This window comes from Excalfactoria chinensis, chromosome 2 (genome assembly GCF_039878825.1).
Source record: "Excalfactoria chinensis isolate bCotChi1 chromosome 2, bCotChi1.hap2, whole genome shotgun sequence".
Classification (NCBI taxonomy): Eukaryota; Metazoa; Chordata; class Aves; order Galliformes; family Phasianidae; genus Excalfactoria; species Excalfactoria chinensis.
This window is the reverse complement of record NC_092826.1, coordinates 85999838-86144016: the sequence shown is the minus strand read 5'-3', so window position 1 is coordinate 86144016 and position 144179 is coordinate 85999838. Positions and strand designations below refer to the sequence as shown.

At 42.1% G+C, this 144179-nt stretch overlaps 1 protein-coding gene and 2 long non-coding RNA genes across 5 annotated transcripts; 1 reads left to right on the top strand and 2 right to left on the bottom strand.

Annotated features, from left to right (window-relative positions):
• Positions 1 to 17939: 17939 nt before the first annotated feature.
• SOX4 (SRY-box transcription factor 4) lies at positions 17940 to 19490 on the bottom strand. Its single transcript, XM_072330385.1, has one exon. It carries the CDS (start codon positions 19352 to 19354, stop codon positions 18071 to 18073), a length of 1284 nt encoding a protein of 427 aa, XP_072186486.1. The 5' UTR covers positions 19355 to 19490; the 3' UTR covers positions 17940 to 18070.
• A 24992-nt stretch (positions 19491 to 44482) lies between these two features.
• On the top strand, positions 44483 to 94512 carry LOC140247628 (uncharacterized). Of its 3 annotated transcripts, none has more exons than XR_011902731.1 (5): positions 44483 to 47019; positions 54212 to 54259; positions 57572 to 57623; positions 71620 to 74989; positions 91581 to 94512. It is a non-coding gene; the product is annotated as an uncharacterized lncRNA (long non-coding RNA). The 3 variants fall into 3 exon arrangements; XR_011902732.1 differs by lacking the exon at positions 91581 to 94512 and having other exon boundaries at positions 71620 to 72541; positions 74803 to 75362; XR_011902730.1 differs by lacking the exon at positions 91581 to 94512 and having other exon boundaries at positions 71620 to 75362.
• Positions 94513 to 94645: 133 nt separating this feature from the next.
• Positions 94646 to 114387, bottom strand: LOC140247627 (uncharacterized). Its single transcript, XR_011902729.1, has 3 exons — positions 114325 to 114387; positions 102165 to 102316; positions 94646 to 95651 (listed from the first exon to the last, which is right to left on the bottom strand). It is a non-coding gene; the product is annotated as an uncharacterized lncRNA (long non-coding RNA).
• Positions 114388 to 144179: the final 29792 nt, after the last annotated feature.

Genomic DNA, 144179 nt, shown 5'->3' with positions numbered 1-144179 from the left:
GCAAGTGGGAAGAACCTTCCCCTAGCCCCAGGCTGCCAGAGCTATCACAGGAATGCTTTGCAAATTCAGCACATACAAACACAATGGGGATTTTCCTCTGTGTGATGAGACATCCTCTAGATCAGAGCCCTTGCAAGCCAGTTGTTGGGGGTTGGACTCGAAGATCTCTAGAGGTCCCTTCCAACCCCTACAATTCTGTGATTCTGTGTGATTTTAGTTCCATTATGCTGCTTTCATTCCGGCCACCTGGTATCACCCTCCTGCATCTCCAAGTCTGAGTTTGACTATTTTCCTGTGGAAATAGGTATGACAAAAATACCCCTCATTGTGAAGGACAACAGAATATTATTAGTTTTTGCAAGAAACAGTAGGGTCACCCTAAGCTCAGAAATCTGTGGCAGATCCAGTAAAACCAGCAAAGTAAATATAGACACAAGATAAACTATCTGGTCTTCCATTTGCCTGTGACCTCTATTACTTTCCCTGTTTCTCTGCCTATAACCTCAATAAGTGTCTTTTTGATCCTTCAGTTAATATGATTATCAGGCTTCATACTGCCGCTGCACTCAAGTTTTGCAGATGGCATTTCATCTGGAAAGTTACAACCCTGATCTGTTTGTTATTTATTTACCAATTGTGCTTTTGACTAATACAGAACACTCTCAGTAACAGATCTATATTCATCAAAGTTTAGCTATTCAGTTTTAGCAATTTATTTTGATTTTGTCACCATTTACACCAAGTTATTTACCTACCCCTCTTTGCATTTTTCTAACTATGTGTTTTCTTTAATACTCACTAAAATACAGACTGTGTACTGAAAGCCATCCTCTGGAGGAGTCCCAGTCCTGAGTGAGGTTCTGTGCTAAGGCTGAACTACACAAAATGACAGTGGCAGTCTCCTAAGGGTGAATTTATCTCTGTGCTAATGAATGAATAGAATAGACATACAGAGTCTCAATGAGATAGTGCTTACGCTCCCTCGGGAAAGCTGAAGTACTATGTTGATCATTGAACACTGGTAAAACAGAGTTAGATTATTTTTCTTAACCCCACAATTTTGCCATAGGGATTCTATTCCATCTTCTAGTGAAATGGGGGGGTTGGACTCAATGATCTCTAGAGGTCCCTTCCAACCCCTACAATTCTGTGATTCTGTGATTCTGAAATGTCTGAAAAAGTTCGTAGACACCAGAACTGATATTGCCTATCATCATGCAAACCCCAAACCTCTTCATCACTGTATGGATAAAAGCTCCAACCACACTACTGCAAGCACAAATGCAAGCAGATTTATGCACAAATGTAACTACCATATTAAAGCTATATTTTGAGAGACTGATCAAGAAGGGTGCAAGCTCCAAAGGCAACAGCTTGAAACTGTAACTTAACTCTAACCCCTTTCTCCACCATCTTTTCTCTGCATAGTGTCATTTTAAACAAAATGTGCCTAATCACAAATAAAAGCTCAAGTTAGTAAGCTGCAAATTTGATGCTTTCTATAAGGCCAGAAGTGTCATGAAAGAAAAACAGCATCCATAACATGGGACTGTTTGATATCAGGTTAGAGAGACCTAGAATCCATCAGCAACTTTTGCCAGTAAGGTCAAATTATGAGATCTATACTTACTACATATAAACACAGTCCATTTCCAGATTCTGTCCCCCACAGACACTGAGTAATCTATGAAGTCCATCAGTCATCAGCTAGTTTATATCAGACTCCAACTATACATACATAAATATGTTGAATATTTGGAACAATACATTCACAGAGCAATGATCATATATATTTATATTTTGCAAAGAGAAAGAAAAAAAGTGTGAGAGAGTAAAGATAGGCTGCCTCCACAGCCATGACAGAAAAAGTGTGGAGAGATCAGCAGAAACCCCCACCAGGGGAAAGATGTGGAGCTTTTGGAGAGCATCCAGAGGAGGGCCACAAAGATGATCCAAGGGCTGGAGCATGAACATTTATGAAGATAGGTTGAAGGGACTGGTCTTGTTCAGCTTGATAAAGAGAAGGCTGCAGGAAAACCTCATTGCAGCTTTTCAGTATTTCAAAGGGAGATTAGAACAAAAGGGAAAACAACTTTTTACACAAGTAGGTAGCTATAGAACAAGGGGGAATGGTTTTAAACTAAAGAAAGAGAGATTTACAGTGGATGTCAGGGGCAAGTTCTTTACTGAGAGAGTGGTGAGGTTCTGGAACAAGTTGCTCAGAGAGCCTGTGGATGCCCTGTCCCTGGAAGAGTTTAAGGCTAGTTTAGATGGGGCCCTGGAAAATCTGATCTAGTGCTTGTTTTAGCAGATGGCAACCCTGCCTGTAGCAGTGTGGTTGGAACTTGACGGTCCCTGAGGTCCCTTCCAGCACAAGCCATTATATGATTCTGTGATTCTAAACGTGAAGAGTGGTAAAAAGTTCTCTAAATAAAAGCCAGGCAGAGGAGAAATGAATATCTGAAGGGCAGCCCCATGGGCAGAAGCTGGGCATGGATACTAACAGGGCACAGGCATGAGGTCACCAATCAGAAGGCTGATGACTTACGGACTTACGGACTTATGTCAGGACTTACGTGGGCAGCTGGGTGATGCATTGCAGGAGGTTCCTTTGCTTCCTTTCTTTGGTCACCAACCTGCCATGAAGTTTGAATGTATTCTGTCTATCTCTAATGGGGACCTGGAGGAAAGACATTCATCCTATCACAAGCCTCTTGAGCCATCTCAACTCCAATGAAGTTGTTTAAAAATTCTTAAGCTTGCTTCACACAGATATAAATGATCATTCAGACAAGTCAAAGAAGTCAGGCACTAAGTATTGATAGCAAGCCTTATTTTTCCTTTTTTCAATGAAAGCTCTAGATCTCTGTTCTGCATTATTCTTTCAGTAATCCACCCCTGTGATACACATGTAAGAGCTGTTTCAGCAATTCACAAGCTTTAGCGATGGCCAAAAAATCAGATTTTATAGTCTGATACAGATATCAGAAACACCTGGATACAGATACAAAAAAGACTGTGGTAGATTATTTCACAAAAGGCTAATGCATCAAAAAGTCCAGTTGAAAGGCATTGGAAGGACTTAAGGGAAATTCTATTCTTACACTATCTATCATTACATCAGTAACACAGTGCAGGAGATTTGCAATTCCACAGCTCCAGACACTTTATAAAGAAATACATAAAATCAGTGTAACTCCTTTTCTCCCACCTTCATTTAAAAATAAAAATTGAAATCTCTGTTCCAGAAAATAACTAACTAAATAAATTAAAAACTTGCTAATGCAGAATATGAACTGCAGAAAAACTTCTAAATAACTGAGACATGAAAAGTCAAGGTCATTTTGTATAATCACATGAGTGAAGAAATAGCTGTGGTAAACTGAAATTCCTGGAAATCATGTAAATAACCAGCCATAATCAGAGGCTGCAGAGCAATTATTAATCTACTGATGCCAACTTTCGAGACACCGTTAAGTTCACCGGACTATTTTTAACCTATTTTAGTTACAAAATTTATTTAGATCTATCCTTTACTTCCTACATTTCTTTCTGTAAATTGCTTAGGCAACATCTACTGTATACCCTATAGTATAAATCAAATCATTATCCTAAGAAGCTCTTCTGGGGAACATAAAAATTCTGAAGTTAAAAACCTGCATGAAAGTAGATACTTCCATTGCTTTATCATTAATTAAAATATATACTAATGTTCTAATGTCACAACTATTTAAACATTCAAAAGTACAAAAACGTACTTGCTTAAAATATATGATGAGAAAACATCCTTAGAAGTGATCACACCTAAAATTGCTTTTCTAGATACAAACAGAATACACTTCACATCAGGCTAAACACGCAGTTAGAAAACAGGTAGTGAATTGGAGACTATGTAGATGCTTAGCCGGGCCTGTGTTGATCTCCATACGTACACCAGAGTCATGAAACACAGAAATAAATTTAAATAACTAGATACTAGAATTTAGAAGGCAGAGAAGCACAGGCTGCCCAGAGAAGCTGTGGATGCCCCATCTCTGGAGATGTTCAAGGCCAGATTGGATGGGGCCTTGGGCAGCCTGAGCTGGTAGCTGGCAGCCCTGCATGTGGAAGGGAGATTGGAACTGAATGTGCTTTTAGGTCTGTTCCAACTCAAACCATTCTATGTCAACTGCAACCCAAACCTCTTCAATTATCTCCAAATGCAGAAGCAGCCTAATGACAGAGGGCAAAATTAACTTGAGGAGATGTTGTAATTAATTTGCCTTTGCCAGCTTTTTGCATTGCAGATAACTGCTGCTACCTTTATGTGTCCAGAGGAGAGACCCTGCTGGAAGAGGCACTCTGAAGGCAACAAATGAAAGAAATGTTTTGGTAGGGTAGCACATGACTGCCTCCACTCCCCCCCATCACACAGTGCATCTTGTGTGGTCTGCCTGGAGCTCTCCAGAAGCAAACTGCTAGCATTGCAGTGCTGCTGGGTAAGCACTGGGCTGCTCACACAGTGTGCAAGCAGCCAGGATCCACAGGATACCTTTATTTGTGGGAGAAATGATAGCAACTGGTCTCAGCCTTCAGCCAATGCTCCAGGATTCACACAGCCCGCAGGGTGGCCTCAGCACCTGGGATGCCCACACGTATCAGTGGACGTTCAGAACAGGTCAGCTGGCAGAAAATGAACGTCACTACAAGCTGCTGTAACGCTCCACTGTATTTGATTTAAAAAGGGAAATTCTAGGAAAGACTTGGAGTCATGGGACAGGGATCTTGCTCCTGTTTGGCAGAGGTACCATGTACAGCTACAGCCTCAATTATGTAATAAGTTCTAATAAAAAGAAAAACAGTAGTCAACTTTTCTCTTTCTGAGCACCACTTTTCTCCAGCAAGAAAGTTACTCCTCCCTGACTGACCTGCACAGCCCTAGCTTGAGCTGTCAGCTGCCGTGTATTGCACTCAACAACTCCTCCAGAAGGCTCTTTTCATTCCTCAGGTGTATAATTATCTATAATGACAATTATCTCTGGTTTTACTAATGAAAAATTTACCTTTAAATTCCAAGTGTGCATGTGTCAGAGTAGTCAAACTTGGAAATGAAAGGAAATTATGTCACAAGAGGAATACCTGAGCAGAAGTTGTTACTCAAACTGCTGCTGAGGGAACAGTCCAAAGCCAGGTTAAATCACTGCTGTCTTTTCTACTTGGTTTCAGTGCGCTTTTTGCATGAAATCTTCATGAAATATCACATCAGGCGATGACATTGGAAGATGAAAACTAAAATCCAACCAGAAACACTGAAACATATTTTTACAGCTTCTTGGAGCACTATGGACAGTAAGATGAAGCTGGTTAATTAGCATGCAAGCCAATCTCCATTCTTTCTTATCTGGTTTTGCTGTTTAAGCCATTTCTCTGTCCCTTAGTGCCCCAAAAGAAGTGCAAAATAGAAAAAAATAATAATAATAATAATAATAATAATAAAAAATAGAGAGAGAGGGAAAGAGAGCAAACAAGGCCTGTAGTTGTGCAGAATGGAGAAGGTAGAGCTGGGATAGGAATTGATTCTCCTGAGTCTACAGAATCTTCTTCGGGCAAATCCTCTCCCTGTCAACAGTGGAGGAGGGCAAAGAAGGCTTATGGGGCAGGTGGATAGCCCTGGAGGCAAGTCTTCTTTCCGTCCTGCTGGAAAGGAATCACTTCACCTTCCTGATGAAGTTCTCATTCTGGAAGACTCCTGCATAGGCACTGGTGGACAGAGAGAGTACAAACCTAGTGGGTAGTTAGGTGTACATTGCCCTGTTTGGGATTTGTTATTCAGAAGTTAAGCCAGCCACTGCCCAGTTGAAAGCCAGCATAAGAAAATAGGGCTCTAATATAAATGTTCATTGTATTGAGATGCTTCTCTTGTCTTTTTGCTTCCACCTTTGTTACCAAATCCAAGAGGTCTGGTTTCGTGTGTTGAAAAAATTTGCATTGGTTCCCTTATTCAGCAAGATTTCTATAATACTACTAAAGTAGTCTCCTTTCCTTCTCAATTAAGGGCAACATGATTTTGTATCCTTTCCATTATAAGTAATACAAATAATTCAAAAAACCATTATTTTGTGAATGTGGTTTCTAGTACATCCTCTAATTCCACTGAACTATGGCAAGCAACATTTTATCACCATAAGTGATTTCTGCTATACCATCAGAAGGATCACATTATCCAATTTAACATATTACTATGGTATAATACATTAATTTATCCTTTAATCTGAACTGCAGCTTTATTTAAGAAAAAAAAAACAAAACAAAGCAACAAATTTGCACAAAGAATCAAATTAAATTGAATCCCTGCCCTGACATTCAGTAATGACAAGTAAGGACAAGGCCTAGAGCAACTTATACCCTCTTTCATTTCCTTATGGTATTATACATGGTGGGAAACCTTAGAATCAGCTGATAATCAGAGCTCATCCTACAGGCAGGGCACTCTCAGAATTTTAAGTATCTTCTGCTTTCTAATTGTGTACATAACAAATGAATTTACATTCCTCTTCTGCGGAAGATCTTGTGAAATCCTAACTTTATGATCTACCGAATTTACTGTGGAAAAACATTTGGAACCACCTTTGAATGAGGAAGAAGAAAAGAAGTATAGTGAGCGTGAGGGCTCTGAGGTATTGCTCAAACATAGGTAAGGCTGGTGATAAATTAAGAACTTGAGCAAAAAGACAGGAAGTTCCCTAAGGGCAGCTATTTGAGAATCATAGGAATGGGATGTTTTGAAGAGGACGATGTTTATTTCTCTATTAAGTATGAAGATAATGGTCTCTGCTGGACAAAAGGAGATAATCTTTCAACTTCGTAAGGCATGACAGATACAAAGTCACGGTATCTTTATTAAACAACACCTCTCCCCAACCCGATTAAGAAATCTCCTTTTAGAAATTAAATTGTTTAAATACAACAAAAATCAAACATCTGAACTACAGAATCACCATCCTCAAATCTGAGAGGTTAGTTATGACTAGAACAAATCTAGACAGTCTCATTAATGTTTTCATCATCATACAAATAAGATAGAATTCTGTCACTTTGTTCATCTCATTTTCTTTGCTTGTATCCTAAGTGCTTCTTGCTCTACACACATATTGCTCTACATTTGAGACTGAAAGTTAAAGAATGAAGAGTCCTTGTCTGACAGAGACAAGGTACTGCCAAGGTGCTTGGAGCAACAGTGACAGAAATGTTAACACATCTGAAATTAGTAGCTCATTCTGCAAGTGCTGAAATAATTGTTCCTTAATTTCAGTTTATACAGTTGGCTTTGTTAAATGATTAATTCATTTAAACCCGAGGAACTAATTATGAGCATGGATAACCAGATAAGACTGAGATAGATAGGGCTTCATTGTACTTTGTTATTTTCCCTAGATGTGATGATCACATAATTATTATTAAAAAGGAAATCAGACCGACTCAAGCAGAAATCGAGCACTATATTTAACAGACTCTTGTCAAAAGAGAAGTTTCTGAAACTCTGTTTCTTTTTTCATACTTAAAACTACCTTGACTAAGCAGAATAGGATGAAGAAGAGATTTTTGAAAGATGATTTTAGGGAAAACTCCAAGCAACTATTACTTAAGCTTGTCCCTTTGTAATCCAAATTGTCTATTTTACATACACATTATATGCTTTGGAAAATATTTATGGCAACTTTGCTCTGTTTACCACAGGCTAAACATAAATCTGTTCTCTTTTACACCTGCAGAAGAGTGTGTGATGCTGAGGGTCACAGAGACCTTCCAGATATTTTCACTAAAACTCCCTACAGCTACTGTTATTTCACTATCTCAAGAACATGTAATCCTCATGCTTAGTGAATGGAAATACTGAATTATCCCAGCCAATGGGAATCATTCTTTTTTTAGAAAAATCACTAGGAAGCACAAAATGCAAAATAAGATGAAAATGAATTATTTAAATCAAGGTTTCCAACTTGACAATTTAAATCATGATTAAAATTGGCTATTTAAATGACTTTGATCTAAATCAGTCACCTTGATGTAAAACCAGACCATTTTGTCATCGTTATTGTCTCAAACCACCCCAATGAAAAGAATGATTTGTAAATGTGCACACGTGGATATGTCTTTATGAATATACTTTGCTCCATTTTGTGTTTGCAATGTATTTACAAGAAGAATGTGAGGTATGCCTTTGTACACTTAGGATACAACAGTTTATCAGGTAATGCTATGAAACTGAAAATTGACTTTGTTAAGTTACATGATTTCCCATTTGTTCATAATACTGTCATTGTCACAGGGCAACTTAATACATTTAGTATTAACCAAGCTCCAGGTCACCAACAGACCTATCATACACCAAAGAGGCATAAAAGCCATTTGGCACTGAGAACCTTTTGGATCAGACTACTAAACCTTCTGTAAAGCATTTTTACTCTGTAAGGCCACAAGACACCATGTTCTCTGTTGAATGTTTAAGTCTCAGAGTATCATTAGCACAGCTCTAAAATTCCATGGCTCATCATCTGGAGCTGACTCCAGGCAAAAAGCTCTTCAGACTTGCCTTCATGTCCTCAGGCCCTGAAGCCAGTTTGCAGCACAGAGTAACCCAGCAATTAGACACCAGAGAATACACCCAAAGGAACTCTCCTGAAACATGGATGAGTGCAAACCAGGCTCCCTTGGCTCATGTGGTGATGTACTGATATCCTCACCTCAGAAGAAATTAAAACCTCAGATTTCATCTTTAGCATCTCTTGTGGCTTACAAGCCACTCCGTTTCTATTCTCTGCCTGGATAAAGAGAAAGATGTACTTTTTCATCTCCATCAAGCTCTTATATGCTTTCTTCCCACCTCTTTCTCACTTACTGCCATAAGTAACCAGCATTCTCATTAGTAAGCAGTTAAGAATTTTGCTTTAATATCCAGGCTATTAGTTAACAGTACTGCTGTTTTCCTAAGATTCTTGAGGTTCAGTTCATCTTTAGTCATAACCACTGCAAGAACTCTTTTCCCAGGCTTTGACAAATGTTACTATTTCCCCCTTGTTCCTTTGTAACCATATTTCTCCTCCCACCACCACCCTGTTCCTGCATGGCAGCAACAAGTTGCTTGCCATCTTCTTAACCATCTCAGCATCTTTACTGTTTGCTTGTTACAGTTTTCTATTTTCCCTCACCATGACAAATGCTGAAGAAAAGGTCCCTGCTCATAAGCGTAAACTTGTTTCCCTTGTAAAAGTCTGTGATATAAGCAAAGAACAAAAGAGCACCTAGCTCAGGCTGCTGTTGTGTTGATATCAGTGCTGCCCCACTGATGGGCAATAATATTTTGCTTTCTACTATCCATTGTTGCTTTTTCTGTCTCATATTTACAAACAATCTGAAGTGGGTCTTCTCTTTTTCATTGTGCGTACAGTGCCCCGAGGCTGTGAGACATTATGATGAAGGGCAGCAACAACAACATAACAGCAATAACAAAATATAATAGGCGAGAAAAGAAGACACTTTGATTTCATTTTATCTAAACCTGGAACAATTTGCTGATGGAATTAGGAAGCTCCCATTATGTAATTATCACTGGATGTGTCAGCCCATGTCAGTATCTTTCACACAATACACCATTTAGATAAATTGAGCTGGAATTTATGGCCCTCTGTTTGCAACCAGCTCCAGAGCATTAGAATGCATTTTCAGTTCAGGACAGAAAAGCAAATAACTATTTATAATAAGGCTTCACGTTTAAGCTGTTTTAGTGAGAAAGAAACTCAAGAAAAGAACATTTTCACACTCCTTTTTTTTTCCCCCCAAGCTGTTTCAAGAGAACAAACTCAAACATTTTTCAAGTATCCAGGATTACTTCTATTTTTTAAGAAGGTAAAAATTTATTCAAATTCTGTTCCACTGCCCTGTCTGCAGAACTTCACGCGTCCTGCAAACAATTTGTATTAATTTATAAACCACTTGCACCTGGTGAAACTGTCAAGTTTCAGTGTATCTGCTTTTATATATAGCACATATTTCACAGCATAAGACACCAATGCAAAGAATAACAGGAACATAATAACTCTTTCCAAATTAAAGATGATTTGTTTTGGATAAAAAATGCAGGGGGACCAGGAATTAATTGTGAATTAATTGGAAAACTCTCATTTCAACCTCCTGTTCTGCTTTTTTTTCCCTTCCTCCTACAGATAAAGTTAGAAATATACATTTTAGTAATATGTTTACTATGCACGTTCTCCCATTAGAAAATCACAGAATCATAGAATTCTCAGATTTGGAAGGGACCTTTAAACGTCATCTAGTCCAACTAACTTGCAATGAACAGAGTCACCCACAGTTCAATCAGATTGCTCAGAGCCTAGTCCAGCCTAGCCTTGAATGTTTCCAGGGACGGGGCTTCATGTTGTTCTCTTATTACAGGTTGTTTGTTTTTGTTGTTGCTTTTCCTGGGGGGGGGGGGGGAAAGAAACAAACAAACAAACAAAAAAACAACAACAAAAAAAACCACCTGTCTATTCACAAAAATATATCCCTCTCTGGAAATGAAGCAATGTATGCACAATTAGAGTGCATAAGTACTCATATGTACTGTGCTGTATGGGAAATTGGTAATCACAGCCTGAACCTTTGATTAATCAGCTGAGGCAAGTATCAGGTCAGCTGTGGGAGTACAGGTGAGAGTAATTTAGCTGTGCTCCCAGAAGGGGTGGAGCTTGACTCCACCTCCTCTAGACCTCATTTAAGGGCTGACCACCACTAAGGCAGCATCTCTTGGAGATTGCTCCCTGGTGGAGATTGCCTCAGCATTTCCCAGAGAAGGCATCCATTTTGGTGAGTTTTCCCTCATAAATGACCTTTTGAATATCTGTTACCATCTCTGTATTGTTCTCCCTTACGTGTGTGTAGGACTTACTTTGTATAAATGTTAAATTGCTGTGCCTTTCTTGGCACCTTGGGTAAATCTGAACTAATGTCTTCATGTGAGAAGCTGTATGTCAAGTGCTACCTACCGGAACCATGCAGTTCCCTAAGATAAATTCTTCCAAGTCTAAATGTATGTCAATTCAATTTTATTAGGGTAAAATGATCCAGATCCAGATATTAAAGTCTGGAAAAATGCCCAGATTCCCCTTTAAACTGTCATTCTATTAGATCCACTGCCATCAGCACATCAGCTGCTTTAGGTCCATTCAATGCACCATGATCAGTAACCATCCACAAAAGCTGTAATCATAATTTGAGCAGTTTGGGGGGCCTGAAAAGATTCTGATGGTCGCTTCACCTCCTTGAGAAGGACAGACTACCAGCTGCAGGTAGTTGCAAACTTTAGGCTGGTGGCTAAAATGAAAAGTGTTACATTGTGACATCTCTGATACACCAAGAATTCAGCCATTTGAAATATGTAGTTCATACTCAGTGTATTGGTTTCAGTGAGCTGTGCTGAGGTCATGTGTTTGGATCTTGCCTGGTTTCACAGCAATCCCACTTCTTCAAGATGGTCAACCTCAGCAACAGCCTCCTAAATTATTCAGTTGGATACCAGCTGATTTCATTTAGCTTTGAGATATGCAGTCACAGTTTTCACCCAGCTTCATGCATTTTTAAGGCAATGTGCAGAGATACCCTAATCAGAGAACCTTGGGCTGGTCTCAGGATGATAATGTAGCATAGGTACATCTTGGATACAGCTTAAAATAGATTTCTTTCCCTTCCACTGACTCATATTAAACAAAGTGCCTTTTGCAAGGGAATTAGTTAAGTGCTGAAGCAAAAGGGTGTCAATGAAGCAGGAAAGACACAATGCTCTGTGTCCAATGAATAGTAATTTTTATCTCTAGCATAAAGGTTAAAAATAAAACAAACCAAAAAACTCTTGAAGGTCAGAAAGACATCCAGGAAGAAGTAGGATCAGAGAAAGTAAAGAGAAGACTGAAAAACAAACAAACCAAATAAAATCAATGAGGAAGAGACCTTGTGAACTGCTAAGAAAGCCAAAGAGGAAAGGTAAGAAAGACCAATGTTTCATGTTTTCTTCCAGGTCTACTTTAGAAGGATGCTGCCAATACAAGGCAGAGTTTTGACACTGCAAATGCATTTTATCTCGTAATTTTCTGGCATAATGCTGCCAAACAAGATTCAAAGCTCATAGGTATAAGTTTCTATTTCCAACTCCCACCATTTTGAAAGACCCATATGGGCCCCTTGCCAGTCTTGTTCCTGTAAGTGTTCCTCCTGTTCAAGCAGGTTAATGCTGCCTACCGTTAAGATGGGATACATAGGGGTCTACTGAGGATTTTCTATCTACTGGCAGACATCATCAGGCTGAGTTATGGAAAGCTAACCTCTTCTGTCACAAGCCAACAAACTTCACCCCACCAGCAGCCACGAGTACATTGTCTTTCACTTCAAGATAATCTCTCACTTCAAAGGTAAGATTTAATGGGAGCCATGGGATTTTCTGCCATGCAGGAGAATTCTGTTTAATTTGCAAAAAGAAGACGGAGGGGTTAGTGAAGGAGGCAAGGGCATACTAAGATTCACCAGACTGCTAGGAAAAAGCACATCAGAAGCAACCCAAAATAGCTAAACATAGCAACAGATGTATTAGGAAACATTGCATAGGCATGCTTCTGAGTTATGTCTAGCTCATAATCCAGGTGATTTAATTCTGATGGTTACTATAGATTTGATAAATCATAGAATCATTTCAGTTGGAAAAAACATTCAAGATCATCATGTCCAACCATCGCCTAAATCCAACGATATACTGTGTCACTTAGTGTCATGTCCACACATTTCCACGTGCTTCCAATGATAGGGACTCCTCCACCTCCATGGGCAGACTGCTCCAGTTCCTGACTATCATTTCTGTGTAGAAATTTTTTCTGATATATTATCTAAACTTCCCCTGGCACAACCCAAGGCTGCTGCTTCACATCTTGTCAGCTGTCATGTGAGAAAGGAGACCTCCTTGCTATAACCTCCATTCAGGGGGTTGTAGGGAGTGAAGAGGTCTCCCCTCAGCCTTCTGTTCTCCAGAGTTAACAGCCCTAGTTCTCTCAGCCACTCCTCACAGGTCTTGTTTTCTAGCTCTTCATCACCTTCATTGCTCTTCTCTGCACACACTAAAGCAACTGGATGTTCTTCCTGTAGTGAGGGGCCTAAAACTGAATACAGTTCTCAAGGCGTGGCCTAACCAGAGCTGAGTACAGATGGACAATCGCTTCCCTAGCCCTACTGATCATGCTATTTCTGATGCAGGTCAGGAGCCACTGGCCTTCTTGGTTATCTGGCCACACTGCTGGCTCATTTTCAGACAGCTGTTGACCAGCACCCTCAGTTCCTTACCCACTAGGCTGTTCTCCAGCCTCTCTTCTCCCAGACTGTGCTGCTGCTGCATGAGATTGTTTTGACCCAAATGCAGCACTCAGTATTTGGCCCTGTAGAATGCCATGCAACTGAACACAGCCCATCAATTCAACCTATCCAGATCCCTCTGCAGACCTTCCTGTACTCATGCAGATCAACACTCCCACCCAACTTGTTGTCTGTCATCTGCAGATTCAATGAGGGGCACTCAATCCTCTCAACAAGGGCACTGATAAAAATGTTAAACAAAACTGGTCCCAATGCTGAGCCCTGAGGGATCAGGGGGTTGCCAACTGAATTTAATTCAATTCACAGTGACCCTTTGGGTTGTTGCTATCACTTGCTTCAAGATGCTTGTGTAAAAGGCACAAAATCACTAACGAGGCAATTACATCCAGAGCTGAGTTTTGAATTAGTCACTCACTTTTTGTCCTACAATATTAATGTCTTGGAAATGGACCCATTTCCCATGTTTGTGGCCAAACTTATTGCTCATGCTTAGAGATCATGTGGAAAGGAGAGGCTGAAATGGCAGGTGGTGGGTAACCATTTTTGTGCTCTGGACTGTGAAGATGATTGCAACACTTGTAGGCCCAGGAGGTAACATTGTAATACCTTGCTTATGTCCTCAAAGCTTTTCAGAGAGCATTAGAGAGTTATTGTACAAGACAACTAATCCTAGTATACACTTTTTAAAAAAATCAGACCCGAACAGAATAAAGAGCCCTTGAGAGGTGAACCAAGCTCTCACCTGCTACTTTTTCTACTTCCATGTGGAAACAAAAGCATGTAGGGCAGGAGGGCAAGGGAGTGGGCCAGACAGCATCAAGGTTCTGCCTGCCCTTTACTGCCACTGCATCGTGTATCATGCAGTCAGGGGTCACAGCAGCTGGCAGGATGCTGAGGGCCTCCAGTCCAGCATTCTCCTTTCTGCCCAGTCAGCTGGTGTCTTCTGGATGTGTAACGAGAGAATACAAAGCTTAGAAACGCGTTTAGCATTGCTTACTCCCAGGGAGTTATATATACACTGATGAGGTGAGCAGTCTGTATAATTCGTAGGTAAACCAGTGATGTGCAAACAGGAACAGTAAATTAAAAAGTAAATTATTTAGAATAAATAGATAGGACTATCATGGTTACTTTTCATTCAAATCTAATTCAATTACTTTCTGTATCTCTGTGTACTGTGAGAAGGACTAACAGAAACAGCAAAGAGCTAGAAAAACGGGTAGCTCGCAAAGGCTGAAGAGGGAACAGAACTGTCACTGTATAAAGACAAAATGATCTGAAGTTCAAACAGAAAATAGGTGTTTTGGTTTTGTGTTGGGTTTTTTGTTGGTTTGTTTTGTTTTGTTTTTTTTTTCACATGGCACACTAATGAATTCACTCAGCATTACCACAAGGTGCTGTGGAGGCCACGAGCAGGAAGGGGTCTCACGGAGGGCAGAGTGAATCCATGAAGTGGAATTTGATGGTGGCAATGATCACAGCATGGCTGTAGAACCTCATAAAATGCTGATTCCCAGAGGCCAGATGAAGGCAGACCAGGGATGGAGCAATTTTCCTCTGCCTTGTCTGCTGAAGGGTGATCACAGCTCCCTGACAGCGAGGCACTGCAGTGCAAGGACATGGCAGACGTGGCCATCCCAGGCTGTCCCTGTAGTGATGCTGGGCACCTTCCCACAGGGCTGCTGTGGCCCATGGCCATGACAGAATCCATCATGAGGCACCAGCTGTGATTCCTAAAATCAGGTTTTCTTTTACATCATTATTTACAAATCACTGCCATCAATTTGCTATTTATCACAACTGCTTGTGGGCTACTAGTTTTCTTTCCAAAGCAATCCCATACTCTTTTCAGCAGAAAGATGGACCATACTAATATGCATACATATAGACTGGAATGGGAACAAGGGGAGCTTTCTGGTCTCTTCCAACCCAAGACATTCTGAATATGTGAATTAACATATTCCTGCATCATTTTGTCTGGTGCACTTCCTCTTGCTAGATACCTGCCTAGCCCCGCAGTGCAGGCAGCAAGGGACACGTGGAAATTCCAGTGTGTATCCATAGGGACGTTCCCATGCAGCAGTGTTGTCAGTATGTTCTTTAGCCTGGCAGCAGCCAGGAGGCAACAAACCATACCACCGAAGAATCCCCAGAGAAACACTGCGTTTGACGAACCTAGAACTGTGCACTGAGAACAGGGCACGCAGGAAGCCATAAACCCTTGGGTTAACTGCTCCCGGGCGGCACGGGGCCTCGCCCTTCCCCCAGCTCTCTCGGATTCCGGTCAGCGGCACTGCCCGGGGCGGCACAAACAGCATCAAGGAGGGGGGCGGGCACCGAGGGGCTACGCGTTTGCAAACGTTTCGCATGTGAAAGGCTACAGCCGGGGCGTGCCGGAGAAGCTTCAGCGTGGGGACGGGACAGAACGGATGGAAAACTTCGCTAGATTTGGAGAGGGGAGGACCCGGAGGGCACGGCGAGGGCTGCGCCCGCAGCAGAAGGGGGAGCGAACGCCCGCCCCGTCGCGAACCGGAGGCGGAGTCCAAGAGAATCACCGAGCCGCGGGCGGGCGGAACGGTGCAATGAAGAGGAGCGTTAGCCGTGGGTAGGGTTCAGTTCCAGCTGATTTTATTTCCTTCCCGAAGAAAACAAAAAAATAAAACGAAAAAAAAAAACCAAAAACAACAAAAAGAAAAACCACAAGAGGTTATTTACAGAAGGTATATCGACAATCTGACAGGCAGTGAACGTGACATGGTTAGCTGGCATGATTTTTTTTTTCCTCTTTCCCCTCTTCTTTCCCAACGTTGCTTTGTAGGTGATCGTTCCACCGATAAAAAAACAAACAAAACCAAACCAATCCAAAACAAAAAAACATAAAAAAAATAATAAAAAAATATTCTACACAGCGTATTGCACAGGATGGATGACCAAAAAGAAAAAAAAAATTAATAATAATAATAAAATAATAACAATAAAAGCGAAACCCTTAACGGAACCACCTCGTTCGGCAGACGTCGTCCCCGTGCCTGTCATGTTATATTAACATACATAAACACACAATCTTTTTGTTTTTTGCTTATTATAATACAGACTTAAATGTACAAAGATGTTTTCACTTTCTTCATCTTAAACACAACAGCTATAACCTGAATACATATGCTATCATCATGCCATAGGAGACTAAAACAATTATATTTAGCGACAAGTAGAAAGGATTAAATAGTCAAATACGAGAATGAAAAACGCAGTACATAGTGTCGCGAACTCAAACCGGCATTTCGATAGATCCAGTGGTTTAAAAACGGCACGGCTTTGCTTCGAAAAAAAGTGCAAAAGATGTGGTTTACGAGTTAAAGGTACAGGATCCCTTTCCGCGCGGAGTCGCCGGTTCCGCGCTCCGTTCGGGGGACGTTCACATCCAAACGGCGGCGGACGCTCGCCGTAGCCCTCCCCGTCTCCCTCCCCCCCCCACCCTCACCCTCGGCCCCATCCTCCCGGTACGAGCGGGGCGCGGCGCGGGATGCTGTGCCTTTAAGTGCCTGCAGATCGGAGCGCGACGCGGGCGGAGGGCGGGCGTGCGGACGGGAGGCGGTGTGCGCGCACACGCGTGTCCGGGGCGGCCGAAGCCCTGCTGTCCGCGTCAGGAAATCCAAACAGCGATTAACACCGATTTTACACCCCCTTTATATATTTTTTACAAAAATACACTGAGAAAATAATCGAACGTTTTCATCTCTCTTTTTTTTTTTTTTTTTCCTTTTTTTTGTGTCTGTTTTTTTTTTTTTTTTCGTTGTTTTTAAAAGTGTCAAAAAAGTCTACATTTAAATATAAAAAAAATTCGAAGTTAAAACTCTAGCCCTTCCGTGAAGGAGACATTAAAAACGGTGCGGGTAACAACGAGAACTACTAAAAAAAGGGACAAAGAAAAAACGGGCAGAAACGTTTGGCAGTATAAATACGTCCACTAGGAAACGGTATCCGCTCGCACGGACGGGGACGGAACGGGACGGGGACGGAACGGGGACGGCCGTCGGTGGGCAAAGTCCTTCCACCCCGCGGCCCTACGGACACACACGGACACAGCAGAGGGAAAATTTGGTCCTGAATTTCTGAGAGTCCAGCACGGCAATTGAGTTGCGTTTGAATCCATTTCAAGAGTTAAAACAGTGAAAAAATAAAAAATAAAATAATAATAATAATAATTAAAAAAAAAAAAAAAAAGAGCTGGTGATAAGTTTGTAGGAATCAAACAGAGCGCCATCTGTCCGTTTCGCATCGCCCTAACGCTACGTTCTCAAACTGTTCCACGGTCCGACAATAAACCTTAACAGACAGACAGGTAACATGCTCTATGAAGCCACCATCGAGAGAATCCGACACCATCACGATTCTGAGGAAGAATCGTGGGTTTTTTTTTCGTGTTTTCGGGCCCCGCGACGGCACCTCAGCCCCCGGAGCGAGCAGTGCTGGGGGGGGGGGGGAGGTTCAGCCGATCCTCGTTTCCTTTCAAAGCAGTTCTGGTCGCTCTATCGCAGCAGAGGGCGAGGACGAATCCCCGCGGGAGCTCCGCGCGGCACCGCGGTCCCTTCTCGGTCCGTGTCCCGGGGCGGTGGCACAGCGGCGGGCAGCGCTCCCGCGGTCCTTTCGGCCGCCGCCGGCCTCGGGCGGCCCCGCCTCAGTAGGTGAACACCAGGTTGGAGATGCTGGACTCCAGCCAATCCCCCGAGATCATCTCACTTACCTCCGGCGTGCAGTAGTCCGGGAACTCAAAGTGCGAGCCCGAGCCGGGCTCCAAGTTAAAATCCAGGTCCCGGTCGAGCGCGGAGGAGCCGAAGCCGCCCAGGGACATGCTCTCGAAGCCGGGGCTGGGGTTCAGGTCCAAGAGGTCGTCCTCGAACTCGTCGTCCGACGACGAGGAGCCGGCCGAGGAGGCGGAGGACGAGTGGGAGGACGCGGAGGAGGACCGCGCCGTGGAGGGGGCGGGCGAAGCGGCCCTCGGGCCGGCGTAGCCGCGGTGCTCGGCGGGCGAGCGGGCGCCCGGCGGCGAGGGGCAGTCCCCGTCGGGCCGAGCCGCGCCGCCCGCCTCCTCGTAGAGGCTCAGCGGGTCGCCGGCCTCGGCCGCGCTACTCAGCGTGGGGCTGCCGGGCACGGCGCCGCCGGGCGAGCCCGAGGCGGCAGCCGCCGGCCCTCCGCCGCCGAAGATGTAGACGCGCTTCAGCTTCCTCTCGGCCGCCGCTTTGCCGGGCGCCGCCGGCGCGCCCCTCGGCTTAAACAGCGCCTGGTGCTCGGGCGGCGGCGGCGGCGGGGGCGCGGCCGTCGGCTCGCCGGTTCCCGACGGGGAGGCCTTGCCGCCCGCCGCCGCCTTGCCGTGAGGCTTGGGGCCGGCGGGGGAGGGCCGCGGGCCGCCGCCACCGCCTCCCTTCTTCGGGGCGGGTTTGGCCGTGCCGCCGCCGGGGCCGCCGCCCGCGCTGCCCCCGCCGGGTCCGGCGCCGCCCCCGCCCCCGCCGGCGGCCCTGTCCGCCTTGTCCGCGGGCTTGGCGGAGCTGTTGCCCGACTTCACCTTCTTCCTGGGCCGGTACTTGTAGTCGGGATAGTCCGCCATGTGCTTGAGGCGAAGCCGCTCCGCCTCCCGGATGAAGGGGATCTTGTCGCTGTCCTTGAGCAGCTTCCAGCGCTTGCCCAGCCGCTTGGAGATCTCGGCGTTGTGCATGTCGGGCGACTGCTCCATGATCTTCCGCCGCTCGATCTGCGACCACACCATGAAGGCGTTCATCGGTCGCTTGATGTGCCCGCTGGGCGTCTTACACCAGCTCGGGTCGTCCGCCTTGCCGCCCGTCGAGGCGGTGGAGCCGGGCGTGGGCGACGAGGCGATGCCCAGCTCCAGCCCGACCCCGGCGGCCGAGGTCTCGGCGGCGGGCAGCGCCTCCGTATTCTCCGCCGTGCCCGTCTGCTGCACCATGGCTGCGGCCGCGGGGCTCGACTCGGCGGCGCGGGGCTGCGGGGGGCTCCGGGCCGGCCCCGGGGCAGCTTCCACTGCGGCGCCCGGCTCCGGCCGCGCCGCGCTGCCGCTCCGCGCGGACTTGCTGCCGGAGCCGCGCTGCAACGTGAGGCTCTGCTTTTGTCCTTAAACTCTTTCTTTCTTTCTTTTCTCTTTTTTTGGGTTGTTTTTTTTTTTTTTTTTTTTTTTTTTTTTTTTTTTCTTTTTGCTTGGGGTTTGTTTCAGGGGGCTCCGCTCCGCCTCGCTCTCCCCTCAACGCCGCGCCCCCTCAGGACAGCCGCTCCGCTCCGAGCCCCGCCGGCAGCCCCGGGCTGGGGGGGGGGAGGAGGGAGGCGGCCCCCGGCTGCGGGCCGCGTGGTGACGGTGCTCCGTGCGGCGGCAGCGGTTGGGGCACCGTACGTAGAAAGCGCCCAAAGAATCAAAAGAGAAAAAGGAAAAAAAAAAAAAAAAAAAAGAAAAAAAAAAATTTTAAAAAAAAAAAAAAAGGTAAAGCGATTTAAAAAAAAAAAAAAAATCACGGCAGAAAAAGAAACCAACAGCAAGGCGAAAATTCACGCAAAAAAAAGGACGATGCCGCAAACGGTGCCCGTGCAAAACGCGTCCGTCCCGCATGCAGAGCGGGCTCAGCCCCGTCCCGCAGCGCGCAGAGCGCGCGGAGCCCGCGGAGCCGCCCCCCGCCGAGCCGCGCCGCGCGCACGCCGGGCGATGCCCGCGCCCCCCGCACGCCGCGCTCCTCCGGCAGCCGCTGAGAGCGGAGCCCGCGCCCGCCCCGCGCCGCTTTATCCTTTCGCAGCCCGCGCCGCGGCCAATCGCGCGCTGTATCCAACGCGTCCGCGTGCCAAGCGCCGCCCGCCGCCCTCCGATTGGCGGCCGCCGCGGCGCGATAATAAGCGCCGCGTGCAATGAGAAGCGCCCGCGCTGACCTCATTCCCGGCGGCGGGGCGAACTCTGGGGAAGGGGCAGGAGGGCAGCGCCGCGCGCCGCCCCGCGCCCCGCCGCGCACGTGCCCGCGCCCCCGTCCCGCCCCGCGCCCCCGCCCCCCGCGCCTCCCCCGACCAGAAGTGGGCGGCGGTCGGCGCTGCGGGGAGCGGTGCGAGGGAGCGCGGGGAGCGAGCCGGTGCGAACGGAGCGGAACGGCGCAGTATGTGAAATAACGCCACGCGCTCGCTAAGGCACCGAGCGGCGCCGTGCAGCGCACCTGCACAAAGAGCCGCGTTTTGTGCCGTGCGGCGCCGCGAGAGCTCCGAGCACCGACGCTCAGCGGTCACCTGCACGGCACGGGGTGCCGCCCACGCTGCCTCGCTGCACAGGGGTACGCCGTGTGTCCTCCTCCCGGCTAAAACCTCGTCCCCCGCCTCGTGACTACGCCCTCTGACATCAGAACAGCCCCTCAGCTTCACGCTGTGTGGCCGCTCGGCTGCCCGCCCCTCCCGGGCTGACACCCGCGCAGCACGGCGCGGCCCCGGGACGGGGCGGGTCGGCAGCGCCCGCGGCTGTTCTACCGGTGCTCCCGGCACTGGCTTGCAGCGGCACGAACGCAGCCCGCAGCCCACCTGTCAGCGGGGCATCCAGGGGCATCTCCGTAGGCAGCCCCCTTGTTTGGCTTACAGGTAGGAGTTTTCTTTCGAACTACACGGCGTGTAAGACTTTCCCACGTCGCTGCGCAGGTCAAAGGGGAGCAAATAACGAAAGCAATAGGCGGATATAGGAATAAAAAGCTCCAGAGAGCATTCCCGTTCCGTTGTGCTTCAGCTCAAAAGGCCCTGCCTTCCAGGAACCCGTCCGTCCCCAGGTGAGTGGTCACCTCGATGCAAGTGGCCACCCCCATCTGCTCCCAGAGGTGCATGGGCACGGCGTGCTATTTCCTGGATGAAAGCTTCCCACGTTTGTAAAAAGCACGATTTGGAATTGCTTAATAAAGCAATTGCAAGAATATGATGTGTAACTTTGTAAAAGCATTTTATTACGATTTCTTGGCTCCTTCCTTGAAGTTAATTGCTTCCACTCCTAATCCTCCGACAACTGCGGTGAAAGTGCTTCAAGCTCCCCAAATTTGCAGCACGGGTGTCAAAATGTAAGCACTCAGCTTCCACCTAGAACGCACTTTTAAGAGCACTGGCAACACTTAGCTGCCGTTTAAAACTTGGGAAGACGGGAAACTTCCTCGTTCTCCCGCATGCTGCAGCCCCGGGAGCGGAGGGACGCGAGGTGGCAGCGCTGAGCCTCGGCTCCGCGCGTGGGAAGCGCCGGGAGCGCAGGGTCAGCTCCTTCTGTCCTCTTCCTTCCTCCTACATCTTTGCCCTCAGGGCTTTTTGCTGTCTTCATAGCTCCGCTTTGGACTCTTTCTAATAATTTCATAATCCTCTTACATTCCGGTGCCCATGTGCAGGCGTGTTTTAAATAAATCCCTTTGTATTAAAAGAAAAAAAAAAGAAAAAGGAAAATTAAATATTGTGTTTGATAAATTTTGTAATTGTTAATGGTGTTGAAAATATAAACAAAAATAAACAGGAGTTTTTTTGTTTTTTTTTGGAACCCTCCAAGTTCACAGCTGATTGTGCTAAAACAAGCAAGTGCTCTTGTCTCTGGCTCCTCTCCCCTTCACACATGCATGTATCAGAAGGCCTAAGCTCAGCAAGTGATGGATCAGCTGCCGATGCCACTGCATTTATATGGTAGTAGCCATTATAATGTCCAGTGGCCACTGTGACAGTGGCTGATGGATGTGGCCAAACCTGGCTGTGTTGGGTGTGGGGACTCTGTGGTCTGAGAGATGCCTCCACATGGAAGATAAGGAGATTTGAGTGGAAACAAGGGCCCCGTTCCTGGGGACTGCTCCCCTGCACCATTTTGTTATGCAGAGAGAAAGTTTGCCCTTTGACACAGGCACTGTCCCATGTTCTTGCCTGCTCGATGGATGCTGCTGACTCTCATACCTGATCAGCCTTTCAGTGAAAAACCTTTTCCTAGCACCCTTCCTGACCTTCCCCCCCATGCCGTTCCCTGGTGTCCTGTCACTGCCACCAGAGAGCAGAGCTCAGTGCTGACCCTCTGCCCCACTCGTGAGGAGCTGCAGGCTGCCATAAGGCCTCCACCGAGCCTCCTCAGCACCGGGCTGAACCAACCAAGGGACCTCAGCTCTTCCTCATACGCCTTGTCTCTCCATTTCATAGCCCTCTTTGGACACTATCTAAAAGTTTTTCCTCTTACGTTGTGGTGCCCAAAACTGCAGACAGTGCTCACCCCAGAAGCTTGGACTCAAGGCTCAGTGTTTGAGCCAGCTCTATCAGCTTAAACCTCTTGAGTGCACAGAATTAACACTGCATCCAATTTTCCCCCTCTCTGAAGCTGATGGTTGCTAGTGCCCAGTCTCACTGACCTGCACCTCCTGCACTCAAAGTTTTCCACACCCTCTGCTCTTTAGGATGTGAGAAACAGTGCAGACTCCACTCCAGACTTCAGTAAGCTTTCATTAGTTGATTAATTGGGGAAAAAAGGGCACAGGCAGGCATGGAGGTCCCTGTGGAGGCTGAATTCACCTGTGTGCAGCAAGGCGGGTGCTTCACCCAGGCATGCATTTAGCAACAGCATCACTTGGTCACTTAGCAAAGTGAAATGAAATATTCAGCTAATTAAAGCAATTCCCGGGACATCTTGCTTCCTGTCAGTCTGTGACAGGCATCAGCGTGGTGAAGAAAGACAGTGTCTTATATCCCTTAAAACAACAACAAAAAAAGAGCATATTTCTGTCTGTGGCTGAAATTCATCTCAGTGACATATATTTTGCCTTGACATTCTGTGCTGCATTTTAAATAAGTGTATGGTGGTGATTTTAGCCATCTTGAGTTGGAAATGACAAGGCCAAACCACAAATGCCTTTTCCATCATCTTTCTGTGCCTATCTTGATACAAGGATTACAAGGTTGATGAGATACCGGTGATAAATAAGGGGGAAAAAGCCTGGCTTTACAAATAACCTGGTAATAGCATATCTACGTGATCAAAGGTGAGTGTGCCTAGAGGTCAGGTGTAGACTGAGGCACTGAAGTGGGCCCTCCTTCATCCTGTGGGCAAGAAGGAAACTCCACTGTGCAATTGCATCATATGCATTCATACTGCTTTTTTTTTCAGTGTTTTACAAGCACCTTAAACCCTCTGCTTTCTTTGTTAAGAGGAACTTTCACTTGAATACACATAGCAATGCAGTGCTCTTGCTATGGGAATGCTAGCTCATTTAATACGGTAGGTAGGCAAGGAGCCATTTGCGTATACATATTTATATATTTATGCGTATTTAATTCAGATATTAATCACTTATATGGAAATGTTTGGTTTGGGAAGGCAGCAGCACCTCCCCAGAAATATTTAATTAGAAAATATGATAATACTTTCTATCCTGTATTCATTCTGGTGACGTTTTAAGTTTCAACTTGTTCTCTATGAGCAGCACATGTTCAGAAGCCTTCTTAAAAAAAAATAAAAAAGAAACTTTGAAAACACGCTCTGCTTATTTAGGAAAGATCTGTAAACTTCTATGCAATTGTGTAAGACATATTAAATATATTAGAAAACAACAACAACAACAACAAAAACCCAAAAAAACTGAAGGTAAGAAAAGCTCTTGCTTCATTTTTAAAGCTGCTTTGGCAGGTCTTTTCGGAAAAGGCTGCACAGAAATTACCAGTCTGCTGCATATGGATCAGCAGATTGCATGGATATGAGCCGGGGCTGTGGTGAGGCTGCTCCGTGAAGGGCAGTCCAGGAGGAGAGGAATTACAGAATGATGAAATAGTTTGGGTTGGAAGAGACCTTAAAGACCATCCAACTGCCATGGGAAGGGTTGCAAGCCACTAGACTGCTCAGGATCCTATCCAACCTGGCCTTGAATGCCTCCAGAGATGGGACATTCACAGCCCCCTCCGGGCAGCCTGTACCAGTACCTCACCACCCTCTGAGTAAAGAATTTCCACCATATATCTAATCTTAATCTCTACTCTTCTAGTTTAAAGCCATTCCCCCTTATACTGTTACTATCAGACCTTTGCATTTCTCTGTGCTGTCCCACAACAGTACTTCCCAGCCTCTTGTGCTCCTTCAGCTCCCCATGCCTTCTTCTGCACACTTACTGCCCTCACTCTTGTAACACTCAGCTCCTCTTCTGTTGTCTCTAGAAGGGAGAAAACAGCTGCAAGAACACAGCACAGCAGAAGCTCACATTGTATCAAGAATGAAGTAATGTTTCCACTCAGTTCCACAGTGCCATGATGTCAGGATGGAGCTACAAAACCACCATGAGCTCATTTAAATTCTAGCTATTATCTAAGGAACATTTATAGGGACATTGCTTGCTGTATGATTCTGTGTGTGAGTGACTTCTGATGTTAGATAAAGCATCGCTTACACTTAGTGTATGTGGCAAGGAGGCATAAGCTAATTCCCATGCACATAGCCTTATCATTTCTAGTTTGTTTCCTGAGAGATCATTTCTTGAACTATATACTCAAGGTAACCAAACTTAAAAGAAAAATATATTGCCTTGGATTCAATATGATTGTTGCCTTTCTTTGCAAACTCTCTAGGTTGAGACAGAGGTTGACATTCATGGATGTTTATCTACAGGATCCAACTCCATGCCAAGACAATTCCATCACCACACCACAGCAGGGCTACACTCTGTATGGGATTGTGGGAGCACAGAGGGCTCAGAGGACTCAGCTGGCCTCAAGGTGGCCAAAACACTGTCACCAGGATGGCTTCCCCCAGAGCCTCTGCAGAGCCCAGTGGCACTGCATCTTGCTCAGAGCAGGACAGTGGAGTTAATTGCTGGGATTCTTTCTAATGTCTTTAATTTAACAATCTTCTGAGGCACAGAAATAACTATGACTAACAGTAGCTGTGTCTGGCTGTTAAGGATGGCCTTCATGTGGCCTATCATTTTCTGATATTCCAGCTTTAGATAACGTTTAGCATTTTTTTACCATAAAACTACCTTCATACTAGGAAATTCCACTCTCCCCTCCCCTCATTTAGCCCTCTGACCTTACAAAATAACAGGCTAATTTCTGTCAAACAAATGTTACTTACCTTTGTTCTTTCAGTTTGCTGTTTCTGACACACAGATGCTCTGTTCAACAGAGCAACAGCAAGTTCTGGTGGGAAGAGGCAGGATATGTTTTAATCTAAAACAAATTAGAGGAAAAAAGTAGTCTTCTTACCTCCTTATTTCTTTTGTGCTCAGTACCAAAAAAATAAAAAGGCTGGCTTTCTTCCTGGTTTCCTTCCATGTAATTGTTCTTAATGATGGTGGTGCTGTGACAGTAAGTATCTTTTCTGAATAGATTTTTCAGATGGTGCCATTCTGCCTTGCTAGTGTCTATCCTATGGTCTATTCTATGATTTCTGTCACCTACTTTGCTTGTGCAGCTTGGAGAGAATGAGGTTACTGCTTTAACATGAGATCTGAAATATTAAATATTTATTTCAAAAACAGAGGTATTTTCAAAAGCTTTTATTTATTTATGTTTCCTGAAAGAACTCCATCTTTTTGAGCAGAGTGTCAGAAAAAGGAGGTGGTAGGGTTCTACACTACCCTTTCTACCTACATTGATCTAGCAGTGACACTCCTGAAGTGTACATATCAGTAACCTGAATATGCAGGTGTGCTTAAGTGAGGCAGGATGTCTGGATTTGCATTGCTTTATAGACTTTGTGTTTAAGTTTGATTAACTGCTATCAGAAATAACGAATTATCTGTGTGGAACCTCAGGAAGCCGGAATAATGTACATTGTTTTGTATGACAAGATTCAAGCATTTTGCATATATTATCACAAAACTTTAAACCTCAGCTCATGTGTTTCACAAATAGACACAGTCTAGCATCTTACCTAAGTGTCAGAAATGAACTAAAAAAACCTTAAGCAGTTGATTCTCACTTTATAAATTCTTTGATTTATAGAATATTGTATAAGAGGATGCCAATTTATTTTGTAGATTATAAACATAGCAGTTGAAAAATGTGAAAAATATCTTGCTCTCGATAATCAAAGCACTCGCATGAAAAGATTACCTGCTGAACCACACTTTGTTCGGTTTATCAGGACTGCCTTTGAAGTCTGAAGTGCAAATCTTGCTGGCATATCAGAAAACTTGCCTGTATTCAAGAAAGACCACGTGCAACCAGTTAGTCTATTCTTATATCCATTTCATTCAGAGCAGAAACAAACTTATATTAATGCCAGAGAGAGGGACAGCTTGCTGAGAGCTCTTAATATTACCCACTTAGGTACCAACTAAATCCCAGTAGGGTACCCAATACCAGCAATAACTGTATCAGCCTCCAAGCTGGAACTTGTAGGTGCTGTGTACCCTGTACCCCACTGTGGAGGTTTGGAAGTGCTTTCTGTAAGAGCAGTCTTGGTGGTTTCTCAGTGCTCTCACCCCCATGCATTCAGCTGCCCTGTGCATGGCTGGTGTTTGTGCAGCTGCTTTACAGTCAGCACTGGGAAGCCATCGGAAAATAGAAACCAAACTGGCAAATGCCTTTTTTTCTTTTTCTTTTCTTTCTTATACATTTTAACTTGCCTCATTATTCTGATTTGCTTTCCTGAGTGGTTATGCAAATGCCAGGCGGTGTAACAAAAGGGAGGAAGGGAGATGCAGGGCAAGCCCAAGCCGAGTGCCAGCAGCTCTGCCAACAGGCAGAGTGCTTGTGGTGTCCCCAGAGATGTGGAGTGCTGCTCCATGCCCTGCACACACCTCTGCTGGTGTGGCATGGAACAGTGCAGCTCGTTTCTACGGTAAATGTTTTGCTCAGGGTGGAAGTAACCAGGATGCAGCGCTGTGATGTGTCTCTGAAAATTGCCTTGCCCCTGGGGTGCAAGCAATGCTCGTTCCTGAGGTGTGTGACTTTGTCAGGAAACACCCCAGGGGCAATGGGCAGATTGATAGCATGAGCACACACACAGGCACTGTCCCGAGGGATCCAGTGTATGGCCTCTGTATACAAAAGGAAAAAGATATTCATCATCAGACACCAGTAATGAAACCACTGTGGGGAAAAACAAACAAACAAAAAAACCCACTAACATTTAGATTACAGAGTTAAAAAGATGGGGAGTATCAAGTTCTTGCAGGAATGGACACTGGAGATGCTTGCTTTTTGGGATAGATGTACCCTGCAGTGTGTAGCATATGGGTAGAAATGCTTGAGTAAACTGTGAAATGAGCCAACACAGGAACCTGGAACATCAGGAAGTGCTGAGGTCCCCCCTGGTTCATGTGTCCCACAGCTGTGGCTAAAGGCTGCTCCATCCTCCAACAGGCCCTGGCAGCAGCTGGGATCTGGCTGCAGGGTGGCTGTGCCCCACACTCTAGCTCCCATCCCACTGCTTGCCAAGGTTATCAGTTTCATCTTCAGAATCACACATAGCAAGACAAATTGCCCATCTACCAATGAAGATAAAAATCATCCATAATTTACATTCCTCAAGCAAACTATTTCTGGTTCTGCATTTTCTTATCCCTTACATAAAACTCTGTCCTTATTGCTATAAGTGAAGGAAGCTCTGCTGATCACACACAGACACATGCTGATGTATTTTGTAATCTTCTACCCTTCATACTTATATTCAGTTGCTGAGTTCTCAAAATGCATGCTGCTGTACATGCTGATATTGACAGCAAATGAAAAGGTTTCATGCTGCTTCTTGGAAGTGCTCAATATCTAATGCAAAAATTGCTGCAAATGAGGGGAGCAGAGCTGATGTCTGACTGCTCTTTGGATTGCTCATGGATTTCTAAGCAAATCTAGCCATGAAAGACATCTGACACCCAAGTGTCTCACAGAGGCAGTCAGTGTTCCACTCAGATATTTGATTGCATTTGCACTTTTTTGCCTGCAACTGCTCTCCCTCAGGAATACAGGGCAGTAACACAGTGGATAATAGAACAGGAATAGCGGAATTGCTGTTTAATGCTGACTCTAACATAGTATGTGTAAGGAGGAAGGACAAATTGCAGCATTGGTACAATTCCAGCAAGCAGTTTGTCTGACAGTAGCCCTGCAGCCGGAGGGCTACCCTCCTGCCAGGCACCCTGCTGTTCTTCTAAGCTGCCAAGGCAGCACTGTGCTTGTCTCCACTCCCAAGCTCTCTCTCATACCCACACCTAAGTGGAGTGAGCAGAGTCCCATGCTGCACATGCAACCAGTCTCCTCTTTCTTTATTCTATATATATTTTTTTTTTCCTCCTAGCCTGAAAACAAAGAGGACTGTTACTCAGGGGCTGTTGGTGGCTTCCTCAAGGGAAAGATATGGCTGTTGTAGCTGTTGGTGCATTAATTTGTATTCATATTATATTTTCATTCAAAATCATGGAATATATTGAGAGGGCTTTGCACTCCTAGAAGGCACTCTCACTTCAGGCTGCTTTCTTGATCCAAAACAACTGCAGTTAGAGCTGTTTGGTCTGTGTGGGTGAGATACAGCCACGTTTGCTCAGCCCGCTCCTTCCCTCTTGTAAAGCAGGGAAACACCAGGCAAACTTTGTATGAACTTGAAAAACAAATCAGCTGCATGCAAGTTGTTCCTTATTATTTCCTCCATTATTTCCCAAAGGGAGAAAATATAAAGAACAGTTAGTCTGCATTCATCCCAGTAGCTCGTATAAAGCATGTGATTCTTATGTTAAGTAGTAATTTACAGATGGCCAGGTGTAATCAACGTATCTAATCTTATCGTGCATTTGTTTTATTCGCAGCTGCAACAGTTGGTGTCAGTTAATAGGTTACTAACCATGAAGTGTGTTTATTTCCTTTCATCCTGCTTCAGGGCTACAGAAGTGATTTGTAAACTGTCCTGGCTGTTGAATTTAGATTTAATTTTTTTGTGTGGATTTTTTTTTTCCCCTCTGTTTAGTTTTCACCACTTAGGAGGAAAAGAAACACATTTTTTCAGAGAATCCATTTTGTTTTCATATGATCCACTTCATCTTCCATGGATTTAGAGACTTTAAACCAGTTTGTTTCATCTCTGAGTTTTTAGCCTAAAGTAGAATGGAAGTTATTGGTCCAATTTAAAGTTTTTCTTTTTTAAAAGACAAAACAGTGATGTATCACTGATGAAGAACTCAGTTTGACCATTTAGTGCCCATCAGCCATGTGGTGGACTTACCATCAGTCCCTCTAAGTCATCAATCACAGCGTGTATAAACTGAATTTAATAGTAGTTATTTAAAAAAGATAGTAATTAAAAATAGGATTAATTCTGTTCTTGGCCTTACAGCTCATGCTGTAGGCACTGAAATATATAGACATATGTATAGCAGTAAACCAAGAACTAGATAATCTCCACAGCTCTCCATATAGAATAGCATAAAATTAAAAAGCCTATTTAAAATCAATCTATTCACCCTATAATGATGAATTTTGTCCTCATTTTGTAACAGTGTGAAAGTTTCAGTTGTGTTGTTTTTACACTTTAACTTATATCAAGACCATTGTGAGTTAGACAAAGAGTGACACTGTAATAATTCCTCTAAAACTTCCACACACAGATGCATTTTGCTTATACATATATTCAGATTTGCTTTCTGACAAAGGAGTTCTAATACCAAAGGAAACAGCTATTGGCATGTGTCGATGTGTTTGTAAATTAACTGTGTGTTCTCAAAAGTAATGAAGGTGCACATATTACCAATTTTAACAAATAAAGTGAAATAAAGAGAAAAGAATCTCAGGTTCTGACACTGAATATGGTATTAAAGAGCATGGACAACCATAGAATCATTTGACTTGGAAGGTACCCTTAAAGGTCATCTAGTCCAACTCCTCTGCAATGAACAGGGACACACACAGCTTCATCAGGCACTCAGAACCTGGTCCAGCCTGATCTTGAATGTCCTTGCTGTCTTAAGTCTGTAGGGATGAATATACTAGACCTTCCTTCCCTACCTGACATATATGCATATATATATGCATATATGCATGTAGTAATTGGCAACCATTACATGTACAAACTCAATGGAGCTGAGCAAATAATGGCAGGGAATAATTTGTCTGTCACATGAGCCCCTTTCTCTGCAGATGTTGTTTTCTGATGGATTGGAATTCCCTCCAATGCTTTTTTTTTTTTTTTTTTTTTTTTTTTTTTTTTCTGATGGGAAGACTCTTGTTCAGGCCATGCTGAAATCTTTCCACCCATACACACCAGTTACTCTATCTCAGGGGCTGCAGACAGAATCACCCAGATTGATTAACGCGTTGTAAAATGTATGAACACACAATTAGCCAAATAAGGCTATCATAACAGTTTTTAAGCTTCTTGTCTAAGGACTTCCTGCTGTTGGGAGGTGCAATGTGAGAATAATACAAGGATAGTGGTTGTAAGGTAGAAATAATAAAAAGATGGTAATAATACATGAGTGATGGTAATATATATCCAAAAGATCATCTATAGAAAAAAACTCACCAATATGGATGCTTTCAGTCTAGCTGAAAAATGCTGAGGCTGGTTATCTGATCTTCACAAAAGAACAATCTCAAAGAGATGCTGCCTTAGTGGTGGTCAGCCCTTAAATGAAGTCTAGGAGAGGTGGAGTCAAGCTCCACCCCTTCCGGGAGCACAGATGAATTACCCTCACCTGTGCTCCCACAGCTGACTGGACACTCGCCTCAGCTGATTAATCAGAGGTTCAGGCTGTGATTACCAGTTTCCCATATAGGAAGTGAAGATACTCTGATGCCTGATTTACTTGTGAAATCTGAACTTTACTTTCAGAGGTTGACTATTTGAGTAATTGACTCCTTATGCTTGGTTAGACATGCTAATTCCACTCTAGTGCAGAAGATACTGATGCATGTGTGCATGTTTACCTGCCTTAGTGCCTTGTCCTCCACACTCAGCAAGATCCTCTTTTTATGCAGTGAGGTGTGGGGCTTGTGTTCTATTGCCAGAGAGCACCCTGTCCCTGTGCTTCTCTGAGGGCAGCCACTGACTAGAAGCACTTGGTGTTTCAGGTCAGTACAGCAGGACCAGATGCTCAGCATTCAAAGCTAAAAATCTCCCCCAGAATTGAAGGGCTCTGGCTGGCATTGCTGGAGGCAGGCAGATGGGCTGTAGCCTTTCTTCTGGGGACCTGAAGAATAGAAGTGGCATTTGATATAGACAATAAGTAATAGTTTTCAATAAGGCCACGTTTTCACTGTGCCTGTATCTTCTGTGGCTTCAGTAACTCTCAGAGGCCCTACTGACTATGCTGGATAGTGCTGAATGAGGCACCTTTTGCAGCTTTCACCCCGTGTTTTATGCATTAAAAACTAAAATAAAACAAACAAAGTGAAAAACAAAAAATAGGGCTGCAGCCCTATTTTCCTAAGGGAAACTCTGAAAATCTGGAGCCAAAATAAACTGGAAAATTTTTACTTTATTGAGCCTGCTCTTATCAGCAGTGAGGGCTAGAAAACACTTCTCTTATCTTCAGCTCCATCTTCAGTGTCCATCCATGTGATTTCAAGGCTAGCACTCATAACGGTTTCACTGCTGATGAAAGCAAGGAAAAAGGAGGCATTCAAGCACCTTGGTGCCAAAGCAGAAGGATGTCTAAGCAAAAACACATTAAGTGATGCTCCAAGAAGGGGGAGCATGCCATCAGAGACCCAGCAGCAAGTGTGCAGGAGCACCACAGCTCCCCACATGAGAGGCTCCTCTTCTGGGACAGAGCAAGATATTGGACACTCCTCATTCCTGTGACGTTTGTTGCTGACTCAGACATGCATCTCAGCATCTCCTACAGTCAGCTCATTATTCCACTTCCAACACTCATGATTCCCAGAGCAAGGAGAGCAAGAGCCCTTTACTTGTTTGCTAAGCAAATGCTGAGCTGCTGAGGCCATCACAGGTCTCTGGGTATCAGGAGTTCACACACCTCATGTTTTACAATTACTGCAGTGGTCTGAAGACAAATGAATGTTTAATCTCAGGAGGAGACTATATATATATGTGTATATATTTAGAAACATGGGCAAAAGCAGAGCTGGAATGGGTGCAGCTTTGGAGAAAAGTGCTACTTTCTACTCCCCGTATGTGTTCAGTGCAATACAAACCATCATCCTGCTCATGTCTAGCTGTTCTTTTTGCTACTTGAATGGTGGCAACCTTCTAATGTGATGCAATGTTTACTAAGGCTACGTAATCTGATATGTTCTCTAGTGAGTGTCTTGGTTTGTTTGCTTTTGTTGCTTGTAGTGCAGAGCACGGTCCAAATCCAAATAACATGCAGTCAGTCTTCAAAACAGATAATCTATTATGTTGGTGATACTGGCCCTGAACTCACCCGCTTATTTCTGGGCCTTGAGACATCTAAGTTTTGCCCTTTTACCACAGGTGCGCATAGCATTCCCATCCTGGGATTTCCTCAGTTCATATCTTCTAAGTACTGGATTCAGTACTCAAGTCAATCCACAAGCTATCTGCAAATCTGCCAGTTTAAAACTTCAAATGGAATTGTATTCATTTTTCCTTTTAATGAATAAGTACGCCATTATTTTATTAATGATAGTTCAGACACCTGAGAAGTAATGATTCCTGACAGTTTACAGGTGAGCATATTCAACTCAGAATACATTACCAATTATGTCTTCTGGCAGATTTCAGAGCGACCAAGTACGACTGACTTTTTTTTCCCCTCATAGTATTATTTCTACTAAGGACTGTATTGTTGAAACACAGAGCTTAAATTTGAGAGGTAACCATCTGAAGCCTTTCTTCCATCTTTTGAGTTTGGAGTTTTTATGAGCAGGTGTAAGAAAGTATTTTTCCTTCTGTATTTTGTGAAGAGATACCTAGATTCTGAACCTCACAAAGAATGTTCCAAGTCTCAAATGCTACCTGTGAAGGAAACAGACATGAAACTAAGCATTTAGCCTCAGCTAAATGATGCAGATGAGTGATGCAGGACCTTCACTTTCTTTGAGGGATCATTCCTGCTAGATGCTGCCCCATTTGTTGCTGAATGGTTTGTTGCACCATTTAAGGTAAAATGTGGTTCTTGTCAATCCATGGAATGTAACAAACCTCACAGGTACTTACTGTGAGAACTCTTCTGCTTGTGTTCTGAACTTTGTGTTTTCAGCAGAAGTCCCTTTCTGGAAATAGGCTTAGGCAGGGGAAGAGAAGATATGGCAGTGGGGTTTGGTGATGATCCTCAGTTTTGGCACTTACAGGTCTAAGCCTGTGATGCACAGAAGGGACTGATTAAATTATTGTTACTGTGGTACTGTATTAGATCTGGTAATAATTTGGTACAATTAGTAATAGCAAAGTTTTCCAGACAAAATTAGATCTGAACAGTAAAAAGAAATGACAGTGACCCTCATGAATTCAGACAGCATAACACGCAGATGTAAGTAAATGGTAAACAGGGCAAATGCACTCTTTGCTTTACAAAAGGTGTATTGTTGCTGAGTAACTCAAAAGATCCATTAGATAAGATAAACAGTTACTGGGAGAGGGGGGGGGGGGAAGCATTTAGAGGTCAGTTAAGTATTTGTAATAGTGCTGCAAAGGAAATTATTAATTAAACTGGAGAAGATGGAGATCTTTATAGTGTTTTGAAGCTGGTGAGAAACTGGGTCAGGGATACCAGCTCTAGGCTCTGCTGAGAAGGGGAGGGTTGAGCTGGAGTGAAACTAGAGGTGAAATGTGCAAAGATTAGTCTTGACATTGTTTTTATTTAATGCTTTCATTAGTGATTTGGAAACACTTTAAGGAATTCTGCTCGTAACCCAGAAGGTGCAGCTAATGTAGAGGAGGATTGGGATAACATACAAGGAGCACTAAGTTTCTGCATGAGCAGGGCAGGAGAAGTGGGATAAAGAAGTACAAAGTGCTAGTCTTTATTTCTGTGGAATAAGAGTTCAACAAGGAAAGAAAAGAGAGCAGCCTGGATATACAAGCTTGTCTTAGGAAGAGTATCAGATATCAAGACGTTACAACTACAGAAAGCTGTAGATTTCATAATTTCATAAATAATAATGCTTCTCAGTTCTATTTATCTGTACTATCTATAGCTAAGATATATATATATACGTGTATATGTATACATATTTCAACAGAGTTTATGAAAACAGTCAGTACCACAATGCAAGGCTTTGCTAAGACACAACTGAAAATCTTCGGATAATAGGCATCCATTTTTAGGGAAGATGAATTCAGACTAGTATAAGTTTAGAAAAGAATTACACTCCAAAGGAGGGAAGAAAGCTTAGATATGTAAAAAAGCTAAAGAAGCCTAGCTTCATCAGGTCAGCAGAGTAAATGTGGAAAGGGAATTGGACTTCTACCTAATTAAAATAGACAGCAAATAAGGAAAACTTAAACAGTTTAGCTGAAAATGGGGTTACTAAAAGATTAAATGGCTATAAAAGATCTATGAGTGAAAGAAGCAGCAATTATTAAATCCAAAGTTCTATCCAGTGAAATTCTATGGAGAGAGCAAGATTATTTGAAGCATAATTTAAAATGTCTGCCCAGTAATTTTTAGGCTATATGAGTAAAACTTTTTCTTTTAACCTTAATCTTGATATTCAGTAGAAAGCACTTCTTTTGTGCATATTTACATAAGAGATGTGTTTTTAACATATAGGAGAAAAGATATTTATCTTGCCAGATGGAGCGGCACTGGTCTTGGTATCACAGCAGCCCTCAGCAGTTGAGAAGTGCAAGGAGAGGGGAATGCCGGAGCCCCAGGCTGGTGCACGCTTTCTTGGCACATGGTGGAACAAGCAAAGCCTGGTGGGCAGATCCAGACCTTCCTAAATGTTGAAGGACAGACCTTAAGCCCCAGGCATGTGGGAACTTTAGTATTTCAGGAATACATAATTTGGTCCCATTTTGGCAGATTTTCACAGAGATCCCAAATAGCAGCTCTTTGTGCTATCAGATTTTCTGCCCATTCTTCCCAACAGAGTTGTAAAATGTTGTAAAACCTGGGAAAAGCTGTTAATGTGGACAGGTTCTTCCTTGGTGACAATATAAAAGTGGATATAAACAAAACTTGCAATAAATTCCCAGCCTTATCTAGATGTCTAACATGCAGAACTTCAGCACAGCTAGCTGTAAAGAAGAGTAATGGGAACAGCAGGAAGGGGGTTGTTCATTCATAAGTATTGGTATCACGTACATTTACACAGATTCATTACATAATACAATTCATTGATGCCAGTTATTTCTACACGAATTGTGATTTATTTCATAATACGTAAATGCACAGAATACTGTTCATACTTTCATGGAAGCACACTGTATTTCAAACCTTGAATTTTGATCTTGAATATGACACACTGAATTGTGTAAGCTTATTACCAAATGAACAATGCAAGTACAGCAAACCCACTGTCCAAAAACGATCAAATGGGAAAAGCAAAAACCTACTCAGTTTTTGAAAGTTTAAAATCTCACATTTATGAGATTTCTGTGCACAGCAGCCCCTGTCTCTGATGCCTTGGGGTGTCTGATGAACGGGGAAGTGCTGTCCATGCTACGTTTCAGCCTCATTGCAGGGAAACAACCCGCTGATTTCAGGAGCAAGATCATGTGGTTTGTTGCTATTCAGCGAGACGGAGAACTGTAAATGAACCTTCAGGAAAATGGTAAACATAGTTCAGAGAAGTCTCTATACAGAACAGTCCTTTGAGAGATTTGAAACACGTTTAAACACGTTAGAAATGAAAAATGAAAATGAAGAAAGAACACACTTCTTAAAGTTTTAAACAATCTGTTAATGGAGGCTTTTGTCACTCTGAAGCCATTTAGTTAGGGTTTTTAAAGGAAAAGGGGATCCTTTCAAAATGAATGTTAATTGTATGTAGTAGCTCAGCCAGAAGAACTGGTTGAGCTTCTTTTGCTGATTTTTTTAAAAAATCATTCATTATATTGTTTAGCATAGCAGCACTTTATAGTTTCAGATAAGATCAGAAATATGCTGCATTTGTGTTGTGTCAAAGACGCTCAGAAATGCAATTCCCATCCTCAGACTGTAGAGCAAAAGCAACACTGCACGTAAAATCCTGGCCCTGTGAGATCAGTGGGAAAGGATAACCACTATCTTTCATTTCAGGTTTCAAAAAAGAACGTCGCGTTTTTATTTTTCCCCCAGAAGAGATTTAGCCTCCCTTTGTTTTCTTTTTGATCAAGCTATATTTGATGTACAGATATAAGGAGAAAAAAGGACTTTACAAGGGGCATATAAAACTACAAAAGCCATTAAATGCAGTGATATTAAAAGTTAAAAGCAGAGCCATCCATAAGCTGCGTGTGACTGCAAGACGCTTTCACATGGCTCAGGAAAGCACTGAGGATTTAGATGCACATCTGCTAGCTGGTGTATGCTTGTGTGCACTCCATCTAATCGAGCTGGGATACCTCTGAGTGGGTGAGAGTCCATCAGGCCCAGATTCCTGCTTCCCAGTAGCAGCTGCCAGTGAGAAGTAATGCATGAGAAGCTGGGAAAGCCCAGGGTGGTACTTCCAGAGGGGCATTCTCTCCTTATCCTAGAGATCAACTCTTTGTCTGATATGAGGGGTATTGCATTTGCCTGCTTGAATTTACTACAACATATAAGTGTGATTTACCCTCCAAAAAGGTGGAGGGTCCTGTGTTAAAGATGAAACTGAGAGTGAAGAGTGTGTGGTCCTGATCTGCACAGCAGACTCTGCTGCTCGAGTCTGAACTTGCTTGCATGTGTGCACTGCTGCACACTGAGCGTTTGTGGGGCCTGTTCAAAAACGATGCACATGCATGGAGGATTTGTACATGTATGTATGGTTCTCTAGGCATTCTCTTCTTGTGCATATGCACCAAAGAAATTTGCCTTTGAGGATTTCAACAGTTAGGTTGTGCTTTTCTTCTGGGTTACTGCACTGATAGGTGCAAACAGGACACAGAAGACAACCACTGTATTTGGAGTTGCAGGTTGCCTTGAGTGCAATTAGACTGTAATTTGCACTTGTTCTGTGTCTACCATAATTGCCATGGACTTTTTGAGGAGTAATTGTGATCTGTAATGCAAAATGTAACCCTGAGATGGCAAAACATTCCAATTTTCCACACTTTCTCTTCACACAGCTCCAAAATCTGCAGGACTTCCTTTTATCTTTCAGTTCTGCTTGGTGCTACATGGCAGAAAACATTTATATAGGCAATTACTTGGCCTCAGTTCAAAGCAGGTTTGACTGAGTGTCATGAAAATGTTTATTCCTTTATACAGTAGCTTATGCTACCACTTTCTTGTTCCTTACATTTAACAATATGCAGTTTATAACTAAATAATAGTGGTAGCCTTCAGCAGTATATGAGGACCAGTTTCAACAGTCTTACTCATTTTGAGTAAAAGCACTTTATTCTACAAGTAATATAAGGCATGTTCAGAACAGTGAACTGTGTTATGTGTAGTATAAAATGCTATAGAAGTGAAAAACTCTTATGTTTCAACAGTATGACAAGTTATAAATCTGCATGTAAAATGGTTTCCATTAAGCTAGTGAATGAGCTGATGATTTTGTTAATTCTAACTAAGTGACTGTGTTGCCACAGCTTCATAGATCCCAGCAGACTAAACATGAAACCTGCATTACATGGTAATTTATTGCTCCATTTATTCTAGAATGTCAGATTATTTGAGGAAAAATCTTGCTAAATCTCTTTTAAAACACATATTTTAGAGTTAGGAAAGCTAAGATGACATCTGGGGTACAGGGAACCCTATGTCTAGGGAGGAGGATGGTGCAGGAGGACCTAAGGGATTTGCCTGCATCCAATCCAGGATGCACACTTTCTTTTGATCCTTCTGACCCTTGGAGGAGAGGTGGCTTATCTCCTTGTTGCCTCACGGCTAGATGCTTCTTTTGATCCCGGGCAAGGCAGGATGTTCAGCCCCTGAACCTTGTGCTGCATATGTGTAGGAGAACTTCAAGCTGGGACTTGCCAAATCAGCGCACCTGGATGGGTGGGACATGAAGCTGAGCTCTTGTCCCTCTCACTAGGGAAGACGAGAACCAGTTGAAGTTGAGTCTGAGAAGTGGAAAATGAAACAGGCCATGTGCCCACCAGGAGTGCGCTGGGAGGAGGGGAAAGTTAAGAAATATACCAGTTAAAATGTGACAAATTAAAATAGATTTTTAAGTTCTTGTTTATTAACTTACTGGAAACAGAAAAAAAAGAAAAAAAAGAAAAAAAAGAAAAAAAAAAAAGAAAAAAAAGAAAAAAAAGGAAAAAAAAAGAGAAAAAAAAAGAAAAAAAAAGAAAAAAAGAAAAAAAAGGAAAAAAAAGGAGAAAAGAAAAGAGAAAAAAAAAAGAAAAAAAAGAAAAAGAAAAAAAAAAAGGAAGGAACAACACGGAGTAACTGTGCTAATGGGTCATTTAATTGCATTGCACCAGTCAAAAATTCCTGTTCAGATTTATTATTATTATTTTTAATTTCACACAAAATCCCCAGATGCTGATATTCTTTTAGGTATTGGATACAATATTAAGCAGCTTATTTGGCATGAAGCCCCACTGTTAGCTGATGCCTGGGAGCTCAGTACACTCACAGCACAGCCTTTAAGTCATATCCTTCCCTCTGTAATCTTGCAAAGTTAGGTCTTGAGGAATCATAAGCTTTTTCCTACCCTAACTTCTTCCTTCAACACTTCCCAGCATTCTCTGCCCCACCATTTAGGAACATTCCACCACCAGTTCAGGAGCCTGCTTCCTTAGGAGTGATATATTTTGAAACTTAATGGAGTGCTTGCAGAAAATTAAGTTAATACCTCTGTTCTTTCCATTTTTAAGTGAGTGAGTGAGAAACACAAATCTGGAATGACTCTAAAGAAAACCACTAGTAAGAGCCATGAGTCCATGACCACCCAGTAGTGGAAACAGCGATATGTGTGTGGTGAGGCTGTTTTAAATCTGGAACTGATTGCATTCACTTCAGCACTTCCCTGCGTGCTTGTTTCTATTCCTGATTTTTAATTTGAAATTTTATTTTTATCTGGATGTATTTTAAATTAACAAACTGGATTTGTTTTCTAATTGCAAGCAGTATTGATTGTTAAAACTGCATCTAGAAGGACCTTAAAGGAATTTAAAAGAAAATAATGACATACCAAGCACACACAAATACAGAGCCATGTAAACACTGATGGGAGCTCGGGGTTCTGGACGTAGGTGTGAGGTTGTTTTTATTAGATTATTAAAGGAGAATTTCAGGTTTCTGGGTGGCCTATAGCAGATTGATGGCTTTTTATCTGCAGCCTGCTACATTTGGCCAATGCATAGAGTGTGCTCAGCTTTGTCCTTTTATAGAGGTTCCCCTACTTTGTGCCTATTTTTTTAATTATTATTATTTTTGCTTTTTATTTCTTTCCAGGATTGTTTCCTTATTCATCGCTGGCACCACTGCTGTCTTTCTTAACTAACAAAAATTCCAGCTGAAGCACAAACAAAAGCTGAAGAAAGAGAGGCCCCACATGGATAATCTCACAGATTATTCCATGATTAATTATCCTAGATTTATCAAATGTCACATCCAAATAAGGTCAAACATGTAATTATAAAATTCTACAAGAAGCACAGCCATTGCTTTGCACAAGCTTTGATTTTTGTTATGGAAAGCTTGTAGGGTCTTCCACTAACGATTAAAGGAAAAACAACCAGAAGTAATGCTGATATATTCTGAGCTATGTACTCAACATGTCAAGGAGACTGTTAGTGAGTGACACCAGTGATGTGCCATGGACAAAAGATGTCTCTTTTGTGCCTGTCCTTTGCTTACACTCTTGTCGCATCCTATTCACTAACCTGGAGCAGTGATCCTCTTTTGTATTGGATCAAAAATGCCTGCTCTTTTGTAAGTGGATTGTGTATACAGCCATTTTGTTTTATTATTCACAGTTAGCCTCATTTGTATTTTAATCACTCAAATGAAAAAGCACGATAATCAGCAATGAAATACATGTATCTACATTTATTGGTTAATTGGATGGGTTTCATCTTTTTAATAGGTTCTGAGCCCTGAGTCTCACAGGGAGACAAACAAATGCGCTTCCTTTTCCCTGATTTCACATTTAGGTCTCTGCATTAGCTATAAATGTGTAAAACCACATGGAGGTAGTTCCTATTTACTACAGCACTGAGGAGGCCCACAGCTCTTTCTTCTTCCACCATATGGCTGAAGTAACTTGCACACAAGCAATTTGTTCTGATTCAGCTGTTTCAGCAGGAAGGATTTGCAGAAGCAGGATTGGGAAATACACAGGATTCTCTTTCACTTCTGTGACAAAAGTTATATTTCTAATTAGTCTCTGCTAGTCTTCCAAGGGCAGTCTGTAGAAGTTTAATTCTGTATCTCAAGTGCTAATAAGGCGATTTTTTCTGTATTTAGGAACCAGTTCTGAAAGCACTTTCAGGTTTTTTAAGAAGTCAGTTCCTTGAGAAATTCTGTTGGATAAAATTAAGTGTTTTGGACTAATCTTCTCTCAATAACTAGACATAATATTCATTTATATAAAGATACAGGGAGCAAGGGGTTGTGCTGAATATGCTACATCACCAATAACTTAACAGGACCAGCTGTAGGGAAGATGTAGGGAAGTGTTAAACACTTCTTTACAGAAAGGATAGTTAACCACTGGAATAGGCTCCCCAGGGAGGTGGTTGAGTCACTGTCCCTGGATGTGTTTAAGAGCCGTTTGGATGTGGTGCTCAGAGATATGATTTAGCAGAGGGTTGTTAGAGTTAGCGTACTATGGTTAGGCTGCGGTTGGACTTGATGGTCTTCAAGGTCTTTTCCAACATGGGTAATTCTATGATTCTATGAATATATGTATATTATTTGTAATACCTGAAGGTCCAAGGTTTGCACACTGAGAAGGAAAATGTGTATATCTACTTTTAAATTGTCACCTAATAATGGATAGGAAAAACCTATAGGACAACATATCCACTGTCTGTAGGTTACACGATAGTATCTCAAAATAGAAGTAACCAAATTCAATAAAATCAGAGAAGTAAAAGAAAAAATGAAAAAGGTCATTTAAAATAAGTATTAGTTGAATAAAAGGTTAACACTTAAGTACACGTGTTACCTAATATCTGTAACAAACCTAAGAAACAGAAAAAACATACCATATAAAACAGCCTCTTTAATCTGCAGTGATGCTCTGATCATTTTAAAATAATAGCAGCTGGATGAGCGTGGCATCGCTTGTGTTTAGGAAGGGGGAACACAACATCCAAAGGATGTGTAAAATGTTTTGTGTTCATAATTTCGGATATTGCATGAGATAAAACCGGTGATGCCATTCAGCTCTGATACAGCATCCTGTCAGCAGTGCTATGGTTAAGAACCTGTGAGAGAACATCCCTTTAATGTCATCAGCCCTCAAGTTTTCAGTTTAATATTCAAGCTGTTTCTAATTGTGTTCAGCTAAAACTTGGCATACAATTTATGGGCTTGGATGCAATTTTCATTTTCGTAAGAAAGAAAAAGGGGGGAGAAAAGAGGCAGAATTTTAATCTGTTCTGTTCCCAGAGTTATTAAGTGGTAAATAAGGTGAAGCCTTCAATGTTGTAGTCACTTTTCCCAAATTTGTCCAAGTGTGATTTCTTACTCTAAATACAATGTATTATGCAGTGTAATATAGTACATACATGTGCATACATAGCCAAGAACTAATCAAAACGCAACAGACTTTAGGAAAACCAAATTAAGATCTTGGTTTTGGGAGTGGCTGGGGGTGAGGGATGTAATGACCAGAAAAGGGGCTCTTTATGTGTTTCAGGAAATTGCATTAACTTTCATCAACACCAGAAAACTAAAATGTAAAGTCAGTCTTAGAACCAACACCTAATGTGAGTTTCAGGAAAGCTTCAGAACGAGCGAGTGGATATGCCCTATCCTGTATTTTACTCATTCCTGACCCCCCCCAGGGCCTGCCCCCTCCTTGCACTGCTGCCAGAGCCAGCTGGCTTCCTGCACCCTTTCATCAGCAAAGATTGCAAGATAGATACTCCAGCCTTGCAGAGCTTTGGGGAAATAAAGCACATCTGCCTATTCCCAAAGAGATGATGGAACTTAAGGGAAAAATCTTGGGAGAAATGTTGTGTTTGTAGTTGTTACATCTGCAGCCAGCTCCACCAAGTTGGAAGGAGGAGAGAAACACTCCTTCTTCCCCTCTTCCCACCCACAGCTGTGATGGTTGGTGGGAAAACATCTTCTGCCATCTACGGACTGCCTTTTGCTTATGAAGACATGGTGCTCGACAGACCCCTGTTGGAGGAACATCCTCCCAGCTTACCATGTGGACAAAGAGAGACAATGGAAATGAGCTCAGCAAAGAGAACCATGACCAGTCACAGAAAGAGTTTCCCCCTCCTTCCCCATCTTTTGTCTGGGGGACCTCTAAGCATCAGAGTTTCTCTGATGCTGGCTCTGAGAAGAATCAATAAACTCTGCATGAGGTTTATTAGTCCCCCTTAAGACAGCACCAATGATCCAGCAAATCCATAAAGGCAGGAAAACTGGCATCATTGGCTTTTTAGAGTTTGCCTAGATATCATGCTTCTTCCCAGCTTCTATCATATCATGGCAATAAGAAAACATGTTCTTGAGCATAAAATGTGTGGTGCTGTGGAGACAGCCAGCAGCTGAGGAGGGCAGTTGCTAATATGCAAAGGACAGGAAAGAAGGCCAGAATCTCTGCACCAGACATCTGTGCTGATTTTGCTGACTGTGGGGTTAGTGGCCTAAGGGGCATTTAATAAAAAATATTGTTAAAAAAGAGACAGGGCTGTGGCTGTATTACTCATCCATTAACTGGAGATGTATGAGAACAGACATTTCTCTCCCTAAAGCAATATAGCAATGGACATGCAGTCTTTGCATGGGTGCTCTGTTCTCTGTCGTCTAAGAGATCTGCTCCTTAAAGATGCAACACAGCTTTATTCATGGTTTTATTAAGTTTTGTTGGTTTTATTTGTTGGTTTGTTTGTTTTTTGGTACAAATTTGGTACGAATTGCTTTCTTACATCACAGTACTGTATTATGTCCACTATAATGCTAATGTAATTTTGCACAAGAAGAGGTATAACAAGGAATACCAAGTTGGTGTATAATGCTTGCTTGCTTACTTGAATTTACAAGTACTTTATAATGAATTTATAAAGCATCTCACTGAAATGCACGGTCTGCAATAGTAACAGTGAGAACCAATTAAGTTCTAACCTGTGCAAATATGGCTTGTCCATTGAGATCAGTGAAAGCTGAGCTGTCCTAAAATTCTTTCAGTAACTACTGGGTAGTTGATTTATAACAATCTAGGACATGGCTACTTTATGTAGCCTTTATGTATCCCTTAGATAGGCTTCACACGGTGAAGTTTCTCAAGAGCATGCACAGCATCCTCAATTCTCAAAGTCCCCAGTGGAGGTGAGGTGCTGATTCAGAACTCTGATCATTTCCCGTATCTGCCCACTTTACAGCTCTGCCCTCCAACTTCCCAGAGGAATTAGTAAGCAAATGTTCCCAGCGAACTTAATTGGGATCTACACAGAACCATGAAAATCAGCCTAGGCAATGAAATGTCTGGATGCTATTGCAGAAACTAGTTCTTGCTAATTAACCTTTGCAATTCAGAGGTGTTCACTCAATTGCTCTCCCTCTCCAGGAGTGAGTATGTAGTTTCTTTTTCTCTACCCCAAACCCATCAACTCCTCTTGTAGAAATCTCCTTTGCAAGCAATACTTTAGAAGGAATTTACTTAACTCCTATTAATGGTGTTTTCATCAACTAAATGTTATTATATTGACTGTTTCATGGTAGGAAGAAAATTGCATCTGTTTTGAAAATGGAGAAGTAAGGAAGGAAGGGAGAAGAGACCTCTAAAGACCTGCAGCTCCTGATGCAAATGTTGAATATCACCCCAAAATAATGGGTGGAGCTTTGTCTAGCCCAATTTTTGTATTCAAGGTCATCCTTCTGGCTCTACCTTAGAAACTGGCCTTATTCTATAGAGGACATTGAATGATAACACTGCAAGTCAGCTGACTGCTGTGTCACAGAGCTGCTGCTTTCTACATTATCGCAACTGCCAGAGCTCTTAGTGCTGCAGTTTTCTAGTCGCAGTGCGGCAAAGCAGACGCATAGACCCAGGCACAAAGCAGCATAGATTTTTTATTCTCGTCTTTTTTTTTTTTTTTTTTCCTGTCCAAGAGACATTTTCCTGGTGTTAGCGCAGAAGCAGACATACAGCCTGGATATGCTGGCTCCAGCCTGGCAGTGCTTTCGGCTGAGCAGGGACTGTGCAGATCTCGGTGCCCACGCTGCCGCTGAGGAAGAAAGCTGCTCTCCCGCTTCGTGCCGTGATGATACACCTGCAGCCACAGGACCATGGTGATGGTGGCACTTGTCTCTGTTTGCCTGACTGGGGCCTTTGCTGGTGCTCCTCTTCCGAAGCTGTGCTGGCGTTCCAGGGCCATGCAGATGGGTAATACGATTTGCTGTGATTTCTTACATCAGTGTAGCGAACCTCAAGCAAGCAACCAGACTCTGACCTAAATCAGTCCCGGTTCTTTGGGATACAGGGCAGCAGGCAACTGGCAGCGATACAATCAGCCATCAAGTGGAGAGGCTCTGGGACTGCAATCTGTATGGGTTGAAGTCTGTGAGAATGAAACAGTTTCCGTTATCCGGTCGCTTCTCCTTCTAATAATACAGTTGCTACAACTGCTACTACTACTGCGTCTGTTTCTCCTTGCCTGAAAGAAGCTACTTCTCGCGGTCTCTCCACGTGGGTATTTGCGTAGATAAGTCTGTTGGTAACGCAGCCCTTATCTGCTTCTGCTGGAAACCAGGGCACGAAGTCAGCCTGCTTTAACAGTTGTTTCTTTCTGCGTGATGCTATGCAGCTAGAACGGGTTACGCTGACAACAAAGGAGCCAGCACAAAGCATCACTTTATTTGCTGGACTGCTGCAGGAACCTGACTCTTCTTCGCTATGAAGCCCTGTTCCCTTCACATTTTTTTATTTTTATTTTTTAACTTTTTCTTATTTTTTATGTAATTCATCTAATTGAAGAGCCTAACAGACACCATTGTGGATGTGGGTTTTAATGATTTGGAAAAGACAGCCTGTGGAGACTGCGACTGGAGACTGCAACACGCTTAGGTTATTGCCAATTTGAAATACTTGGTTTGTGAAGCACAGCCCTAAGGGACAAGTGCAGTAACTGAGAGAGAGATCGTAGATAAAGAAATAAAAATGACAAGCATAATGGAGGCTCTGCAAGAAACTGTCAGGGAATCAGTTCATGGATGGCAATTTCACCAGTCTGAATCTGAATAATTCATAGATTGAAATTACCCTGCTTTCACCTTTCCATTTAAACTGGCATGATCTGAATCTCTAATAAATTTTCAAGATAAAGTAAAATGCCAATTTGAATCTGAAGAGCTTTTAAAACCAGATGCTACACCCCGAGTCTTTCGATACCTTTCACAATTATCCTGTGAGAGCCGCACTTCATCACGAAGCACCATTACCAGTGAAAATTACGGTGATTACAATAGCAACAATAGAATACCGTCAAATGATCTCCAATTTACCTAATTTACCAAGGTTGACTGTGTGCCCATTGTGCTTCACTACGTCTGGCATTGGATCAATATCACAGAGGAAGAAAAATGCCTCAAAATGCCTCAGTATATGCTTCCTTTTGGTGCCTTTAACTTTGACAGCACAGGAAAATCTATCTCCCTTTAAATGTTTTTACAGCCCATCTGCATGCCTGCCATAGGATCTGATCGATTCTCCATCATTTTCTTTGGTTGCTGAGTATTGGATGTTATTGTGTTACTAATTTGTTTATAACGTGTACTCCTGCACAAAGACTGCAGCAAATGAGTAACAGCACAGCGACTGCTGCTGCAGCAGTAGCACTGCACTCTCTCGCAGGGGAAGCCAAAATGAGTTCAGTGCCTTATGTGAATAATCACTTGCGTCCGGGTTATAAATGCTTCCAAGCATCACTCATCTTGGTTGCACGACATGAGAAATGTGTGCAAAAGTCATGGTCAAGGGAAATGGTTATGTGTAATCCTAACAAGATTTTTTCCCCTATCTAGCAATCAGTATGAGGCTGTGAGAGATAGGCTGCGACTCTTTCTTTAAATGTGTGTGTGTACATACGCATGCACGTACATAGGAGGTAAGGATAGGATGCATTGTGAGTATGTGCTGATCAGTGAAAGCAACATTTCTCTGACAAGCCAGGCACAGTGTTTTGCCACAGTCTGCTCAAATCCTGGTTTTGGAGTGTATATTTTCTATAGGACAGTGCGTGACTTCTGGAACAGTAAGTACCATTAATGCAGCATGTTGGTGCCTATAGCAATGCCATGGACTGGTATTTTAAGCATAGTTTGACTACAGTGTGGATAAGTAAGAAACATGCACAGAAGGCTACAACAGGCATTCCTCCTGGAGAAGATTGTGTCCGTTGTCTGTATGTGTGTGAGTTGTACACATCAATCTTGTTTTTCCCTTTATGACCAGATTTACTCTGCCTCCATGGACTATTTGCTAAGGAAGGTAAGCAATATTTCTTCTTACTTGTATGACTGTGTTGTATTTCTTTGGGGAAAATGCATGTTTATAGCGCATCGTTATATGACACAGAGTGATTTCATGACATCTAATTAGGTATTTCAGTATCTGTTCACATTACATCTGAACAAGAAAGCCTATCTAAAATTTGCTATTATTTTAGTTCAAAAAGCATAGAATTGCTACACAAAAATAATTTTTCTTACTCAGCTTTGACTGTAACATTATTAAATAAGGTCCTATTATATGCAAATAATAATAGTATTATTTAAGCCTTTGGATTGCAGATACTGTCTTTTACAGCACTGTTTATTGCATTTCTAAATTTCTTGTACATGAGTGAATACTGTTCTCCAGAGGTATAAAAGGCAGAGGGTTTTTCTACAGCTTGAGCTGTGATAACAAAGGAATCTGGAAGGGCACAAAATTTGATTACAGAAAAAATCTTGAATTTTAGATTATTAATTAAGGTGATTTAGCAGACAGTTTTTCTTAGACAGCATACTTTGAAGTTACTACTCTGTCTGGAATTAAGTAGTCCATTCAGTGCGATATTTAAGTTCTTCATATTCCCACTGTATCCACAGTTTAACAAAGAAAAATCCTTGCACAGGGCAAAGACTGAAACTCTGGTGAAAGTGTAAAACCAATGTTATGTTGCTGTGGTAATATACCTAAAAGATTCAGACCAAATTTTTCAGAATGCAACTAGATGTTTTGGTTTAGTTGTTTCATAAGTATTTTATGGTTTTGTGTACGCAAATATAACATCCACTGGTATAACAGCTATAGGATGCAAACAAGACTTTGAGTGCAAAGTTCTGCTGTTATTTATGTGGTTATAATTATTGCCATACTCATGTAGCCCTGTATACTGCTTTGACATTAGGGTCTGTTAACCATTTTGGATCTAGAGAGTCCTTAAATTCAGATTTATTTTTTTTTTTACCAGACTTATCTGCTGTGACAGTCAGCAGACAGTGGCTTGTCATGGGATGCTGGATGTCCTCATTAGCAGATGCATAGCAGATCTAACACAGTGTTTAAATGCTCTCAAAGCCTTCATCTCAGGGCCTGATACCAGTTGTACTCTGATTTGGACTTTGGAGTCTCCTAACTCATTCTGTATTACTGAATTCTTAGTGTGCCATTGGCTTTCTTCCACTGCTCCATACTGGCCTCATCTTTCAAAACATGAAGTACTGGGCAAGTCTGTTGCTGTCTGTCAATATTAGTGACCAGAGGATGTAGAAGAGTGCCCTCAGAGGTGAGGTCAGCTGTAAGATCACTCTGTTCCAAAGTACTCTGAAAAATGTGGAGAACCTCAGCAAATAAGCCCTGCATTTTGGGCTGGTGAATGTTTCAAAGAAGCCAGTCTGCCTATAGGATAGGCTGCACAATCTAATGAGGATAAAAACATTAAAAAGTTTTCAACCATGGGAATCCCAAAGTGAATATTTGTGATATAAACCCATGAAATGCATATAAGCCATATAATATAAGCAAACTGCGTCATAAATGTATTTCCTGATATGTCTATAACAAATAGGGTGTAGCTACAGCTGAAGGGCTTAAGCTATAGCATTCATTGTCTGTGGTGAAATACATGGCAGAGTATTAAACTTCTAACACAAAGCCACTAATTTTAACAACTGTATTCAGCAGTTAATCTACATTACATTGCAAGATGTATTAGTCTGATTTTGTGCTTAGGTTTCCATTGTGTTCTACATGTCTATACCTTATTATGCAAAATTAGGGCCGAAACAGTTCTTCACATGAGTTTCCAATTATACAGAATTATTCACTTGAGTAAAATTCCTTCAGTGTATTCTGCTGGACCCACACCCTCACCTACCTCTAGACACTGATCATTGTTCAGTCACACACATGAAAAATCTATTGGAGCCCATTCTTCTACCAGTAAGTTCTTGGCAAGACTCCATGTGCCAGTGACAAAAAAAAAGAAAAAAAAAAAAAAAAAAAAAAAAAAGGAAAAATAAGTGTTAATTTGCTTTCTTCCTGTGTAACTGTAAGAGTCCAATCCAGTATATCTGACATAATGATAAAGCAAAGATGTTTTCCATTCACTAGGACACTTGAACCAGCAACATGGGATAGGTTCATTCACAAATGGAAGGGTCCTGTAGTTTTGCTGATAATATCTATGCTCACTAGGTCAACAATTCTGCATTCTTATTAGCTACTTTAAAACATATAAGTTCTGATCTATAATGGTTGCATCTGCTTGGACGAAAGCCCTGAGAGTTGGAGAGCCCACCATGTTTTCTTTGTTTTCCATTTTACAGCTTCTTTGAATTAATTGTAGCTGCCTATGGAAATACGATCCCCTGAGAATACAGAGAGATGCATTATTGATAGCTATGCACAAAGCTTCTCCAGATTCCTGTGCACTCTCTCTGCTATGAAATTCACACCATTATTCCCAGATGAAAACTTAGGAATAAAGTAAGACTGCAGTAACTTAAAAGAATAACAACAGCATTTCCAAACCATCAATGTCAGTGCAGAAAGCTCAGCTTTAAACAGAAAAAAAAAATCCAAATGGATTCATAAATACATTTGAAATACCTAGACAGTTTACCAACTTTTTAGTGCCATACAATAGCCACTGGATGTGATAGATACAAACAGTATTACCAGTTAAATTTATATATATATATATATATATATATATATATACCTTGACTTTAAAATAAATGCATCACTTCTTACAGCATCTGTTCACTTTCTTTATGAGCTATAAATGGAGACTTGCTCTGTGCTTTTATCAACACTTCTGCAAAGTTATCAGAAGTTCTGAAAACTGAATGATTTATGACTGAGAGAATGTGCAAAATAGATTCTAAAATGAGAATTGCAGTGAAAGTAATGGTTCTCCCCTGTTCTCATTCCATCAGAGCTTATTTGTGTGCTCAAATCAAGTTAAACTCCTTATTATGTTAGAATTTTTCATAATGAACAGAAAATTTAAAATACAGTTCAAAATATGGACCTATGAGTGCCTGAAAACTTGACTTTTTTCCTTAAGTATTTCTAACGCTATTTCTGTCACGTGTCGTCTTGAACGTTACCAACAAATTGTATGCAGAAGCCTATTTGCAACTGTATACCACATCTGTAGGTAGACATGGATAGTCAGAACACATACTATGAATTAGTACCAGTGGAAAATACTAAGTTGGGAAATGCAGTTATTAAAATCAAACAAGCAAAAATAATAAACAATAAAAATGGAACAACAACCAACCCCCTCCCCCCCCCCCCCCCCCGGCTCAAAATTTGATTTTGTTTGCCTGTAGGATTGCCACTGTACTATTCACTTATACTAAATATTTTACAGAAATTGTGCAGTATTGTATGGAGTGTTGAATTACATGCAGTTACACTCAGTGAAATGTTCAACTGGAAAGGCTTTTCTCATATTCATTCATTTCTATTCCTTCTGCCACCTGTATTCCCTCGAAATGTATCTCCAGTGATGCAGCAGCAAGTCATTCCTCTGACCTGCAGGTAGTGAAAGATGCTGTGAAACTTTACGTAGCCTGGGGAATGGATGTAATTGCCAAAAGTGGGAACTGTAGTTCATTATAAAGGACTTATCAATCAATTCTGAGATGGGAATACAGTTTCTGTGGCCCAATATATTGTTCCTTGACATGTATATTCATGCACAGCAATACAACTAACTATGCCCTGGCACAGTAATGCCTATAAGTATACCATACATCTTATATTATCCTGAGCAACTGTGTTTCATTTACAAGGACAAGCAAAAATACTACTTTTGCCTTCTCCTCTAAGTGGTGTAGGATACCTGGTATTATGCACAGAGTCAGCATGGATTATTGTGGTTCTTGTTCTAAAATGGAATAATTTTCTTCAACTCTTGTCTGTATCAAACTTATCACCTACCTGTTCCTTAGGGACAGTTTTACAAACTTACTGGCCTGAGCTGGTTATGAATTGCATACACTTTCAATTTTATTTACATTCATTCAGTGTCTGTTTTAATATATTTAGGAGTTAAAGTGTCTCCTCTGTCACAGACCTTGGTTCTAAGCAACAACTTAAAATGGACTTTTTTTATGAGCTGCACTTTATCTCCCAAATGCTTGACAATTGGGTCTGACTTGCTGAATTGCTGAGTTCTCAGAACTGTAGCAGACCAATGAAAAACACATTCTCTGTGGTATGCCTGGAATTGTCTCAGACACCTAACAAGATGAGACCATAGCCATGCCAAAAGGCTGAAGATGTAGTTGGAGAAGGGAGCCCTGTGGAGGAGAGGTCACCTAGTTTTGTCCAAATCTCCAGTATTCACCGTAGAATTTTTGACTGCAAACTTGTTTCTGGTGACCTTGTTGATGACAAAACACATAAATCTAGCAGGCATAGCATAAAAGGATACCTAGGAGAAGGTTGGGGGGGAGTTGAAACCTCAATACTTTGGAACTTCTGGACGAATGCTCTCAGACTGAGGAAACCCCTATTGGCTGGACAAATGCTGGAACATGGACTGATGACTTCTTTTACCTTCCATCTTTCTGTCTCCCCACAACACCCTCCATCTTTCTCTCTTCTTAATTTTTCCCCACATAAAATTGTTATGTAATGCAAGGTTTATATTGATTTCTTATGAAATCACACACTTTGCTGCACAGCTTAGATGGACATAACTGTAAGAGTGCCAGTACTCCAAAGATTACCATAGTACAGAGATTCTCATTAAAACTGATGATTGTGTTTGAACCTTGAGTATCATTTTACCTTAATCTAACCAGGTGGGATTTATGAATCTGGTCACCCTTCCCTCTCTTTGTGGATGGGATGTGACACCTTAATTTGCCAGAGTTGGCAGGATCTCCTTGGAAAGTCTGGAGGCCACCTTTCAGCTACACACCAGGAAGGCTATAAACTGGAAGAGGTATGAAGGATGCTGATATCCCACCTGATAAATGCAGGCAGGGAGTATCAGGAAGCGACCTCTCGGCTATACACCAGGAAGCCTATACCCTCAAGAGGTAAAAGCAGTGGCAAGACATGGCTGCCCCAGGAAAAACCAGTGCTTGACTGCTCCCCTGTTACTGAGAAGCTGGAAAAGTGTAATACATGTCCTCCCTAGTGGAAATGACTTGGGTTCAGAACAATTGTCATGATCCTAGTGTTGTAGCAGAAAGAACTGCAACCCTTTCTAAGGACCAGAAAAAGGTTGAGAAAAGAAGAAGCCACAGTGTGTACTGTCTTAGGAGTGGCTCTGATGGCACCTCAAAAGGATAAGTATTTCAATAGACAAGCAGAAGGGGAAATAAATAGGAATAAATAGGTTGAAAATGTTGCAGGATCAATTACACACAGAACATAAAACCAGTGAGTGTCTGCACACACCCTTGTGTGACACACTAGATCTGGAAAAAATCTTCAGTCTAAATTAGAAGAAAAGGAACAAGAGACAGATCTTAGTTTCAGGAAGCAAATCAGGATTTTTGAATCTGGTCAAATAGCTGATAAGCAGTGGCTTGGTTCAGGAGCTCTATGTATAATTAAGGAGTTAGAAATGAGTCAGGAGATATTCTACCCTGAGAATGAGGAGGGAATTATGAGGTCTTTGATCAAAACACAGAAGACTGATGATGGCCAATGTGGATAGGTCCTGCATGTGTTTACCTGAATGGTGCTGCATGCAGAAGCCAAGATGTCAAAAAAACCAGGAGAAATACAAGTTAGCTGAGACAGAATCCAAGATGGAATATGAATGGAAGGTATCACTGAGTGGCAGAGATCAAGTCTTGTTAGCAGTGGCTCAGAGACTCTTGGCAGGTATACACCTCTGAAATGATGAGCTTCTTGGTAGATTAATAATTAACTTCTACAATTTCTGTGCTTTCATAACAATAGTCCAGAATAAAAAATTGTGTTATTATATACTAATCACGCTTCTTCTTATAAAAAAACATCAGTATGATTGTGCAAAGCACCATAAGAAGGGAAATCAAAAGAATTACACTTGGGAGTTGATTCTCACCTGGCTGATGAACAGTCACCATGCGAGGAAGCAATGTGCCACTTTGAGATTACTGTTAGAAAACAGCCAGAATAAAGCTACAAACTAAAATCTGAAAGATTCACATTTTACATGCAACTGCCTTTTCTTGAACAACCTCATTGCAATTCTTTTACCTATTTTCATGTTAAAAATGCAAATATAGTGTTGGATTGCTGATTGCACTTGAAAGAAAGAAAACACTATCAAACCCTCAAAAAAAGAGCTGTGGTTTCAGGCTCTGATTGGGTGCTAGAAAAAAATAATTGTTTTAATAATAATAATAATAAACAGCTAACCAATCACTCTCCTAACACTGTATATGCATGTGTTGCAGAATGTAACTTGATTTGCATGACTTCCATCTGCCAGTTTCCCGAATGATCTACAAGGGCTTTCCAAAAGTAATGCCTCCTATTATGTTGTTCTATAACACCAGAGGTGAAAGTTGTGTATGTCAGTAGAGGTTGAACCTACCTGCCAATATGCTGTTACATTTTGTTGCCATGTGACAGAGGGAAGCAGAGTGGCAGTCTGATATGGAAGTGTGCATGAAGAAAAGGTGTCACTGAATTCCTCCATGTGGAAAAAACACCAACAACTGACATTCATGGATGTCTGCTGAACATTGAATTAAAGTGAATAAAAATTCGAGTCTCATATTTTTAATTACTTTGTATTATTTTTACTATGTCTTTGCTCTACTTGATTTCAGTCAGCAACAAAACTGGAGAAGCATGAAAATGTCTATTTTTGCTTTATTTCAGACAGTTTATCCTTAAATCTATATTTGCCCATAAGGCTATTTGTTTCTAAATACATTCTTCTGTCCTTTATTGATAGAAAAAAGGCAGGCATTCAGATCTTCAGAAAAGAAACAGTATATTTCAATAATGTCATGTATGCAAAAATAGATCAATGTAGGAAAATTTTGATCAAAATCTTGTCTCACTATAATCAAATTCATTTCAATAATTGAATTAATTTGCCTTTTTTTGTTTGTTTAACAGTGCATATGTACCACACAGACATGCTTTTTTTCTTATTTATCTATATTTCTCAAATTTAATCCTGTCATCATTAGGGCTGTTAATTTTTTTTATTTTTTTTCAGGAGGTGAAGCGTAGCCTCTTATTTCCAGCCTGCTTCTCCAATAGCAAGGTGGGGAGTTTCTCCGTGCCCTTTTTCTCTATGTGTTACAGCTGTGGTACTCCACTATCAAGTACATTAACCAGTGTGACTTTTCATATCTTACTATATAATGTTTTGATGTACTTCTGCAGTATTTGATGAGAAGTTGTAGAGTAGGAAATAATAAAAGAATGGTGGCGTAATGGAGAACCAAAGGTTATCTATAGGAAAAACTCACCAATTCTGATGCCTTCAATCTAGCTGAAAAATGCTGAGACTGGCCATCCAAACTCCACAAAGGAGCAACCACCAAAAGAGATACTGCCATTGTGGTGGTCAGCCCTTAAATGAAGTCTAGGAGAGATGGAGTCAAGCTCCACCCTTCCAGGAGCACAGCTGAATTACCTTCACCTGTGCTCCCACAGCTGACCCGACACTCACCTCAGCTGATTAATCAGAGGTTCAGGCTGTGATTACCAATTTCCTACACAGAAGTTATGAACTATAAGCTAAAAGCTTATGCATATTCCAGTTCATAATATAATTTCCTCCACAGTAAATCTTTTTAAAGTAGCCTTACAGAAATAAGGTAAATGATAACCTGTTTATGATGAAAGTATGTGTATAATTATATACTTACGTCTACACATACACTTGAAATGACTTTCAAATATGCATATGCTATCATTTCCCTGTTTTCAGTGGGATTCTATCACTTGTTTATATATTGGCACTGATAGAGGAATATCTTTATTCTATGATTTTGCCTTTGCGATATTTAATTTTTCCTTCTCCTCCATGGATTTTCTGAGAAAGTGAAGATAAAGCATAAAAAAGAAAACAGAAAAGAAAGAAAATTAGCACGTGACAAATTGCGTCTTTCTGTTTAGAAAAGTCAGCTTCCAGACAGCTTCCAGAATGCAATGCGGTACCTTTTTATGAAGTTAAACTGTTTTCTTTTTGTGAAGCACAAATGTAATTACAGATACCATCTACATATGGATGGCATTTGCTTAAGCAATATTTCTAATACATTAATATGATTAAATATAAATATGGTTTAATTTCTATATAGTTATGTGTATATATATATTTTATTATTTTTTTTTAATCCCAATTTCAGAAAACAGGCAACAGTTATGCTGGAAGACATCTCCTGGATGATCAAAATGTAGTTCTTACCCACATGAGAAATATGCCTCCAGAGTTTTCCATGATCTTAGCAATCCTCGTCATTAAATAGCTTAAAGATTGATTGTTGTTGTTGTTGTTGGTTTTTTTTTTCTTCCCCACTACATCTATTAAGAAACTACTCTAGAATCTCACCACTTTTATAGTCAGAAACCTTCCAGTTTCCAGCCTACATTTATTTGTGGCCAAATAACACCCACTTGTTCCTGTGCCAACATTGTCCAGTAGAGTAAATAAATAGTTCTTTTCTCTGCCTACTGTTTACCAGTCTATTGGGTTTTTTAGAGGATAATTATTTCCTGTATCAGCTTTTGTTTCTGCTAGATTAAACAAGTAAAAATTGTGCAGCCTTTCTCTCAAAGACTTCTCCCTAGTAATTACTGCAGATCTTTACCTATTTCATCTTTCATGATCATGATGAGAAAAAACTGTTTGAGATCCCTCAGGTGCCTTAAACTAAAGCACAGCTGTTTCACCTTTCTCTGCAAGAAATATTGTGGCCCATCCTTTCATGACATTTATTTTCTCACTGTTGTATCCCACTGACAACTTAATAACTACCCAGTCACCTAACACGCATATCCAGATCTATCATCTTCTGTGTTGCTTGCAACTGATATGCTTCTAGTTTATAGTGGTCTTTTGATTAATCTTTCTCTTGCCAACATTACATGTTTCCAAGATAGTTTAACTCTGTGTATTCTCAGTGTACTTCTTCCAAAGGTAATACATGTTTTGGATAAGCTGATGCCAAACATAATAGAAAAATATAAAAGAATAGCATTGCGAGACAAAGGAAAATATCACACTGAAAGCACTGGGAATGTTTAAGGAATAGGAAATTTTTGGAAGTATGTTGTGAGAGAACATAATGGTTTAAATGCAGAAAGTACCTTAGGAATGTGGTGGTTTTGTTGCTGTTGTTTGTTTGCTTATCTTACATACACAGAGATGCTTGAATATTGTATTTTATTTGGCTTGGAGAAAAAATTCTCAGGCATACTAGAGCAGGAGTACCCAAACTCACTTACAGAGTCTCTCAGTGTGGCATGAAAGGAATATGGGGTTTTGCAACCAAACACCTCCTCAGAGAAGCTGGGGAAAAGTCTTTGGGATTGCATTCACTACCCAAACAGCTGAACGTCTTTTCTGATGTGTAACTAAATCTTAACACACAGCTTACAGCTACTGTTTCTACCATGATAGTGGTAGATAACTAAAAGAAAACAATAGTGGTATCTAAAGCAAAATGCTTTTGGTAGCTTCTGTGACAGATAGGTATGTTGAGACAGTATTATTCACAAGTCATTTCCTAGAAGTGGCTTTATGTACCACTGAAATATGTTCCATATATGACTGTTTCAAATAAATTAATATTTGCTTATTTGCCTCAATACTTTTAGAGTTGTTCCCAATAAAATGCTTTTTAATGCTATCTGGTTGTAAAGGCTCCATCCTAAGGGTCACACATTTGGAATAAAGTATCTATACCTATTAGGTTTTAAAAAGCATTGAGATTTTCGTAAACGTCTTAATGATTTTTGACTATTAGTTTCAGTATCTGGGAATTTGGAAACTTTGAATCCTTATAAAAAGGATTTAAATTTCCTTATTTTGTCATGGAAGCCTGAAATTTTAAATACCTGTGGTTGTAAAATTGAAGAGAGTAGAAGACCTGTGCATTGTCATGCTTTCTAGGAAGAGCTTCTCTATTTATTAGAAAGATGAAGTAGGCTTTTGAGGGGTTTTTTGGAGGGAGAAAGATAAATCTTTTAAAAATGTGCTATGATTTGTTTTGTTTTGTTTTTGTTTTTTTGTTGTTTTTTTTTGTTTTTTTTTTTCTTTTTCTTTTATAAGAGTACCAGGAGGAGAAAATTTATTCAGAAAGGAATGAATTGCTGAGACGTGGAACTTAATAGAATTCTTGAAAAATCTGTGTCAGTTTTAATGTTGATGAGAATCTGCTTATTGGGATGGGAATTTGCATTTATGCAGGATTATTTTATTAAGTTATTAAAAGGTAGTTCCACTTAATGTGCCCTCCTTGACTGTTCTTGCATAATGCCATCTTTGATGTTGAAGTGGTTAAGTGAACATATTAAATTTTTTGTGTGTTTCTAGTCATTTTTTAATGTGTTGTGTTCTGTTTAGAGAACCCCTGTGGAGCTGATAGCTGTGGACTAATGACTGGTATACCAAGAAGGTAAGCTGTGGACATTTTTCAGTATTAACATAATAACTTTCATCAAAGGAGGAAGAAGTCTTATTTTTCATTTTGTTAAGGTGAGTTTGGAAGACTTTGATTCTATAAATCCGGAGATCTGTGATGTCTATAAACGTAGCATATGAAGATAGTGGCTTCAGAAATAAAAGAGGTGATATTTCTGTTAGAAGACATTACTATATTTGACCTCCGACACATGATTTTTAAGAAATATTTCAGACAAGTTCAGACATCAGATGTTTTCAGCAGGGTGTAACCAAATGATCATTCTGGCTTGACAAGATTGATGTGAAAGCAACCTTTTCCCCTAATTCACTTTCTGTTTTGCTGGTTGAAGTTAGCTAAAGGAAAGTATTTGCCAAAGTGGGAGAGAGCTTTGTCATTATCCTTTTCTTTCAGTAATGGGAGACTTACTGAGTTGCCAAAGGAAAGCGCTTTACAAACCACCTTACAAAGAGAAACATGATGCAAAGTAAAACATGCCATAGATGATAATGCTGTATGACTGATTTTAGTCTGATAGAAGTGTTAGGCTAATTAAGAAAGAATTAAACTACACATGACAGGTATCAGTCGCATTGCTTAATATAGCGCTGGAGGATACATGGAACCACAGGGGTGATGAAAGCACTGCAAGAACATAAACACAAAGAAAATAAGATACAACTGCTGCATGCAAGGATAGTAGTTTTTGCAGGTAAACATGGGATTCTTGTTTGACAAGGTGTTTTTTCCATGGCATAATTTAACCATTAATAAATTTTCTATGCAGAAAACAGTTGTTAAGCTATTAGAAACAGCTTGGTGGGCTACAGAGCACAGAATCACCTTTGAACAGTTATTTGTATAAAAAATATTGCATTTTTTTTTTTTAGAGTAAAATAATGACTTTTCCTCCTGTGCAAAACATTTTGATATTCAAATCAATAAAAAATTTCCAAGCTAAGAAGGTTGTGTTCATATCAGAAGCTTGCTTCATTAATTAGTTAATATAAAGTAAAAACCCATTTGGCATTTACATGAAGAAGATTTCAGAAAATATTTTCCATGGAAAACAGAAATTTTATTTTCTCAGTCATTTACTCTTAATTTCTTGTGATAGGTTCCTTTCCAAAAGATTTCTTGGAGCTCTGATTTAAGGAGAAATCAGCCTGTTGTTTCCTAAAAATAGATTTATTAGTATTGAAATATAGAGAAATTCTCTTTAGGCATAGAAATTTTTGGTCCTTCTTTGTATTTATGTATCATTTTCATTTCTTCATGCTTATGTTGCACAAATCATCTGTTAGGCAACAGAATTATACACCTCCATTTCTTAACCTCAGTGAGGTAAGTCTTAAGAAAAGAAGGGGGTTAAGGTATGTTTTTAGATAAAGAGGTGATGGTGGAACATGTGATGAAACTCTGAGGAGCAAAAATACTTGTTCTATTGTATGTCCAGCAGAAGGATTTCACATGTTGCAGATTCACAAGAGACGTGCTGATTCAAAAACTAAGTGCAGAAAGTTCAGCTCTGAGAAGTAGAGGCTGTGTGACAGCACTGATGGTCTCATGCCATGTAGGCAGGTGGGACAGCTCCACTCTCTGAGCTTTGCCCCAGTGCTGCCTTCTCTTTCCATTCAGTCTATCAGAGGCAGGAGCAGTTTAAAATCATGGAGTCTACAATACAAGGCTTTTGGCCTCTTTTTTTCCCCCCTTCTTTGAATCAGTTTAATACTTAGAGCTATTCTATGGCTCATGAGGGTTTTCCTGTCTTTCAAGTAACTCCTTAAAATCAGGTGTTTCAGGGCATATCTCAACTTGTGTAGATGATGGCAGAGTGCCGTATACAATCAGTTATTGACTTGTGGATTAACTTAGAGAGAAGGCATGTAATTTATATGTGACTCTTGGAACAGTACAGCAGGTCACAAATAAACTCCTCCATCCACTGCATACACATTTCCCCCTCCTTCACCCATACAACTATAGCAAGGAGGTCTGTTTAGATGACTGTGTGGGATCTTCACAGAGCAAGGACACCTGTGTGGGACTGGGACTGGACCAAACTTGGGACAGTAATGCAGGAGACGCCCTGCAGCTCATTGAAGTTTCTGATATTACAGTTTACTTAAACTACTGAAGAAGCAGGAAATGAAAAAGCAATTGCAATTCCTCCCTTACAAACACCCTCTGTAAGTACATAAAATAACTGCAAAATGGTGGAGTTGAAAGTAAGATAAGGATATTCATAATCTGTGCTGGGACTGGATGTGTGTTCCTCCCTTTCAGGTGTGTGGTCTAAGCTTCAGGTGATGGGAGTGGTTCCCAGGTTTTTTTTTTTTTGAAGTTTTACTTCTTTTTTTCATCTTCCTCCCAGCATATCAAGCTGCTTTCTCATGAACAGCATAATTAGCTGAGCACTAAGTAGATCTCTCAGCAGGGCTGTTTTCATTCTGCTGCCATCACACAGAATGACTTGGTTTGGAAGGGACCTCAAGGATCATGAAGTTCCAACTCCCCTGCCTGGCAGGGCCACCAAACTTTCATGTTTACTAGATCAGGTTGCCCAGGGCCCCATCCAACCTGGCCTTGAACACCTCCAGGGATGGGGCACCCACAATGTCCCTGGGCAGCCTGTTCCAGGACCTCACCACTCTCCTAGTAAAGAACTTCCCCCTGACATCCAACCTAAATCTTCCCTCCCTCAACTTAAAACTGTTTCCCTTTGTCCTAGTATTATCAGCCCTTTCAAACAGTTTACTCCCCTCCTGATTATAGGTACTTCAGGTACTGAAAGGCTGCAATGAGGTCACCCCACAGCCTTCTTTTCTCCAGTCTTAACAAGCCCAGCTCCCTCAGCCTGTCCTCATTGGGCAGGTGCTCCAGCCCCTTGACCATCTTCGTGGCCCTCCTCTGGACCCTCTCCAACAGCTCTATGTATTTCTTGTACTGAGGGCTCCATACCTGGACACAGTATTCCAGATGGGGCCTCACAAGAGCCGAGTAGAGAGGGATAATCATCTCCCTATCCCTACTGGCCACCCCTCTCCTGATGGAGCCCAGGATACCATCTGCTTACTGAGCTGCAAGAGCACACTGCCGGCTCATGTTAAGTTTCCATTCTGCATGTTTACCCTGGGTTACCATGCTTTCCTTTGCTTTACATGTGTTCCCTCTTTCTGGGCTTCAGCTGAACATTCTGTTCATTTTAAAAACACTGTTGAAAAACAGTCAGAAGAAAAAAAACAACCCTTACAATTCATTTGCACGTTCACTTCCAAATTGGAAATTGTTCTTTTGTTTTCCTAATCCTGCTAGTTTATTTCCAGGTTTGAATGCTTTCTGTAACTTCCAGAGTCCTGAGAAGTTGTTTGCTATAAGTAAGAACAGACTCTGAGTTCCTTTCTGTGTGAGTATCTTGGTTGCAAGCCCTTTTAGCAAATTAAGAAGAAGAGAATCTTCCAAACCATTCTGCCTTCAGCAGCAGCACAGTAAAAGCAAAACAAAACAAAAAACAGGTGTTCAAACAAAAGGAAAATAACTAAACCGCATATTGCTTTAAAGTATATAATGCTAGTAGAAAGTGTATTTCTCAAGGATGTTTGAGTACTATGCACATGAGCACTGAATCCACATTCCCTTCCTATGCCTAGTAAGGAAATACAGTATTCATTTGCATTTCATTCTTGCACATAGGTGCAAGTTTTATCAGGATAACATACGTATCTTTTTGGAAGCTGAGACACTGTTTTGCCTCTGCCTCAGCCTGTCCAGGGTGTATTAATATTGACTGATTAATGTACATCCCATGGTGTATTATTGCTTATTTAAAACATAATGCTGCATGACTTTTTTTTTTTTTTTCCCCTGTTAATTATATTTTTCCCTTGTAGGAAAGCAAGTTTACTCATTCTGAATCATGCCAAACCGCATAATCTGGAAAGGAATATTGCGGCTCTACTTGGAAAGTACTAATTGGGCTTCAGCCATCACTGGGAAAGTTGTATAGCCTTTTATTATTTTAACTGGCCAAATGCCCTTTGTTCCCACATTAACAGCCTCCCTGTGACGCCTGTAACTTTGATATTATTTTCACTTTTACGCTAAATTTCACCAGATGAAAGGCACAAACCCTCCAATTTCAAAATAAAAATAAAATAGCGTGTTTTGTTAATCCTGTATTTCAGAGGGAAAGTCTGTGAAAATGATAACCTATGTCTGTTGGCCAAAGTTTTGTTCAGTAAACCCATCCTGCCAGCTGTTCTCATTGGCAAGAAGAAAGATAATATTTTGGTATTTTTAATTTCCTCATTTTAGAGCAGAAGTTTTGCTTGTGTCATCATTTAAATCATGCGTGTTAACATCAGTCTGGCATACAATACAGCCTTTATAAAGAGCTGGGTTTGGAAGGTATCACCGTGATGTTGCAATAAGGTTGTTCTAGAGCATTAAACACAAGTCACTTACGGACAAGGAATTATTTCTTACTCTCTGGTTTGTACTACTGAAGTACTGTTTTGAAAGTCCTGAGGAGGACACCAAAGCAGATATGTAGGAGCATTTTAGTCAGATATAATTGGCTGCTGAAGACACAAAATATCTCAAACAACTGGTCTCTCACTTACGTGCCTGTTGACCTCATCTCACAAGGCAGACTTGAGAAAGGATTACCAAAGAATACCTAAGGTCCAGTCCTTGGTGAGTGACACAGGATGGCCTCAGGCAGGCAAAAGAAACACTGGTATTTCTAAGAGACAAAAAAAACCAGTCACCTAAAGCTTGAAGATTAGCCAATGTGCTTCCTATCCAAAAATGCCCTATCCTATCCAAAATGCAGACAAGACATGTTCTCCCTTCATCTTGGTTTCTGGCTGTAGGCTTTAATTTCTACTGAATATTGAAGCCTACAGCTTAGCAAAGACTTATTTCAGTATATCATAGAATCATTGTTTTGAGTTGGAAAGGATCTTTAAATGTCACCTGGTCCAATTCCCCTACACTGAACAGAGACATCTACAGCTAGATTAGGTTGCTCAGGGCCCAGTCCAGCCTGATCTTGAATGCCTCCAAGGATGAGACTTCCACCACACCTCTAGGCAGCCTGTTCCAGTGTTTTAGTACCCTTCCCATCAAAAAAACCTTTTTCTTCATATCCAGTCTAAATCTTCCCTCTTTCAGTTTGAAACAATTCCCCTTGTCCTGTCACAGCAGACCCTGCTAAAGAGCCTGTCCCCTTCTTTCTTATAGTCCCTCATGAGATACTGAAAGGCTGTTGTTAAAAGAAGGATTTCATTCATTTGTGCCTCACAGTAACTGTATGATTACTGTCTTAAATGCTCTTAGGTGGATGGTGTTTATGACCATTCCAATGTGTTTCATGGGGGAACAGCATAACCTTCTACTGACCTGAAATAGAACTGGGCCCTTCCATTTATTAAAGCTGTTTTGGGCAAGCGAGCAAGGTTTGTAATGGCTCTTTTATACAGCCCTGTGTGCATTTTATAACACAGGGCACATTTCAAGGAAAATGAAGGTAGTCCCTACAGTTTACTTATGCATTGCTGTTGAAATATTTTATTGCAAAAGTTTAAAATAAAATAGATGGTGTATTTTCTTAGCAAGGCTCAGCCCTGCAACCATACTAATAATACCACAGTTATACCACTGTTAGAACAAGAATGCAAGTTGGCATTTAAACATATTCCTCCAGCTTTTACAGTATGTGAATTCAGGAAATATATACATATATATATTATATATATAAACAGCTGGAATATATATATATTATATATATTATATATGGAATATATATATATATATATATATATATATATATATATATTTCAAGTTCAAATTTCCTCCAGGATCATATATTTTACAGCTTTTTTTCTGGCTGTGCTGTCATTCAGCAAGATCTAGACAGGCTGTAGAGCTTAGTGGAGAGGAACCTTATGAGCTTCACAAAGGTGCATGTAAAGCATTACACCCGGGGAATAAAAACTGCATGCAGGTTAAGGGCTGATCTGATGGGAAGGAGTTCTGCTAGACCTAGATACCCTGATGGGCAACAGTTGACCACAAAGCAACAGTGTTCCCTTGTGGTGTCCCAGGAAGACCACTGGTGTCCTGGGTTGCATGAAAAAGAGTATGGCCAGCAGATGATCCTCCCCCTGTACACTGCCCTGATGAAATCATATCTGGAGTACTTTGCCCAGTTCTGGGATTCTCAAGAAAAACAGGGAAATTAGAGAGTCCAGAAGAGGGCCACAAAGGTGTTTAGAGGCCTGGAACAACTCCCTTACAAGAAAAGGCTGAGACATCTTGGACTGCTTAGACTAGAAAAGGGTCTGAGAAGGTATCTTATCAATGCTTATAAAGTATTGAAAGTAAGTGGAAGCCCAGAGACAATAGGCACAAACTGAACCCAGGAAATACCTTATGAACACAAGAAAATACTTTATGTTGATGGTTACAGAGCACTGGAACAGAATGCCCTAACAGTTTGTGGTTTCTCCTTCTCTGGACATAATCAAAACCTCACCTTGATGCTTTCCTGTGCAATCTACTGTAGGGAAACAGTCTTAATAGGGGGGTTGGACTAGGTTATTTTCAGTGGTCCCTTCCAACCCCTACAATTCCATGGTTCTGTGATTCTATGATTTTATCCTTCTGGTTAGCGCTCATTGCTGCAAGTGCAGTTACAAGTCAGTATCTTTTATCTTAAATTTCTTGCCTACTGAACTGACAGAGCCTTTCAGAGTACACTCAGACAAGGTCAGTCCATCAATCAAGATGAAATGTACAAGGGAAAAATGACAAATCCATCTGGTAGCATTCCTAACAAGTTATTTCCCTGAATTTGGAGTTGGTGCGCCCCATGAAATGGCCTTCACAGTTATTTTACATGTACTGCAGTTTCACAAACCTTCTGCAGATGGACCTTGTCCAGAAGTTTGTTCAGAGTGAAACTGTAAATTCCAGCCTCCTTGGAAAACGTAGCACTGCTGCACTAGAGCTCAAAAATACTGCAGCAGGTGGCTGAGAGCCTTGCACACTGTGATCCCATGCAACAGGGCAGCTGGGAGGGTACTGTCAGGTGGTACACTGATTGCACTCTGTGGGATAAGCCATGGATGCTCACCACCTGCTAGCAGTGAGGAAGAACTTGAACATTGACCTCTTATCTTAGAAAAGGCAAATATTATTAATTGCAGCAACTGCACAAATAACAAAGGTTAGGTGTTAAAAATAGTAATACTTCCATCTTTTAACTTTGTTCAAGTTAACTTGGAAACTGTGGGCAGTTGTATAATTTTAGATGAAAGGAAGAAAATTTAGGAAACAAAACACCCACAGCCACATTTCTTTAAACCAACCAGAAAAGACATCTGATGTCATTTAAGTCTTTCCATATCAACAGCTAAATTAAAAGTAAATAGCAGTGAAATCAAACTTACTATGCATCCATGAGAAAAGCCAAAAAAGAAATCCACTATAGTAGTGGAAGGGAAGACAAGAGCTTTCTAAAATCAGGAGTAGCAAAGGCAGGTCACAGAGGGAATGAAAGTTTTTGTATCACAATAGACAGTTAACAAGGAGGCATCAAATAGTTAGTTAATTCAAAACAAAACCAGAAGTATTGCCTCATGAAGCAGCTAGGCAACCCTGAATTTCCTTGCCACAAGATGCTGAGGTTTACAGGATCTGAAATGAACTAAAAATCTTTCAGACAAATGCATCCATCAGGACCTATTAAATGCAAAGAGGCAGCCTCAGACTTAGGATATTGTATCACTGGAAGCTGGGAAGATAAGGTGGGTAGCTATCATTGCATGCTTGTCATTTCATTATAATCTTCAGTAATTGTCCACTTTTCACTATTTCTTCTCAGTTTTGGAGCCAAGATACTGGGCTAGATGGGTTGTTTTCATTCTGAGCTAGGATGGCTCTTCTTGCATCCTGATTTTAAATAATTCCAGCTGTTTGTAGAGAACATTCTGAGGGTCAGCCTGAACAACATGATTCAGATAAAGGACACCAAACAGAACTAAGACTGAAAACATCAGGAGCAGATAACTAAGAGAGCAGTCACCACAAGTAATGTAAAGAGAAGATAAAGTAGGATGAAATTTTCATCTAAACTTTAACTCTTCAAGAAAAAAAAAAGTGCCACCACAGATGAGATGATGGAAAATTACCTCTGTAAAAGAATACTTTTATCCTTGCTGTGGGTGAAATTACAAGAAAATTGAAATTTGTCCTTAAACAAAAAGAATTGTAATTGTCAAATAATATATAAGTATATCAAGCTCTGCAAGTGGATGAATTCATAGTATATGAACATATGAAAGTGTAAAAGTCATACAACTTCCATCCTCTTAAATGAAAAACCAAACCTACTTGAATTAATTCTGTAGTTACATATGCGCTATAAAAAGGTCTTGATCAAGACAGTCCTCTGTCATGAGGAATGTCTGAATGTAAAATGTTCTTTGATGCTTCCTGTGTAGGTAAAATCCTCACATTGAATAGATTGCTCAGACTTCACCAAATTCCACAGATCTATGACAAGTCACAGCAGCCAATAATGTACCCAACATGTGTACCATGTTGGTCAACACAGCAAAGTTGTAAACCCTGCCTTGAGAAAAATCACCTTTCTGTATGAGCTAATGGACTGCAGTACAATCCCTTTGGCTTTCATGGGCCTGGAGCAACCCAAAGCCTCTGTGAAGCTGAGTCAGGCAAGGAGGAGTCATCCCACTATTGGCACCTGCAAGCAAACACTGTAAAGTTCAGCTGACAACTCCTTCTTCAATGAAACACTGGAAAAGTTATTTACAGTTAAACCCAATATTTTTCTAAATTGAGTGCCACCTCAAAATTTTATCAGGCAACAACAAAGATATGATTGAGCTGCTGTTGGTGACTTTTCTTTTCAAGGGCTTTCAGATGTTCTTCTACCTGGCAAACAGCTCCAGTGACACAACGCTTTCAGGAGGTCCATCATTAGCTTCAGTGTAACCAGATCTCAGAAGCTTTAGAGCATTTTAAGGGACCCATGTTTATCCATGAATGAATTCCTCAACTAAATTCAATAATAATCTTAATCTCAAACTCTTTCTATCTCATTCAACTTCTGCTATCAGAAATTTTCACAGTGCTCTTTTCCAAAAAGTCACTAGAATTTTTAGGTCATGTAACTAAACTAATAAAATCAATTTAGTACGAGTAAGAAAAGATTGCTTTGAAATAAAATGCAATAACATACAAATATTTTTTGCATTTTCAGCCACTGAAGCAGAATTGTAGTCATCCAGCATATATCATAACTTGAGGTAAACCAGTAGCTTTTCAGGACATAGAACAAGATAAAGCAACAGAAGTTGTTCCCTAATGAACTGTGGTCAACACACCATGTTCCTTTCAGCGTTATCTTGAAATAAAAACAGCTACAAAATAACAAAACGTTTATTTTCATTATCACATGGAAGAGAGATACAAAGATGCATTTTTTCTGCATTTTTAAAAAGGATTCATTTGCAAACATTTACCTATAGATGTATAGTTGGAATAATACAAGTGTATAGTTGTAATTACAGAGTAAATGGATAGCCAGATGGTGTCTAAGAAAAAACTCACCAGTACTGAGGCTTTCAGTCAAGCCAACACTTTCAGTTTTCACCAACATTGAGGCTCACCACAAAAACTCCATGAAGAAGCAAACTCCAGAAAGAGATGCTACCTTATTGGTGGTCAGACCTTAAATGCACTTGCCTCAGAGGGTTAATCATAGGTTCAGGCTGTGATCAATGGTTTCCCTTACAATAACACATAAAATAAATAACCGTGCTTGAAGGAATAGAAAAAGTTATGTATTTATTTAGTCGTTGAGTAGAGAATCATGAACATTTGCTTAAACAATAGATCCAGATTATTCATCACCATTATGCTTTACTTGCTCGAATGGATATCTGATAGTAATCATACCAGAACTGTAGCTGATAATGGATGGTTAATGGCTAGGGAACAGCTATAAAGTGAAAGTGAAACTCTTTCTTTACTTTCTCTTTCCCCCCACCAGAGGCTCTTATGTGGTTCTCCTTCATTCTTTGTACCAAGCTATACCAAGTCCTATGTAACATAAGGGATTGAATTAGGACTGGATTTGGACTGTTTCCCATCTTGTGAAAAGATCCCTTTCTTGAACTGTGAGAAAAAAAGACATTAAAAATTAAAACCTCAACAAAGTTTCTGAACTGAAAATAATGGTGATGTCAAAAGAGTCAATGGCGATATTTCTTTTAGGTAATCTAAGAACATTTGGATTGTACTAGAATTAGTGTATATTTTGTAACTAAAAGCTATTTTTGATAGAACAAAATCTTTGAAGTGTTAAAAATGTGTTTTTATCAAATTCAGTTTTTCAGTGCTTTGAAAACTTTTTTGATCCACTTCCTACCAAATTTTGGCTTAGACAAATAGGTGGTTTTTTGGATGAAAATCATTTTATCTAAAAGAACCAAGCTACTTTTGCTGTTCATGATAAACCATACAAACATCGCTGGGAACTTCAAGTATATGCAGTGTCTTAATCAGCTGGAATTTGAATAATATGCAGACACATATCTAACTCATTCCCAAAATGACTGGGAAATCTGTGCCACATATGCTTTTCAAAAAGGAAGTTCTCAAAAAATTTAATTAGACAAGAGAATGAAACACAGCTTGTTCAGTTTAGAGATTGGTTTTGTTTGTTTATTTGTTTGTATTTTATTGTATTTATTTAAAATCATTATAATTCTACTTTGTTTCTCAATGTATATATCTATTTAAACCCTATATATTCCTTAAATAAATTTGAGTTTTCTTTTGTTGACAACCCAAGAATTCAGATCACTGAGAGATCTACCTGAGAACTCAAAAGATTAATAAAACCACAGTGGGCCAATGCATGTGCTTGATTATAGAGGTGTTAGTATGCAGTCATCTACAGCTCAAATGTATACTTCTATACCAATTTGCAGGCACCTAGTTTTCTTTTTTGTTCCAGTGGAGGAGCAGAGCTTTACAAAGCAAATTAAAACTCCCTGAATTTTCACAGGTAATTTTTCACAGGCCTCTTATAAATATCTCATAGGCTCCCCATGGGCTCCCCGTAGAAAGCAACAGCAAAAAAAATAAGCCAAAATTATTCCCACCGCTGAAACTCTGTATAGTGTGCAAAGACTATAAAGCACCTTTATGCCACATCTCTTTCAAATCCAATTTCTGTTTAAAAATACAAGCCTGTTTTCGTAAATGGTTTGTCCAAGGGACAGTGGGAAATCTTTGCATGATCACTAGCTGATTGATTATAAAGTCCAATAGTCTTGTGTTTTCTGATTAATTAAGGGGATATTATTCAAATAGACTACGAAACTTTCCTCCTGGTCAAGAAATAGTTTTGCTTGTGGTTCTAGACAGAAACATCAATGTATTTCTTGTGCATAACAAAGTGCTCATGGCACCAGCACTTGGTACTTTGACTTCATACATAAATACTATTAACAGTTGTTAGTTACCTTTTAGGGTGGTGGAGCATGAAAGGCTCTGTCAGAGAAGCTTTATAAACTTTATGAAACCCTAGAGTGGCAGGTCAGGGGATTACCAGATGCAATTGTCTGCTTTCTGAAGGGGGTGCCAGCCCTCAGCTGCTCACTTTGCTGTTCAGACTGCACTGCAGGTACAACTACAGTTTGGTTTCCTTATGATTCCTGCACACAAAAAGCAATAGGAAAAATCAGTGTGTGGAAAAGACAGTCTCCCTCTTCTTCATCTCTCAGGGTACAGACAGTTGCTGTCTAGCAAACCTATTTGCAGTCATTAGTGTATTGAGTGTTCAGGTTAATAATAACTGGAATTTACTTTGGTTGTTTTTTGTTTGTTGTTGTTGTTGTTTGGTTGTTTGTTCGGTTGGGTGGGTGTTTTTTTTTTTTTCTTCTTTTCTTTTTTGAGAAGGTGGGGAGCATCTGATCCAGGCTGTCACACAGCCCCATAAACAATTTTACAAGGTCAACTGAAAAATGGTATAGGCTGGGAATGAGCAGCTGGGGACCATTCTGATAGCAGTGTCAGTGAATGGCACTGCTTTCCTGCACTTGCATTGAATCTGAGTTTGAGCATTCAGATAATCATCTATGAAATTTGAGATACAGGAGCAGTGCCCAGCAGATGGGCAAGTACCTGCTTAAATCTAGCCTGAGTCACTGGAAAGGACATCTGTCTCTGCTCTCAGACCAGATGTTTCAGTGGCCCCACTACAGCTGAGCTGTAAGAACTCTGCTGTGCATTTTTGAATTGATATTTTTAAGAAACTCGTGCTGTGAATGGCATTTTGAATGAGTTTTAACAAAGCAGCAAAAATAAATAAATAAATAAATAAAAATCCTGCCGTCAGATGTGCCAAATGTCAGCTCCTCATTGCAACACATGGAGGTACAAGAGCTTTTCAACAGCCAAAAAATAAGTTACAGAAATGTTTTTAAGATGCCTAAAATGGCAACATTTCCCCTTAGCCTTTGTTCAGCAAAATCATTTTATCTGAAGCTTTTCACTCTGAGTCACATGCTACTCTGGGAAAGCAAAGTGAAAAAGTTACAGGCACCTGACATTTCTGAGGAATCTTTCCTGAAGAAAAAGTTTGGGACACCTGTGCCTTTGTTATCTTATAGTCTAAAAATCACCTTATCTCTCCTTTTCTCTTGCATCCAACCCCAGACAGTCATGATTCTAGGTAGACACTAGGGCTAGCATACAATACTGTAAACATATTGAAATGACTAATATGAAAGGGCTGAGTAAAAGGCCTTTAAAAATAAACCAAAGATAAATCATTACTTAAGAATTACTGTTTTGTTTGCTTGTCATTAGACATCTGTTCATAGACACTGCAAATGTTCCTCTGTTTGTCTGTGTTTAATTGTAACAACTTTGCAGAGGTGCCTTCTTCTTCCTCACTGTTTTCACTTGGTTTCTAAGGCAAACAATACCTATTTTTTTTCTAGGCCTTTTAATTATTTAAAGCTACTAAAATGTTAGAACTAAATAATTGCATAGGGAGGAAATTTAAATCCAAACCTCCAAATGTACCAAGTGTGTACAGTACCAGACCTTTTATTGAACCCTCCCGCTGGTAGCCCCCAGGACATCCCTGCAGTGACTGGGTATAATTCAGGTCAGAACTTGACCTGAAATATGTAAATCCAGCCCTTGCCTTCCTCCCTTCTCCCAGTCATCTGCTCACATTTCCAGACCACAAATAGTGTACTGAATCTGAACTGTTTACTTTGCTGGGAATGCCATCTGTGTGTTGGCAGCTGGGTGGGAGGGAAGGCACACACACTGAACAACAGCAGTAAATACAGACAGTGGAGTAAATTAGGAGAAGTTCAGTTGCTTTCCAGTGCTCTGTATCTTTGCATGCTTCCATTAAGTGGCTACAGTTCTTCTCAAACAGATACTGAATATCCGGATTATTCAGCAAGAGAGTAAATTCAGAAAAGTTGAACAGAGATATCAAATAAACCATTCTGGGCAAAGTAATAAGACTACTGAAAAGGCTTATGTCATTTAGGGCTAAACTCACTTAACATCTTACAGTATACTGGAACCAGCAAGGGGAAATAAAAACAATAGTAAATATTGTCAAAAGTGGTATGTTGCAAGTCATCCAAAATGAAAAATCAGAGAAGATCTGGTGAGAAACTTTCTCGTAGACCAAAGATAAAGTCAATAACCACTTAGTTGGCAACTGATTCTGAATTTTGAAGAGGAATTGCTGGCACAACATCTGAATTTCCCATTTTAAAAGTCTTACATTTGAATAAGTCGCTATATTACAGAAAGGCTAATTCAATAATTAAAAGCTCATCTTAAAGTATTCGGTTCTGTAAATGTGATGGCAGGGGAAAATTTAAAAATTAAAATTTTGCTCATATTTCTTCACTAACAGCTTGACCAGAGCAACATGTCTATACAAAATCTTAGAGATGGGAAAGGACCCTTGGAAATGGTCAAGTCATACTCCTCTGCTCAAAGCAAGGCTCATGATGGTTGCTCAGCACCACACCCAACTGAGTTTTGAATATCTCCAAAGACATGGAAGCCACAGTCACTCTGTTTTCTTGCTCTTGGATCTCCTCTGAATTACATGAAACTTAAGAGAAATCAGCAAGAAGAAGTGAGCTCAGTCCTTCGGCAAATCTACAGCTGCAGTACTGAAGAAAATAAATGACAAAGATTTAATGTCCCTTAATTTATGTAAGCTGGATTTACATCACTAACTTGATTTACCTTATTTTGTGTAATGCAAAAATGACAGCTCTTCTGTGTACGGTTTACTCATCCAGAAGAAAGTACGTGGAGGCAAGTTAACGTCCATCAGTTTAATAGAGAGGTCCACATGTTACTGGGGGGGCTGGCTCATAAACTCTCTCCCAAGAAGTCCTCATTACTGGTGGTGGCCTGCTGGTAGAATGTCTACACTGGGGTTACCTCCAGCTGATACTGGTGGGGCTGACTGACAAGTCCACACCACCTAACTGCAGCGTGGCCATACATGTAACAGCAGGAGACAATAAAGTATCAGTCTTAGGATAAGCAAAGTCATGGCCAGAAAGGAAGGATACTTAATTACTAAAGAACAGTTTTTTCTCAAGTGAGTTTCTTCTAGCTGCACCCAGAAGCTAGAGTCAGTTCACTTGTGTTCCCAAGTCAACTAGAGCCCTTTCTCACGGGCCAGCCAGCTGTTCAGGCCATGGTCTGCATTTTTCCACACATTTGTCTATTCTCATTTAGAATTGTCTGGAAACAGGTTTCATACTTCAGTTTTCCAACAGCAAGACACAAAGAACAAGGAAGGACACAACCTATTGGTAAGCATTTTAACAATTTGGCTGACATTGATCCACTAGGAAAGGCTATGTAATCAGAAGTGTAAAACTGCATTCGCATCAGGTATATTAGGCTTGTCACTGTATCTGCTCTTCAGATTTCCTAAAATGTGCTGTACTAATGTTTGACTGTAATGTCGCTGTTGTGACTATGCATAGGTTTGAAGATCTTATATTTTCAGCTAAATATTTCAAAACTGATACCCCTGATCCAGAGGTATTGGGAAAGTGAGTACGAAGTAAGTGTCTTGGTTAAGAAATGAGTCCCTAATGCCCATAGTGCTAGTTGGAATGAGAGGGTGACATGTTCACAAATGATCAAATCATAAATATTGGTTAGTTTAAAAATACTCGGTTATGTTAGTGTAATTTTCCTAGTGTTTTTATTTGAAATACAGGCCACAAATAGATTTTCATATATTTTAGAGGCTGAGACTATTCCAAATATATGATATATGGGAGATACTCTTAAGTGATCCACCTAAATCCTGTGGGCCAAGTTTCTGGTCTTAATGGAGAACTTCCCTTTGTTCTTTGCAGTTTACCTTAGTAATTTCTTGCAATTTTATTACTATCTTCTTAGAATTATTCCTTGAGGAAGAACCTTGAACTGCACATCACCTGCAATGAACAAAATTCTTTACCAGCCACAGTGAGATTCACAAAACAGCTAAAACAGCACAGAACAGCATACGCAGATTATTCTGATGCATTAAAAATATTGAATTTCATTGTTTTCCATATATTTTAACAGAAAATTTTAAAGTCTTCAGTTAGCATCTGAATTTCATTTGAATAAATCTGCCTCAAAAACCTCATGTTATTACCTTGAGATTTAAGACTACCCTCACCACTGAAATTTTCAAATTATTCAGTAAAATTGATTGGGTTTTGGTCTGTTTAGAGTTACAAAAGAAAATGGGAAAGAAAAACAGGTACTTACACAAACTACACAGTCACTTCAATACTGTAATTCCAAATTTGCAGCACAAGATCTACATGACAAAGCAGGAACACTATGTTAAATCATTGTTTTCTTGTTTTCTTTGTTCCGTGTTTTCTTTGTCACAAGAGCTTTGTTCATCAGTACTCATACACTTTCGTATGTACTGGTATTTGTAGACTTTTTAAAAATAAGTGCTACTCCCCAGTTTTGTTGTCACTGAAATGGCCACAGGGATTTTCACTGTGGTCTTAATGGATTTTGAAAGTGATATCTACCCTGGAAGAACCCCTATCACATGGTCCAGTTTCTGTCTCAGTCATTTAAAGTTACTTACTACTAACTAAAGTACTGTTTCTGGTGATTTAGCTGGAGAATAAAACAGAAAACTCCAATTTTTATTCTGAAGAACAGATGTGTGCTTGACATTTTTGGAGCAGCATTATTGCAGTGCTTCTTACGTAAGTCTTCCTCCTCCACACAATTTTCTCTTCTGGAGGAAAATGAAGCATTTGTTTTTTGTTTTAAAAAGAGATTCTTGAAAGAATCAACAACAAACAAAAGCTATTCTTACCATTTGAAAGATCTTGGTGGCATGTCATTTTTCCAGAAAAAGAAAGTCTGCAACAGCTCAGGATTTCCATGAATAGTTTGGATTTTGTGGGAGGAAAGGTGATGGTAGGAAGTAACTGAGTGTATCTACAGCTGAATGCTTCAGCCTTCCTGGCTCTGAACTATGTGTGCTAAGTGCTGCCCTATGTGCATTTTCATACAAAGCAGTTTCTTGAATTAATGGAATACATCAGAGAGGGATTTTAACTTCTGCTCATCCTGCCACCACTGATGTGCACCGCAATTGCCAGACACAGACAACACAGTCTACTTGTCTCTATTTTCTTCCTTCGTGAGTCAGGGAGAATACAATGAGTGAGTAGCTAGAAGTGGTCAGATTAGTAAATGAATAAGCTATTTAGTGTAATGAATAAAGCATTATTCAAAGTCTGCTTTTTAAAATATCCTTTTCCTCAGCTCAGTGAGCCTTGAAAAAAGGCATATCAGAAACTAGACATTACTAGACATTACTTCCAAGCTGAATTTACCCCTTCACAAGGGGTCACTGTTTACAGAATAAGCAGATCAATACATTGAAAAAGAAAAGGTGACAGTATGAATGACTGTGAGAAAAGTAGAGAAACTGTTTGGTTCACATGTTGCTCTGCTGTGCTTATGGGTGAGCATTCACACAAGCAGAGGCGCCTTTATTTTGCCCACTTAAAGTCTCCGTGTGTTTTCTTTCCAGCAAGTGAAGAAACTACCCCAGATGTAGCAGATGTAGCACAGCAGAAGCCTGGGGTCAGTGCACAGCTCACTGCATGATGGGAACCACCTTCTTCACAGGCTTCTGCAAAACAAGCACATTGCTTGGCCAACTTAGGTCTTTCATTCTGGGAGCTCCAAACTAAAGAAATTAGCTAGCATTGTGAAAGGTAAGATAGCACCATTGTCTGAGAAAAACAACTGAATGATGCTGGAAATGCAAATTCTGTTTTATTTATTTATTTATTTTACATATATTCATACATGTAAATAAAATCCTGACCCAGGAATTTTATTCAGCTGAGTAATGTTCTTTGACTTCAATAGTACTCTATTATAAACGAACAGAGACATCAAGTTAGGTTTTGCATTTGAACAGTAGCCTCCATTTGCGTTCAGGTGAGACTGCTGTGCTGTAAAAAACTCTTAACTCATGCAATTTGTCCAGATCATATTTCAGATCCTTTTAATATTCAGTAATACAGAAAGCAATGCTGCCAAACTTCAAAACTGTTCTCACATTTTGATTAGAAAATTTTCATAAATACCATTTCACATGGGTGTTTTCAACATACTAGTTGCATATTCTCCTCTGTGCAATTAGTTACACAAACACGGAAAAGTAAGTTTATGACCTGGAAGTGAGTTTTGATAAACCCTCCTGAAGAAGTACCTGAAACATAGTCCTGGAGATTCTACCACTGATACAAATAATTCATGCATGTACAAAGCACAGTCTCCAAAGAAGCTAAAGACCTGATAGGAACAGCAGCAATTTAATATCTGCTTTAAAAGAAAGAATGCAAAAGAGACCATAATTGAGGAATAAGATCCTGAATTCTTCTTCTTCTTCGTATGGAACACACTAATAATCTGGGAGATTTACAGTTTCCTGACAGAGATACAGAAGACAGAGAAGACTGAAAGGATAACAGAAAAAAAAAGAACAGCAGCCACAGAAAACTACACATTGACAGTGCATCACTTATATCTTATCATAGAATCATAGAATCATAGAATCACAGAATGACCCGGGTTGGAAGGGACCTCAAGGATCATGTAGTTCCAACCCCCCTGCCTAGCAGGGCCACCAAACATACACCTTTACTGGATCAGATTGCCCAGGGCCCCATCCAACCTGGCCTTGAATACCTCCAAGGACGGGGCATCCACAACCTCTCTGGGCAGCCTGTTCCAGGGCCTAACCACTCTACTAGTAAAGAACTTCCCCCTAACATCCAACCTAAATCTTCCCTCCTTCAACTTGGATCCATTTCCCCTAGTCCTGCTATTGTCAGCTCTTTCAAAGAGTTTACTCCCCTCCTTGGCGTAGGTTCCCTTCAGGTACTGAAAGGCTGCAATGAGGTCACCCCGCAGCTTTCTCTTCTCCAGGCTGAACAAGCCTAACTCCCTCAGCCTGTCCCTAACTCCTTCAGCCTGTCAATATATATCTTATATATATATCTTGTTTGCATAATTAATACTTGGTCTTCTGAACCATGGGTCCACCTTGTTCAGTGAACATGATCTACAAAACTGTGACAAGAGTACTCATAATATGTTTCTTTTGGCTTCCTCTTCCACACAGGCTGCCTGGTGACTGTCCCACCATCTCTGTTGCTCACAGGAAACCACTATTGCTGCACTTGGGACAACACTGGTTCTACTGTGTCTGAGGCTGTGGCTTCAAATCATAGTAAAGCTGTTAAAATAACCAGCTGCCATGAAAAAAAAAAAAAAAAAGTGTTCTTGCACTTCTCTTCTTGCATGTAATCTCCCTTGTGCTAGCTGTGGTCTGCATCTGGTCCCATAGTAAATTGGTGCAGGGAGATGGCTACCAACATGCCACCCACCTCAAATAAGTAGTTCTCAGTGTGGTATTGTCTTAGTCAAGCTTGGCATTAAACAGCAGCAAGCACAAGAAAGTACCAAGCATTTTTATTTTTATTTTTTTTTTTCACATGTGGGCTAGAAAAGATTTAACTAAATCAAACTAACTAAACTAAAACAAACAAACTAAAAGAGTAGACTAGGAGCTGGAAAACAAGACCATCTAAACATAATAAACCATGGACACCTTGTAACACAAAATTCCTATGCATTGTCATCTGTTGATTATTACACTTTCATTTATTTTGGAATTTGCTTTCTTTTCATGCAACTTTTGTGCATCCAAATAATTACAGTTCTATTGCTGTATTAGTTTGAATCTAGCCAGCGAGATGAATAGAAGAGCCCATCTCTGTGTTATTCTGGCCAATGTTACATTCTATTACATAAGAAATGGGAATTAAACATAAGAAATGGGAATTAAATCAATTTTAATGCACCGTTGTAATAAGAAGACAACTGTAGTTCTAGATTGCAATTATGGAGATAATTACAATTTCATTGGTATTGCTTAGGATTAAGAACACAAAGTTTACCTTGGGTGAACATTTCATTATCTAGGATGAATCCAAGCTATTTCTCTTCTAAATCACATCTTGGCTCATTTCCTAACTTTGACTGTTTAATAAAAACAGAGAATTTTACAGGTAGACAATATCAAAACAGGCTAGCTGGTTCAACTCCAAATTACTGTACAGTGATTTGAGAAAAACATTAATTTTGAAGGAGCTCTGGAGGCTGAGTATAAAGATTATTATACATAAGTTTTATATATGCAGAAAAATTGCTTTTGCATGAATTCACTTTTAAAATGTTAATATATGCATAAGAAAATTGTGTTTCTTAATCTCTGAAGAAACACTTATCACTAGGAACCACTTAATTCTTTTCCTGCGCTTGATTTATTAGCTTATGAAATTATGCTAATAGTTTGCATGCTAATGGTTTTGGGGCTTAAATGACCTGATTTTAATAATGAAGTAATTTATGCAGCAAATGTAATCATCATCGATGAATCTCTCTTAAAAGAACATATCAGCGATTACCTGTGTTAAAACCAAATGCCTGTCAATACGGCACACAGTATATGTCATGATAAGGAAATGGGATGTGCTCAGCCCAGTACACCCTTTAGGATGATTGGGTCCCACATTGATGAGCTACAACAAGGCCTGCAATAACAACTCTCTTAACAGTTTATGAAACTCACTGTCAGCCAACCTTCTTGCATGAACACCTTGGAAGAAAAAAGGCAGTGGCAGGAAATGGACAGAACCAGGAATGAAGTCTAACCTGAAGCCATTAAGTTCTACTCTGAGAGTAGGAGACCTCAGTAGCACCAACACCTCACACCCCTGGGCAGAAGAGATTGTGGGTAGAAAATCTGTGTTTTGGTGAGATGTCATCTTTACAAGAAAAGGGGCACCTTTATTAAAGACGTGAGCTGCATGACATTTTAGAGGTGCAACCCCTTGCAACACCTGGGAAGCCTGTGTGTGACAGATCCTTCACAGAGATGCTTTCCTAAAACATCTGTATTTATAGGTCCGCTCACTGCAAGACTGTATTTGAATCTGCCCCCCACATAATTCACTGTTCTGTTCCCCAAGATGAGGAGCAATTCGTGACATCACTCTGAGAAGAATACAGCCATGGTTTCTTTGCAGTAATGTAAGCTTGTGTTTTGATAACCCGCTGAACATCAATATTCACTTCGGTATTAAAAAAATAAAAAATATATTCTTAGCTGCCAAAGATAATCTAACAGTTCAAACACCCAGACAGAAGCTGGGAGAGGTCAGACTGGATGTTATCCAAAATGTATAAAGTCAGTAGAAGAACTGGATCATCCCCTCCCCACAGAAACTCCAATGCCTGAAGGCCAGAAGTCCTCTTGTCCTTCAAAGACTGATGTTGAACAATTGTATTTTGGTTGTTTCAGCCACTTCACCACAGAGACTGCATGTTCAGACCAGGGCCTATGTGAAGCTCACTAAGGTACAAAGGCCCTAAAGGCCATTCTGCTGCCTACACACAGCTCCAGAGGGTGGTAAGGCTGACCCTCTGTGTCTGGGTATGGGCTGGGCACAGCAACAAGAAACCTGCTGAAAGTGTTCCTGCAGAGGCAGAAACAGCTTATTCTGCAGTCTGCAATGTCTGGAGCAGCAGAAGAGCTGGGCTGAGCTCCACTGGTACAACAATAAGAACAAACCTGATCAAAGCCTGTGTGTTTGCTTTAGACATGGATGCCATGCACTCTGTTGCCATAGAGCTGTGACAGCTTAATGAGCCGTATCCCATCACAGATCAGAACTACTGTGACTGTGTGCAGGTTCCTGCCCAGCCCCCTCTCTCCAGAGACATGCCAGAGCCCCACAGATGAGTCCTGGCTGCATGAAGCTGCTTGCCACCATCCGTTCAACAAGCCTGGGCATCCCAGCCTGGCCAGGCAGGGTTTCTAAGGTGAGAATTTATTTCAACACACTGCACCTGGAGGATGCTCTTCTGACAGGATGGACCTGGTGGCACTGGGGACAGGAAGGTAGAAGATAGAAGGACACATTTCAAAGCTCAGATATAGTGTTTTTTGTAAACTGTAATGACTCAAAGTAGTAAGTATCTACTATTTACTTGGAAATCTGACTAGAATTATTTAGCACTGGCAAACCAACCTTGTGAACACCATGAACCCAAGCTACAGAGCCCTGAGTGCTGCTGGTGCATGCTTCCCATCAGATGCAGACAGCAACACCAGACAGCCAGCATCAGCATTTCAAAAGCAAACAGGAACATCCCAGAATGCCCTCTGCCCTCTGCTTGTGAGTACCAGACTGAGGCCTGGAGGGCTATCTGTGAGGTTTCACACTGACATTTAAGACACAGAAAAAGTATTGACACACTAAAAACACAGTATATACAAGTGATCTAATCTGTCATGGATACTACTCTTAACACCAGAACTCCAGAAATTTGCTTGGTAGAAGCCATCCATGTATTTACTTATCTGCACCAGAACATGACAGAAACAGAAATATTTCATGATGATGGTTTGAAGTGATCATGTAGTAAATTAGCAGGATTAAGAGCAGTCTGTTAGCACAATCACCTTTCCAAATTCATGCTACTCTTGCAGTCTCATGTTGTTTTCTGATTTAACTTTAGATTTTAATACTTCTGGGCAAGGATTTGTTTCCCTGTGTATTCATTCCACCTCAAGCAAATAGACCCACATTCTGACTAATGTCTGTAGTTTCTAAATGCAATCAGCAGTAATATTTACTGGTTTCTTGTATGTGTCTGTCCAGAAAAAGACTATTACCAGAATAACACTCAGAACAATAACAGGATGGAGATGCATGCCCTATTCTTCAAGCTCACATGCTTCATTCCAAAACCATGCCAGTTCAAGTGGAAGTCAGTGGAAAAACCTGATCAAATGTGGACTTCTGATTCTATCATCGCTTTGCTAGATTTACTGATTTATCACAGCTAATGACCTTTTATTTCTCTCTCTTCATGTGCTGGGAACATAAGTAGACCACAAAGGTGAATCTGCACATTTGGTCAGAAAAGTTGCTGTGATTTCAAAATTAGGAGTTATATTGGGAGGAGAATAAAAATATGGTATTTGATATAATAGTGGTTTTTAGAAACAAAAAGGAGGAAAAGAAAATGCTGACTTCCAGTATCACCAGAGCCTTTCCTTAGTCTCAACATTTTATTTTAATTTCTGGATCCTCAGCAGCCCAGTATTCACATATTACAGTGCACTCCTTCATAACTCTGATCCTTCCTTCCTAGGAATGGTTAACTGCATGGTTATGGGTTTCTGCATCTCCCTCCCTCTTTCATTTCCTCCTCCCCATCCCAGAATCAAAAGCCTCCTGCCTCCATCAGCACTGTTTCATGGCTCTCTAACTCTTCTTCCCATCATGTGGGCTGCCTCTCTGTGTTTTACTCTTCTCTCATTCCCAGCAGAGCCACTCCAGGCCAGGGTGACCTCTCCCTCGGGTTCTCTTGTCTGGCTGTCTGTGTCAGTATGGAGTGACAGGGAGCAGGATCACCATCCCAGTGTCTCCCTAAGCAAGCAGCACTCACATAGCTCGCGCGCCTGCCTGCAGGCTTCTCTCTGTAATGTGACATGGATAATCGTGACACAAAATAGTCACAGATATCTGCTCCTAAAATTCAGGAATGTGACAGCTAGACACAGAACTACTATTCTGTGGCCTGAAGATGATGTAGAGTATTCAGGTCAGGATAAATCAGGAAGGATATTTGCCCTACTTTCATATTCTGGCTATTAATAACCAAAAGCATGACAGATTGTGGCTCATTCTGTGTGACTGCACAAAGGAGTGATGTGGCCTCCCCCACACCTCCCCACACACATGCACAGACTAACATTTTTGGCTAATGTTTGAAAGCCACTCTCAAATTCAGCCTCTGAGCTGGGAGTCAAGCCTCAAGCACATGGAGGCCGTCTTTCACCAGCACAAAAGGGAGCCAAGGCAGGCTGTATAAAAAGATACAGAAGACTTATCTTTGGTCTACTGACCCAGAAATCCCACATAATACAAGCTGCTGCTCTCGCTCTGCTCTCTTCAAGTCACAGCACAGACTTGGTTGCTCAGGACTTGCACCCTGTTTGCAAATAAGCCTCCTTCTGGGAACAGCCTACAGGGAGATCAGGGAACACCCACCCAGGAAAGCCTAGTCACATCACTCCCAAAAAGCCTTCAGATCCATTGTGCCTATACAGGAATTCAGTAGGACGAAGCAACACTTTCTGTTCAGTACATAAACACTAAGAAAGCTCACACAGTTACAGAAACAAATCAAGTTGCACCTTCTCTGACTTTAAAATAGCAAGTGAATTATGCTCCATAATGGCTTATCACTCATCTTTTACAAATACACGAGGCAGAATTTGTGTAGTATCTCACTGCAGAATACTAACTTTTATAAGCCATCATTAAGATTCTGGAAGATTAAACTCTCAGAAGCTTGAAGCTCTTCCACTTTTTAAAACAGTTGTTCAAATGCCAGCTTTTGTTTTCACTTGCAAAGGGAAAAATACAGATATTTTTCAGTCCACCAAGATGAAAGAAGAGCTACTCTGACAGCTGAGACAGCTTCCCTGAAAAGGATCCCTCTGCTCTTGGGAGCTGGAAAGATATTCTCTTCCATCCCTTTTGGGTCACTTATGCAATCTGCTCTAGCAACTGGTGCCAGTTCAGCTGAGCTACAGACCACACTCTGAACTGTTTAAATGCCATTCCCTGAATCTGTCTAGGGATATAGACTTTATACTTGCTGTCAACCACCGCACTTATGGCCTATGACTGTAAAGCATTACTGCTAGTCCCACCAGTTACGATTTTAATTCTAAAAGTGTAGTTTTCATGTGGCACTTGCACTTCATAGCATTTGTGCAGTTAAGTAAACTCTCTTTTGTCTGTGTTTCTAGACTCTAATCCTTTTTTTTTTTTTTTTAATTATTATTTTTAATTTATCAGATAAAAAGCCAAGCAAAGCAACAATGATGAGAGTAGGTCAAGTGCCTATAGCAGTGCACAAACCTTGACAGTGCTCGTCTTCCCTCTCCTGCTTTTCCCACAGTACACCAGCCACTGTTGACTCTGATCTTACTGAGCTGACAGGAGGCCTCAGCAAATGCAGTTTGTAATCCCTACACCTTTTGTCCTCTGCTGGCTCTAGTGCTAATATTTCTAAGCAGCTTCCTGCTTAGCTCATTTAATAACTAGATTTATTAGATCTCCAGACACTATTTGTCAAAGGACATAATTAGTTTTTGCCAGGTTCTATCTTGGGTTACTCTTCCAGAGTCTTCATTTCTTTATGCTGGGAAATGAAAATTTTCCTTCACTTTGCTTAAGGAAGACCTGTTCTGTTTTTGTTGTTGTTTTGTTTGTTTTGTTTTTTCTGCTTCCTTTAATGCTAATCATAATGTTATCTTAGACAGAGATATCTTCAAGCAAATAGTGGCCAGATGTGTCCTGAGGACCTAAGCTGGGTACACATTAATACAATAACAGAAAACTCACTCTAGCGTCTCCCGCTGGATTGCCCAGTTAAAGTAATTCTGTTCACGAAGGCTCAAGTTCTACCAGCTCGTACTCAGTAGCTCAGGGTATGCTGATAATCATTCAAAATCACATTCTAATTAACATATTGCCTCCATTTTCACAAGTGCTGGGCTATCTATAACGAAAACAACAAGAAGAAAAATCTTCAGGCTTGTCGTATGAAAAGGTTACACAGAAAACGGAAAGCAACTCAGCGAAATGAGGAAAAAAAGTGTATTACACACATACTTCAAACACTGTTTTAGATGGACTTTAGGGTAGTAAGAGAATGATAAAAAAGAATAGGGCCTCCTCTTTGTATTTGTACTACCAGGGTAATCCACACTCTTGGTCGCTGACCTTACTAAATTCAGGGACTGAAGGAGTTCATTAGGGATGGCAGAAAGAAAGCTCCTCAGAGGAGGCATAGAGAAAAAGGCAGTGGCAGTGCAAAAGAGCAGAAGTCCAATGATTTTCAATGAAGCTAATCTGTGAGCAGAGATAGAAATAGAGAGGGAGATTTGTCTCCGTATTGCCTGTCTCTATCAGTCAAAATCTGGAGGAAATCCCTTCCAACAGTGACCCCCTCAACATTTCACTAAAATAGACTGTCTTAACAGCTCTGGTAGAGCCTGACACTCCTAGTGTAAATTTCAGATTAAGGCTATGTGAATTAAGAATGATGGCTGGGATGAAAACTGAAACCAAATCAGGGAGTAAAATATTCTAGAGAGAGAACAAAGAAAACGAGGATCATGTCAATCTAGATGTGAAAATCAAACTTGGAAAAAAACTTGCTCTTAAGCTAGACTAAACCTGTTTCCTGTAGAGGCATATCAGTGTATTGGATCTTACATCGCAGTTAGCAAGTGAAGCATCAAATGATGAACATTTGATTTTTGCAAATATATACATGCACAAGATGATGTCTTGAAAATGCAAAATACAAAAAATTTAACAAATTATGTAATTACACTTCTCCTGCATATTTTCTGCTGTTTTTCATATAGTATCTGAACATTCCTCACCACAGTATCATCAACTTTTCACTATTTAAATATTTAAGCCAGTGATTACCATATTTCTGCATTACACAGCTATGAAATTTGGTACTGTCATATAAAATATACAAGTATAAAACTGACATTCTTTGCAAGAGCCTCACGCTCAAAAAAGATTATGGTTTTGTTAAGAATGAATATATTGAAAACGTGTTTTTATATAAATATTACTGTATATTTGTATTGTCTGCAATACATAACATGTAATAGTATTCAGGCAGGCACACTGGAGCTTCTGAACATTTTTCCTGACGTTATCATTATTATTTTCCTCTTCTTGTATTTCAGAGAAGAACTATTAAATCTGACTTCCTAGGGAAATTTTCTTGCTGTCAGCAAGAGCTGGTTCCAGACATACAGGTGGTAGTCACATTGAAGTCAACTTCCCATCCTTGTCCTCTGCCACTTACTCCCTGATCCAGAAAAAGAAGCACCAGCCTTCCACTCTTTTTCTGTTCCCTGGAGCATTTGAGATTGATGTGTTTTTGTTTGTTTCACAGACAAACAGAAAAAAAAGGACTAAGATGAGGGTTGGACACTCATAACAATCTGCTCTTCTGATGTTATGAAAGGGTCGTATTTACTTGGATAAAATAATTTTATTTACACATTTGGCAAAAGGTAGGAAGAATTTGGAGGTAGAACTCAAAGGTTTTGCATAGGTAGCCAATAAGGGCTCACAGGAAGCAACCCTTATAAATCAGAAGTTAGTTTAACTCTTGGACACAGCCTGGATGTCCCTACTCATGAAAACTGTCACCTAATTCCTGGGAGGTATTCATCAATGTAACAAAGGACAGCAATAATCCCACTTAAAATGCCTTCTACCAAAACACTTCTTTCATCAAGGAACTGATTCTTCAGGGAAGGCTCATTTTTCTAACCAGAACCAAGAATCCAATCTAATATTTTCTTTGGCATACGTCTATAAAAGGCATATCTTACATTTACATGTACGCACTTAATAGTTATAACTGCACTTATTAGTTATATCCAGAAACATCTTTCCACTAAACCAACCAGGAGATCCTTAGTGAAGTCCAGTCTGTACAACCCTTACTGGGTAGCCTGTGGACATTGCCTAGGACACTATGTGTATTTCAGCACTTAAACATGAGCATCTTCAGAGAACATTATTTTTATAAAATTAAGATGTTTAGAACATTCTTCTTTAATCATCCTGAGAGTTCACAAAACATTCTGGCAGTAAGACACCAGACCCAGGTAAAATTTTTCTTTAACTGCCTTTGTTTTAAAGCTGTAAAAAGTAAAAATACTTTTCTTAAATGAATGATGGTGGTCACACAGCATCACACCAAATCAGAGTGCCAAAATAGCACAAGCATCAGCTATCATTGTATAGTGGGGTTCCCAAGGAGTTACAATTGCATTTACAAGGGGATTTAAAAGCTTGGGATATGTTCTGTATGGAAATAAATCTTAGTGTCTCTGGGCAGGTAGCAGGATATGTTATTTTTACCACATCAATCACTAGAAATTAAATCATCAATCTGTAGTGACTCAGTCACTAGGGAATATGAAGCAGAAGGAGTAGTATATTTTTGGAGGCTAGAGGAATACAGAATAGAATTTTGAAGTTCAAAGATGGACAGGATGCAACAAATAAGCTCATTAAATACTTCTCTACAGTTATTTTCCGTTCTTTTGCCACCCTGAGGATGGATACAGGAGGTTAGAATAACAAAGCTATGCTTTATATCAAACATTAGAGATGAAAAGACTTTCATCCAAATCTTTTCCCTTCCCTTCTGCCCTAAATGAGGTGCAGCAGGCTGGAAAAAAAAAGCAAACATCCAAACCATCAGGCAAACAACCTCAGCTTTCAAGACTCCTGTGGGCAAGAAAAATAATATTATTTCAAGTATGCAGACAGACCTTCCTGAACAGACATCCAGTGCTGGGAAAGAGACTATACCTTGTACCATGAAACCATTTCTTAAGTAGCTGATTAAAAGATGTCTGTATATCAGCTGGCCTACCATCTTAGGTGGCAAACTGAGAAGTCTTAATGGGACATCAGAAAAAGAGAAACTATTCCTGGTCCATCATTGCTTTTCAAGTAAGCACACTTGGCCTTTGAACAGGCTAAGCTTTTTATCCCAGCTGCACTTCAATTCAAAGGTTTAATAGTGCTTTGGAGATGCAGCTATGGGCCACCCACCTTACAAAATGTAATCACAGAGTAATGAGCATAGCTCACTGCCAGTTCTGGGGCAGAAGGTGACAGATGGGAACAACATCCTGTATATCGATAAGAGAGCAATAACAGTAGCACCTTTCCTCAAACCTACTTTTTTAGTGAGATTAAGACTCAGAGGCATATAACTCCACAAGTTTGAAAACTGTTAGGACTTCTACATTATCACGGACACTACGTGGTGTGTCACAAGCTAAGGATGAAAAGCCTCCTGGACAAAATGAGCTGCATTTCCAAAATTAGGGTTTGTATGTTCACCCACAAAGGAGTGAAATCACCAAACTATGGTCAGTGTTGTCATTTGAGACTGCTCCAAACCACAGAGCACAGACATGACTGTCTTAAAGTTTAACAGTGCCTGGTAGTACTCGATGCCCAAGATGGTATTTGGATTCCTAGAGGTAAACTTTAACCACAGGTGTGACAATAATCTAGGATCAAATATACAGTGAAATGAAGGAAGGAAAGAGGGAAGTGAAAATAAAAAATTACCAGCTTACTGAAGAGCAGCTAGAGAGGACACCAAAGAAAACACACAAGTTATCTCAGAGACCCTCCAACAGCTTTAGCTTTTAAGTTGAGTGTCTCAGAAAGGTCTGGTACTATGAGCTAAAATCTCTAACAACAGAAATAAAGCTGAAGCACAAATTTGTATTTTTGAGCTGTAATGCTCTGAAGTTTGGCTCAAGATATTTAAAGGGGCAGGTGTAGTTAGGAACCAAATTTTCATGGTTTGGGGTTTTTTTAACCTGGGGCACGAAAGCTGGCTGAAGCTCTTGGTGGTTGTGTGACAGATTGCACCATCCTATGTGCCATGAAATCACCTGTTGAGCTGCAGTACAATTTGCAGCATCTCTCACGCAGACATCCAAGATGGGAACAGTGAAGACTGCTGAACAATGGCAAGAGGGTGTGCTGACAGAACCACCAAAGGAGGTGTAGGTACCATCTGCCTCTTCTTGTGTTAAGTTCATCCTAGTTACTATCAGTCCATCGAGACATCCACCCACAAAACCAAGGAATTAAAAGAAAAATTTTTAAAATGGGGGGGAAAATTATCTCTAGTTCAAACACTGAAGATGGAACAAGAACAAGCCTGGTGCAAACATTTCAGTCAGATAAACAGGGGAATTCAACAGATGCAAAAAAAAAAAAAAAAAAAAAAAAAAATCACATTAAAGAATTTAACTTAGATTTTAACAACCTGCATAGTAGTTTTCAGAACACTACCTTTGTATGGCATGTCAACAACACAGATGAAAATTCACATTGTTCACTGTGAAAAGAAAATATTAGTTCTCTTTCCATCATCTTCAGTTTAATCTTTCCCTGGTATGTTTTAAGTTAAGCTACTTTGGGATGTTAACAGTGTAGAAATATGCATTTACCTTTAGCTTCCAGAAAAGGTCTTTTTGAGCTTGAGCTGTGTTAAGCTCATTACTTCTTTTAATTTCTTCTTCATAATAAAGAATTTTCAATTGTTTGAATCCAAACATTTAATATAGCTGTTTAGAGGGTCAGGGAATGCAAATAAGGACTAAGAAATTATTTCAGTATAAGACCAGAACTCTCTCTATGCCGTGGCAACAGCAATTTTTCATTACGTGGTTGCTCTTTCCATATTGACAAGATCACCTCATAGGGTGAGGAGGAAAGGGAAAAGAGAGATCTTGCTGAAGAAAAGAATTGTTATGACGAGCAATTAACAATATATACCCCTGCATATCACATCAATTCTTCTCCTTTCATTCCATGAAATAGACTGATCATAAAAATGCTTCCCATTTGAGTGCCTCACAGTGAATGCAGTTTGCATTAGGCTGTATTTTCCCTCAGGCTGAAAAATACTGACATCAACAGGAACATCAGATGTGTTGAATCTGCCATCACAAGCCTGAAGATTTCCTGTCCCCACTATTTCTCTTACATTCCACTGAACTGCCTGCCTGCACAGATGGGGCTAACTCAGTTCCACTAAGGAGTATGCTGTCACAGAGATTCATATGTTGCTGTTTTCCCTGGATATTTGCATTTTTAACATGCTGCTTTTTTGATGTTACCTCTTCCCTTTAAGATCCATGCCAAACCGTTACAGGAAAAATAGCCTTGAAGCTTGAATAAGCACCTCTCCACAGGCACTTTAGGTAAAAGATTAATAAATGGTCACGATACTGTAAAAGCTTGTTTACATGACTACATTATCTGTATATGCAAATTAGCCTCTAATCATAACAAAGGTGATATTGGTAGAGCTGTAACAAAATGTGTCTTGGTACATACATGATACTTTTTTTTGTTGATGTTCTTAAAGCATCTTGTTCATATTTTCATTTCTGTTAGGACCCATTGTGTTTTCCCCACTGAATATCACTGCATAGGTTCCTTTCAGTACTTGAGGGAAGCTTATAAACTGAAAGGATTCAACTGTTTACATGACTTGATGATAGTGACAGAGAAGTAAGAATGGCTTTAGACAAAAATAGGGGAGATTTAGATTAGATGTTAAGGGGAAATTCTTTACTCAGAAGTTGGTGAGGTGCTGAAGAGGTTGCCCAGGGTAGCTGTAGATGCCCCTTCCCTGAAGATGCTCATGGCCAGGTTGGGTGGGGCCCTGGGCAGCCTGAGCTGCTTGCAAAACCTGATCATAGATCACAGTATCTAGGCCTTATTATGGGCTCCTTTGTCTCATATTATGCTTCCTCCTCCCCAGCAGCCCCCCCCCCCCCCCCCCCCTTTTTTTTTTTTTTAATATATATATTTTTTTTCCTCTTGGTAGATTGGATTATTTTGTTGCTATTGTTAAGACTCCCACCAGTCTGGCCTTTTCAGAAGACCAGTGAAAATGCCAGTTAATACTTGCAGAATGATCTTGACTGAATGTTCACCAGCTTCATGACAAATCCTTTCACCTCTTTTGTGTGCCAGTGTCTTCAGCTGTAAACCAGTCCTGTGCAGGCCAGAGCACAGCAACAGAGGAAACTACAGAATTCCAGGCATTTAGTGGTTAGCAGAATCCCATCTTTTGCTCTAATTTTGGGGAGAAGGGAGGAAGGAATGGACAATATGCTGCTATAATTTTCCCACAGATTTCTACAAAGTATGCATACCAAGTAAAAGAATATAAATACTTGAAATGTGCTTCTCTCCTCTCTGAGCTTTCCAAACCCAGTTGTACTTTTCCTAACCAAGTGCTGAATTAAAAACAGTTTATTAACACTGGAGGATTTACTGAGGTGTTAAGAATACACCTACCAAAAAATGTATTTCCACCTGTGTTTGGCAGCCCATAGGTCAATTATTTTATCTGAAAGTTGAAACTGTCTTCAGATAGAATCAGAGAAGAGCACAATTTGAGATGAATTAGTGGCTTTGCCACATTTTGTAAGTCAATCATCCAGTACTTTAGCCTAATACCTAAATGAAGCAATGAGTCTCATTTCTATTTGAGGCTATATCTGCTCTATAACTTCTACACAGAGGCATCTACAAAGTTTCTGAAACCAGAAGGCTTGTTGGCTACCTAATCTAACAGTACCATATATGTAAATGAGCTGTTTTGCACATAAACTATATTTAGGGAGATTCACTTACTAGACATTAAATTAAAACAAACCATAGCTAGTATTCACACAACAGAAATGGGAAAATATATCAGCCTATAGCAGAAAGCATTTCTAAATTGTGATTTCTAAAAGTTATACACCTATCCAAAACATGGGGCTTTTGACTGTTGGCACTGAAGGTGGTATTTAATGCTTTAGAACAGGAATGGAAAAGCACAAGCATGCTCTCCTCTGTGAATTTATTCATCATGGAGAAAAGCCACTGAAAATGGGGTGTGTTTTTCCCCAGACTATTTTACATTCAAAACAACAGCCCAATCTGCACTGGAAAATTCCACAGTATGTGGAGACCTATAGGGGGACAACTGAGCATGTCACAGGAGATTGCAAGAAGGCACTTCCAGAAACAGGTACCTGTTTTAAGCAGATTGAAAAAGGGTAACTATACTCACAGTAGATATCACTCAGAAATTCAGAAGATCCTTCAGGAATACAACAACAACAAAAAAAAACAAAGCAGAAAAGACAGAATGTAGTTTTTCTGATATTTCAAAAATCATGGATGTTGCCAACAAGCAAAAACAAATGATAACAAAAATAAAAAACTAAAACAAGAATAATAATTCAGCAATCAAACAACCACACACATTTTTTTCCACCTATCCTTTCTATCTTTTCAGACTTTCTAATACAAGAACAGGTTTTAGAATGGAAAATTAATTTCCAAATGATCAATAATTTCAGTGACATTGGTTGTTTTTAGCCCCTCAGTGTAATCACTGCCTCTCTGTGCTTGTGTAAACACAGACACATATATACACTTTGTTAATAACAGAGGCCTCTGTACTGTCCATCAGGTAATCATAAAGTCTTGAGGACTAGTTCAGGCTGTACTGATGTGAACTCATAAGCGATCAAAGAAAAGGTTTTATATGAAGCGTATATGCATTCAGTACTCTGATGCTTTCCATAAAGCACATCTAGTGTAATATACATGCATAAACATAAACTGTTCATGCAAATAACATACTCATGAGACTCATTCAGAAAACTCATTAAAAACTGCAAGGCATGCACAACTGTATCTAAAACTTAGGTTTGTTCTTACAATCCAGATATTGGCATAGCTGAAAAGAAACATATCTCTATGAAAACTATAGGAGCATTCAGGGAGCTAGATGGAAAGCTATCCCGAGCTTTCACTTTGTTTAGCCATGTTATAAAAATTACATTCTGACAAAAAGAGCCTTTCCAGATGTAGCTAGATAATATTGAACTCTGTTTCCACTAAGAGCTTTAGGAATAGTATTAGCTCACATGGAAATAATTTTTTAACAAGCTGGGAGTGGTTCCCTAACAGTTCCTGAAGCTGTTCCCCCATGCCTATGTCCCCTCCTCTCTGGCTCATTTTAGGAGCTACACCCAATGTGCAAAATGACCTGTGCACCTAAAGAGGCACAAATGATTTTATTCACGGAAAGAAAGTAATATCAAAACTGACTAGCTAAAAACATCACAAGAGCCAAAGTAGACGTTTGTACAGTATTTACCTGACAAAAGCCAACACAATTAATCTATCTTAATCATATTGTGATGAAATACAACCAATTTATCTTTACAGGTTCCTGGTATATTATGACAAATACAGTTTCCCATATGATGATGTAAAAAGTTGAGAAGCTTGTTAAAACTGAACTTAAATTTTCCTGAAGACTGTAAATGTGAAAGGTCCAGATCATGTAGTGTGAGTTTGGAAAAACAGATTACTATGTAAAAGTTAGCGAGTATGAAAGAAGGGTCAGTTGTTTTTAGACATAGCCAAAGGATTCAGTGTTTTAGCCTATGTAGATTGAACCACCAGAATCACTTTTCTCTGTATTCTCCTTGTCTTAGCAGAAACTTTGACTTGTTCACTTGATTTTTTTTCTATTCTTCAACAGGTATATTTCTGTCATGTTAGACTCCAAAATATCAAAGAAGTCAGAAAAATTTGTTTTGGGAGTAGTTTACCAAGAAAGAAATACAAGAAAACTGCGGAAAGAAGAGATGGAGAGCATCAAATTCAGGTTTAAAGGACAGCAGGTGAATGACAATCCCAATGTTTCAAGGAATAAAAGGAAAGATAAGCAAAGAAGACAATCAATAAGAGACAATATTTTTCTACATAACTGTAAGGACACAAAACTGTTTTCCAAGTAAAAGACTACTCAGGTAATACTGGTTGTTCAGAAGAGCAGAACAAAGAAAAAATATAAGACAGAAAGAAAAGAGGACCACATTCTCTCTTCATTTCAAGAACTTCTTCAAGATAGGAATTTTTGGCCTACCAGTCAGACAATGACTCATTTTACTCATCTGTAAACTCCTAAGCATTATTGCTGCAGTGCCACCTTTCTTCGCCATGAACTTCAGAGGGCACAAGTGTCTTGGCTAGCTGCTTCTGACTCCTATTTTGGCATAGAAGATATCTTAACTCAGGCAGCCTTGAACTAACAAAATATTTTATAGGCTTCTGTGAATCAATTAATGAACCTAAAGAGACAAGCCTGACCCAAGAACTGACAGTCACAAGCAGGACTTATCATGACAAAAGAAGTAGGAAAGCATTTTAACTGCATTCATTATACCAAACTATATAACTGGGACAACATCTTCCATCTACCTTGACTTCCTTCTACTCTCCACCCCTGTAATGGAGTCAGAGGTTCCACAATGATATTTTGTGCCAGACTTGAGAAACAGCATTGCGACCATGATCTACCACAGCATCTACTCAGTAAACAGCTCATCGACAAGCAGAAAACACGAAGCAGATAGTGCCTACACAGAATCTGGTCTTGCCTTGTGTTATCTCTAAGAGCTGTAGATTCCACCAAGAAGCAACCAATTCATCTGCAGCACTGACTGGAGTGTATTTCTCCAGTTTACTGACTGGAGTATTTCTCCACTTGAACACATATATTTATGAAAATAAAATTGCCACAAGTGAATTAAGTAACTCCTCCTACAGGCTGGAAAGGAAGAAAATAGGTTAGTTGTTATAACTATCGTTAAATATTTAGGAGTAAGGACCCCACTTGCAGGATGAGTGAATGGATAGAGACATTCAATCTAGTTATGATATTAATAATTTACACTATCTTTCAAACTACATTATATATGCCCAGTGAGTAGCCTGCACTCAGAATTTGAACTATCAAATTAGTTCATTGATTAACTTATTTTTCTGCTAGATATTGCACCTGCACTGCATTTCAAAACAAGACTTCATTGCATTTCTATCTTTGTTGATTACCTTCCTCCAGGAAGCTGACCCCAGAAATTCTGTCATTGTGTATAATTCATTGCATTAACACTTATTTTAAGATTCAGTCCTCAGAACGCAAATACAGAAGTTGATGTGGTGATTTAATTGAATTTCACATGCCAGTTTGGACTCACATTTGTTTACAGCCAACTTAGATGTAGCTGACAGTTTGAATATCACTACACTGTAAGCCAAGAATAAAAACCAGTCAACCACAGCACAGCTAACTGTATGGATTTCCCATTTTGCTAATGTAATCCTCTCCAGTTGACATGTCTTGTATAAGTAGTATCCTTGGAAGCAAACAACTGCACGAAGAAAACAGCAGATTCGAAGACAGTTTGACTTTAAAACAGTAGAAACAGTTTATTTGCAAGTCTCTGTCTTTGAAACAGCTACGTATTTTCCAACTACTTATCGATCCAGCAGTCTGGGCACCTCCACAGCTGACATAACAGGCTGTGACAGCATCAGAGAACGCTGCTTCTGCCACCCACCTTCCCCAGAAGATAGAAGATCCCTTTGTCCTTTCAGGAACAATTATGATCCACTTGTACTTTCAGTAGAGAGTATTACATTCTCAAGTGGCCACCAAGGTTTGTCCCTGGGGGAATCCCCCTCCCCCACAAGTGCCCTCCTGAAGTAGAGGGGGGCTTCTGAAGCACTCTTGCAAATGGAACCACATGCCAAGCTATGAGGTTTGGTCTATCCTCAGCTTGGGGCAGCACTCTGCACCCACCTCTATGATCTAGCTGTGTTACAGCCCCCCAGCTGCTAACTGACCCACCAATACTTTGACAACACACTCACGTCACCACTGCTGACTGCACCGAGAAGGACCCTGGGGAAAGAGGTGGCCACTCTCAATCTGGCACCAGAGCAGCAGCTCTGGTCTGGGCAGAGAAAAGCTGTCAGGCACAAAATGTTTGATATATCTGCGCTCATGACTGATTCTTCTGTGGGTGTCTAAAAGCATATTTTGCTTCAAAACAAATGCAAAGTAGTATACTCTGGTGCCCTGAAACAGAAAACGCTGATGATAATGCATGTAGTGGTTGTTACTTGGACTGCAGTACTTCATAACCCAGGAAAGTCTCACTAATCTGCTTCTCCTTATCAGGATGGTCTAACATATCTTAAACACTGCCTATTGAAGAAAATAATAAATATTCTTGCCATACAGCAGGGAATTAACTGCCCCTCTACATCTACATGTATGGGAATCACCTCTCTTGTCAATTCCTCCTCTTCCTCCTGCATGCCCTACCTATATGTTCAAAAACTTACTTTTTGTTATTTACTTCAGTGTATGAAACAGCTGCTTCTTAGTAAGACAAACTTGGCAAGTTTAAGGCATTAAAGCCTGACTGAGTTTTCCAAGGTATGATTTATATTTCCCTTTTATTTGTACATTATGTAGGGAAGCCAAGAGTGAATAATCCTTTTTGGGTATCAGGAATCCAAAAAAATTGGTATCCTAGCAATAGCCAGTGTAAGGCAACTGGCCTAAACATACTTATGTTAGATTTTGGCAATGCTGTATATTTCTAAGGGTTGATTCAAATCTGGAGAGATTATAGCATATTCTTGCTTCATATACTGGGTCCTTATAATAGTGCAGAATAGACAATCCTTAAAAATTAGAGCATGACACCAAAGAAAGATATTTTTAAAACAGAAGCCATAATTATTTTTAAAATTAAATCTAAAAATAGCAACTCCTACCCAGACTTGATTTTAGAAGTGGGGAAACTTTCATTTGGAGTAGTTTTTTATAGTCACATAGTTAAGACTTCTTTAGCTGTTTAGATTTTATTAGCAAAACTAAAACAAAACAAAAATACACAACACTGATTGGTCTTTATAAAAGCATTACCTTTACAAGTGTTCATTCTTGTTGTCATACAGCTAGCTAGCTACTAGCCAACCTTGCTGCCACTCATTTTTCTTTGTGTTTATAAATACATCGTTGCTTAGCTCTTTATTTTATTTTATTTTTTGTGCTGGCCAGAAGCAACAAAAATGACAGTTGACTCTGGCCAAAGAGGCCAAATACGTATTACACTTTATTTCATATTCACTCATTCATTTCAGATTAAAAAAAAAAAAAAAAAAAAAAAAAAAAAAAAAAAAAAAGCTTATTTAAAACCAAACTAAGTGAAATGAGATTTAACAAGATTTTAAAAAGCAGTGTAACTCACAAGTGCTGGTTGAGTCACCTCACCAGTGCCAGAGGCTCATTGTTGCTACTCTTGCATGACCCACCTCGTACACAATATAGATGGAAGTGCAGTTCACAGTGGAAACAAATACATTAGAAGATTAACTGGGCTGAACACAATTCTGCAAATACCTGAGCATGTACAGCAAAGTGAATGTTTCTTCATTTGTGGTACCAAGGGCATCCACTGATCTGTTGAATGTGCCATGATGTGTGGCGTGTTACTCGAGGGAATCTCTTTTAATCTGTCTGAAAATCTGGTTGGAGCACAAGAACAAAGTTTTTCTCTGCAGACCTCCAGTCGCTTCAGCAGCAAATCATTTTTTATAACTCAAGCTGCTGGGACTAACTTTAAAGCCTCATTTTGTTGGAAGTTTGAAAGGTACACCTTGTATACAGTTCTCATCTTTTCACTCAGATCTATGCAGAGTTTTTGAAAAAGTGACACAGTTTTCAGCTGGGATGGAAAGAAGTTTTATCCTCCTGGAAAAAAAAGAAAATACCTTCATGTTGATCTTTTGTAAGGAGCATTTTCAAACATAATCCTTTATGGCCAACAATAGGAGTGGGATGACACCTAGAAGTCAAACATTTTGATGTCAATTATGAGCACTGAAAGAGAAGCAAAAAAGTTGCCAGAGACACTGGGAAGAGATTAATGGGAAGAAAACTTTAAGTTATGTGTATCTGTATGAATGTCTGCAAAAATATCGTCATCATGGCTGAAAACAAATATTATTCACATTTTAGACAATGGAGCGTTTGTCCTGTCTCTGCAGTAATAAGTCAATGACCTGGAAGAACAAAACTGTACCAACCAGGGCAGATGCACAGACCTGAGGTGTAGACACTAACCCCTGAATTATTTTCCTTAATTCCAAGTTACCCATTCAGTGCTTGACAATATAGAATGAGCAAGAACACAGTTTTAAACCAAGCCTCTTGTAAGGCAGGAAATCCTAAAAATAAATAAATAAATAAAAATAAAATAGAATAAATAAAATAAATAAATAAAAAAATAATAATAATAAAATCACTTTCTCTGCAATGAAATTCTTCTTCAGTAAAATGAATTTCCCTTAGGAACTCAGACTTCATGGATGAGATAAAAGCAGCAGGATGAGGTGAAAATATAAAATCTAGTCACTACAGGAATTTGCTTCTAGGTCTAGATTTTCACTGTTCATGAAGAGGGTTTTACACATTCCTCTGCCAAATATTTAGCAGGGAAGCTGGCACAGCTACAGTAGACACAGTTCTCTCCATCTGAACCTGCAAGAAGCACCTCGTGATAAAGTATATGAAAAAAATCAGCGTTCCAGATATACACAGCAAATGCAAGATTACCTCCTCTGCCATTTGCTAATAAAGGGGAAGGTGGATAGAATATGAAAGAAAAAAGAAAAAAAGACCGGGATATGGAACTAACAGTTTGTATCAATCAACTTAACTGGTGCATAACAAGCTCCAGAGGGAGGAATTAAAGTAGTTGTGAGAACCTTCAAGCCTTAGAGGAGAATTAAAAAGCATAATGTCTTATGTTGGGAAGATTGAATCTTTCATTTGGGTTAGACAAAATAAAATTTACAGTTCTGTTTGGCAGCAGTAAGCATTTTTTTTAAAGGATTAAAATGGACAAATTTCATGTTTCAGCTGATGGGAATACTTTGAGAAATAATACTGCCCTTCATCCTGCAGGTACGTGAACACACATCTGCAAAATCAGCAGCTTCCTATTTTTCTCAGGCTTCTGAAACCACAGCCACTGAAGCTGCTCCACCAAACCACATAATTACGAAACTTAGGAAAACAAACTACAAAAAACAAAACAAAAATCTCACCTAAATCCCTCAAAACAAATAAACAAAAAAAACCCTAAATAACCCCAAAGAAATCCACAGTCACAAAATGCACCCTTTCTCACTTTATATGATGTCCCAAGCATACAGATTCTCACAAACTCTCTAGTTCTAAAAACAAATTAAAAAATATATATCAACACTAGATCTCCTTAGGCTGTGACAAGAGGCAATGGAGCTAGCAAACAAATTTTACTTCATTTCAGGCCTTTTTTAGCACAGTGTGAGGTGGGCACAGTGCAAATGAGAAGGGCAGTGAAATCAATGCTATTTGCTACTCTTGTGCCAAATGACTGCTGCATCAACAATCCGTAACGTGCAAAGAATGATGGAAATTATTCTGTACTATGTATGATGTGCAGGTGCCTTTAATAATACTTTCCAACCATGAGAAACATCAGTCACTGGCTAGATATAATTACAAATAAGTAGGAAAATAAAAGACTAGAACACAGGAACAGCTGAAATTTTGCAAGAAAGAACTCCTGTGTCTCAAATAAAAAGACACACTTCTTCCTAATCAGTACAGCCTAGAAGGATGCCCTCTTCCAATTAAGGTCAGATGGGAGGGAGGGTGAATGCACGGCTCTTTTGCACAAGCTTTTCCAGATGCCCCCATAACCCTTTCTCCCCCCTCCCCAGACATGAGGAACACATCAATCTGATGAGAAGGAAGATGAAGTTCAGGAGGTTCTGTAAAACCTTACTAAGATCTGCCATAAATCTGTGCCTCAGTTTTCCATCTTTGAAAAAAAAAGATCTTGATTCTTACCTTTAATAATTACCTGGATATAAAGTAATAAACAATATGCTACTAATGAACGTACACTGTTTATGACATTTTCCTGCAGTAAATAAAGAAATAAATGAAAAGTAATGCAGCTTGCAAATGGATAAAATATTTTCTTTTGCTATAAGAGCAATCCTATTTTTTCCTTCGGTTACTTGAGAGTATTCCAGCTACAGAAATCAATAGCTTCAGAGGTCAATAATACAGAGGTACTGAGAATGATTCCTGAATTGAACAGACAGCTAATACTGGAAAAATGCCAAAGCTCTGTTGACATTACTGGTGGTACCCTGACCTAACACAGCAAACAGAGGACATGTTGGTTTAGCTTTCAGTAATAACATCTGCAGTACTCGAAGAATGGATATTATTAGCATTTTCAGTGCAAATGTCTTCCGTCAAGACAAAATAACTTCTACAGATAGGAAGAAAGTGTGTTGCTTTTCCTAGCTGATACAATCTCTAGAGAAAAGAAGAAATAAGTATTGAGTAGTAAAGAATTCTAGCTACAAAGCATACTGAAAACCATCTGGATCAGTGAGCAGTCAAACCAACCTTTTGCAGAGTGCATTTATTCAGGAAAATTCAAAATTGGAGGATTACAGCAAGATGGGCAGCTGAAAAGAGGTAACAGAGACAGAAGAAATGAAAAGAAAAAACAGTTGGGTGGGAGGTGGAATGCTTCCTTTGTTGTGGATCTCCTTTGCTAAGAAGATAGACAGGTGTGTCAGAATGTAACTGTGTCTGTTTTTCAGTGCTTTGCAGAAGGGACACTGCTATCTCATCATTCGAGACCAACTGTCCTAGTAGAACAATCTCTCATCAACCTTATTCCTGAGGCCAAGAATTATGTCAAAATAACTATTTCTGTAGGATGGCAGTACCAAGCTGCTTAATATTAGACAGGCCCCTTAATTCCACTGAGAATATGGAGAAGGCAATGGCACAGCCCTACCCCTTGTCCCATGATGAAACACTTGCACCTGCATGCTATGTTCTTTCTGATGCCCACCAGGTCATCAGCCTTGGCCAGAAAGTCCAGTCAAGCACATGCACTCATAAATGACAGGGAAGACAGCTCCTTACTTAGAAGATGCCCAAGAAGAAGGGAAAAGACTGCCATAAACAATCCACACTCTTTCTTTTAGCCACCATCTTTGAAGCTGCTCAACACCTACATGGGGAACATTGTCTCCTTCCAGCCTGAACCTTTCCCAGGCTCATTTCACCCCAGCATGGCTGGCTGAACATCCCTTAAGCAGTGAAGGAAGAAGTTCCTGGACGGGTGATGGAGGTTAGAGGCAGGTGTTCACTTTCACTGAAGAAATCCATTTAGTCAGATTACGGAAAGTAAGCTGTCAGTACTGGAGATATTAATTACCCTAGTAGTCTAGAATAATCACACAGGTCATAAGCTGGATTCTTCTTCTGTACAAGATGCCTTCAATTAATAATAAAATTCTGGAGAAGATGTTTTTGCCATCTTACCTAAACTGAGCAACACCTTTGTAGATCCATTGATTTCAGTGGGATTTTCTCAGAGGACAAGTAATACTCAACATCAGAAAGATGGAAAAAGTAGTCTAGGACATTATAGACATACAGTTCACAGAAGTATTTATGGATGCTTCACTGGTCAAGGTGCATTACACTAAGCATATCGAGCAAACAAAGCACAAAGCTCATCCAAGAGCTTGCACACTCATGAATACAGATACCTGGGGACTGCAATGGTAGTAAGAAATCCGCAGGATAAGTAGCAGATACAACATGCAAATATCAGTTCACGACCAAAGACTTCTGCATTTATCTCAACAGAGAAAAATCTAATCATCCATAACTTCTCTTAAATACATAAGCATCCAACTGTTTTGTTGTTGTTGCTGTTGTTGCTTTCACTCTGATTGTTTTTCATTTTCAAAGAGGTTTGATGCCTTTACTATGGGAAACTACAGATTCCCTATCCTCAACACTCTTTCTTCCGATTTATCTTCCCTATTCTCCTCACGAATACACATTTTCTTGGGAAAACATGGTGATAATATTTGACATTTTCTTTCTAGTTCCCCCTTCTTAATGTGCACACTGAGGTCCTCACAATGTAGATCCATTTCAGTGTATGATATTATCCACAACCAGATCACAGTTACAATAACTTGGTAGTTATTTCACTGCTAAAAATCAAAACTTTTACAGTATAACACTGCAAAAAGTTGGCTCTGTTAACAAAAGAGGGACTGTTGTGACTGGATAAGCAAAGGCTTATTTTCTGTGTTTAAATCTCAGCGTAATTAAGCAGAGAGGTTAATATTGCATTTGCAAGTAACACAGCTCTGCTAATGTCAATTATTCTTTGCAAACACAGTATGAGTTCTGATTAATGAAACAAATCAGTTCAATGTGCACCTCTGCATAGGCCCATTGTACTTTGTATGACCTTGAGTTGTTGACTGACTGCCTCTTCCTTTCCCCAGAGGGGATTACCAGTTTTTTTTACTTTCTTGTCCAGCCTTTTCATGCAACCATGGACTGCTGAGAATCAGCAACACTGGGACAGTAATATTGAAAAAGAGAAAGGAAAAAAAGAAAAAAGCACACAGATGGCTCTTTAGCTCATGCATTAAGACTCAACCTTCAATTAATAGAAAAATAAAAAATCCTGAAGCAGAAGTCCTGAATGTCAAAGAAAACATATCCTTCGCACTACAATGCAAAGTGGGAGGCAACATAGCTGAGACAACACCTGGTTGTCCTCCTGAAGCTCTCAGATTCTGATTATCTTCTCTGATCTTATTTCTGCTTTTCCTAGGGGAGTCAGGGCTTCTTGCCTTTAAAGTTCACCAGCATTTTCCTCACAGTTTTTTACTGCACAAATAGGGCTTGCTGCTGAAGTGCCTCTAGCAATGGTTTGAGGTAGGCAGCTGCATCCTGGCAACATTTTCAGGATTACCCTACTGAGTATGCAGAGGGACAGCTTGTTTCTCAGAGGTTGCCAGGTGGCTATAGCACTATGCTCCAGATATTGTATAGTATGCATCTTAGGTATATGCATATCAGGTACAAAACAGATTTTACTGAAGATAATACCATTTTTCATATTAAGTTCCCACAAAGTCAATGTCATACAGAGTTAGACGAGTTTTTAATTTGATTTCTTCAGTGAAGACCAAAAAAGTGTCTAAAAGCCAAGAGAAACAGATTAGTTTCTTCCACTAAATAGTCACACCTAATTTGTAGAAATTAAGGTTACATATATGACACAGTTTACTCAACACCGAATTTTAGTGTAAGTGCCTTGTCACCTACCTGCTAATCATGGATACCTATAAAAGCTATACTGTGGGACTCAGTTGTTATGTGAGATATGGAGCTGTTAGAATCACCTGTCATATTTCAAGCTATAAATATAGAAAAGTTCACCAATGTCATGTTTCATGTAACTGCATTTATGTGAGTGGTCCAGCCAAAAAAGTTCAGCCATCTTTGAAAAAGTACTAAGGAAAAATATCTCCAGCCTTGCACTTTTTTTGTTTATCTGGGAGAAGGGAGAGGAACACTTGCAACGGTACTACACAGCATGACAAATTTGATTCAGCAACACTAATGTAATTTAGCTCAGGAATGGGACCAAGATCACATTTTCACTAGATTGGCCAGAGCACATGGAGTTTGTGCTAGCAGCAGGACAGATAACAACTTGATTTGACTGCAAGGCAAGCAGTTGAAATAGCAACCTCTCAACGTTTTGGAACAGATTCGAAGTGCTAGTGTGAGCTCATACTGTGTCAGCATTCTGCAATATGTGGATAAGGCATTCTTGATGTAGAGTCCATGAAATCAGGCCTACTGCCAAAGCACAGCCCCATATTGCAGTCTTTCTACTACTGCTTTAAACAATCTCTTATCAATTTCTGTCTTGGAAAGCTGGGAAATGAAGGCTTAGATATTTTTCCAGACTCATCAGCGTGTTCACATTCTGGGTGCTTATACACCCAAGCGGTTGAGTCAGAGAACTGAGATATATGTTTAGTAGTGCTTTCATTCAGATGGGAAAAAAAAAAATGGATGTGCAAATCACAACTGAAACTGTGCACATAAACTGCCTGTTTATTCCACAGAATCCCAGACTAAAACAACTTCTAGAGCAAGCGGAGAGTCAAATACACCTACAGGTAAATTTGGCTGAGTGACACCACAGATGAACATGGCTCAGTCTTCACTGTTCTCTCCTTCCCTCGACAGCCTCCGATACAATGCCAGCTGGACTCAAAATGCTACAGTGATATTTTCTTGGCAAGGTTTCTTTTAATGTACTCAAGGAAATCACTTACTAGAAACACAACCCACCTGGTGCATGTTCTCTTCCTCACTCCAAAATTAGTTGTGGTATCAGACAGAGGAGAGATAAGAGTCAACTCCAGACTTGCAGGTAGTAAGAGTCTCATCAAAAGCAATGCAAACAAGATCAGCATGGGTAATTGTATGAAGCTAACATATCCCTGTAAAAAAAAAAAAAAAATAAAAAAATCACAAGAACACATGAGCTGTAATCTTTCTAAGTATTTGTTTCTCACTGAAGTAAAAGCATTGAACTTCTAAATTGTAGTTTAAAATAAAGTTAATAATTAGTTTCCATCTTGTACAATCATTTAATAAAGTGCCTGCTGCATCTCCAGAAGTAATGTTCTTATTTCCTTTGTTCCCTGTTCTTTGGCAAACAGCATAATTAATTACCCAGGTTTTGTACCACCAGCTAGGTCCATTCCCAGAGTGTCCTCGCTTTAAGCACGAGATATTAAGAAAGAATAATTTGCCATATGGAAGACAAGGAATCTTTAAAAAGCAACTTGAAATAGGCAAGTTAATTGGGGGGGGGGGGGGAAAGCTATTAGAAAACTGAAGACATTTCACTACTACAGTTACTCATGAAATGTTTTAATAAGAAGAAAACATGGAGCTTCTTTCTCTTCTCACTGAATTTCAAACTCCACATTTTGTACATGTTAAATTTGGCACCACCAGTCTGTGAATAGGTGAAGAGAAGAAAGCCTTCAACTGGCAATAGATTGGATGAAAATAATGCCTGGAGCTGTAGTTAACTATCTTGCTGATGTTAATTGGCATTGTTTATCAACAGGCAAAGGACTGATAGATGTTGCTGAAGGGTTAATGTAACACTGTCTGCAAGATTACTTTCTCTTTTTTAATGATATCATTTACATTATGTGTAACGATTTCTCCAGGCTCCAGAACAAATATTTGAGTGATAAAAATGATTATAATGTTTTTCTTTCCTAAAGCACAAATGAAAGAAGAGAGAAGAGCAAAACTGACTACAGCACAACTGTCCCAGTGGTACAATAAATTTTTCAACATTTTGGTGAAGGAGTTTGTTTGGACAAAATAGCTAAGTGTTTATTAAGTAATGTTATTTAGCACTTTAAGCCTCTAGCTGACATGCATTGCTCCTAAACAGTGTGATCAAGTATGAATAGTAAAAACAACACACTTTGTCTTCCCATGAGGTCTGAAAAATGAAATGTAAGATCAGGAGAGATTCAATGGCAGTTCTTGGAGAATCAGTCAAGAGCAGCTTCATAATAGCTGGAATGCAGCAAGGCAATCATAACTCAAGCACACATGTCTGACAAAGACGACATATAAGTACAAGGAGGCTAGAAATAACTATAGGTGCTACAGCTCAGTGGGACACAAAATACATAGTCCTCAGCATGGGTTCATTTCTCTCCTAGGAGGAACAGTGTAAAAATGTTGGTAAATAAATACTTGCAGAAATATTGTTGAGCAACAAAGAACTGTACTGTAAAGTGCATATAACAAAACGTATGTAACAATACAAAAGTATATTCTAAACCCAGGTGTTTATTACAGCATTCTTAAGGAAATAAAATAAAAACATAATGTTGTCTTGTTATTGTCAGCAGTTAAAGTTTTTGGTTAAATAACTGCTCTGACTTCACCTGCTTTTGGTAGTCTGAGAAAATCAACAATTCTAAATTTTGCCTACATTTCCCAAAAGCAGACAGGGGACACGGGGTCGAGGACTTGTAGATATGGAGATGGGGACAGGAGGACATGGGGATGCGGACTGGCTGTCTTGCTAGCGACCCTAGAGTCATAAGCTTTTGCCAAAGCACTGCTAATTCTCATAGTGTGCTGCTGCTGCTTCTGCTGCTGCAGAAAGCAAAGATCCTTGGGCTGTTCTAGTCCACATCCACCAGGGAAAACTAATAGAGCTCCACCTCTTGTGGTATTCAGTCCCTTGAGCCATTGTACCAGGGCTGCCTTTGCGGCCTTCTTAAAGGGTAACTAATGAAAGGTGGCCTGTGCTGACTCTAGCTGGTCTAGCAGCTGGGCACAGTGCTACCTGGGATGTTCCAAGTATGTCTACCCAGCCAAAGTGATGAAGGAAAGCTAATCCCAGTACTTGAGCTTTGGCACTGAAAGAAGCTTGGAATTCTCCTCAGACTCCAGGCAAACCCATTGCCATCTCCGCTGAGGAGATATTTCCCATAATACAGTCTTTCCTCCGAAATGGAATAGAATGCATAAACACCAACTGATGTAACATGCAGCAAGTTTTTATTTTTGATTTAAAATATTATATATATAAATATTTTATATATATATATATATATATATATGTATATGTATTATGTATATATAATATTTATATATCTCGTAGGAAATATCAGACCCACAGTTCTGCATATTCCAGTGACTGGAGTTTGCTAAGCTTCTGTAGAGTAGAGCTGGCCAAATGAAATGTTAATTTGGGCTCAATTAAAGTATTTCATGGGAATGTATGCTCTTTCTCTAAATTCAGTGCATACCATATAAAGAGGAATAGTCCTATGAAGATCATAATGTTTCCTTTTGACATTTAAATTCTTTAGTATAAGTGACATATGACTATGAGGAATCACTACCGATTGTATTTTAAACATTTTAAAGGATATTCTTTTCCAAAAAAATCCAATTCTAAATGGGCAAAAAAAACCCAACCCCACTAACTAAAACAGGGATATAACGAACATACGACTTGACTGTAATAGCTCCACTCCACACATTAAAGAATAATATCTACTATAAGTAATCCCACTTGTGTAAGATCTTATTTGTCCCAAACAGATGATGGTCTGACTTAACCCAATCAGATTTAGGAAATGCAAATATTTGGTTCAGTCAGTGATTTGAATATATTTGACTGCTTTACTTCTTTGCTACTTTCAGTTTCATCACAACCCCTAAAGATTCCACTTAGTATTTACTTTGGCCTGAGGCTTCATCCTTTCCTAATCTTTCACAGTGATGAGGTGCAGCTGTTCAGATCTGCTTTCAAGAGATTTGCTAGTCCTCCCTCTACAAAGTCTCTTCTGAATGTGATTGAGGAGAAACAACTGGCATTAAATAACTTCAGGAAAACATACTACTCTGAATCATTGCAAATCACAACCTTCTTTCTGAAGGTGCAAAAAAAAAAAAAACCTCCAACCACTGCGTGAGAGAGAAATACTAAAATTTAGTGCTTGCAAGTGACTTTTCAGAGATTTTGGCAACCACAAAGTCTCCAATTCATCATAGTTTCAGAGCCGCTCTATAACTTTTCACTTCTACAGATTTATATGTTCTGACTTTGATAGGGTTTTCAGTCTAAGCCAGTGGCCCTTCTGGAGAATGACTGATCTCTTCCAGCAGCCTTTTTCTTTCACACTTGTGTGGATTTGATGCTCATAACAGCACCAGACATGCAGCTCTTAAGACTAAGCCTCTCTCTTTACGGGTGGAACAGACACAGCTAGCTCTGACCTGCTCACCTGAATGCCTTGGAGGCAAGTGAAGTATGTAACGGTGATTATCTATCTCCTTAAAGCATTCTTTACTCTCTCACATAGCAGGAAGGAATATGGACAAATGAAGAGGCCAACATGTCACACTGGCAACTCAAATCTTTGGCTCTGGTGGTGAGTTATCAACCAGTCTCTAAATAAATGCTTATTGTGGTGTAACCCAGCAGCAGCTCAGCAGCACACAGCCATTTGTTCACTCACTCCATCAAGTAGGATGGAAGAGAGAATTGGGAAGGAATAAAGAACTAGGAAATTCATGGGCTGAGATAAAAAATTATTTAAGAAGTCAGAAGAGAAAGGGAAAAATAATAGTAGTTACAATAATTATATATCTACATATTTGCAACACACGATGCACAATGCAATTGCTCACCAACCACTGACTGATCCCCAGCCAATCTGCAAGTAGCAGCTATTCCCATGGCCAATTCCCCACAGTTTTAAGTTTTTGCATGATGTCATGTGGCACCGAATATCTCTGTGGTCAGTTCAAGTAAGTCAGTTTTCCTTGTTCTGTCCCCTCACAGCTTCTCATGACCCCCAGTACCCACCGCTGTCAGGACAGTACAAGAAGCTGAAAAACTGAAACATCCTTGGCTCTGTACAGCACTGCTCAGCAACAACTAGACACACTGGTGTGCTATCAACATTGTTTTTCTCCTGATGCCAAAACACACCATCACAACAGGAAGAAATTTAACTCTATCTCAGCTGAAATTAGGACAGTGCTGTATGGGTAAGAACTTCTGCAAAGTGGGAAGCAGGTATGTACATTATCCATCTGTTTCACAGGGGTCCAACAGCTCTAACTTGGCAAACAAACTATAGCAGATTACATCCACCAAATTCAAACTTGGAAATTATAGAGATCTTAACATATAAATTGCTTTTCCTCTATCGGCCATGACTTTCTGAAATCAGTTCCCTTTCAGGTTAAGATTCCAGCTTCACTGATAACAGAGGGAAATCAGAGAATTGCAGGGCTTGGCAGGGACCTCAGAAGATCATTGAGTCCAACTCCCCTGCTAGAGCAGGTCATTTTCCCATTGGTGTGAACAGAGTGGAGACTTTACTCTCTGTGCTCAAGATCATGGCATCACCACTCATGTTTGCAGAGACCTCCCAAGCTGGTCCTGCGCCTTGCTTGAAGAAGGGCTAGAGCTTGGTCAGAAGAAAATCTCTGCTATACTAGATGAAGAAGAATAACTGATTTCTTTGTCTCTCTGGAAAAGGCTTTGAAACACAGGCAGCCTTCTAAAGGAAATTCTGAGGAAAAGTTCTAAGTAGCAAACCCTTCCCTTATCCTCCTAATTTATGTATTAATACAGTCTCTGTTTTTACTTAAGTATACAGATCCTTTAACTTTCAAACTACTCAGTCTCTCACTGCAGCCCAGCCACCTCCAGACAGAGAAATTTGCACATCCTCTTGCCCCCCAGTGTTCCCTCAGAAGCTTTTTTTCTTCCAGCCCTCAGTAACCAAGATCCTGTCTCTATGCCTCCCTTGTCTGTCTCTCAGGCCCAACACTCAGCTGCTCCTCTTCCTCCCCCAGGGTACAGAAACATCACTGCAGAGCCCGAGCTAACAGCAGATTTATTAGGTTGGCCTCTGCTCCGCTCTAAATTCCACCTTTAATATTAGCGCTTCTCATTGCTGTACACAAGTGGCCAGTTGAGGAGTAAGGGAAAGCATAGAAATCATCCAGCATTCTCATTAACATTATGACATTTTACAATTCTGCTTCAAGTGCAGACATGAGGGGGAGACTAAGGCATTTTATCTGTGCCTAAAGAAATCTGTGGCAAAATTTGCCTAGTCTAATCTAAGCAGCATATAGAGGTCTGTTATCTACCACAAAATGCAAGATAAAATAAATAGCCCCCAGCAGAAAAGTTGCGATGAAACCCTCCAGCCAAATGTGTCATGAGAAATGCAGCATGAAAAAAGCAGGTTTTCCCCAGATGAGGGGAAGGACAAAAGTGTAGAAAACAGAGGGTTACACTTCCATTTTTGGGAATGATTCACTGTGGTTTCAGAGAAAAAAAAGTGATGAGTCAGCCACTGGCAGAGGAAAATAGTAAGTTATACTATTTTCAGCAACAGATCTGAGCCTTTGTTTAATTTGGCTTCTTCCCTGGTTACTTCTTAACCTCCTGTCCTCAACAATGCTACTCCCTCCTCCTTTATGATTACTCAGCAGGACACTTAGAGCTGAAGGCATCCTTGAGCAAGTTGTATATAATGGCTCAGAAACAGCAGTTAATTGAAAAGATATCCTCAGCTCAGGGTGAGTCCCACCTACCACGTGCACTTGTGGAATGTCTTCTGATATCATTATACTGTCTACACATGTATCACAGAACGTTAGGGTTTTCTCATAAGGGCCGCAGGGCAATGCTATGTGTAACTGAATGCTGAACAACAAATCCATTTACCTATCACAATGCATCCCAGAAGTTGCTTCTTTGAGTTTTTGTGTTCACAGGTATGTCATAGGGAAAAATATTACTAATTGTACTGCAAATGCAAAATGTGCTGCCTATGGAAATTACAGGCAATTTCAGCCTCTGTGCTAAACAAGCAGACCTCTTTGTAAGAAAATAAAAGGCAAAAAAACTCAACATAGGAAATACTAAAGGAAATCAATGTTCCCTTATGTTCTTCTCTGACACAAATACTCTCTTCTGGCTTTAACCACATGTTTGACTTTGATGATGCAAAAGGGAGGAATTCCTGCTAATTATTCTTGCTAGTCAATAGCATTAGTAACATCACTGTCTTTCTTATCACTCTAACATCTTGTCTCAGTGATGACACCAGATGTCAGCTTTACATAAGGATTCAAATAACATTTTATATACCACAGTTGTTATATTTTTTTTCCCCTCTATGTAATGTATATATACACATTCTCTTTACAATAACTTTACATGTTTTCATGTCTGTTTTGGAGCTATCTGCGTATCACAAGGTAAAATCAGTGCTGCAAATTAGTCATGTATAAACATGGTGAAACCTAAAAAAGGACTTTGACATTAAAAATACTCCTTTTACAACATTTAACTCTTGGTGTTCAGACCTCCTGTACAGTTCTTCATTTCCCCATATTACACACCCTTCTTCAGGCCTTGGCTTTGAAGCCAAGCCTCCAATGCTTTGACAGTAAAGCTCCGCCTCTCAGAGTAATGAGTATGTTGAGGTTAGTATTCCTCTAGTGCCTCTACAGGACACTGTTTTGTGAGTTTCGATTATATCAAATGGTCCTTTCTTATCTACATGACATATTTAGTTCTTCCCACAACAGACCAATATGTAAAGAAAGAGTTTCTCTTTTGTGATCTAATTCTCCAAACTCTTTCTCCTAGCAGTGTGAAAACTTCTGAAAAGACAAAAAACTTAAAAGGGTATTTTTCTTGTAGTATAACTGCCTCTGCCTGCACTCCTTCACTAAAGAAGCAAAGGAAGTAACTGCTTCTTTTGAATGCACTAAGCCTTTATAATGGTTTAACATTATCCATTAAGTACACCCACGTCCCTTTGCGATTTTATACCTTTACTTTTAGTGATGATCTCTGGCCAAAGGACTTTCAATCCAATTCAGACCTGCACTGGAAAGTTAGATGCTTAGAGGTGGGTAGCGACAGCATAGGAGAGGTTTAAGCTTATTTAGACAGATGTTTACCACTCACACTACCTGTGATCACTTTGTTCATTCCTTTACTCAGTTCAGTATCTAGATCTCAGTTTGGAGGCTTTGTGCATTGATCATTTGCTCCAGTCTCTTAGTCTTCTGATCACACTTTTTCCTTACCCTAAGCTTATCCCATTCCATTCTTCTTTCTAGATCTGGTTTTCTCATGCTCTTGTAGGACCCAGAAGACAAAATACATCCACCCACAATGAGAACAGAGGCCTCCACTGCTCTATCAGCAGATTAAACCTCAGGAGCATTCTGTCCCCACTGGGATCTCCATGAAGGCTCCACATAGCTGGCATTCCAGACAACTCACATTTGAGACTACCTCCCACAGAGCAAGCGCACTGTGAATAAGCTTTGTGTGGAGAATGCAGAAGCAGTGCCCGCATTAATACAGACACATGATATGTACAGGACTGCAGTTTCAGATAGGCAACTAACAGTGGCTGTATCTATGCACTTGTCTGAAAATTTCCCCACTAGTTCTAGTTTGGTGATATTTTTCAAGGCAGAAATAGGTTCTCTTTGAAAGAAGAAAGCAGTCAAGATTGAATTCCAGTGGTGGAGGAAAAACAGCATACTGTTCAGAAGACCAGTGCTGGCAGTCCTCCAAGCTAGAGGCAGCCTTCCCTTCATTACAAGATGTCTTACGTTGTCTTTGGGAAGTAAAGCCATCACACTGACGATGGGCACCATGCTATCATTGGAAAGCAGGGGAGGAAACCTCATTACCAGTGGAACAAGGGGAAAGGATGTCTTGAACAAAAGGGAGTGGACTGAAAAGCACCATTAATATAAGTTCTGAAATGACTTTTATCAACCATGAGTCACAAACATGAGCTACCCAAACCAAGCCTGGCACATCCTTTATATTCTTAACCTATACTTTACCACTAACATTCCTTGAATAAACTAAGGATATCGTTGAACATTCTGAAGTCACTAGAATAAGGCTGCAACCATAGTGGGAGGAGCAGAAATATCAGAGAGAAAACTACGTTTACTTTGTAAAAGTAGGTATTGCATGGAAAAAAGGATGCTGGCCAGAAAGATAGATGTGGGAGGTCTGCTGCTACAAGGCTAGTGCAACCAGCACTAGAATGTACAAATAATCTGTAATGATCAGCAGGACTTTATAGTCTGACAGAAAAAATAATAATGATTAATCAATTAATTAACTGAGATTCTCCTCAAAGAGTCCTAGAGCACTATGTGTGTTCTCTCACAACCTGTGACAGCGTGGCAGTGATCCTGTCCTACACATCTAAGGCAGTGCCTAGCTGGTAATTTGCAAATCAAGTTCAAAGATAAGGTCTGGCTCCACAGTAACCACTGAGAGGCAGCTGCTTGCTGCTGTGTGTTTGCTTTTATGCCTCCTGCCTCTTCCTTTCACCTGGAGCTGCCTCAGTATACTGGGATGGCTGAATGTGACAGGTGGGACGTGGTGGAGGCAAGGTACCAGGGAGTGCCAACTTTGCTGTTGAGCACCAGAGCAGCCCAACCAACATACAGGTTGGTTGGCCCAGGGGATGCAGGGCTTGGCAACTCCTCAGATGGATACACAAGGGGCAATGAGCAAGGGATAGCCAGAAGTGATCTGATGGAGCAGCATGGACATGTACACATGCCTGCCATAGCTATGACTCTTCTCTTGGTTTGGGTCAAGAAGAGACCCCTTCTCTTTGCTCTCTTGTTCAGTCTCACCACTCATCCCATCTCTCTGTGCTTATTCCATAACACTGAGATACTGCAGAAGGGAGGGCACAGTACAGCTGTCACAGCTAATGAGTAATGTATTACAAAAAATAAAGACTGAAGTCCAGACCTTGTTGAAATTTGCATGGTAACTCGCATCTTTATATTCCTCCTAAGCTACATCTTACCCTTTTCTGCCACCCCTTTCTCATTCATGGTGTTCCTGCTTTACAGTATTTTTAAGTATATTCTTACAGGAGAGATACAGTATTTTTTCTCTACAAAAGGCTGTTATTTCAATAATCAGTTTTTCCCCACATGCCCTAGCACTCTCTCACAGCACTGTCATTATCATAACTGCAACAACATCACAGAACCCATGTACGGACAACGTATGCTAACAAACAGATTCAATGGTCTTAACTAACAAAAAGACAAAGGTTTCCCCACTCACCCACCCTTTTCTACTGTTTGCTCCATTTACTGTCCAAATGTCAGCATTCATTGTCTGCAAAATGACTGTTAAACCAATGATTATGGTGTGGCATGCTTCCTTTGAGTGACAGTGCCTGTACAATGACTTCTCCAACACACTCAGCAGTCAGCATTAAGCATTCCTGGCATGTAGCCTGAATAACAACACTCATACTGAGACCTGCCAGCACTGGAAAGTCCCTAAGTCCCAGGAGCTAAGATTAATTGCCAGCTATTCTTAACATTTTCTCACCACTCCACCCAGTTTCTTGGATCTTCCCATCCACTACAATCCTACAACAGATTTGCAAAGTTTCATAAAATTTCCTGAGATAGTTTTGGATGAGTGGAGAGCACTTAAACTCACCTGTGAATTGACTGACTTTATATGCCAGCAGTGCTATCTTAGACTATATGGATGGGGGCTCACCAGGTATGATTTTGCCTCTCTCTATTACCAGCACTTCTCTCAGATTAGCTTGTACCTGAGGCAGGGGATGGAAAACATAGCATTTATGAAAAAGGTAACAGGAATCACTCCTGCAATCTACCTAACTTCCTCTTTTAATCCAGAGTATGAAGGTAAGTCCTGTGAAATGATGGACATCACTGACTTCCACACAGTGCAGATAAAGGCAGTTATACTAAAGAGTACAGGCTAGGGACTTCTCACCTCTAAGTCCAAGTTTATGATAATAGTGGCAAAATACAGAAGGCTCAGTAATACCACCTACAGATAAGACTGTCCTTTTGCTCATGTAATGTTTCTCTCTCATCAAAAAAGATGTTTCACAATCATGAACAGTAATCCTTTTCACGAAAGTCTCTTAAGTGTGATGAGAAATGGGATACAACAACATGGAAAACAGTAAAGCCCTTCTAGCATTTCCAGCTCAAGGAAAATCAGGAGGTAACAAAAACCTTCACACAATTTTCTCTTTGGCTTTTTACCCACAGTGGTTAGGATCAGCTTTGAAGAAGCACCAGAGTTTTTGATCAAAGTTTTCTGGATAAGATGAGTTGGCCCATTAACGTAGAACAACTCTTTTTTTTTTTTTTTTTTAAATGAAAGGTGTGGATTTTCCTTAAACAGATACCTGCAAAGGCATCTGCCTCCTGAACACCTGAGCATCCTTGTTTAACCAGTTATAAGAAGTGAGTCAGTTCTGCGATAAAGCTTACCAAGGAAAAAGCAGCTTATGCTCTTTTTCCCACAAGTTTTTCTCTGTTGCTTCCTAGCTCATAAGCTATTTTATTTAGGACTGATCTAAATTAGGAACTTTGTCAGAAGGTTTATGTTAATCATCAGCAAACTGTTATGTTGTCCATTTCTATTTTAGACCTTTGGCTCCAACTCCAGGCTTTCAGCTCTTATAGGAAGCAACACCAGACTCCTGTTTTTCTGTAGGGCACCTGAGGTAGGAGGGGAAGGGAGGAGAAAGAAGCACTCGCACAGTATTTCAAGTAGCTGCCTATACAAAACAGATTCCTCAGCTACTCTGTAAACATCTTTTCAACTGCCTGGCTATGATGTTTATAACTGTGTTTGTGCACAAGTTGAGCACCGAAAACTGAAAAACCTCTCAAAATCAAACAACCAAGAAGATATCATCAGGCTAACTTCCAAACAAATTTTCAGTAGTTTATGTAATGGCCTGTATGCACCTTTAATGCTTAATTATATGATTAAAATACAGTACTTTTAAAAAACAATTGCTTAAAGGTAAAGAAACACAGCCACTTAAACTCTCATTCAGTCTTGGTTTATACCAGGTGTTTTTTCGAGCACACTGTCTGAAGTACCAAATCTGCTCTAATCACCTAATGTTACAAGCTAATGGATTGTTAATCATAGTTATGTAAAGGGAGTTCCAGTCAAAGATATCATTTTGACAAATATCGAATCAACTAGGTCTTGATTAACATATCTTTTTTTAAGTTTCAGCCATTAAGTTTGTGTTAAGGAAGTGAATAACTTCTCACGATCTTCATGAAAAGTACCTACAACTTTTACTATCACTGGTAAAAGTAAGAAAACAATTTAAAAAGCAAAGAAGACTTAGAAGGTCATGAGGGTGAAACAAAGCAGGAAAAAATAAAAAAAGAAAGAAAAGCCAACAGTGTTTAAGTTAGAAATTAAGCACCTCAAATATTATTGCACTAATGAAGAAGCTATGATAACAGAGTGATTCAAACAAGCTAGAACACTTCAGAAACAGTCTCGTTAAGCTACGTGTAAGTTTCTTTATTTCAACAACTACTGATATTTTAGGAAAATGCCATCTCTGCTCACTGCAGCAGTTTCAGTTGTTAGAAGCCTTTTCTTTCTTCTCTCCTACTCACTTTACAATTTCAAGGAAGAAGCAGCACCTTTTCCAAACAAAGGCACCCTCAGAGAGGAGTTAAAAACAGCATTTAGGAAGCCCCATCCCTATGCTCACATACACACTCTATATCAGTAGCCAGTAATAGGCACCATTCATTTAAGTGGTTATCTTGCCTGTTGTTGTATGTCCTTTTTGCCTCACTCTTACTCAGCTCATCATGCTCATGGCCCAAAAATGACATGGGAAGCAGGCACACATATCATCACAAGAATAGTGAGGGGCGCAAATATACTCAATGTCCACAGAACAGAGGGGGGGGGGGGGGGGGCATATAAACACCACTAAGAGTCTGATGTGGGGTGTAAGGTGGAATAATACAAAAGATGGTAACACAAGAAGGATGGTGATAGATGTCTAAAAGGTTATATATAGGAAAAACTCGCCAGTATGGATGCCTTCATTCTGTCTGGGAAAAGCTAAGGCTGGCTATCCAAACTCCACAGAGAAGTGATTTCAAAGAGATGCTGCCTTAGTGGTCAGCCCTTAAATGAAGTCTAGGAGAGGCGGAGTCAAGCTCCACGCCTTCTGGGAGCACAGCTGAATTACCCTCACCTGTGCTCCCATAGCTGACCCGATGCTTGCCTCAGCTGATCAATCAGAGGTTCAGGCTGTGATTACCAGTTTCCCATACAGGGGCTCAGGCATGCTGACCACCAAGAAAATAACATGCCTACCATCAACACAACAGTAAGGAATCAAGATGCTCCCATCACGCAGAGAGCACTGTAAAGCCTAGGAATGTCCACAGGCCACAGGCCAGTGCAGAGCAGAGGAATGACTATCATCCAGAGGACAAGATACACAGGTGTGCTTCTAGTCCAGAGAAAGAACCAGGGTCTGAATGCACCTATCACCTTGACAACGGTGAGAAGCCCAAGAAGGTGAACTGAGCAGATTATGGCATGACACCCAGCAGTTCCCATTGGGCAGGCAATGGTAGGGGGCTGTTGATCCCTTATCCAGCAGTAGATATCAAGGAACCAATGAAGGTGAATCTTTTAGACTACAGCATAATACAGAGCAATTTCCATTGGGAAGAAAATGGCATTGGGCTATTGATTCCCCATCCAGCAGTGGACATTTAGGAATCCATGGAAGAGGATCCATTGGCAGATGAAGCAAAACAGAAAAGACTGGATTCTCCTGGAACCACAGACATGATCCAACACCTCTGAGGGCCCTCATACACCTGAGGTGAGGATGACCTGGACTTCAGGAGAGCCACTGGACTTCAGGAGAGCCAACTTTGATCTCCTCCGGGACTTACTTGGGGCCATCCCATGGGCCAGGGTGCTAGAAGGCAAGGGGGCCTGTGAGAGCTGGTTAGCATTCAAACGGCTCCTCTTCCAGGCTCAGGATCGGTGCGTCCCTGTAACTAAGAAGTCAGGAAAAGGTGCCAGGAGACCTGCGTGGATGAGTAAGGAACTCATGTGCAAGCTCCGCAGAAAGAAGAAAGTACACGATATGTGGAAAAAGGGTCTGGCCACTTGGGAACAATATAAGAATGTAGTCAGGGACTGCCGAGATGTGACCAGGAAGGCTAAAGCCCACCTGGAGCTGAATCTAGCTAAGGAGATAAAGGATAATAAAAAAGGGTTTTTTAAGTACGTTAACAGCAAAAGGAAGGCTAGGGAGAATGTGGGCCCCATACTAAGTGAGGGGGGTGTTCTGGTAACGGGGGATGCTGAGAAGGCGGAAATACTGAACGCCTTCTTTGCCTCTGTCTTTAGTGAAAGGGCTCTCCCCCAGGAATCCCAGTCCCCGGTGGTTGATGAGAGAATCTGGGGAATGGGAGATTTCCCTTTAGTCAGGGAAGAGGTGGTCCGTGAGTGCTTAGGAAACATTAATGTCCATAAATCCATGGGACCTGATGGGGTGCACCCGCGGGTGCTGAGAGAGCTGGCGGAGGTTATTGCTAAGCCGCTCTCTGTAATTTTTCAAAGGTCTTGGAGAACTGGGGAGGTGCCTGAAGACTGGAGGATGGCCAATGTCACCCCAGTCTTCAAAAAGGGCAAGAAGGATGACCCGGGTAATTATAGGCCAGTCAGCCTCACCTCTGTCCCAGGGAAGGTGATGGAACAGCTTGTGCTGGATGCCATCTCCAGACAACTGGGAGAAAAGGAGGTTATCAGGAGTACTCAGCATGGGTTCACCAAGGGGAGGTCGTGCTCGACCAACCTGGTGGCCTTTTATGAAGATGTCACTAGCTGGGTGGACGGGGGGAGAGCGGTAGATGTAGTCTACCTTGATTTCAGTAAGGCTTTTGATACGGTCCCCCATGACATCCTTATAACAAAGCTGAGGAAGTATGGGATAGATGAGTGGACGGTGAAGTGGATCGAGAATTGGCTGACTGGCAGAGTGCAGAGGGTTGTCGTTGGCGGTGCGGTGTCTGGCTGGAGGCCTGTGACTAGTGGTGTCCCCCAGGGGTCTGTGCTGGGTCCAGTCTTGTTCAACATCTTCATCAACGACCTTGATGAGGGGATAGTGGCCACCCTCAGCAAGTTTGCTGATGACACGAAGCTGGGAGGATTGGCTGACACGCCTGAAGGCTGTGCGGCCATTCAGAGAGACCTGGACAGGCTGGAGAGCTGGGCAGTAAGAAACCGGATGAGGTTTAACATAAGCAAGTGTAGAGTCTTGCATCTCGGTAGAAATAATTGCATACACCAGTACAGGTTGGGGGGAGACCTGCTGGAAAGGAGCTCTGCTGAGAGGGACCTGGGCGTCCTGGTGGACGACAGGTTGGCCATGAGCCAGCAGTGTGCCCTTGTAGCCAAAAAGGCCAATGGCATTCTGGGGTGCATTAAAAAGAGCGTAGCCAGCAGGTCAAGGGAGGTGATCCTCCCCCTCTACTCTGCCCTGGTGAGGCCTCATCTGGAATACTGTGTCCAGTTCTGGGCTCCCCAGTACAAAAAAGACAGGGATCTCTTGGAAAGAGTCCAGCGGAGGGCCACAAAGATGGTGAAGGGCCTGGACCATCTCCCCTATGAGGAGAGACTTAGGGAACTGGGTCTGTTTAGCCTTGAGAAAAGAAGGCTGAGAGGGGACTTGATCCAGGTTTATAAATACCTGGGGTGTGGGAGCTATAGTGGAGAGGCTGGTCTCTTTTCAGTAGTGTGTGGGGACAGGACTAGGGGCAACGGGCTGAAACTCCAGCATAGGAAGTTCCGCACGAATGTGCGCAAGAACTTCTTTACGGTGAGGGTGACGGAGCACTGGAACAGGCTGCCCAGGGAGGTGGTGGAGTCTCCTTCTCTGGAGATATTCAAGACACGCCTGGACGCCTACCTGTGCGACGTGGTATAGGGAGCCTGCTTTGGCAGGGGGGTTGGACTCGATGATCTATAGAGGTCCCTTCCAACCCCTATAATTCTGTGATTCTGTGATTCTGTGATTGTCTCAGTCTGAGAGTAAGCAGGCTACCTGATGGGTGGTGGAAGAAAAAGGTCCTCTGAAGTCTGAAAAAACAAGGCCCTCTCTTCCCTTCTCCCTCAGAGATACTTAAAGCTACATCATGAGGTTATAAAGAGATTAAGATTCCATAGAGAAAACAGCTGTAGTTTTAGAAGTGGAGGGAACATGAGGGCAGAAGGGCTTCAGGCCCTGGCAAAGGACAAAACTCTTCCCCTATAGTATCCAATATCAGAAAAGAGTAAAGACAAGGGAGTCTTCCTCTCAAAACAAGGCTATGCAGGAAAAAAACAGACAGTGAATTTCTGCTGAACTGGGTTTTATTGGTGCTTCCTTAAAAAAATAAAAAAAATAAAAAAAAAATGGATCAAGAGTATCCATTGTCATCTCAAACATGTCCATAGGATCACAGGGTAAAATAGATTGGAAGGGAGCTAAGGGATAAATTACTTTAATCTCAAGCTAAAGCAAAATCAGTTAAGAACTTTATGTTTTAAAAAACACTCCAAATCCCTTTTTAAACATCTTTCACACCATTTAAAATGACAAAGCTTTTAAAAATAATTACCTTTTTTTTTTTTTTTTTTCTAAATACAAGTATATTTATTTAAAAACTACTGAACATGGGTGCTAAAATGTAAGAGGATTAAGAAAACACTGGAGCATCCAAAGGGGAAGCTACAAATACAGTAAAGTGTCCAGACATATGAGGAACAGCTAAGGTCCCTTGGTTTCTTCAGTCCAGAGAAGAGGAGACCAAGGAGGGGCTTCGTAGCAGCCTTCAGTTTACTGATGAGGGGAGCAGAGGGTCAGGCACTGATCTCTCTGGTGACAGTGACAGGACCTGAGGGAATGGCATAGAGTTGTGTAAAAGAGATTTGGCCTGGGTATTATGAAAAGATTCTTCACCAGAGGATGGTTGACTGTTGGAACAGACCCCTTGGATAGAGGTCACGGCACTAAGCCTGTTGGAGTTGAAGAAATGTTTGAACAGTGCTCTCAGAGTTTAAATTTTGGGTGGTGCTGTATGGAGCCGGGAGCTGGACTTGACATTCTCTTTTGTCCCTTCCAACTCAGGTTACTGTTAGATTCTATGATTATGTGATAACTTCTGTATGGTAGTTCATACCAGAGAAACATCTATGTATGTATTGATGCATTGACACTTAGTTTTTGAAAAACATAATAAGTATTTAAATAATGTGTGCAACACTTTTGTCTCAATAGCATTATGACTGTAGTAAGACAGGAGTTCAGTAATGTTGATAACCTTTTCTAAAATGGAAGATGGACATAATCTTTAAAAAAAAAGGATCCAAACCTGAAGAAACTCACTATTCATAAATCCAGGAGTATATGAAAGAAGAGGACAGGAGATTTTTCATCACATTAAATCAGAATTAAGGAGTATTACAAACAAGGTCACCTTGTCCTTTCTTAAGTTCTCTGTCAGTAATGCAATGTAAAAAGAAAGTCTAAGACCTTAGAGTCACATATCCTCTGGCTCTGTTTTTCACTAATTAATTAAATGAGTTCACAACAGGAACTCAAGGACCATAGATCAGCATCTGCATAAGGCCTTTCATAACTGCACTGTGAGGACAACTCCCAAAGCCGATAACAGCATACTTATTAAAGAGGCCTTCTGATGTAGATCCTTATAGCAAAAACCTGCTGGATGCCCCAGATTACTCAGTTAAACCTCATTAAATTATACCAGTTGTTAGTTGCCAGCATATTCTCCCTGTAGCCCAATGGCTTTCTAATCAAAGCTGCTGGAAACACACTTAATTGCTCAATCATTTATTTTTAACTTCTTAGGCAATGTGTGGAATACTGTAATTTGGTAGAAAAGGCAGAAAGAATATATTAAAACAGAAGAAGGGGAACAAAATAACAGAAAAACACAAATCAGAAAAATCAGTGCTGTTACATTAAGGTTTTACTAGGTTCCTTTCAGCTACATTTTCTTTCATGTTCTTGACCTATGAGCTCTCGGGTAAGGAAATGTTCATAAGTTGCTTCCTGAGCAAGTCTCCTCAATTACTTCACTGTCTTTGCAATACAAACACTTAAAGATTTTTTTTTCTAAGGGCAACAGCAGCATTAGTGGTGCAACTGGGGTGGTCTTGTTACTTTAAACCACTTTGAAAATACACAGCTTGCAGTCATCTCATATGCCAGTGTCCAATCTGGCTTGGAGGCAGAGAAAAAACAACTTTGGAGAGGCCCATTAAATAAGTTCTGCTTTCACAACAGTAAAATCACTAATAGTTTTGATTCACTGAAGTAATGTTCCCAGAAGGCTCCTTTTGTTTTCAATCACCTTCAAAACATTATCCAACTAAAAATCCAGACTAAAATACCTGCCTGTGCACACATAAAATACCTTGATAGACTACATTTTTTTAGGCCTTCTTGTCAGCATAGGGTCACTTTTTATTTTTATGTTTCAAGACAATTTATTTGACTCAAGAAATAGATTTGAATTTATTTGCTCCTTCACTTTTAGCAACACTTTTTTTTAGCAGTTCTATATTACTTTAAAGACATATATCACTTGATGAAAAACAAAATACAGTAAGGTCTGTGGAATTGTGTTGCTGCAGACCCATTGTCAGCCAGGCACTCTATTTATTCCATTTCAAGAGGTTAAAAATAACCTCAATTTCACTGGAAACTCCAAAGACATTTTTCATAGCAAAAAAGAAAAAGTTTATGACCAAGAGGAACAAAATATTTTAAATGGATGGGCACTGAATACAAAGTGCTCCATTCAGCTTCTGTTCTCAAGATTACCAATCTCCAGCTGAAACATTAAACACTTAACCCACAAAATGCAAAGGGATTTTGAAAGATACCTCTTCAGGGATGGAAATAATTATCTCCCAAGCTTTAGGTTACAAGGGCTTAGAAGAGAGACTGTACAAAGAACTAATTAAATTAGAAATGGCTCCCGAGCATAGTTTCCTGAAAAGGTGAACTTGTGGGCTGTATGAAGTATATTACTAGGAAAGAACACAGGCTTCTTGTGTAAAAATAAAAGATAACAAAAGTGACAGATTTGTGTTCTCTGCCCTCAGAACCATCATTTTTGGAAATACACTTGCTGAATACATAAATGAAAAATGATAGTATGAGAAAGCCTAGTTTTATAGAGTCAACAGATCCTCAAGGTATACAGAGGAATCATAGAATGGCCTGGGTTGAAAAGGATCTCAAAGACCATCTAGTTTAACCCCCTCCCATGGACAGGGTCAACAGCCACTAGACCAGGATGCCCAGAGCCACACCCAGCCAGGCCTTGAATGCCTTCAGGGATGGGGCATCCACAAGCTCGCTGGACAACCTGTTCCAGTTCATCACCGCCCTCTGAGTGAATAACTTCTCCCTAATATCTAACCCAGATCTCCCCTATCTTAGTTTAAAATCATTCCCCCTTGTCCTATCATTATCCACCCATATAAACAGCCATTTCCCTTCCTCTTTATATGCTTCCTTCAAGTATTGGAAGGCCACACTGCAGTCTCCTGGAGTCTTCTCTTCCCTAAGCTAAACAAACCTAGTTCCCTCAACCTTTCCTCATAGGAGAGGTGCTTCAGCCCTCTGATCATCTTGGTGGTCCTCCTCTGGACCCATTCCAAGAGCTCCAGGTCCTTCTTGTGCTGAGAGTCCCAGGCTTGGATGCAGTACTACAGATGGGGCTTCACAAGAGCTGGCCAGAAGGGGACAATCATCTTCACCTCCCTGCTGGTCACCCCAGGATACTGCTGTACACAGCACACTGTGTTGGCTCATGTCCAGCTTCTCATCCACCAGGAATATCCAAAGAGAGAGCCCTTCCTAGCTAGTCAACAGGGAATCTAGGAAGCCTTGTTTTACTGTGCTACTGCTCTTCTGAATCTTTCTTTTCCACTCTCCAGTCACTCTGAGACATTCAGATAGCTGGGAAAAAATTTTTACAAAATTAAAAAGTAAGATTTAAATTAGGAAAAAAAGTGAAGATACAGATTTTGGATGGATTGCATTCTACATTCTCTTTTTATGCCAGATAGTACTCAGAGGAAATTACAATGTAAAAGACTAGAAGTAGCTGCAAAAATGTATGCATATAACCCCATGTGCTTCATGGAAGCACTTACGTAATGAAGTGAAAAAAATTCTGTTTCACAAATGGACAGATCCTTAGTTGCAATAGCATGGGATCACTTCCTCAGGGTTCAATATCAATACTATCCTTTCCATGTTCTTTAGATTTGTTTGTTTTGTTAAGATTGACAGTCAGGAGGATAGAAACTCACATTTCTCTCATCAGCACAATTAATCACCATGCTGCTAAGGTCAATAAAAGCTAACTGAAATCAGGGTAGGAACTTTTGGCCGTAAGCCTCACTGAAGATCAGCCAGCCTCTCTTAGTAAGTATCTCATAGCAGGAAGCAGGGAAGGAAATGGAAACTGGAAAGGAACTTGAAACTCCTGTTCATGACAAATTACAGAGGTTTACTGTGTAATCAGATTTCCATTAAAAGTGTTTTAACATTTGTACACAATTAGATGCTTATCTATAATCCATGTCAAAATTCACAGCATTTAAGTGGAATGCAAATTCAGAATTTGCCTCAAAACTCTAGGGGGAAGCCTACTGCAAGCAGCTATACATATATGCAGTTAACTATGCGTTCAGGTGATATTTATTTAAGTTTTTAAATTAAAAATAAAGACAGTAAGAGGAAGAACATGTTTGCGCTGGGTACCAAAGCATTTAAAATATACATCTGCATGAAGCTAGAGGTTAGAGAAAAGGAGTGTCAGCATTGATCAATTTGCTTTCCAGTTATGTGAAGTCTCAAAGTCAAATGTAACTGCAAGTCAATAAATTTCTCTTCCACCAAAACAGTGTGGGCTACAGCAGTTGCGCAAAACTACACAGTGAGCATACAACTGTAACAGATGCAAACAGCAATGTGCTATCAGCTGGAAAGTAGCCATGACTTACAACAAAAATATGTAAAACAATTTTATCTTCAAGGTTTAACAGAAGGCATAGTGCGGCAGGAAGAGCAACTAATAAATACAACAGAGTAAACATGTATAGCCTTGGATATCCTTTTTAGCATAACTCCATTTTTTCCACTACACCAAAGCTTTGTCATGGATTGACCAGGAACAACTCTAAAATAAATAGTGCTCATCACAAGAACTCAATTAATCCTTTATACCGTATCAAAAAAAGCACACTGTCTTAAGAGTAACTGTTGTACATCATCCATCTGTACACACCTGCTTTCTTGCCAGTTTACACTGAATGACATTTATACTGTTATTTACCTCACTATCAAAACAGACTTCCAGAATCCCAAGGGTCACCAAAAGTCTGTAGGACATAAGTAAAACTGTTTGACAGAACCATATTGCCAGCTCTCCATTCAGTCAAGGTCAAACAGCTGTGGGGCTGTGTGTGCTGTGCTGGTTGTGCCTTATTTTCTTCTGCACTTTGTTGGAAACATTTGGCACTTTGTCTTCTCTGGGATTTTTATTTTTATTTTTAAAAAACAAGGTTTATTCTGTTCCTCATACCTCACAAGATATCAAAAAAATAAAAAAGTAAATATAAATAGGTACAAAAGAAGTGTGCAAGACCATGGATGTGAGTTTAACAAGGTTTTCATGTGGTAGCACAGAAGTTCAGGATGAGACAAAATTAGAAGTCTGACCTTTTAGTGGAAATAAAAGGCAAAAGAATCTTTAAGGCAGTGCAACCACTGACTTTTCTGAAACCGAGAAGCGCTGATAATTATCCTAGCCTAGGGGAGAAACTGCAATTCAAAAATACTTGTTCTTGAATGCTTTTAAGAAAAGTTTCTTGATTAAAAAAAACAAACAAACAAGAAGACAGCACATTAATATGCCTTAGTTATTCTTAAAGTCAGGTTTATTTGGGGTAATTCCCTCCAGTGAATTGAAAGATGACATTCATTTTCACTGCCTGGTTGGAATACTAAAGTGATGGCAGGGCTGAAATGTCAAGGTAAAATGCTAATAATTATTCTGAATGCTACATTCCCTTTGACCTTGGAATTTAAGAGACTGAGATGAAGGCCTTTTGTCAAAAGTCAGGAAGTCATCTAGAGACTTCACTGACATTTTATATTAATACAGTCTGGCAACATTAGAGGTAGGGATACAGAATATGCTGTTAGATTCTGGCACAAAGGTAATTTCATCTTATACTGTTTTGGGATCTACAAGGAGTACACTACCTGTAATGTTATTGCTAACGATTTTAGATAAGAACATGAACAAGCTAATCACAACATCTATGAAATAATTGTATATCACTGCCATGAAAGAGAAGACAATGCTCTGTGTTTCATGTAAGTAATGGAAAGCTGATTTTGCGGGCAAAAACCAGGGTACAACAAAATGTCTGTATTTCAACGTTACATCAGTGCAAAGCAGGGAAAGCCTCAAATCCTTTATCAACAGTGTCAGAGGAGACTCAGTATACACAGCTCTCAGGAAAAAAAAAAAAAAAAAAAAAAAAAAAAAAAGGAAGAGGACAGCCTTCCTTTGATAGAATTGTCCTCCTGGCAGACAAAATGCCACAATTCAATAAAAGGAAGAATAAATACAAGTATTTCTTAACATTTCCTGTCATTTACAGAGTTAAATCCAGCCACAAGTTCACCCTCTAGAAGTTTACTGAGAGCTCCTCGAATTTACAGTCTTGATAAATTACTGTTATTAAAATATCTCAAAAATTCGGGCATTTTTATTTCATATGTATAGGTACATTTAAAGGTATACATCCATTTAAGACTCTGGCCAAAGAAAGGTCTCAGGAGAATATACCCTAAAATGACATGAGTAATTAAAGTATGTTTAAACTACTTTGAAGAGCTGGGGCTCTCCAGCCTGGAAAAAAGAAGGCTTTGGAAGGATGGTATAGCAGCCTTCCAGTACATGAAGGGAGCATACAGGAAAGCTGGAGTGGGACATTTTATGAGAGCATGTAGAGACAGGACAAGGGGAAATGGTTTTAAACTGGAAGAGGGTAGATTTAGACTAGATATCAGGAAGAAATTATTTACTGTAAGAGTGGTGAGACACTGCAACAGGTTGCTCAGTGAGGTTGTGGATGCCACTTCCTGAAAATATTCAAGGCCAGGCTGAATGGGGTTTTGAGTAACCTTCTCTAGAGAGAGGCATCCCTGCCTATAGCAGGGGATTGGAGCTAGATGATCTTAAAGGTCCCTTTTGACTCAAACCATTATATGGTTCTATGCTAGCATATAATCACACTCAGTCCTAATTTAGCAGTGGAACTTATGTCTGACCCGAAAATAAAATAAAAGAGGGAAAAATACAATACAGGTATTTGTAGTGAAAAATGTATTTTTCATAAGTTATACGGCACTTAAATAATATGAAGCAATGAAATTTTGTGGTCTGCCCACAGGGTATGTGAAAACCAACACATTTCCCCCAACACTTTTTTTAATTGCAGCCTGTACAAATCTTAACTAGGTATATGAATAATAAACTCCTGTAGCTCCCATAGCCCATTATATTAAATAAACGGCAGAACATTTAAAGATGGTCTTTAATTGCATTTCAAGTAAATAATTCTAGTATCTAGATTGATTGTTTATTGATCTGAATTTATTCAACACTCTTTGTGAGTATCCTAAGCCATTAATAAATCCTATTAGTACATTTTATTTAAAAGAATCTGGAATTACTCCAACATATTGAGGACTTTTCCATCTGATATGTTTTCTGTGTTAATCATTGTACAGTGGAAATAATACAAGTATGGTATTATGTGGTTAGAATTGTACAAATATAGATGGAAATGAATAGCTAGAGTGTAACTAAAGAAAGAGCACTCACCAACTCCAAAGCCTTCAAGATAGGTGCTTGCCAATGCCAAAGCATGCTGCAAGAACTCCACAAAGGAGCAATCTCCAGAAACAGATAATAGCTTAGTGGTGGTCAGCCCTTAAATGAGATATAGGAGAGGTGGTGTCAAGCTCCACCCCTTCCAGGAGCACAGCTGAATTACCTTCACCTGTGCTCCTGCAGCTAACTTGTCGCTTGCCTCAGGTGGTTAATCAGAGATTCAGGTTGTGATCAACTGTTTCCCTTACAGCCATGTATGTGAACTTCTTTTGCTAGATGCTTTTCTCTCTCAGAATTTAATGTTAAACTTGTTAATATGCCACGAAGTGAAAATGAGATAGGACTACAGAAATGTAAGTCTTCTATAACTAGTGGTTAAATGCTTAATAAATTTTGTATAGGCATTCCAAAAAGAACTGCAATGTATTGACTAAGAAGAAGAGACCAATTTTTTTAAAGTGATGGAAAACATGCAGAATGCTATATGATTATTTGGTTTTAGTGTTCAGTTACTATTACACATATGCACATCAAGTGGCTGTCTGCACATACCAATACAGTGGCAGACTAGAAACAGCTATCTGCATATCCTAAATCATATTTACATAAGTAAATGTAGTAGCTGCCCACCTATTCTCTTGGAATATTTGCATGGATTTCCACATTAATTTCTGCACAAACTCAGCATGTAGTTGGATGCATATAATGTCCAGTGCTTATATTTTCAATATTTTGCATTGAAATATGAATGCTACTAGGATTTCTCCATTGGAAAACTGGACTCTTAGGGGATATATACTCCAGCTATACAAATAGCTCTCAAAATAGTTGTGAAATCTGTAGCACTACAAATGTGTTCACCTTTTCAGCGTAAGCAGGCTGAGAGTTTGAAGAAGAGAGCTACTGCACCTTTACACTTCACTCTCTAGAAAACTGAACAAGAACGCTGGACAATGAATGGATAAGATTAAATGGAGCTGCTCAGAACATATTGTAAAAGTCATTAAGTAGAGAAGTCGACTGGCAAAACATGCACACTCCTGAGAGTGAGAAAAGCTCATTCCCACCTGTTCCCCTCACCTCTTCGTGGCATACAAATAAATAGATGCACAAACCCTCAGCAAGGATCTCTGTAGAATTTCATTTTCTTAAGAACAGGAACGCCTAAGCCTTTTCCTGTTCTCAGGACAGTGGAAATGATATGGTTAGAAAACACTGTCTTATCAGAGGCCTTGTCTGTATCTCCTGTAGCTGATTGCTTGCCATAGCTGTGCCTCCCATTGCTGTCTGAATGGTGGCTATGTCTATGCTTCCTGTAATTGTCTGTTTGCTGGTGGTAGCTGTGCTGCCCTTTATTCTGTAGATGTCTTGAATGCTTGGGCCTCTTTGTGTTCTTTGAAGAATGTACCTCCATGGGCTCCATGGCATCCTTTGCCAGATGGGGGATCAGTAGCCCCATGCTCTTTATTCCCCAGGGGATCCTGCTGGGTTTCAAGGCATATTGAGGAGGAACCACGTCCATGGGCTTTCCTCCCCAGGGTCAATGCTGTGCACCACAGTCTTCTCTGGGTACCTGAGTACTAACCACAGAATATTCTTCTTATGAAGAGCACAATTAGATCTTCAACCTCTCTTTGAACAGTGGAAAAGACTTGCTTGCATGCCATTCCCTGTATACTCTGCATGCCTGTGCCCCACACCATTCTTTGGCAATTCCATGCTGTTCCCTGATGTCCTGTCACTGTCACCTGAGAGATCAGCATCCGTCCCTCTGCTCCCCTCCACAGGAAGCTGTAGACTGTCATGAGACCACCTTTGAGTACCCCTGGGCTGGGAACTCAGCTGTTCCTCATATTCCTTACATTATAGACCCTTTGTCATCTATTTTTGTATGCTCTAATTATGATATCAACAGAAATAATTTGAATGCAGACTTCTAACAAATGTCTGCAAATATATTTTGGTATAAATTGAGTACATGTTTAATCTTTGCTTTTGTTCATAAAGAACATTAGAGAAGGGATGCGACTGTATAACTTTCCAGAGAAGGATGAGGTAGATTTGAGTATGAGGATAAGGTCCCTCCATTTATGCAGAGCAAATACACTTGCTGTAGCCTGATTTTGAGAAGGTGAGTTAATGTGATATAAAAGGATGAGGAAAATCCATCCTCACGAACATACAATAGGAGCTGGAGTCCATGGCCAGTTAACTGTTGTGGTTTACCCTATTATGTGTCTGACTACCACACAGTCATTTACTTGCTGCCCCCCTTCCTAGTGGGATGGGGGAGAAAATTAAAACAAAACAAAACAAAACAAAATAGAACTTTTGGATTTAGTTTAAACTATTCACTCAGGTATGGAAAAGGAAAAGGGTAACAATTATGGAAATACATATAAAATATATATAAAAATATATATTAAAAATTTATATCACAAGTCATGCACAAGCAATTGGTCACCACCCCTCAACTGATGCTTAGCTAGGCCCCCAAACAGTGGAGGAGAGATGCCCTCCCACACCCTTCAAAACTGTCCACAAGTTGTCATGATATGGAATATTCTTTTGGCCTGTTTAAATCAGCTGTCCTAATTACGTTTCCTCCCAGCTACTTGGGCCCTTCACTGCAAACAGTCCTGGCTCTTCACAGCACTGCTTAGCAGCTACTATAAACGTTGGTGTTATCAGCATATAATAATAATGGTATGCAGTATTATGTAGTAATTAACATTATGCAATTTAAATTATTGGCTGCTCTCATCCAGCATCAAATCTTCTTGAGGTACACAACTGACATCCCCATACTTCTGCATTACCCACCACATACTCCAAGGTCCTTGAATAAAAGCAATCCCATGAATCACCTTGCCTTTGCATGAGGCAAGAATAACCCAGACTGTCTTGCCCAGCATATTTTTTATGTGCACTACTGGGACTTTATCCCCTTCTACAGTATGCAGGAGGTTTGATTGGGCAGGACCAACTTGACTGTCAAATCCCCAAATGTTGATTAACACAGTGGCTTTTGTTAACTGTGTGTCTCACTGTTTGAATGTCCCAAGACCCACTGCTCTCAGTGTAGTCTCCAACAGTCTATTATACTTTTTATACTTTATACTTTATTATACTTTTTATACTTTATTATACATTTATTCCAGAGAATGGTGCATGACAGGAGATGTGATATACCCACTCAATGCCATGCTCTTTGGTCTAGGTGGTTATAAGGTTGTTTCAGAAATGAGTCTGTGTCTGAATCACTTCTTTCTGGGGCAGCATGTCACCATAAAACTTGCTTGTTAAGACCAAAGATAGTATTTTGGGTGGTGGCATAGGTCATGGAATATTTTTCCAGCCATTCTATGGTTGCGTCCACCATTATAAGCACATCGTATTTGTCATAGAGGATTCGTGGGAGTGTGATATAATCCACCTGCCAAGACTCCCCATATTTATATTTCAACTACCATCCTCCATGCAAAAGAGGTTTTATCTGCTGGCTTGCTTAATTAAAGCATATATTACACATTCATGGATAACCTGTGCAATAGCATCCATAGTCAAGTCCATCCCTCAAGCCCAAGCCTATCCATATGTTGCATCTCCTCATTGATGGCCTGCACCAAAATGTCATAGGCCCAGCAAGCTAGAAATAATTCACTGCTAGAAATAATTGCTGCCAGTCCAAATTTACCTGAGCTATTTCAATTCTAGTGGCCCAAAACCACCTGCTGGTTATTTTGATCAGTGGACAGACTTTTGGGTGACATCCCTTTTTAACCATGTTCACTATTCAGGCAGCAACATCTTTCTATAATGCAGTGGCCCAGATGGGCTCCTATGCTACCAGATGTTCTGCTTCCATTGCTGCAACCACCCTCACAGGACATTTGACACCTTCCAGGAGTCAGTGGTAGAGCACTGGCCACTCTTCTAATTCAGTGGTGTCTAAAGCCAACTGGATGTCTTTCACTTCTGCGAATTAACTAGCTCAATTCACCCTTTCCTTCAGTACCTTCTGCAGCTCATCAGGTAGGGCTCCATACACCAGCCATCCTCCTCTGATGCTTTCCCACAATGCAGCTGGACTCATCAGGAAATGGCATATTTCTTTCCATTTTCTGGCAGTTTATTAAATAGTGAAGCCTCTTCAGCGCATCACCAACTCTTCTGGCAATATTTAAATATCTTTGCCTTTGGACCAGTCCATATACCATTCTAGAATTCATGGATGGTTATTCAAGCTTGCTGAGTGATCAGTGTGACCCACTTTCTCCACATAGCACTAGTTGCATGATGTGTGGAGAGGATCCTCTCTTTGAACATCTGGTCAAGCACAGGCAGCTGGAGTACCAAAAGGAGTTGTTCTTCAGTATCAACCACTTCTGAAGTAGCTCAGACCCCAACATATTCTGCCAATATCTCTTCTTCAGTTGGAATACAGCAGGCTTCAGATGCTCTGAATGCTCTAATCCAAAACCCTATGTCTACACAAGTCTCCCCTGGGACTTTCTCCCAGAGGCAACAAGTGTGGCCATTCTCCCTGACTGTAGTGTAGAGCATGTTCTTTACATCTTGTATTGTCCAAACTGGCCCAAGGGATACTGCATGAGCTATCTTTTGTTTAAGATGTTCAAAGGCTTGTTGAGCACTCAATTGAGGACCCTGGGGAACGGCATGGAGCTGCGTCAGGGGAGACTTGGACTGGGCATCAGGGAAAGGTTCATCACGGACAGGGTGGTTGGGCTCTGGGACAGACGCTCCAGGGCAGTGGTCACAGCCCCAGGCTCTTTACTATCTTTCTCAGTGACACTGACAGTGGGGTTGAGAGCACCCTCAGCAAGTCTGCTGATGACACCAGGCTGTGGGGTGCAACTGACGCACCAGAGGGATGGGATGCCTTCCAGAGGGACCAAGACCGGCTAGAACAGTGGGCCCAGGGGAACCTCAAGAGGTTCAACAGATCCAAATGCACGGTCTTGCACCTGGGTCGAGGCAATCCTCACTCCCAAGAAAAACTGGCGGATGAAATGAGTGAGCGCGGCCCTGCCGAGAAGGACCTGGGGGTACTGGGGGATGGCAAGGTGGACATGAGCCAGCAATGTGCCCTTGCAGCCCAGAAAGCCAACCGTACCCTGGGCTGCATCAACAGATGCAGGTCAAGGGAGGTGACCCTGCCCCTCTGCTGTGCACTGCTGAGGCCACACCTGGAGTACTGTGTCCATGTGTGGAGGCCTCAGTACAAGAGACACGGCGCCCTGTTGGAGTGCATCCAGAGAAGAGCCACAGACATGATCCATGGGATGGAACACCTCTCCCACAAGGAGGACAGGCTGAGAGTGCTGGGGCTCTTCAGCCTAGAGAAGAGATGTATGACCTGATAGCAGGCTTTCAGTATCTAAAGGGGAGCTCCATGAAGGAGGGGACAGACTCTTGAGCAGGGTCTGTGGCGACAGAGCAAGGGGAAATGGCTAAAAGCTCGGGGAGGGTAGGTATAGGTAAGCTACAAGGAAAAAATCTTTTGCAGTGAGGGTGCTGAGGCACTGGAACGGGTTGCTGAGCGTTGGTGGTTGGTGTCCCGTCCGCGGAGGCTTTCAAGGCAAGGCTGGATAAGGCCCTGGGCAAGCTGGTCTAGCTGTGGCATCCCTGTTCGTTGCAGGGGAGTTGGACTAGACAGCCTCCAGATGTCCCTTGCAACTTGACTCCAGGATTCTGCAATCCTGTGTCTCCAAAGGGGGAGGTCAGGCCTATCGTGGTTCAGCCTGGTTCAGCCAACTCGCATGACAAGGAACGATAGGACTCCCGGTCCCACACTTGGGGAAATGGGGAAGGGGGGCAGGGAAAAGGTAGGGAGATGGGCCAGGATGAGGAAAAACAGCGGCCACCAGCTAAGGAAAAACCCACACTCACTACAAATGACAGCAGAATACGAGATTATACAGTGCAATGCAATATAATTGGAACTGAAGCGAATAACTAAAATAAGTCAGAGAGTCCAAAGCCAAAGGCCTCACTCACGTGCTGTAGAGAAGCTGGCCAGGGAGCACACAGAGCCACGGTGGGCAGAAGAGGATCAACCTCGTGACTCCCGGTAAGCTTCGTCTTTTTCTCTGAACAGAGAACAGAAACGGAACGACGAAGCCTTCTGGGAGCCACAGTTCACTCTTCTCTTCCGAGAACCAGGTACCCGGAACCATCGGCAATCCACGGAACTGCAGCACGGACTCTTTAACTCCCAGTACGCTACGTGATGCTACGCTGTGCCGTACCGATGACAAGCCACAACTCCATGATGAGGCCACAGAACACGCTCCCCCCTGCCACGCCCAACACGGCCAGGGTTGGCCGCACGCATCACACGCTGTCACAGTGGCCCTTGCAGTGGTGTGCGGACATCACAATGGCCACCACTGCCGCGCCCTTGTGCTGCACCCCACAAGTACGGGAGCACCGGCAGCTGGCCCACACTTGCTGAGCTCAGGCCTTCTGGGTGCCACGCGTGCGTGGACGGGAGAGGAGCCAGAGCAGGAAGGCAGGCGGTTGCCCACCTTGGTGTGGGGCGAGAGAGAGGCAGTGCCAGGAAGCGCAGAGGAAGACGCCACCTGGCACACAGACCAAGTGCGACGGGAGCACGAGAGGCACTAGTGCGTGAGAGCCACAGCCATCGCTCTTGTGCCAATTCTCTTGTGCAGCCCACCAGAGGCTAGTTTCTAGTCTCCAGGAAAGGACAAGATGAAGAACACACCTGTACTTCATCAGCCTAAGAATGGCGTGCTGCAGAGGCACACGCAGCGATTGCAGAATGATGTGCAAGCGAATCTTTTCCTCCGTCCGCGGGCAGGCTGGAGATCTCAACGTGCTCGCCATGAGAGGAATGTTCTGCGGGCAATGCTCAGGTGCCCAGAGAAGACCACAAAGAACAGCGTTGCCGCTTGTGGGCAAAATGGCATGGGGCTCCTCATCCCCCATCCAGCAGTGGATCCTGAGGAGCCCATGGAGGTGGAGCCCCCCCAGTATGCCTCGAGCCCCAGCACGAGCCCCTGTGGAGTGCAGGGCATGGGGCTCCTCATCCCCCATCCTGCGGTGGATCCCGAGGAGCCCATGGAGGTGGACTCCGATCAGCTTGCCTCCAACCCCAGCAGGACCTGCTGGGGAGTAAATGGCATGGGGCTCCTCATCCCCCATCCTGCGGTGGATGCTGTGCAGCCCATGGAGGTGGACTCTGATCAGTGTGCCTCCAGCCCCAGCAGGACCTGCTGGGGAGTAAATGGCATGGGGCTCCTCATCCCGCACCCGGCAGTGGATGCCGTGGTGCCCATGGACATGTCGTGAGGCCCAGGCATGCTGGACATGGACAAAACGACGGAATGCACAGCTGCCACCACCAAACAAGCAGCTTCGGGAGCCACAGCTACAGCCACCGCTCAGAACACCACCTGAGACATGGACACGACCACCAATCAGACGGCCATGGCAGCCACAGCTCCAGCTACCCATCCGACTGCTGACGGAGACACGGCCATGGCCACTGAGAAGACAATAACATCTAACCAAATACTTTCCCCTCCCCTGAGAACAGGAAAAGGCCAACACGTTCCTGTTCTTAAGAAAATAAACCCCCCCTTACACCCTAGCTGAGGGTTTCTGCATCTATTTCTTTGGGTAGTCTGGGGAGGCGTGGGGGACAGATGAGTATGACCTTTCCCTGGCGTGCCAATGCAACAATTTGATTGTAGACCAACATTTGGCAGGTGATTCAGCCTAGCGACTGACAAACCCGTGTTCTCCTCCAGTGCCCGACGGCAAAAAAGAGCACAGTCCTGCGGGTCTTTCTGTGAAAGTGCAGCTATGCAAGAAAAAGCAGACCACGAATTTCTGCTGAATTTGGTTTCACAGATGTTCCCTCCAGCAACGGCTCTGGAGTATCCTCCACCATGCCAAGCACAGGCTCACAAACCGCAGGGTAGGCTAGGTTGCAAGAGAGCCAAGGTGCCCGTCCAGACCAACCTCGAGCTCATAAAGCACAGTCAGCTATGAACCTGTGGGTTTCCAAAAAGCCCTCCAAGTCTTTGAGTTTACATCCTTAAGGCCATTTGCAACTAGAAAGCTTTTGCAACCAATTACTTGCTTTCCCCTCTGTGTAAATATAAGGGTGTTGACCTAAAAAGGATCCAGCAGGGGCATCACAATGTAGGAGGAACCCGTCATAGAAGCGCAGATGAGCAGGCAGCGTCCAAAGGGGAGTTCCAAAGATGCTGAAAGATCCAGAGGACAAGGCCTATGAGGAGCGGCTGAGGTCCCTCGCCTTGTTCAGCCCAGAGCAGAGGAGGCTGAGGGGAGGCCTCACGGCAGCCTGCAGCTCCTTATGAGTGGAGAGGAGGGTCAGTGCTGAGCTCTGCTCTCTGATGGCAGGGACAGGACCCTGGGGAACGGCATGGAGCTGCGTCAGGGGAGACTTGGACTGGGCATCAGGGAAAGGTTCATCACGGACAGGGTGGTTGGGCTCTGGGACAGACGCTCCAGGGCAGTGGTCACAGCCCCAGGCTCTTTACTATCTTTCTCAGTGACACTGACAGTGGGGTTGAGAGCACCCTCAGCAAGTCTGCTGATGACACCAGGCTGTGGGGTGCAACTGACGCACCAGAGGGATGGGATGCCTTCTAGAGGGACCAAGACCGGCTAGAACAGTGGGCCCAGGGGAACCTCAAGAGGTTCAACAGATCCAAATGCACGGTCTTGCACCTGGGTCGAGGCAATCCTCACTCCCAAGAAAAACTGGCGGATGAAATGAGTGAGCGCGGCCCTGCCGAGAAGGACCTGGGGGTACTGGGGGATGGCAAGGTGGACATGAGCCAGCAATGTGCCCTTGCAGCCCAGAAAGCCAACCGTACCCTGGGCTGCATCAACAGATGCAGGTCAAGGGAGGTGACCCTGCCCCTCTGCTGTGCACTGCTGAGGCCACACCTGGAGTACTGTGTCCATGTGTGGAGGCCTCAGTACAAGAGACACGGCGCCCTGTTGGAGTGCATCCAGAGAAGAGCCACAGACATGATCCATGGGATGGAACACCTCTCCCACAAGGAGGACAGGCTGAGAGTGCTGGGGCTCTTCAGCCTAGAGAAGAGATGTATGACCTGATAGCAGGCTTTCAGTATCTAAAGGGGAGCTCCATGAAGGAGGGGACAGACTCTTGAGCAGGGTCTGTGGCGACAGAGCAAGGGGAAATGGCTAAAAGCTCGGGGAGGGTAGGTATAGGTAAGCTACAAGGAAAAAATCTTTTGCAGTGAGGGTGCTGAGGCACTGGAACGGGTTGCTGAGCGTTGGTGGTTGGTGTCCCGTCCGCGGAGGCTTTCAAGGCAAGGCTGGATAAGGCCCTGGGCAAGCTGGTCTAGCTGTGGCATCCCTGTTCGTTGCAGGGGAGTTGGACTAGACAGCCTCCAGATGTCCCTTGCAACTTGACTCCAGGATTCTGCAATCCTGTGTCTCCAAAGGGGGAGGTCAGGCCTATCGTGGTTCAGCCTGGTTCAGCCAACTCGCATGACAAGGAACGATAGGACTCCCGGTCCCACACTTGGGGAAATGGGGAAGGGGGGCAGGGAAAAGGTAGGGAGATGGGCCAGGATGAGGAAAAACAGCGGCCACCAGCTAAGGAAAAACCCACACTCACTACAAATGACAGCAGAATACGAGATTATACAGTGCAATGCAATATAATTGGAACTGAAGCGAATAACTAAAATAAGTCAGAGAGTCCAAAGCCAAAGGCCTCACTCACGTGCTGTAGAGAAGCTGGCCAGGGAGCACACAGAGCCACGGTGGGCAGAAGAGGATCAACCTCGTGACTCCCGGTAAGCTTCGTCTTTTTCTCTGAACAGAGAACAGAAACGGAACGACGAAGCCTTCTGGGAGCCACAGTTCACTCTTCTCTTCCGAGAACCAGGTACCCGGAACCATCGGCAATCCACGGAACTGCAGCACGGACTCTTTAACTCCCAGTACGCTACGTGATGCTACGCTGTGCCGTACCGATGACAAGCCACAACTCCATGATGAGGCCACAGAACACGCTCCCCCCTGCCACGCCCAACACGGCCAGGGTTGGCCGCACGCATCACACGCTGTCACAGTGGCCCTTGCAGTGGTGTGCGGACATCACAATGGCCACCACTGCCGCGCCCTTGTGCTGCACCCCACAAGTACGGGAGCACCGGCAGCTGGCCCACACTTGCTGAGCTCAGGCCTTCTGGGTGCCACGCGTGCGTGGACGGGAGAGGAGCCAGAGCAGGAAGGCAGGCGGTTGCCCACCTTGGTGTGGGGCGAGAGAGAGGCAGTGCCAGGAAGCGCAGAGGAAGACGCCACCTGGCACACAGACCAAGTGCGACGGGAGCACGAGAGGCACTAGTGCGTGAGAGCCACAGCCATCGCTCTTGTGCCAATTCTCTTGTGCAGCCCACCAGAGGCTAGTTTCTAGTCTCCAGGAAAGGACAAGATGAAGAACACACCTGTACTTCATCAGCCTAAGAATGGCGTGCTGCAGAGGCACACGCAGCGATTGCAGAATGATGTGCAAGCGAATCTTTTCCTCCGTCCGCGGGCAGGCTGGAGATCTCAACGTGCTCGCCATGAGAGGAATGTTCTGCGGGCAATGCTCAGGTGCCCAGAGAAGACCACAAAGAACAGCGTTGCCGCTTGTGGGCAAAATGGCATGGGGCTCCTCATCCCCCATCCAGCAGTGGATCCTGAGGAGCCCATGGAGGTGGAGCCCCCCCAGTATGCCTCGAGCCCCAGCACGAGCCCCTGTGGAGTGCAGGGCATGGGGCTCCTCATCCCCCATCCTGCGGTGGATCCCGAGGAGCCCATGGAGGTGGACTCCGATCAGCTTGCCTCCAACCCCAGCAGGACCTGCTGGGGAGTAAATGGCATGGGGCTCCTCATCCCCCATCCTGCGGTGGATGCTGTGCAGCCCATGGAGGTGGACTCTGATCAGTCTGCCTCCAGCCCCAGCAGGACCTGCTGGGGAGTAAATGGCATGGGGCTCCTCATCCCGCACCCGGCAGTGGATGCCGTGGTGCCCATGGACATGTCGTGAGGCCCAGGCATGCCGGACATGGACAAAACGACGGAATGCACAGCTGCCACCACCAAACAAGCAGCTTCGGGAGCCACAGCTACAGCCACCGCTCAGAACACCACCTGAGACATGGACACGACCACCAATCAGACGGCCATGGCAGCCACAGCTCCAGCTACCCATCCGACTGCTGACGGAGACACGGCCATGGCCACTGAGAAGACAATAACATCTAACCAAATACTTTCCCCTCCCCTGAGAACAGGAAAAGGCCAACACGTTCCTGTTCTTAAGAAAATAAACCCCCCCTTACACCCTAGCTGAGGGTTTCTGCATCTATTTCTTTGGGTAGTCTGGGGAGGCGTGGGGGACAGATGAGTATGACCTTTCCCTGGCGTGCCAATGCAACAATTTGATTGTAGACCAACATTTGGCAGGTGATTCAGCCTAGCGACTGACAAACCCGTGTTCTCCTCCAGTGCCCGACGGCAAAAAAGAGCACAGTCCTGCGGGTCTTTCTGTGAAAGTGCAGCTATGCAAGAAAAAGCAGACCACGAATTTCTGCTGAATTTGGTTTCACAGATGTTCCCTCCAGCAACGGCTCTGGAGTATCCTCCACCATGCCAAGCACAGGCTCACAAACCGCAGGGTAGGCTAGGTTGCAAGAGAGCCAAGGTGCCCGTCCAGACCAACCTCGAGCTCATAAAGCACAGTCAGCTATGAACCTGTGGGTTTCCAAAAAGCCCTCCAAGTCTTTGAGTTTACATCCTTAAGGCCATTTGCAACTAGAAAGCTTTTGCAACCAATTACTTGCTTTCCCCTCTGTGTAAATATAAGGGTGTTGACCTAAAAAGGATCCAGCAGGGGCATCACAATGTAGGAGGAACCCGTCATAGAAGCGCAGATGAGCAGGCAGCGTCCAAAGGGGAGTTCCAAAGATGCTGAAGGATCCAGAGGACAAGGCCTATGAGGAGCGGCTGAGGTCCCTCGCCTTGTTCAGCCCAGAGCAGAGGAGGCGGAGGGGAGGCCTCACGGCAGCCTGCAGCTCCTTATGAGTGGAGAGGAGGGTCAGTGCTGAGCTCTGCTCTCTGATGGCAGGGACAGGACCCTGGGGAACGGCATGGAGCTGCGTCAGGGGAGACTTGGACTGGGCATCAGGGAAAGGTTCATCACGGACAGGGTGGTTGGGCTCTGGGACAGACGCTCCAGGGCAGTGGTCACAGCCCCAGGCTCTTTACTATCTTTCTCAGTGACACTGACAGTGGGGTTGAGAGCACCCTCAGCAAGTCTGCTGATGACACCAGGCTGTGGGGTGCAACTGACGCACCAGAGGGATGGGATGCCTTCTAGAGGGACCAAGACCGGCTAGAACAGTAGGCCCAGGGGAACCTCAAGAGGTTCAACAGATCCAAATGCACGGTCTTGCACCTGGGTCGAGGCAATCCTCACTCCCAAGAAAAACTGGCGGATGAAATGAGTGAGCGCGGCCCTGCCGAGAAGGACCTGGGGGTACTGGGGGATGGCAAGGTGGACATGAGCCAGCAATGTGCCCTTGCAGCCCAGAAAGCCAACCGTACCCTGGGCTGCATCAACAGATGCAGGTCAAGGGAGGTGACCCTGCCCCTCTGCTGTGCACTGCTGAGGCCACACCTGGAGTACTGTGTCCATGTGTGGAGGCCTCAGTACAAGAGACACGGCGCCCTGTTGGAGTGCATCCAGAGAAGAGCCACAGACATGATCCATGGGATGGAACACCTCTCCCACAAGGAGGACAGGCTGAGAGTGCTGGGGCTCTTCAGCCTAGAGAAGAGATGTATGACCTGATAGCAGGCTTTCAGTATCTAAAGGGGAGCTCCATGAAGGAGGGGACAGACTCTTGAGCAGGGTCTGTGGCGACAGAGCAAGGGGAAATGGCTAAAAGCTCGGGGAGGGTAGGTATAGGTAAGCTACAAGGAAAAAATCTTTTGCAGTGAGGGTGCTGAGGCACTGGAACGGGTTGCTGAGCGTTGGTGGTTGGTGTCCCGTCCGCGGAGGCTTTCAAGGCAAGGCTGGATAAGGCCCTGGGCAAGCTGGTCTAGCTGTGGCATCCCTGTTCGTTGCAGGGGAGTTGGACTAGACAGCCTCCAGATGTCCCTTGCAACTTGACTCCAGGATTCTGCAATCCTGTGTCTCCAAAGGGGGAGGTCAGGCCTATCGTGGTTCAGCCTGGTTCAGCCAACTCGCATGACAAGGAACGATAGGACTCCCGGTCCCACACTTGGGGAAATGGGGAAGGGGGGCAGGGAAAAGGTAGGGAGATGGGCCAGGATGAGGAAAAACAGCGGCCACCAGCTAAGGAAAAACCCACACTCACTACAAATGACAGCAGAATACGAGATTATACAGTGCAATGCAATATAATTGGAACTGAAGCGAATAACTAAAATAAGTCAGAGAGTCCAAAGCCAAAGGCCTCACTCACGTGCTGTAGAGAAGCTGGCCAGGGAGCACACAGAGCCACGGTGGGCAGAAGAGGATCAACCTCGTGACTCCCGGTAAGCTTCGTCTTTTTCTCTGAACAGAGAACAGAAACGGAACGACGAAGCCTTCTGGGAGCCACAGTTCACTCTTCTCTTCCGAGAACCAGGTACCCGGAACCATCGGCAATCCACGGAACTGCAGCACGGACTCTTTAACTCCCAGTACGCTACGTGATGCTACGCTGTGCCGTACCGATGACAAGCCACAACTCCATGATGAGGCCACAGAACACGCTCCCCCCTGCCACGCCCAACACGGCCAGGGTTGGCCGCACGCATCACACGCTGTCACAGTGGCCCTTGCAGTGGTGTGCGGACATCACAATGGCCACCACTGCCGCGCCCTTGTGCTGCACCCCACAAGTACGGGAGCACCGGCAGCTGGCCCACACTTGCTGAGCTCAGGCCTTCTGGGTGCCACGCGTGCGTGGACGGGAGAGGAGCCAGAGCAGGAAGGCAGGCGGTTGCCCACCTTGGTGTGGGGCGAGAGAGAGGCAGTGCCAGGAAGCGCAGAGGAAGACGCCACCTGGCACGCAGACCAAGTGCGACGGGAGCACGAGAGGCACTAGTGCGTGAGAGCCACAGCCATCGCTCTTGTGCCAATTCTCTTGTGCAGCCCACCAGAGGCTAGTTTCTAGTCTCCAGGAAAGGACAAGATGAAGAACACACCTGTACTTCATCAGCCTAAGAATGGTGTGCTGCAGAGGCACACGCAGCGATTGCAGAATGATGTGCAAGCAAATCTTTTCCTCCGTCCGCGGGCAGGCTGGAGATCTCAACGTGCTCGCCATGAGAGGAATGTTCTGCGGGCAATGCTCAGGTGCCCAGAGAAGACCACAAAGAACAGCGTTGCCGCTTGTGGGCAAAATGGCATGGGGCTCCTCATCCCCCATCCAGCAGTGGATCCTGAGGAGCCCATGGAGGTGGAGCCCCCCCAGTATGCCTCGAGCCCCAGCACGAGCCCCTGTGGAGTGCAGGGCATGGGGCTCCTCATCCCCCATCCTGCGGTGGATCCCGAGGAGCCCATGGAGGTGGACTCCGATCAGCCTGCCTCCAGCCCCAGCAGGACCTGCTGGGGAGTAAATGGCATGGGGCTCCTCATCCCCCATCCTGCGGTGGATGCTGTGCAGCCCATGGAGGTGGACTCTGATCAGTGTGCCTCCAGCCCCAGCAGGACCTGCTGGGGAGTAAATGGCATGGGGCTCCTCATCCCGCACCCGGCAGTGGATGCCGTGGTGCCCATGGACATGTCGTGAGGCCCAGGCATGCTGGACATGGACAAAACGACGGAATGCACAGCTGCCACCACCAAACAAGCAGCTTCGGGAGCCACAGCTACAGCCACCGCTCAGAACACCACCTGAGACATGGACACGACCACCAATCAGACGGCCATGGCAGCCACAGCTCCAGCTACCCATCCGACTGCTGACGGAGACACGGCCATGGCCACTGAGAAGACAATAACATCTAACCAAATACTTTCCCCTCCCCTGAGAACAGGAAAAGGCCAACACGTTCCTGTTCTTAAGAAAATAAACCCCCCCTTACACCCTAGCTGAGGGTTTCTGCATCTATTTCTTTGGGTAGTCTGGGGAGGCGTGGGGGACAGATGAGTATGACCTTTCCCTGGCGTGCCAATGCAACAATTTGATTGTAGACCAACATTTGGCAGGTGATTCAGCCTAGCGACTGACAAACCCGTGTTCTCCTCCAGTGCCCGACGGCAAAAAAGAGCACAGTCCTGCGGGTCTATCTGTGAAAGTGCAGCTATGCAAGAAAAAGCAGACCACGAATTTCTGCTGAATTTGGTTTCACAGATGTTCCCTCCAGCAACGGCTCTGGAGTATCCTCCACCATGCCAAGCACAGGCTCACAAACCGCAGGGTAGGCTAGGTTGCAAGAGAGCCAAGGTGCCCGTCCAGACCAACCTCGAGCTCATAAAGCACAGTCAGCTATGAACCTGTGGGTTTCCAAAAAGCCCTCCAAGTCTTTGAGTTTACATCCTTAAGGCCATTTGCAACTAGAAAGCTTTTGCAACCAATTACTTGCTTTTCCCTCTGTGTAAATATAAGGGTGTTGACCTAAAAAGGATCCAGCAGGGGCATCACAATGTAGGAGGAACCCGTCATAGAAGCGCAGATGAGCAGGCAGCGTCCAAAGGGGAGTTCCAAAGATGCTGAAGGATCCAGAGGACAAGGCCTATGAGGAGCGGCTGAGGTCCCTTGCCTTGTTCAGCCCAGAGCAGAGGAGGCGGAGGGGAGGCCTCACGGCAGCCTGCAGCTCCTTATGAGTGGAGAGGAGGGTCAGTGCTGAGCTCTGCTCTCTGATGGCAGGGACAGGACCCTGGGGAACGGCATGGAGCTGCGTCAGGGGAGACTTGGACTGGGCATCAGGGAAAGGTTCATCACGGACAGGGTGGTTGGGCTCTGGGACAGACGCTCCAGGGCAGTGGTCACAGCCCCAGGCTCTTTACTATCTTTCTCAGTGACACTGACAGTGGGGTTGAGAGCACCCTCAGCAAGTCTGCTGATGACACCAGGCTGTGGGGTGCAACTGACGCACCAGAGGGATGGGATGCCTTCTAGAGGGACCAAGACCGGCTAGAACAGTGGGCCCAGGGGAACCTCAAGAGGTTCAACAGATCCAAATGCACGGTCTTGCACCTGGGTCGAGGCAATCCTCACTCCCAAGAAAAACTGGCGGATGAAATGAGTGAGCGCGGCCCTGCCGAGAAGGACCTGGGGGTACTGGGGGATGGCAAGGTGGACATGAGCCAGCAATGTGCCCTTGCAGCCCAGAAAGCCAACCGTACCCTGGGCTGCATCAACAGATGCAGGTCAAGGGAGGTGACCCTGCCCCTCTGCTGTGCACTGCTGAGGCCACACCTGGAGTACTGTGTCCATGTGTGGAGGCCTCAGTACAAGAGACACGGCGCCCTGTTGGAGTGCATCCAGAGAAGAGCCACAGACATGATCCATGGGATGGAACACCTCTCCCACAAGGAGGACAGGCTGAGAGTGCTGGGGCTCTTCAGCCTAGAGAAGAGATGTATGACCTGATAGCAGGCTTTCAGTATCTAAAGGGGAGCTCCATGAAGGAGGGGACAGACTCTTGAGCAGGGTCTGTGGCGACAGAGCAAGGGGAAATGGCTAAAAGCTCGGGGAGGGTAGGTATAGGTAAGCTACAAGGAAAAAATCTTTTGCAGTGAGGGTGCTGAGGCACTGGAACGGGTTGCTGAGCGTTGGTGGTTGGTGTCCCGTCCGCGGAGGCTTTCAAGGCAAGGCTGGATAAGGCCCTGGGCAAGCTGGTCTAGCTGTGGCATCCCTGTTCGTTGCAGGGGAGTTGGACTAGACAGCCTCCAGATGTCCCTTGCAACTTGACTCCAGGATTCTGCAATCCTGTGTCTCCAAAGGGGGAGGTCAGGCCTATCGTGGTTCAGCCTGGTTCAGCCAACTCGCATGACAAGGAACGATAGGACTCCCGGTCCCACACTTGGGGAAATGGGGAAGGGGGGCAGGGAAAAGGTAGGGAGATGGGCCAGGATGAGGAAAAACAGCGGCCACCAGCTAAGGAAAAACCCACACTCACTACAAATGACAGCAGAATACGAGATTATACAGTGCAATGCAATATAATTGGAACTGAAGCGAATAACTAAAATAAGTCAGAGAGTCCAAAGCCAAAGGCCTCACTCACGTGCTGTAGAGAAGCTGGCCAGGGAGCACACAGAGCCACGGTGGGCAGAAGAGGATCAACCTCGTGACTCCCGGTAAGCTTCGTCTTTTTCTCTGAACAGAGAACAGAAACGGAACGACGAAGCCTTCTGGGAGCCACAGTTCACTCTTCTCTTCCGAGAACCAGGTACCCGGAACCATCGGCAATCCACGGAACTGCAGCACGGACTCTTTAACTCCCAGTACGCTACGTGATGCTACGCTGTGCCGTACCGATGACAAGCCACAACTCCATGATGAGGCCACAGAACACGCTCCCCCCTGCCACGCCCAACACGGCCAGGGTCGGCCGCACGCATCACACGCTGTCACAGTGGCCCTTGCAGTGGTGTGCGGACATCACAATGGCCACCACTGCCGCGCCCTTGTGCTGCACCCCACAAGTACGGGAGCACCGGCAGCTGGCCCACACTTGCTGAGCTCAGGCCTTCTGGGTGCCACGCGTGCGTGGACGGGAGAGGAGCCAGAGCAGGAAGGCAGGCGGTTGCCCACCTTGGTGTGGGGCGAGAGAGAGGCAGTGCCAGGAAGCGCAGAGGAAGACGCCACCTGGCACGCAGACCAAGTGCGACGGGAGCACGAGAGGCACTAGTGCGTGAGAGCCACAGCCATCGCTCTTGTGCCAATTCTCTTGTGCAGCCCACCAGAGGCTAGTTTCTAGTCTCCAGGAAAGGACAAGATGAAGAACACACCTGTACTTCATCAGCCTAAGAATGGCGTGCTGCAGAGGCACACGCAGCGATTGCAGAATGATGTGCAAGCAAATCTTTTCCTCCGTCCGCGGGCAGGCTGGAGATCTCAACGTGCTCGCCATGAGAGGAATGTTCTGCGGGCAATGCTCAGGTGCCCAGAGAAGACCACAAAGAACAGCGTTGCCGCTTGTGGGCAAAATGGCATGGGGCTCCTCATCCCCCATCCAGCAGTGGATCCTGAGGAGCCCATGGAGGTGGAGCCCCCCCAGTATGCCTCGAGCCCCAGCACGAGCCCCTGTGGAGTGCAGGGCATGGGGCTCCTCATCCCCCATCCTGCGGTGGATCCCGAGGAGCCCATGGAGGTGGACTCCGATCAGCTTGCCTCCAGCCCCAGCAGGACCTGCTGGGGAGTAAATGGCATGGGGCTCCTCATCCCCCATCCTGCGGTGGATGCTGTGCAGCCCATGGAGGTGGACTCTGATCAGTGTGCCTCCAGCCCCAGCAGGACCTGCTGGGGAGTAAATGGCATGGGGCTCCTCATCCCGCACCCGGCAGTGGATGCCGTGGTGCCCATGGACATGTCGTGAGGCCCAGGCATGCCGGACATGGACAAAACGACGGAATGCACAGCTGCCACCACCAAACAAGCAGCTTCGGGAGCCACAGCTACAGCCACCGCTCAGAACACCACCTGAGACATGGACACGACCACCAATCAGACGGCCATGGCAGCCACAGCTCCAGCTACCCATCCGACTGCTGACGGAGACACGGCCATGGCCACTGAGAAGACAATAACATCTAACCAAATACTTTCCCCTCCCCTGAGAACAGGAAAAGGCCAACACGTTCCTGTTCTTAAGAAAATAAACCCCCCCTTACACCCTAGCTGAGGGTTTCTG

Bases quoted from the DNA above. Each gene is read 5' to 3' on its own strand.
- SOX4 (XM_072330385.1), bottom strand. From the start codon at position 19,354: ATGGTGCAGCAGACGGGCACGGCGGAGAATACGGAGGCGCTGCCCGCC.